At 38.9% G+C, this 144179-nt stretch overlaps 1 protein-coding gene and 1 non-coding gene across 7 annotated transcripts; both read right to left on the bottom strand.

Moving 5' to 3' along the window:
* Nucleotides 1–30932: 30932 nt before the first annotated feature.
* Nucleotides 30933–106409, bottom strand: DDHD1 (DDHD domain containing 1). Of its 6 annotated transcripts, XM_066274235.1 has the most exons (15): nucleotides 105069–106409; nucleotides 77904–78077; nucleotides 77285–77305; nucleotides 70775–70876; nucleotides 68834–68962; nucleotides 66779–66926; nucleotides 58879–58985; nucleotides 57257–57363; nucleotides 52465–52727; nucleotides 51055–51130; nucleotides 46179–46328; nucleotides 43895–44147; nucleotides 42725–42916; nucleotides 39389–39472; nucleotides 30933–33718 (listed from the first exon to the last, which is right to left on the bottom strand). In XM_066274235.1, the coding sequence occupies exons 1-15, from the start codon at nucleotides 105919–105921 to the stop codon at nucleotides 33537–33539; spliced, it is 2841 nt and encodes a 946-aa protein (XP_066130332.1). In that variant the 5' UTR covers nucleotides 105922–106409; the 3' UTR covers nucleotides 30933–33536. The 6 variants fall into 6 exon arrangements, with proteins under 6 accessions (XP_066130332.1, XP_066130333.1, XP_066130334.1 ...); XM_066274236.1 differs by lacking the exon at nucleotides 39389–39472; XM_066274237.1 differs by lacking the exon at nucleotides 70775–70876 and having other exon boundaries at nucleotides 105069–106406.
* A 19519-nt stretch (nucleotides 106410–125928) lies between these two features.
* Nucleotides 125929–126072, bottom strand: LOC136336696 (small nucleolar RNA SNORA48). Its single transcript, XR_010731526.1, has one exon. It is a non-coding gene; the product is annotated as a small nucleolar RNA SNORA48 (small nucleolar RNA).
* Nucleotides 126073–144179: the final 18107 nt, after the last annotated feature.

Genomic DNA, 144179 nt, shown 5'->3' with positions numbered 1-144179 from the left:
GTAGCAATGAGATCTGAACGTTCAGAGAAGTCTTGGCTCCACCCAACGACCCACTTATTTATTCAGGGTGCATTCTAATTTCAGTTTTTATACCTAGGGCACCCTGAAGGCCTTTGGGATGATTCTGAGATTTGGACACGAACACTGGCATGTTTCATGCCTGGCACTTATTCTTAAGTTGCAGGTACTATATTGAGATGTTGGATAAGGAGAGCCCAACCCCTGCCACAAGCTCCCCACAGCCCGGGGTGGATGACTCACACATAAGGAGACAAATACGGCAGCAGTGGTGAGTCTAAGGAGGCATGTACCAATGAGGTGTCACGGGATGCCCCTGCTTCCTGGACCGTGACAGTTACTACTACAAGGCTGATCTTGCCCGTGCACTTGGTCTGTTTTGAAGCTAACCATGCTTTTTGTTAGTTTAAAATTCTAGATGAACTAGTAGAGTTCATGAGAGTAATTAGAACTAGTACTAGTCAACTGTGAACGTCTTCAAAAACAAGTGGTTGTGACCAACTCAACGGAACAGTTACCAAGGAAGCTAAAATAATGAAAAGACAAACTACATCTTCGACTGAACTAGGCAACATCTTTAATTTTGTACTAATTAGGAAGTTTATGACTGCAGGTAACAGCAAGTCTGATCAGGCTGACTTCATGAGGAAGTGTAGTAACTCATAGACTAGGAACTCCAACACAGGGCAGGGTCAACAGTAGCACCCATCACCACGCTTCTTCTGCCTCTCTTCGCTGTTGTCCATACTCCTGAAGGCTGGTCCCCCTGGGGTTCCTAATGTGGCTGCCCATAGCAGTTTTGGCTACACAATTCTTTTCCACATCTACTAGGTGAGAGAGCAAGTGAAAGTCCTGATGAGCCAACTTAATTCACATGCCTGCCTCTGAATCAGTAACTGTCACCAAAGGGGCTGCAATTTGCTATTCGACTCAAACCTCGGGTGCTGAACGAAAAACTGGCAACGTGGGGAAAAGAAATGACTGAAATTGGTTTAGGTCTATTAGAGTGCCTCCCATGAGGGGGAACAGACAGGGTGGAGCCTTCTCTCCCTGACTCTCCTGGGCTGCCTGTAGGGGTGCTGGATGGCTGAACAAAGTTCAGGTTCTGTTAAAAAGGAGGAAAAGGAGAATGGACACAGAATGGGCAACCAGAAGTGACAACTGCAAGCTCTGGCCTACATACTATAATGCAGAAGGGTGGCCAGATACAGCAAAGATCTGTAGGGGCTGGTGAAGACCCCAGGAGGGACGCCTGCAGGGGAGGGCTCGGACAAGCGCCAGCACCCCTCCTGCCCCTACCCCCCCACCCCCCCGCCCGTGGTATGCATGGCAGGCTGGCTGCAGGAGTTTCCAGGTGGCACTGAGGAGTGGAGGGGAGCTGGGGTTAAATGAAGACACGCACACTCTTGCTACATTTGCAGGGCAGTGATTCAGTGAAGCAGGGCATGGGAAAATACCTATGAATCGTGACGAGCCCCACAGTTGTTGATTACTGCTGACTGGGGTGCAAAAGGGGCTAAAACATCACACACACACCTCCGTGTTACAAGGAACGGGAGAATTTTTGCCAGCTGAGAACACCACGTCAGTTCCTCCTTCACTCAAACCTCCTACAAATTGCTCTTCCAGGAATACTCACCTAATGATCTCACGTCTGTTTCTGCCACATACTGCCTGCATGCTCTCGGAAAGCAGTTAAAACTCTCTGCACTTCATTTTATCTTACGTAAGATCAAGATAATACTGGTATCTACCCTCATAGGGTTGTTATGAAGGTTAAGTAAGTTAATATACTGCTCACAAAAATTAGAGGATATTTCAAGATGAATATGAAGCGATAAAATATCCCCTAATTTTTGTGAGCAGTGCATAGGCAAAGCACTTAAAAAAGTACTTGGAACTTGGTAAGCACGATGTAAGTGATGATGTTGGTCATGACTAAAAGAGGAGTAATAAAAAAGGAAATACATATATGAATGAGCAGGGAAAAAATAGAATAATATTGCTGTGGAACTATGGGAATTTTAAACAAACCTAAACCCGTGAAATGGACACTGACTCCACCGTGCCTCCCGCTTTCTTCCTTTTTGAATGGGAGTGTCTCTAGCTGCTGTCCATTGCCTGGCCCATCACTGTATGTTTTAGGTGTAAAGGCAGATGGGTGAGTTGTCACATTAGTTTCATAGGTGCACGGATGAAGAGGAATTGTGCTCCAGTTGTTGGACTTAGTGAACTCTCAGAGGCGCCTCAGTCACATGTGGGCATGATTTAGATCAGCGGTCCCCAACCTTTTTTGGGCCATGGACCGGTTTAATGTCAGAAAATATTTTCACGGACCGGCCTTTAGAGTGGGACGGATAAATGAATCACGTGACCAAGACAAGCATCAAGAGTGAGTCTTAGATGGATATAACAGAGGGAATCTGGTCATTTTTAAAAAATAAAACATCGTTCAGATTTAAATATAAATAAAACGGAAATAAGGTAAGTTATTTATTCTTTCTCTGCGGACTGGTACCAAATAGCCCACAGACTGGTACTGGTCCGTGGCCCGGGGGTTGGGGACCACTGATTTAGATGATGAGATTCTGGACTTCCAAGTGATGCTATAATGGGATGAGACTTGAAGAACTTGGGAGGAGGTAGGTGCATTTTGCATGTGGGAGGGACATGAATCATGGAGGGCCAGGGGATGGACAGACTCAAGGATGACTCTAATCAACCCCCACCTGTTAGTATCCACTTCCTGTGTAATCCCCTCCTCTTGAGTGTGAGTAGGACCTGTGACTGGCTTCTAACCAGTAGAATATGGCATAGATCAGGGGTCGGGAACCTATGGCTCACAAGCCAGATGTGGCTCTTTTGATGGCTGCATCTGGCTTGCAGACAAATATTTAATAAAAAAAAATAACGTTAAAATATTAAACATTCTCATATATTACAATCCATTAATTTCCTACCGCTCATGTTCATGGTTGCGGGTGGCTGGAGCCAATCACAGCTGTCCTCCGGGACAACACCAAATTTTTATTGGATAGTGCCTAAGGTACATGGGTCATTGTATGGCTCTCACGGAATTACATTTTAAAATATGTGGCATTCATGGCTCTCTCCAGCCAAAAAGGTTCCCGACCCCTGGCATAGATGATGGAATGTCACTTCTTTGCTTTAGATAAGAATGGATAAAATTGTAACTTCCATCTTGCTGGTGGACTCTATTGACTCTCTCCCTGGCTAGCTTTGATGAGGTGACCTGCCATATAGAGGCTGGCTGCAGGAGTTTCCAGGTGGCACTCCTCGCCCAGGTGGTGAGGGACTCACAGTGGCATCCAGCAGACAGCCAGCAAGGAGTGGAGGCCCTCAATCTGACAACCTACAAGAAACTGAATCCTTGCAACAAGATCAGAACAAACAATGCAATAGAGAATGGGCAGAGAAGGTAGGTCACAGAACAGAAAATACCAGTGGCTCTCACACATAATAAAGATGTTCGGTGTCACTTATAATAATAAGAAATCAAATTAAAATTGCAAAAAGATACCATTTTTTTCCTTTTATTTATTGATTTTACATAGAGAGGAGTTGGGGGGGAACGCGAAGTTATTGCTTCATTCTTAGCTGTTCATTGGTTGCTTGTGGTAAGTGCCTTGACCAGGCAAGCCCAGGGTTTCAAACCAGCAACCTCAGCTTTCCAGGTTGACGCTTTGTCCACTACACTACCACAGGTCAGGCAAAAAGATACCATTATTTATTTATTTAATAAAAAAAAATTTTTTTTGCATTTTTCTGAAGCTGGAAACGGGGAGGCAGTCAGACAGACCCCCGCATGCACCCAACCGTGATCCACCCAGCATGCCCACCAGGGGGCGATGCTCTGCCCCTCCGGGGGTCGCTCTGCCGAGACCAGAGCCACTCTAGCGCCTGGGGCAGAGGCCACGGAGCCATCCCCAGGCCATCTTTTGCTCCAATGGAGCCTTAGCTGCGGGAGGGGAAGAGAGAGCCAGAGAGGAAGGAGAGGGGGAGGGGTGGAGAAGCAGATGGGCACCTCTCCTGTGTGCCCTGGCTGGGAATCGAACCCAGAACTTCTGCATGCCAGGCCGACGCTCTACCACTGAGCCAAACGGTCAGGGCCAATACCATTTTTTAACCTAACAATTGATAAAGGTAAATAAGTTGGATAATCCTGTGCTGAGGACAGGGGGAACAGGCATTCTCATGCATGTGAATATAAATTGGTATAACCTCTGTGGAGGGCATCTTGATAAAATATGTATCAAAATAAAACATGACATAGCAATCACATTTCTAGAAATTTTACTCACATCTATATCTGAGCATGATGTCTGTTCAAAGATATTTACTAAAGCACAGTTTGTAATCGGAAAAGAACCAACGTGTATCAACAGGGTACTGTTTAAATATCTAGTTAAAATGAACAAATAAATAAGGGAGTTCTATTTGTACTGATATGAAACAGTTTCCAAGGTTGTTAAAAACAAAGAATGGAACATTGCATAACATGTTATTGGTACAAAGATTTACATATATCAGACATGCCTGAACATGCAAAGAACACTTCTGGAAAAATACACAAAAAACAGGTAACAGTGCTTGCTTCCAGAATGAGAACCAGGTGGTCAGTGGACAGAAGTGAAAGGGACACTTCCTTCTTATTCTCTAGATTTTTGAATATTTGAGATGAAAATTATAAATGTATCCTCTATTCATAGTTAATAAAAAAGTTAAAGGGAGGATTTAGACATCAAATGTCCTCTCCAGGCCTTCCAGGGAGGAGTCCTTTCACGCAACAAGAAAGAGCTGGAGAATGCCCCCTCTGTTGGCATAAAAGTAGAGACCGCCCACTGCATTTTAAAGGGCATCTTAAAATAGTGTATTGCAAAGCTCAGTGGGCTGAGCCCTTTGGGATAGTCGGTTAGAGGGCGGTCAGGGATCATTTTCCAAAAGCCAACTTGGAATCCTGTCTGTTCCAGAAGGTGGCTTGTCCTGTGAAAATGTTTAGGATTTGGAGAATGTGGCTAGAAGAGCTGACAGCCCCATGCGAAGCAGGTGGGGAGGGACGCTTCAGAGGAGTGTCCCCAAGCAACTTTTTTCTCCTTTTTTTCTATCCTCATTCCAGCCAATGCCACTGCTAGCTCCTCTTTCCTGGACGCAGCCTGGGACATAGGCTCCGCAGCTGCTGCCACTACCCCCCCCCCCCCCCCCCCCCTTCCCCTGCGCGCGCTCTGCTCTAAGTCTGGAACAGTCCTTGCTGGCACCTCTGCAGCTGTGACTCATTGCAAATGCTTTGCATTCCGGGATGTTCTGCAGGGTTATGAGTCTCCCCTGTGGCTTGCAGCATTAGGGCAAGTTGAAAGCAAGTTGAAAAAGAGGTCCCACAGCTGCCAAAACATTGCAAGGATGAGGGGGGAAAATTGTTAGAAAAACTGAAAAGGTTTTGTGCCGCCAGGACTGGAGCCAGCCGTTCCCCGGCTTGGGCCTGTTGGTAACTTGAACAAGGCTGGGGGAAGCCGCGGAGGCTGAGTCAGGGGCTTGTCCAAGCCCCAGTGAGGCCCATTCACACATCTAGGAGCACTGCGCGCCATCTGGAGACCATCTCCATCTGTTCGGGAAGGATGGCAAAGCAGAACTGTGTCTCATTCAGAAATGTTGTTTCCAATATTAGTGTACTGTTAATTAACTGGAAGTATTTTGTTAGCTTATTCCTCCTCCCTGCCGCCTAAGGCTGTACACAATTTATGTTTCTATTCAGATCAATTGACATTAACTTTTAAAAGGTAGTGTTCTCCCCTCCCCCCTTAAAGCCTTGGAATCCTATATTGAAAACTTTGTAGTAAAGACATAAATGCTGCCTGACCTGTGGTAGCGCAGTGGATAAAACATCCACCTGGAATGCTGGGATCACCAGTTCAAAACCCCAGACTTACCTGATCAAGGCACATATGGGAATTGATGCTTCCTGCTCCTCCCCCACCTTCTCCCTTGCTCTTTCTCTCTCTCCTTTCTAAAATGAGTTAAAAAAAAAAAAAAGACACCAATGCCAAACTGTCAGGTTAATTGAACAGAGATGGGTAGCAGCTGGGGAGGGGAAAGCCTTGCCCATTCACCCTCTCCTTTTCTTCCCTTTTCCTCTTTGCAGGCTCTAATGAAGCATATTTAAAAATATATATTTTAAATAATCTTTTTCAAAGATTTTATATAGTGATTTTTAGAGAAAGAAGAGAGACAGAGAGGGAGAGAGGGAGGAAAGGAGAACTATAACTCGTAGTTGCTTCACTTTAGTTGTTCATTGATTGCTTCTCATATGTGCCTTGACAGGGCAAGCCTAGGGTTTTGAACTGGTGACCTCACGTTCCAGGTCTGCACTCTACCCACTGTACCACCACAGACCAGGCTTAAAATTTTTTTTTTACAGTGACAGAGAGAGAGAGAGAGAGAGAGAGAGAGTCAGAGAGAGGGATAGACAGGGACAGACAGGAATGGAGAGAGATGAGAAGCATCAATCATTAGTTTTTCATTGCAACACTGTAGTTGTTCATTGATTGCTTTCTCATATGTGCTTTGATCTTGGAGCTGCAGCAGACCAAGTAACACCTTGCTTGAGCCAGCGACCTTGGGTTCAAGCTGGTGAGCTTTGCTCAAACTAGATAAGCCCGTGCTCAAGCTGGCGACCTCAGGGTCTCAAACCTGGGTCCTCCACATCCCAGTCCAACGCTCTAGCCACTGCACCACCGCTGGGTCAGGCAGGATTAAATAAATTTTATCAAGATAAATTTACATACAATAACAGATAGTTTGATGACTTTTGGAAAATATATATATTCATGTAAGGCATAACTTGAAAGCACTGGTCTAGTGGATATGAAGACAAGTAAATAAATGTACATTTTAAAGGAAGGGGATCAACAGTATTCAATATTCATCTATGTTGTCCTAACCCCAGTGGTGTAACATCATCCCATTAAGGCCCTTTACTATCAAACAGAGACTACTATTCAATTTATTTTCACTTGGATTTCATAGAAGAATACAAGTTGAATTTGATAGAAAACAAAACTGAATAAAATGGAAAGAATTGCTCAATTTCCAATATTGTTTTTCTTCTTTATAAGAAATATAGGCCTGACCTGTGGTGGCACAGTGGGATAAAGCGTTGACCTGGAACACTGAGGTCGCCGGTTCGAAAACCTTGGGCTTGCCTGGTCAAGGCACATATGGGAGTTGATGCTTCCTGCTCCTCCCCCTTCTCTCTCTCTCTGTCTCTCTCTCTCTAAAAAAAATCAATAAATAAAATATTAAAAAAAAAAGAAACTCTTATTAAAAAAAAAAAAAGAAATATAAACTCCTAAAAGATCTTTTTAAGAAGAGATTTTAAAAATATTAAAAAATTTTTTTTTTTACTTAAGTGAGAAGAGGGGACTCTCGCATGCACCCCAACCATGATCTACCTGGCAACCCCTCTCTGGGGCTGATGCTCTGCCCATCTGGGGCCATGCTTGCAACTGAGCTATTTTAGTGCCTGAGGCAGAGGCTCCATAGAGCCATCCTTAGTGCCCAGGGCCAATGTGCTAGAATCAAATGAGCCATGACTGTGGGAGGAGAAGGGAAATAAAAAAGTGGGAAGGGGAGGGGGAGGGGAGGAGTGTGTTCCCTAATGGGGAATTGAACCCAGGACATACACACGCCAGGTTGATGCTGTACCACTGAGCCAACTGGTAGAGACTTTGAAAGTCACTGTGTATGCTTTGAAACAGATGTTTTGGTTCCATACATTGATTGACCCCTTCTATAAAAGATGGGGATAATAACACTCTGATGCATTCTCCCATCTTTAGTTCTTCTCTTCCCAACTTATACACTATTACTTTTATATTGATGAGTTTGTAACGTTAACATATTTTCAGTGACCGTCCAGCAATTTGCATTGCTCCACTTTTAAATGGATTTAGTGTTTGCCAAAAGCTCTTCAAATGGCTTCTATGTTCTTTTTTTCTTATTTTAATTCTCTTAAATGCCAGGATATCACCAAGTTGGGTTTGTTTGTTTGTTCGTTTTAAAAGAGAGAGGCTCCTGGTGCTGTGTTTCTGATTTTTGTGTGTTTGGGAAAGTCTGTTTTGCCTATATGCCTGAATGACAACTTATTTGGAAATAAGATATTCTTGGGGTTACACTCTTCAGTCATTGCTCCTGTTTTTTTTACATTAAATCCTGAGTTCAAGGCGGTAGCGCAGTGGATAGAGCGTCGGACTGGGATGTGGAGGAGCCAGGTTCGAGACCCTGAGGTTGCCAGCTTGAGCACGGGCTCATCTGGTTTGAGCAAAGCTCACCAGCTTGGACCCAGGATCGCTGGCTCGAACAAGGGGTTACTCAGTCTGCTGTAGCCCCACGGTCAAGGCATATATGAGAAAGCAATCAATGAACAACTGAGGTGTCGCAACGAAAAACTAGTGATTGATGCTTCTCATCTCTCTCCGTTTCTGTCTGTCCCTCTCTCTGACTCGTTCTCTCTGACTTTGTAAAAAAAATAAATAAATAAATAAATTCTGAGGTCAGTTCATCCCTTATAGATAATTTGATATGCTTGTCTCAATGCCTGAAACGATCCTTACCTTGAATTTCAGTGGGCCACAATAGGTCTGAGTATTTAGAGTGCTCTTTCATGTTGAAGATTTCTAAAACACAATGTGCTCTTTAACTCGCCGACTCACTTTTCTTTGTTTCAGGGATATTCTCTGAATATTTTTGTTTAATTTGATGGGTTTAATATTTCTGGGACACCATTTGTGATTATATTTGATAATCTTTAGTCTCCATTACCTACCTCTTTTCTACTTACTCTAATCTCTTGTATTTTTTTTTTTAACTTTTTTGTATTTTTTTTTGTATTTTTCTGAAGTTGGAAATGGGGAGGCAGTCAGACTCCCACATGCACCCAACCGGGATCCACCCGGCATGCCCACCAGGAGGCGATGCTCCGCCCATCTGGGGTGCCGCTCTGTTGCAACCAGAGCCATTCTAGAGCCTGAGGCAGAGGCCATAGAGCCATCCTCAGTGCCCGGGCCAACTTTGCTCCAATGGAGCCTTGGCTGCAGGAGGGGAAGAGAGAGACAGAGAGGAAGGAGAGGGGGAGGGGTGGAGAAGCAGATGGGCACCTCTCCTGTGTGCCCTGGCCAGGAATCGAACCCAGGACTCCTGCATGCCAGGCTGATGCTCTACCACTGAGCCAACCTGCCAGGGCCTTTTTTTTTTTTAACTTTTATTTATTGATTTTAGTGAGAGAAGAAGGGAGGCAGAGAAAGAGACAGGAACATTAATCTGTTCTTGTGTGTGCCCTGACTGGGGAATTGAACTGGCAATTTCTGTGCTTCCGGACAATGCTCTTAACTAACCGAGCTATCTGGCCAGGGCCCTTAGTTGTTTTTTATTTTTTAACATACATTTACTGCAATTACTCAGACCTTTGCTCTATGTTAATAATTCAAGTTTTAGTTCTTTCTTTCTTTCTTTTTTTTTTTCCTGTATTTTTCTGAAGCCGGAAACGGGGAGAGACAGTCAGACAGACTCCCGCATGCGCCGGATCAGGATCCACCCTGCACGCCCACCAGAGGGCAATGCTCTGTTGTGACCAGAGCCACTCTAGTGCCTGGGGCAGAGGCCGAGGAGCCATCCCCAGCGCCCGGGCCATCTTTGCTCCAGTGGAGCCTTGGCTGCGGGAGGGGAAGAGAGAGACAGAGAGGAAGGAGAGGGGGAGGGGTGGAGAAGCAGATGGGCGCTTCTCCTGTGTGCCCTGGCCGGGAATCGAACCCGGGACTTCTGCACACCAGGCCGACGCTCTACCACTGAGCCAACCGGCCAGGGCAGTTCTTTCTTTTTTATTTTTTTAAATTTAGTGAGAGAAGAGGAGGCAGAGACAGACTCCTACATGCCCCCTGATGGGGATCCACCTGGCAAGCCCACTAGGGGTCGATGCTCTGCTCATTTGGACATTGCTTCGTTGCTCAGCAACTGAGTTCTTCTTAACACCTGAAGCTGAGGCCATGGAGCCATCTTCACCACCTGGGGCTAACTCACGCCAATCAAGCCATGGCTGCAGGAGGGGAAGAGAGAGAGAGAGAGAGAAAGAGAGAGAGAGAGAGAGAGAGAGAGAGAAGTGAGAGTGGAGGGGTGGAGAAGCAGATGGGTACTTCTCCTGTGTGCCCTAACCAGGAATTGAACCTGGGACATCCACACACTGGGCCAATGCTCTACCGCTGAGCCAACTGGCTAGGGCTATTAAATAATTTCAAATGTACAGAAAAATTGCAAGACTAGCTTTCTAAGCCGTGTGGGAGCAAATGGCCCTGGAGCATAGTTCCCTGATGTGATCATGAAGTTTCCCCTTCCTTCTTTTTTGATTGTACTTGATCTATTGAGACTAATAGAAAACAAATATAAAGAAAAAAATAATTAGAAAAATAATACTGTGATGTTAATATTTATTTCTCAAAGTTCAATAATTTACTGTTATTTTTTATTTATTTAAAAATATTTTCCATTGATGTGAGATAGAGGGAAAGTTGTTCCACTTAGTTGTGCACTCATTGATTGCTTCGTGTATGTGCCCTGACTGGGGAGCAAACCCACAACCTTAGTGTACTGGGACGATACTTTATCCACCAAGCCAACAGGCCAGGGCCTAAATAGTTTATTTTTAATTCTCAATATCTTTGAGACATGAAGAATAGAAAATTTATGTTTTACATCCTAATTCTCTCATCTAATTATTATCTCTATACTTCTGGTGGCTATAGGACAGAACCCGTTAACTAGAAAAATTGAACGGTTTAATAGATTGGTAGACAAGGCTACTGGTGGAGATTTAGTGTATCTAGATTTTTGCAAGGCATCTGATAAAACCCTTCTTAATATCTTATATTTAAGTGGCAGGATAGAGTTGCGTGTACTGGTTTTAGGTTAGGCAACTAGGAGAATCACAGCTGTTTGGACAACCATGTCCTGAAGGTTAACGTGTGGTCCTCAAACCAGAGGGAAGCCTGGCCACAGTGCTTACTTCTGATCTTGTGCTGTGCAATCCTTTGACTGAGTCTAGAGAAACACGACAGACTAGCTTAGAAAGTGTGTAGCAGCAGAAACTTGGGAATGAAAACTAACTGGATGATAAAATCATTTCTTGGAAGATGTTATTCTCAAGTGATAAATTTAAATTAACAAAATAAAATATTCATATATATATATATATATATATATATAGAGAGAGAGAGAGAGAGAGAGAGAGAGAGAGAAGATATTTATAATTTGGGTTGCCCAGTGTGCAAAAGCATTGCATCTGTGGGAGGAACCCTAAGATAATAACGGGGAAGCGAGGCTCTCCACTAGAGGGAAAAGGGCAATCGACTCCCTGGGAGCATGAGCCAGGATCAGACCTAAGCACAGCCAATCAAGTATTGCCACCTGGGACTCTGTATCAGGAGGGGATGACGACAAGGCTCAGGTCAATTAGGGACTCTTCAGGGTGGCTCTGTGGGGAGGAGAGTCTGGAAGGGCCAGATGCATATCCATTGACAACAAACCCAGCACAGGGGTGGTAGGTATCCAGGGTGGCAATGCTGGTTGTGGTGCCGTGAGTGCCTTACTGGTGAGTGGCATGTTCTGAGCAGCCTGTTCCTGTTGGGACAGCTCATCTGAGCCTAGCCTCTCTCTTGGGTCCTATCTGATCCATTTCCACCTTTCTTTAATTGTAGAAGCTACCAGATACCCAACCAGTACATTCCATCTCTGCTTAAGGAACTGTAGTTGGTTTCTGTTATTTACAATCAAGAACCTCGACAAGTATAACATATCTGAGTTCAGGATCCAAAACTCAGCTGAGAAGACCTGGATATTGGCAATTACTATGAAAAAGACCTAGGAACTTAGTGCACTGTGGTGTAGTGGATGCCAATCAAGTGGCTACAGCGGGCAGGACAAAGAAGGTCAGAGCCTACTTCTTCATTTTCCTGCTCTTGTCAGCTACAGCTAGAGACTGTTTAACTGGTCAATGGGTTTCAGTTTACTGCAAACAGGGACAAATTAAAACGTGTACAGTTGGAGTTACGCTACCACTGCGATAATTTCATGAAAATGTAATGGTACAAAGACAGATGCAAATTGGCCTTAAAAATAGAACAATGTCCCACACACAAGTTCTTGGCTCTGTGTGTATATTACAAAAAGTGAGAGAAAGTGAGAACTGAGGCTTTCCAGATGGGACAAGGATGAGAAATGAGTGTTGTTTGGACACTAACTTCTATCACTAATAGAATGAGCCTGGAGGGATGATTTCCTGGGCTCCACCCAGACTAGAAAATACTTTCCTCATAGGGGCACTTATTCACGGAGTGCAGATACCTTCTTCCCCAAAGGTGTTTGTAAACTAACTAACTAGTTGTAACGGAGACTTCGGGGGACTCACCATCTCTATCATGGAAGAAATACAAGATCTAAATTTACTGAACTGTTCCAAAGGGATACTGTTGTATTCTTGCTTTGCCTTCTGTTTTACCACATGTTCAAATGAGTAGTAACTCCCAAACCCTGTTCTTTCCTGGCAACGTCATAGTAAATCTAAGGCTACTTCTATCATCAGAGTGTCCCTGAAGAGAATGTTGATTATTTTGAATTACCTATTTTAAGTAAGAAATAATGAACGTATGTTATTCATGCATATTACTTGCATATTTCTTCCAACTTCCATGTGAAATGTAAGAATTAAAATAATTGAAGATATTTTATATTTGTAAGAATCAAAACCTCTGAAGGTAATTAAACCCTTTTGTGAGCTTGTATGTAAACTGGTTATACTACTCCCAGAATCCACTGACAAGTAGGGAGACGAAGGACTCTCCAACCTTCCACTCTCCTTGGCAGAGCACGCAGGACCATGGCTTCTCCTCGGGAAATACAATCTGGGGATTCAATACTGGCAGAATTTAGAGAGCCAAACAAGGGCTTCATTCAGGCTTGGGAGGGTTTCTACAAATACTACTGCTGTGAGAAGCTTTCTGACTACCGAGCATGCATATTAACCAGCTTAACTTTTGTTCCTTGTTTGTAGTTATGGCAAATAATCTGGGTTAAGCCATTCCCCCTTCTTCCTGTCCTGTCTTGTGACACATATTTCTACAAAGTCTGACTGAGGCTAGTAGAGCAATCTGTACCAAAAGAACAGGCTGTGGGCCCCTTCAGGTCAGAGTTGGGAACAGAGGAGAGAGGGAAGCTTGGCTTACTGAGTTTCTCTCTCCAGCACCTAGGACAGTCACAAGCACAAAGTACAAGGCTGTGGGGATTGAACTGAATGAAAAGAAATAGAACTAACTGGTTCATCAAAATATCGAAACCACACACAAACAAGGAATACCTGCTGGGTTGCTAAAGAATGAAATTAAGGGATAAAGCAACTTTTTGGCAGGGAGAGAAGTTAGGGTTGTATTTCTCCTTGATCTTTATATTATAGCTTGACCCACTGTATAATAATTTATTTTAAAATAAGGGAACAGCCTGACCTGTGGTGGTGCAGTGGATAAAGCATCAACCTGGAACGCTGAGGTTGCCAGTTTGAAACCACAGGCTTGCTCGATCAAGGCACATATGGGAGAGTTGATGCTTTCCACTCCTCAACCCTGTCTCTTTCTCTCCCCCCAAAAATAAAAAAATAAAATATTAAAAAAGATACAGATAAGCGAACAGAGGAAGGCTATCTTCTTAAAAGTCAATAAAAACAGCATCTATTTTACTCCAATTGTCATATTGGGTTTCTTGCTTAGGAAAAATGAATTGCCAACAATTTAAAAATCAAAAGCCATAAGACAGATACATTTATAATTATAAATTATAATTTATAATTTGCCTAAGGTAAATTATATTTACCTAATAGAAAAAAAAAGGAATTGAGGTCTTCATTCCATTTCTCTTCACTAAAATTTAATTCTCATCCTTAAAAAAAAACCCCAACAAAATTAATAATTAAGCCATTTTTTTTTGTATTTTTCCAAAGTTGGAAACAGGAGGCAGTCAGACAGACTCCCGCCTGCGCCCAACCGGAATCCACCTGGCATGTCCATCAGGGAGCGATGCTCTGCCCATCTGGGGTGTTGCTCCATTGCAGCTGGAGCCATTCTAGCGCCTGAGGTGGAGGCCAGTGAGCTGTCCTCAGTGCCCAGGCCAACTTTGCTCCAATGGAGCCTTGGCTGCGGTAGAGGAAGAGAGAGAGAGGAAGGAGAGGGGGAAGGGTGGAGAAGCAGATGGGTGCTTCTCCTGTGTGCCCTGACTGGGAATCGAACCCAGGACTTCCACATGCCAGGCTGACACTCTACTGCTGAGCCAACCGGCCAGAGCCAAATTAAGCCTTTTTTTTTTTTTTTTTTTTTTTTTTTTACAGCAACAGAGTGAAAGTCAGAGAGAGGAATAGATAGGGACAGACAGACAGGAATGAAGAGAGATGAGAAGCATCAATCATTAGTTTTTCGTTGCAACACTTTAGTTGTTTATTGATTGCTATCTCATATGTGCCTTGACCGTGGGCTTTCAGCAGACCAAGTAACCCCTTGCTCAAGCCAGCGACCTTGGGTCCAAGCTGGTGAGCTTTGCTCACACCAGTTGAGCCTGCACTCAAGGTGGTGACCTCGGGGTCTCGAACCTGGGTCCTCCGCATCCCAGTCCGATGCTCTATTCACTGCGCCACAGCCTGGTTAGGCAAGCCTTATTTATTTATTTATTTATTTATTTATTTTTGTATATATTTTTTTGAAGTTGGAAACGGGGTGGCAGTCAGACAGACTCCTGTATGCGCCCGACCAGGATCCACCCGGCATGCCCACCAGGGGGCGATGCTCTGCCCATCTGGGGCATTGCTCTGTTGCAACCAGAGCCATTCAGCACCTGAGGCAGAGGCCATGGAGCCATCCTCAGTGCCCGGGCCAACTTTGCTCCAATGGAGCCTTGGGCAAGCCATTTTTTAATGGAGAAAAAAACCATACTAAAAATAGGAAATGGAAGTAGATTAATAACTACAGACATGGGAAACTAAAAGACTTCTGAAAGCTGATTTTACTCAGCTCTATGTATATAAAAAAATTTAATGCACAAAATGGATGACATTCTAGTATATTAATGGCCAGTGTCATCCCCAGAAGAGACAGACAATCAAAACACAGCAATTGCTGTGAGAAAAATGTGGAATTTTGTCAACCTTCCTACCCAAAATAGACAAATAAATAATGCACTAGTCACATGATTTTACTAGTAAATTCTACCAGCTTTTAAGTAACAGATGATACCAAATGTTCTTGAAGCAGGAAGAAAAGGACCTGCAGAGCTTCATGATGAAGCCAGCCTGTAACTGAGACTGAAGCTTTACAAAGGCAATCCAATGCATCAATCGCGACCAAAAGCACTTATGAATATGAATGCACAGACTCTGAAGAGTGTATTCGCAAACAGATTCAACATCACACCTTGATAAAAATTCCTAAGAAATTCAAAGATGATTCCATCTTAGGAGATATATCTATATACTTCACCATATTATATGTTTTTAAAAAGAAAAAAAATCATATGATTATCTCCATGAATGCTAAAAAAGAATTTGAAAATTTCAACCATTCTTGATTAAAATGCTTAATAAAATAGGTATAAATTTGTTATATCTTATGCATAGGATATAACCAGAAAGTCAATGCTGTGTAGGGAAATATTAGGATGTCTACCTTCACCATTATAACCAACTGTCATTGTTCTGGAAGTAACAGCTCATATACAATTAGACAACAGAAATAAAACATGTGAAAATTGGATTTTAATGATATAGTTAAAATTAATCATTATTTACAATTAATATAATTAATTACACACTTGACAAACTCAAGAAAATCACCTAAAAAATAATGACCAGCAACACTAAAGTAATTATGAACAAAGTAAATATTAAAAAATCATTAGCATTCCTATTGGGAAGGCTATCCGATTGCCAGTGTTGAGCTAACCTTTCGTGACTTACAGAAATGACAATTTCATATGGGTCAGCCTAACAAAAACAAATAACAACCACTGAGAAAAAATAATGTGTTAAAGGGGTCATATACGATAGTCACAAAAAAGACAAACTACCTCAGGATAAAATTAAAGAATGTTCACAATCTATACAAATAAAACTTTCAAAAATTCTAAGGGACACAAAACAAAACTTTAATGGAAAAACACATTCTTTTCTTAGGAGGCTTCAATATCAATAAAGATGTCTACCTCTTCCCAATTAATCTAGAAATTTAACAATGTCAATAAAAGCACCAAGAGAATTTTTTTTTTAGAAGTAGAAAAACTGATTTTAAAGTTCTTCTTGGAAAACAAAAACAAAACCCCTTCAAAGTAATAAACAAGAACCATCCTTTTAAAATAAAGGAGAACAATGAGGGAAAGCCAGTCTAATAAGATAGAATAACAGTGTAAAACTGTATACACTGTATGTATAGTGGTGGCAGAGTGGACCAAGCTTCAACCTGGAGAGCTGAGGTCACTGGTTTGAAACCTCTGTCTTGCCTAAAGAACATGTGAAAAGAAAGTACTGTGAGTTGATGATTCCCACTCCTCCTCCCCTTTCTCTCTCTCTCTCTCTAAAAATCAATAAATAAAATCTTTAAAAAAAAACTATCAAAACAGTGTGCTTTGTGAATGAAGTCAGTGGAATAGATCCCAGAATCCAGAAATAGACTTATACATGAATAATTTTAACATGATGAAAGTGGTATCATAATTAAATAGGGGAAGGATTTGATTAGTCAATAAAAAATGAACAGTTAACTGAGTATGAGCAAAAAAATACTTCACTCTATATATCAATATAAATTTGAAATAGATCAGATTTAAATGTAAACAAACTGATTCATAAAAGTACTAGGAAAATGCCTGACCTCTGGTGGCACAGTGGATAAAGCGTCGACCTGGGAAATTGAGGTTGCCGGTTCAAAACCCTGCACTTGTCTGGTCAAGGCATATATGGGAGTTGAAGTTTCCTGCTCCTCCCCCCTTTCTCTCTCCCTCTCTTTCTCTTCCTCTCCCTCCCTCCTCTCTAAAATGAATAAATAAAAATAAAATTCTAAAAAAAAAGTACTAGCAAAAAAAGATGGAAAGATTTTTATGAGTAAATACTTAGGAAGCTCTTTGGAAAGAGAATTTAAGTTCTTTGGAGGAAGCAAGTATTTTTTAAAAATCTCAGGAGAGCCTGACCAGGGTGTGGCACAGTGGATAGAACACCAGACTGAGATGCAGAGGACCCAGGTTTGAGACCCCGAGGTCACCAGCTTGAGCGCGGGCTCATCTGGTTTGAGCAAAGCGCACCAGCTTGGACCCAAGGTCTCTGGCTTGAGCAAGGGGTTACTCGGTCTGCTGAAGGCCCGCAGTCAAGGCGCATATGAGAAAGCAATCAATGAACAGCTAAGGTGTCGCAATGAAAAACTAGTGATTGATACTTCTCATCTCTCTCCCTTCCTGTCTGTCTGTCCCTGTCTATCCCTCTCTCTGACTCTCTCTCTGTCTCTGTTAAAAAAAAAAATCTCAGGAGAATTAGAAGTCCTAAGAAGTCTGATTTCCTAGCTAAGAATTGAAGACTGCGTTAGTTTAAACTCTGAAAGTATATTCTTAGAGGAAGAAGTGGGGAATTCCAAGCCCTCCTTATGTGCCTGCTTAATGCTGTTGATAGGTAAAGTATTGCCTATTTCATAATCTCATTGTGCAGGTCTTCAACGGAAGGAGGCATAACCCAGATGTCAGTGGGATTATTTTCTCCTTTGACATTCAAAGGAAATTAGCTTGAGCTCCTGCACCCCTCCTCAGGGAAATTTGGGTAATTCAGGCATTTTCCAGTCATCTCAGATATTAATTTCTCAACTCTTTTACCTTACCACATGCTTTCGCTGTTCTACATTGCTTTGTTCCAAGTGAGGAGCATCAGCCCTTTCTCCACTGTTTCCCTGAAATGATCATCGGCACAGGCATCTGTGTGGGGCGGACTTGACAGAAGGTTGCTTGGTTTCCATCTCCCTTGGAGACCCTTCCCACATCTCCCTACCTTAAATTTACCTGGGCTCCAGGGTTCTCTACTCCTCAGCTCAGTTCTCCTATATACAGAACTATTTTGGATCTTTTCTACGCCTTTCTTTGTACATCCCAAAACTGGTTAGTGCATTTGCAAAAACAATAGTTCCTCTAAGAGAAGGTGAACCTTGAGCCTGCAAAGTGCAGTACTGGCAAAGGTTTTATTTGGCTTTTATGTGAGGTTGGAAGCAAATATTCCCGCACTGGTAGGAATTGTTATTCTATTGTCCTTAGAAGGCAGAGTGGCTACAGTAAGTTTTGATTTTACATAATTTGCTTCTTTTCCATCATAGAAAGAGCCAGGTTTCATAGCCATCTGGGTTACATTTTCTCCTTGCCTAACAGTATTTGCTACATAAAAGAAACATAAAATTTAAAGGTAAACAAAATAAAACAACAAACTCATTATGTAGTTTCCAGGTCTGTGAGAAAGTGCCTGATCTAAATCCTGTTGAGCCTGACCTGTGGTGGCACAGGGGATAAAGTGTTGACCTGGAACGCTGAGGTTGCTTGTTCAAACCCTGGGTTTGCCTGGTCAAGGCACATTATGAGAGTTGATGCTTCCTGCTCCTCCTCCTCATCTCTCTCCCCTTAAAATGAATAAGTAAAACTTTATTTAAAAAAAATTCTGTTAGGCATATTTCTAAACCCTTTGGACTGCTTAAAGCAGGGGTCCCCAAACTACGGCCCACGGGCTGCATGCGGCCCCCTGAGGCCATTTTTCCAGCCCCCCGCTGCACTTCTGGAAGGGGCACTTCTTTCATTGGTGGTCAGTGAGAGGAGCATAGTTCCCATTGAAATACTGGTCAGTTTGTTGATTTAAATTTACTTGTTCTTTATTTTAAATATTGTATTTGTTCCTGTTTTGTTTTTTTACTTTAAAATAAGATATGTGCAGCGTGCATAGGGATTTGTTCATAGTTTTTTTTATAGTCTGGCCCTCCAATGGTCTGAGGGACAGTGAACTGGCCCCCTGTGTAAAAAGTTTGGGGACCCCTGGCTTAAAGGCTAGGACTTATGGGCAAATTTATTTAGGTTGTTAGACTGACTTACAGCCATGTCTGAGCCAACAATTCTATTACTGAAGCTCTTTCAGAAGATTGAGACAGATAGTTAAATCACCCTACTTTTAAAGATCCTGATTCTTTATTTCTCTAAATGTCTGGGTATGTCTTATATTGCTCAATATTAAAAAAAAAAGAAGGAATGTTTACATTCCATAGTTTTTAGACTGCATTATATAAATTTATCAGGGTTGTATTGTTTGTTGTTTCTTAAACACACACACTTTTGGATACACAACTCATGCATACAATTAAAAATTTAAGAGGCACAAAAGACTATATAGCTAAAAGAGGGTCTCCCTCCTCATTCCTGTCGGTTATCTAATTCGCATTTGCAGAGAAAACCATGAGGTTAGTTCATCTTTCAGGAGTACAGTAGTACACATTCTATCTACTCTACATTGTACATTCTATACATACTATTCTGCATTTCGGTTTTCACTTAACCGTATAGCCTGAGGATTGTTCCATACTTGTATAGACAGAACTGACTTATCTTTAATTTTTTAATCTTTAAGCTGCACATCATTCTATTTATGGAGGTAACATAATTCTTTATTCCCAATCCATGGCCATTTATGTTGCTGATGATCTTTTGCTATCAGCAATTCTGCAATGAATTACTTTAATAAAGTCAGCCATTTTGCATGTATGAGAATATTTGAAGGATACATGTAAAAGCAGGGCATTTTCAATTTTGATAGCTGTTGCCAAATTGCTCTATAAAGGGTTTGTACCTATTCATGTTTCCACCAGCAAACATTTGAGAGCACCTGTTTCCTATTACCTTGACCAACAGAGCATTTTATCAAGCTTTTTGAACTTTGCCATTCTCATAGGTGAAAGGTGGTATCCTGTACTTTCAATTTAAAGTTTTCTCACTAAACAATTTTAAATGTCATCTTCATCATATACTAAATTTGTCAATTTGATGCATTTCTGGTTTTTTTTAGTTTATTCCACTAGTCTCTCTTATCTCTTCATGCACTATTAATTTTTTATCACAGTGGTTTTATGTTATGTTTTACCCTATAGTAGACATAATCACTCTTATTATTTTTCTTTCTCCTAAGAACTTTTCTGGCTATTCTTGTTTATTTTTCCCTGTGAATCTGAGAAAGTTTTGCTGGCTTCAAACAAAATCCTGGTGCATTTTTATTAAGATTGCATCACATTAATAAATTATTTAGGGATACTATTACTCACTTGTTAAAGCTTATCATTAAAGGTTTACCATTTTTTGTCCATATCTTTTGATTCTTCCTAAGCGTATAACATCATCATTTAAGTAAAATGCTTTCTTATTAATTCTTCACAGCATCTTTGAAAAACGGAGGAGATATAAGGTATTAGCCCAAATATATTTGATAGGAAGTCCTACTCCAGTTTTATACCTACTATTTGATAACGCTTCACCAGTAGATTTTATGCAAATTCAAAAACAAAACAAACTTTTCTACTAAGGCTTAAATTTTCTTATAGCACCTGGCCAGGCAGTGGTGCAGTGGATAGAGCATGGACCTGGGATGCTGAGGACCCAGGTTTGAAACCCCAAGATTGCCAGCTTGAGCACAGGCTCACCATCTTGAGGGCAGGGTCGCTGGCTTGAGTGTGGGATCATAGAGATGATCCCAGGGTGGCTGGCTTGAAGCCCAAGGTCTCTGGCTTGAGCAAGGGGTCACTGGCTCAGCTGGAGCCCCCTGGTCAAGATATGTATGAGAAAGCAATCAATGAACAACTAAGGTGCCACAACTACCAGTTGATGCCTCTCATCTCTCTCCCTTCCTGTTTATCCCTCTCTCTCTCTCTCTAGCAAAAAATAAATTTTTTTCTTTTTCTGATAGCATAAAACTATAGCTATAGCAATATGCGAGCACTGTTCTGCAGTCTATTTCTTGCATTATGATCTGTGGCCAAGCACTGTTAGTGCATTTCGATCACTGAGTAACAATCTCAAAAGAATTTTGAAACTAGAGTTGGCTTGAATGCTGTACAATGACACCCAGGATCCTGGCCTATTTCCCAGAATTCCTTTTGGTTTTCTAGCAAGTTTGGTCATGCTTGGGAATTTGCTGAATATGGCACTTGGACCAGTGACTTCCTGAATGTGTCACTGGGATCAGTGGCATCTGCCTGCTCAAGGGTTTTAAGGACAAGTTTTTAGACATACTGCAGTTCTCTACTGACCTGATGGTCAGGAAGCCCTGGCAGAAGGTGCTGACAGGAACGGCAGTTTGTGAATTGGTTATAAAAGGCAAAAGGTCTCGAGAGAGAACGTTCTGTTGTGAATACTGAGTTACATACCTGGGCGCACTGGCATTGCAGCTGGAGGACAGGCAAGGTCTTAAAATAAATATCTAATGGATTTTAAAGCTCTCGTTATGCCACCCTTGACAAATAACCACTCACTAAAGGTCAGCCACAACTTGATAAACAGTTGATTATCTGTAGCACTCTGGGTACTTCTTACTCCCTCCCTAGTTCAGAGAAAGAGCCTGCATTAGCTATTGAATTACTTAGGACACACGTATGTATTGACGTACATCTGACTGTATCTTTGGATTACATTTCCAAAATAAATATTTTCTTAATTTTGTTGTAGCCAACCCTTTCCTCCTCAATGCCCTGTGTAATTAAGAGCCTGCTTAGGTAAAATGTTTTTTTTTTAAATGTATAGCAGTATGCTATAGGTAACGTCTGAAGTTTTTTACTACCACATCAATGAGAACATTCTTGCGCTGGTTCCTCCGCAACAGAAGGACTATTGTGTTCTCAGTGAGAATGTTATGCAAGAATCTGAGTAGCATAGTTCATTGAATGCTCAGCCTGTTTAGTGACATACCAAAAAGTAGGACAAAGGCTAAAAGCAAAAATGTGGGGCAAGTTTTAAGCAGTGAAGTTAAAGGTGTCTATGGATGATGAAATACTGTATTTAATTATCAAGGCAGAGGCCTGACCTGTGGTGGTGCAGTGGATAAAGCCTTGACCTGGAACGCTGAGATCGCTAGTTTGAAACTCTAGGCTTGCCTGGTCAAGGCACATATAGGAGTTGATGCTTCCTGCTCCTCCCCCTTTCTCTCTTTCTTTCTCTCCTCTCTAAAATGAATAAAAAATTAAAAAAAAAAAAAAAAAAAATAATTATCAAGGCAGAGACCAGGTTGTAAAATCCAGCTGTAAAAGTATAAAGATGAGCTGTGAATGGGATAGCTGTTTGAGTCGATGATTTCACTGGTTTATTTAGCATCATGAGTGTCACCAAAATCATGAAATTAGACCTCTCTGAACAGAGAATGGTGATGGTGTTATATATCACTTGCCTTCTACTCCCACTCGAATGGCAACACCTTAGGCTCTAAATATCAACTATTTATACGTGAGAAATAAAAAGGTGAGGCAAAATGAGTAGCTAATTGTTACAGTAAACTAGGCATATGCATTTTCAAGTCTAAACAAATAATACAACTCTTATCGTTCTTATATTAATGATATTTTGTCTCAACCAAGTCATATGAAGCATACTTTTTAAAACATGACTGTGTTCCTGAGTCTTAAAATTTGCCTTAAGTATTATTGGTTCTGTACTCAGCAGATCTCAGAAGAGTGGAGACCTGAGACTGACCAGCCTCTCAGAGAGACATAAAACAAATTAAACTCAGGGAACCCTAGTTTCTTTTGATCACACTTTTTCATTTCCCTAAGGACCCTGTATAGCTGAAAATCTCAAGTGTGTGTGTGTGTGTGTGTATGTATATATATATGTGTGTGTGTATATATATAAATTATCTTAGAGAACTGTCTGAATGATTTCAGGGTCTGAATTCTAGAAAAGACTTCACACCATTAACAATGTGGTTGTAAGGTGATTATGACAGATTACAATACAGGCTATTTTCAGCCTTCTTAAACCTAGGGAATGTGGATTAACCATTCCCTGGACTATTCTATTTTATTCCTGGGTGAGAATATTTAGCTGCTGTTTGTACCATAAGGAACACAGACAGGATGACGTGCACAAGGCAACCCGTTTATCAAGGCACCAGCAGTACTGCTCATAGCCCTGAAGGAGGCAGAGCCGGATGTGGTCACTTTGGCTTATTCTTCTCATGAAATATGCTTGTTTCTATCCCACTGGCAATCACTGTGGTTGCTCTCCCCAGCAACTGAGACCACCAGCAGGGGAATTAGCTCGAATTGTGACTGAGTTGTAATTCCCAGGCCTCTCCCTAGAGAGGTTGATGTGGGTCCGGTCCTGAGGCCCACTCGCTCTCCCACACTGCTGGGGAGGTAGCAGGGCACAGATCTAAGCATCCACACAGGGCTGCTCCACCACCATCTCAGCGCTGTGACCCGGGTTTGTTCTCCTAAACCTTTCTGTGTCTTGCTTGGTGTAATGAAGGTGGCCAAGGCCAGGTAGGTCCACATTGGATCCGGGCAGATGGTAGAAAAACTGCGGAGCCAGAAAGGGTTGGGCTGTTCCATTTAATAGAGTCTCACAACAATGGACAAGCACACAGGCAGGGGAAACCGCCTCTCAGGCAAACAAGCAGCAAAGCAGCCCCTCACAGTGGCGGGCAGGCAAGCAGGCAATCTGTGCGTCCACAATCCCCCCGCCCCCAGCACAAGCACCCATAGCCTTATATGGGCCATACACACGTGGCGCTGCCATGTGCTCACGCACTAATCAGGCAAAGGGCTGGCAGCCAGTAACCCAGTGAGCAAGCCTATCACAGCTGCCCCACACCTGGTTTCCTTGTTGGAAAAGCCCTAACTACAATATCTCCCTCATAGGGGTACTGTGCACATTAAATGAAGAAATACATCTTAAGCATGTAGGAGAGCTAGGTAGATAACAAACTGGTAAATGTTAACAGTGATTTTAATAAAAGCCACATGAATAAAAATGTAATCAATTGGACAAGCTAGTTAAGATTCCACCCCTATGTATATATAAAGGTATCCTTCAATCTTTTTAGTTGAGAGGGGGAAAATGAGCAGAGAAACTTTTGAAACAGGTGGTAGTAGCAAATCTTTCCTACCATGGACCTTGAGAAAAATTCCCAGGATTTAAGGTGTCAGAAACAAATGTTTTCCAAATTGGTGTTTCTCTGAGAAGCGGGCTCTCAGCCCCCAAACAAGATGCTCACTGTTCCCATTGCCCAGTGACTTGACCCCCTCTCCCGTGTGAGCGCTGCCGCCCAGACTCATCCTGTCCCTGCGCTGCGCTGTGGCACTTTCCCCACAGAAGTCATCCGTAGTACATGTACTTGGTCAAAACATCAGAGGTTTTGTGTAAGCACTGATCCTGAGGTGCATTTATATATAGGTGCAAACTGGTGATCTGTAGCCTCCAGAAAGTTTGTGAACCCAAAGTTAATGGCTACTTGAAACTTAGAACACATTCTCTTCTTTATAAACAAAACACAACAAAACGATGTAGTCTTTCACAAGGGTGAGTTAACTGACCAGTGATCACTTCCCATGACCCCATATTTTTCTTTGAGTGTTTTCCCTTTCATTATGTTTTTGTGGAGGGTTATAAACGACCATCTGGCATAGAGAGAAAACAGTCTGCCGCTGGGAGGAATGGGAAAGGCACTGGGGACCCCCCCCCAGTTGTGAATATGGTGATTAATTAAAAATAAGTAGAATTTCAATAACCAGGGAAAAATAGAGCACATTCTGGGGTGAAGGGGCAGTGAGTGCAAAGGCAGAGAGACATGAATGTGTCGTTAAGTTCGGGGAACAGCGTATGGCAAGAAGGGAATCCTCTTGGTCTCTGCGGGAAACAGCCCAGAGTGACTATGGGGCACAGGTTGGGGAGTGCCTGCAATTCTAAATATCAGGTCAGGCAGTTTCATCTGACACAGGCACAACGGTCTTTTAAAATGGTACATCCAAATCCTGGTTGCAAGTTCATCCTGTTGTGTATGCCACACTCTTTTGCTGAGTCCCAAGAGCTATTTTAATTTTGCTTTCTTTGGTTGTGAAAGAAGCAAGATCCCTTTGGTCTGGTTCTGGGTTGAGTTTGCCTTTTCTCAAGGTAACTCCCAAATCAGCAATTTCCATAAATTTTGGACACATAATTTCCCTACGAGAATGTAAACTCCATGAAAGCAAGAATGTTTATATATTTTAAATTCATGGCTATTTCTAGCACCAAGAATCATAGTACCAGTCCAGATATACATAATTCAATAAATTTAAGCATCTACAATGTGATGCCCTGTGAAAGGTCCAATGATGATAAGGTACATTTCCTACCTTTAAAGATCTTGCAAATGAGTTGGAAGGACACCTGTAATCAAAACCCAAATCAAGGCAAAATGAATCCTGTGCAACGATTGAGGTAAACATTGATAATGGTGGTGCTATGAAGTATATCTCCCCAAATCAGATGTTGAGAACTAGTCCCCAATGTGATAGTGGTTGGAGGTGGAGCCTTTGGGAAGTGATCAGGTCATGAATGTGGAGCCCCTATGAATGGGATTAGAGTCCTTATGAAAGGGGCTCCAAAGAGACCTTCTGTGCCTTCTGCCATGTGAGGCTGCAGTGAGAAGACAACCCTCACCAGATGCTGAATCTGCTGGCACCTTGGGCTTGGACTTCTCAGCCTCCAGAACTTGAGAGATGTTTCTATGACACCCAGATTGTCTCCTTTTGCTATAACAGCCTGAGTAGGCCATGATAGGAGGCTCACAAGCAGTTACTCATTTCAACTAGAGGATTGAAGAAAGGCTTCAGGAAACAGTTTTCAAAGACAGACATTCTGTTCAGGATATGGAGGCTATTTTTGATCAAAGATTATTCATCTGAACTCTTCTGGATCCAAGAGATAGAAACCCACCTCAAAATATAGTTTAAGCTAATAGAAGGAAAGTAACTGGGAAATCTAGGGCAGCATTTACTTCACCTAACCAGGAACTCCTGTCATATCCGTATGCATAAATTGCTTTCTCTCCCATAGCAGATGGACATAATCCATGTTGCAGGAGGAAGGGATGGAGTTTGGCAACAGATGGCTCTATGTTCACATCACATCACATGCTACTGGATATTTAATAGTCATACAAGGCTATACGCATTTCAGGGCCAGTAAATAAAATCTTATGGAAGGCTGCTGCTGGGTCTAGTTTGGCTCACGTGCCCATTTCTGGACTAATCACTGGCTCATTCGGTGGGAAGTATGGTGCTCATCAGTTGGCCTCAGAGGAGGCGGTGTGGTGACCATAGCTTTTGAATAGGTAGATTTTAATATCATTCATTCTTCATGACCTTTTTGGGAGGATTACCATAAATTGTACAGACTCAGGAAGATTACATTCCTAAGAATGCTAAAAACAGCCTATTCTTTGAGGTTGTTTACTTAGGGCACAATTACTTGCTCTTGGTGAATGAGGCAATAAAACTTAGCTTGAGAAACACGATATAATCCAGAAAACTACATTTATCACTTATTGCCTTAAAATTATTCAGTGTGTATGAACTAGTTTCAATTGAGAAATATAAAAACCAGATACTTCTAGCCTGACCAGGTGGTGGCAAAGTGGATACAGCGTTGGCCTGGGACACTGAGGACCCAGGTTCAAAACCCTGAGGTTGCTGGCTTGAGCGCAGGCTCACCAGCTTGAATGCTGGGTCACTGGCTTGAGTGTGGGATCATAGATATGACCCTGTGGTCGCTGGCTTGAGCAAGGGGTCACTTGCTCTGCTGTAGCCCCCTGGTCAAGGCACATATGAGAAAGCTATCAATGAACTAAGATACTACAACGAAGAATTGATGCTTCTCATCTCTCTCCCTTCCTGTCTGTCTCTGTCTGCCCTTCTCTTTCTCTTGCTAAAAAAAACAAATAAAAAACACAGATACTTCTAAAATGAAAGTTTATATATATATATATATATATATATATATATATATATGGCTATTCAAACTAATTGCTGCAGAGATAAAACTTAAATACTAATCCTTCAGTAAATTGAAGATTTTGAGAAAATTAACCTGCCTTGATTATTGAAAATGAAAGGTAACAAAGGAAGAAGAAAACGGCCAGTTTCTTAGTTGTTACCACAGTCATTGACAGGATTCATTACTGTTAGGGACAGTGAACAGAAGTAGAGATTACAGAAGCTGAAAAAAGAAAATATCTTACGGGTCTCAGGAGAGTCACAGGGCTATCTGCTTCTGAGAAATGAACCCAAGAGCAAAAAGCAAAAAACTGCCCAGATTTTTACAGGCAGAGTTTGTATTTATTATGACAGCCCGAGAACCAGAAAATGGTTACACCTTTCCAATGCAAAGCTCACAGGGAATCAACTATTTTCAGAGATCAAGCAGAGATGGTTGTGGGTGTGGGCACAGCCAAGGGAAGAGAGGAATACTGCTCATAGACATCTGAGGTCTTTTAGGAGAAAGCACTAAAGGTTAAGTATTAATATACTTGTTTTTCATCTCACTTCAACAGAAGACCAGATGTAATCTTCCTAAAGAATAGCTTCCCAATATATCCTGACGATTGCAGGGCGGGGAGGAAGCAAGTTGTACCCTGTTCTGTATGAACGAAAAACCATAAGGTAACAGACAATACTAAGCACACTCCCTCCCCTCTTCAAACACAAAGGCAGAGGAAAAGTTCATGCTAATGATTTGCCAAGACTATTTTTGGGGAGAAAATACACACACACACACACACACACACACACACGCACACGCACGCACACACGCACACCACCACCACCACCACCACCACCACCACCACTAGCAGCAAAAACCTTTTCTCCTATTTTCCAAAGTGTCTAATACTTAAAATTAAAATTTCCTGTTAGTTAACCAATATTGGGACAGTTTTAAAACGAACCTACTTGTCATGAATTGGTAAAAGGCCAGCATATAGACACCATGAAAAGAAATGGCAGGATTTATTAAACATTTTATACTCTGCAACTTGCCTACCAAGTTTGAGTTTGTCACCAGAGTAAAAAACTAGTGAAACAATTCTTGGATACTTTAAAAAAAATCTTTTCATCCTTTTGCTTTTCTTTTTCCTGGTATTTTCAATCTGAGACATGAAAAGGGTCTGTCCAGACCAGGTAGGGCACTCTTTCAAGAGGGTCTGGGAACAAAGGAGACCAGCTGGGGAACTGAAGCCTCTAAATACTTGTAAAGGGTTTACTGCGCCTGAAGCATCAGGTTACAGAGAGGGCTGGGGGAGGGATGGGAAGGAGACACAAAACACAGGCAGTTCCTACCGTTTAGGAGTTCCAATCGAACAGGGGGAGGAAATAGGCAGCATGGTATGAGACAGAGTTGGGACCTAGGACTAGCTAGGTCCTAGCTAATTCCGTCTTTGGCTGCCTATGTGATCTTAAGTGTGTGTGTGTGTGGGGCATAGCCCCTTGTCAAAGGAAGTAATCACACGAAGGGGTAAATCTCCGTAAAATGAAGGAATTAAATGTGATCAGCTTTCTCTAAGTGCATTCCAGTTTTTAAAAATCCTGTTCAATAAGTTTGGAAAAACTCCCCTTCCTCCACCTCCACAGCACCAGGATTCACACTGCATTTAGTCTATCAAAGGCACCCACAGCTGTGCCCTAAAGGAATCTTTTACATTTGGCATTTCTCAAACTTACTTCCTGAGAGGACACCTGTTAACATCTGCAGACCATGCTTTGGAAAATAATTTCTCTACCTCTTCCAGCTCTCGAGTTCTATTGTTAATAATATTTTTCCTTGAAGAGTCCACTGCTTGCCTCCGTTTTTGCTGTGTATTTAGTCTTTCACTGAGTCTTTGGGCTGAGTCTTCACTTTTCAATGACCTTTAGGCTATTTAAATGCTCACATGAAACTAAAACAGGGTTGGATTATATGACCTCTAAAATTTGTACAAACACTGAAATTAAAAAAATTTTTTGAAATGATCACAAACATCCACTAAAGTATGAAACGGGGCATACACAACCCTGGCTGTTCCCATCACAGCACCATTGACTAGAGACCTTTGAGATGAAATTCTCTATCCTGCCATTCTGTATACTGCTCTAAGCACAGTACTATAAATATGTCTTGGCAACTTCCTTCTCCCCTTGACTAATGCAAAAGGAGAAATTAGGGAGACAGTGTAAGAGTCCCCTAGACCCATCAGGGTTAAACGTGCTCTTCGTAGGTACAGAAAAGGTTTTCATGTAGGTAAAAAACGTTAGGAAACCTATGTACTGCCCATACCTAAGCACAAAAACATTTAATGAATGTGTTTCAAGTTTAGCTGGGGTACCATTCCATTCCTGGCAGAGGCTGAGGCCCAGGGATGGCAGCAGAGTAAGGATGTGACCATTTGAGAATCACCACAGAAGTCAACAATCCAACACACAGTTCAGTCAAATGTTAGCTCTTTCTCCAGTGTATAACTACCACAGCCTCTTTTTAGCTCTGCCCTGACCCTTCTTTAACATCATGCTGCTTCTTTTTCTTTTAGCAAGAGAGACAGAGAGGGACAGAGAGGGACAGACAGGCAGGAGGGGAGAGATGAGAAGCGCCAATTCTGTTGCAGCACTTTAGTTGGTCATAGATTGCTTTCTCATGTGCCTTGATGGGGGGGGGGGCCTACAGCAGAGCAAGTGACCCCTTGCTCAAGCCAGTGACCACGGGGCCATGTCTATGATCCTGCGTTCAAGCTGGTAACCTCTTCAAACCTGGGTCCTCTGTGTCCCAGTCTGATGTTCTATCCTAGGGGTTGGGAACCTATGGTTCACGAGCCAGATGTGGCTCTTTTGATGGCTGCATCTGGCTCGAGACAAATCTTTAATAAAAAAAAAAGTTAAAAATATAAAACATTCTCATGTACTACAATCCATTCATTTCCTACCACTCATGTTCATGGTTGCGGGTGGCTGGAGCCAATCACAACTGTCCTCCGGGACAACACCAAATTTTTATTGGATAATGCGTAAGGTACACAGGTCGTTGTATGGCTCTCACGAAATTACATTTTAAAATATGTGGTGTTCATGGCTCTCTCAGCCAAAAAGGTTCCCGACCCCTGCTCTATCCACTGCACCACTGCCTGGTCAGGCACATCATCATGTTTCTTCTTCAACTCTATTTCCATGCAAACAAAAAATTATTCAAAAACAGTAAGACATACACTCATATTCGTTTTCTCAATGTCCAAATGCCTTATTAGTAGCTGAAAAGACAGAAATATGAACCATGCTAAGTAATCAAAAAGCAATTCAATTATTTTCCCTCAACTAAAGGCCTCATAATGAGATCTCTAGGCTTGGCCGGACTCTGCTGGCGTGGACGGTGACCTGGCTGGGACATCGCACTGTGAACTCCTTTGGTCCTGTCTGCTCTGTGGGGAAACACAAGGCTGGGACTGGCTTGTTAAATAAATGCCTTGCAGAGCAGGACGCTTCAGCCCGCAGCAGGGACACAGAGAAAAAACGAGGATAAATGTTTGCACATCACTGTCTTGAGGGCTTCTGTAGAACATGTTCAGTGTGAGAGCTTCCAGAGGCTGACAGATAATGTCCCACAGGAAGAAATAAAACACAAGATTCCCAAGGCTTGCTTCATATATAAAGGAGTAGTTCTTGGAAAACTAAGGACATTTTGTAATTATGATCTAAAACACAGTTGTGACATAAGTATACTTACTATTTAAAATAAAGTGATGAACAAAAGGCTCTAGCAAAGGCTAATTTTAAAGTAAAAATAAAGCAAGATTTAATCCAAAACATTCTCAAGTTTACATAACTTCTGGAAACCTAAATGGATTAAAATTGAACGATCTGACCAGTACTCAGAAGAATCATCATAGCATGTACACAAAATAGAGAATAAAATTTTAATGGTATCAAAAACAAAACTTTTTAGTACTTGCTGGAATAAAGTTGCAAAATATTAGTACTTGCTGGAATAAAGTTGCAGAATGTTACTCAGTAACTGACTTAGCTTCTAAATCAAGCTGAAGTTACACATACTCTGTATATTACTTGAGTATATACAAGTACATTCCATGGTAACATGCAGATGGGGAAACAAGAGTACTTACTGTAAAATCAAAACTGCCATCTCTGCTGATGAAGTAATGAATTGCAAACAAAACACCTATCCAGTAATACTGAATATCTCATTTTGAAAAGGGGGTTTTGAGTGTTCTTTTCAAGGATTCAAATTCCATGTGGTTAAACTTGATTCTTTTTTCTCAATATGAAAAAAGGGGTGCAGATATATTCCTACGGTTATAGGAATATAATTTTCTTTTTACTCAATTCCAAATTAAAAGGTTGATAGACTTTCTTCCGAGGTAAAAAGGGCTCTTCACATTCTAGTGGTTGAGAATGAATTCCTTAAAGCTCTTAGGCATTTGAGTGTCGTACCACCCACAGCAACGTATGCTCAAGTACATTTAATAACAGTCATACGAGATACAAGTTTAATTTTCCTGAGAACTAAATTCGACCTACGAATAAAGAGGGTATGAAAATGACCTGAGTTCACAGGAATCTCTAAATTCAAAAGAGATTACTTCACCTTTGCTAAGATCTCATCAGAAGCCTTTTATAGCAAGGGTTTCTTGGTCACATATTTGGTCATGGAGCCTTGTTATCTTTTTAAACACTAAAAAGAAGTATTTTATGTTGTGCAAATTCAATGAAAGGCCAAAATAGACAAGAGGACTGATGTGCTGAGTAAAACCCACAAGTAAGCCACAGATCCCACTATCTTATAAAGGAGAAGGTGACATGTACAAATGACCAACTGTGCCCCCAGTCTGACCATCACAGGGAAGCTAAGAAAAATCCTTGTATAATAAGCAAAGACAGCACCTTAAGTGGAACCTAGTGGAAGCCACTCAGAAGTGAGGACTGGTTGTGGCAGAGATGGCTACTGGTCCCCTCTAGGGAGCTCTTCCTTTTGTGTGAGAACCCAAGAATGTGTAAGACACCGTAGAGATGACTGGTTTCACAGTCATTTCTCCAAATTATGTACTGTGACTTCTGTTATTACTGTCTGCAAACTATTAAGAGGTAACATGTGAATTATTAGTCTGATCTAAAGAATATGGTCTGGCTTCAATCTGAGCTCTTCTGACTTGCTCTGTAATCTAATTCAAGGCACTTTACGTATTTTGGTGCCTTAGTATATTACCATGTAAGGTGAGAATAACACTTACCTCAAGGAGCTTCTACATAGATTACTGAATTTTAAAGCACTTTGAGCTCCTCAGATGAAAAGCACTGTGGAAATCATTATAGCTAAGGAAGACTCTTCTAATGCCTCGGAACCCTGATCTGTTCTGCCTTACATCTTAACCATGTTTTCTTAAACACTTCTAAAATAAAATGTTAGTGGCACTCCATCCCTTTATATATGTTTGGCACATAGATATTTATATATTTAAAATAGTTGTCATACTCCCGAATCCAAAGAGGTTTATGAAAATTTCCAATAAAGTTGATGTGTACTCATTATGGAGTACTCTGTTTAGAAAACTTTAGCATTCTGAGGTACATGTGAAATAAAAAGTACAATTTTTTCAAAATAATTCAACTAGTGTTATTTGTGTGAAACTACAAGTTTTTAATGAAAAAAATACTCAAAGTATGCCACAGTGTCTATATATTCATCTGAAGAGTACAAAGATGATCTTTTGGGGACAAAACTGGTCTTAACAGTATAGAAAATAAATGTGGTTCTTAAATTTTTCAAAGGAAACATTAAAAAAGTAATGTTTCATACATTGAAATAAAATAATTAGAGGTAATAAATTATAAATACAGTTCAAATATTATTTCTTTTTTATCATTAGTTTTGCTAAACAAATTAAATTCAAAACACTTAAATCTGTTATAATCTTTCAAAGGAACCGTGGAAATGGAAGCTTCAATGATACTGACTCTTGATCTCCACATAGAATACGTTAGATCTTGACCACTTTATATTTATAACATATTTTGGTTAATATATTAGATTCAATCCATTAATATGCCTTTATATTGGTGAAATTAGATTGTGATTTATAACCCTGCAGTTCACCCAAATGTTCCTTACTTTCAAGTTTTGCTTCATTCTCTGAAAGGGGGGTATATGTCTGTCAGACTCATAATTAAAATGATGAAAACTGTAAATTTACTTCTTTTGGACTGAAAAAATGTTTTGTTTCTTAAACAAAATAAAGTGCTTTTAAATTCAAATATTTCTTGCCCTAAAGAAAACTGAAATATACTTAAACTTGAAATCTCTGTATCTTGACACACATATTTTAACAGAAAAAAAAAGTCAGTATTGGGCCACTAATGTCCTTCAAAAGTTCAAATTGGATCTAAATTGGGTTTTGCATTATTGTCATGCTCATGTTTGTACATGAAGGTTAAAAGAAAGAGGGCGACATCCAGGGATGACCAGTAGGCAGTGTGTGACGTGACAGCTGACCAATAGCGGCTCTCCACAAGTCCTTCTCGGAGTTCAAAATCAATTCTGTGATCCAATTCCACTAAAAGAAAAAAAAATCCATCAAGTGAATAAATATTACAATATAATGGGTTCTATATAGACTTACTAGAGTTGAAGGTAAAAATTTAGCTAATAGAAGTGATTCTCCTAATGATAGATTTGTACATATATTTCAAAGTGACTTTTCACTCTAATTGTATGGGGAGAACACTCAAGAGAGCCTTATTATCTTAGGATTCTATCTGGTGAGTACTTTCCTTTGTATGCCCAGATTAATATGAAATAATAACAGAACAACAAAAAAATTCACTTAGGGCCCAGGCAGAGTAGCACAGGTGGTTAGAACGTCATCCTGATATACCAACGTTGCAGGTTCTATCTCTGGTCAGGGAACATACAAGAATCAACCCATGAATGCATAAATAAATGGAATAAATCAGTGTTTCTCTCCTTAATCAATTAAAAGAATCAATTCACTTGGTATTAAAGAGTAGATTTGCGTTAAAGAAACTAGGCTCGCCTGACCTGTGGTGGCGCAGTGGATAAAGCATCGACCTGGAAATGCTGAGGTCGCCGGTTCAAAACCCTGGGCTTGCCTGGTCAAGGCACATATGGGAGTTGATGCTTCCAGCTCCTCCCCCCTTCTCTCTCTCTCTCTCTCTCTCTCTCCCTCTCCTCTCTAAAATGAATAAATAAAAAAATAAAATAAAATAAAAAAGAAACTAGGCTCAACTCCTGGATTTCCTTTTTAAATTTTCTGTCTAATCTGTAAAATAAGAAAAGCAGCCCTCCTGCAGAATTATGGTCCAGGCTTACTTGTAATATCTGTGGGAGTGCAAGAGGTCACTAGAGGTCCCTTCTTTGGGGAGGCCCTACACATTGACTGGCGCTACAGGGATATGCTAGAAGATAATGTTTTTATAGCTGCATGTCTTCTTCCCCACTTGGCCGAACTCCTCAAAGGCAGCCTAGATTCTGTCCAGTCAGTGGGGCCTAACATGTGCCTGGAACATATACATGCTTCATGAATGTGTGTTGTGGCTCAAGCTGAAGTGGGAGGAAGACTGCTGATCCTTGAGAGGAAAAATTTCATTTATAGCAGTGCTGCACTAACACAATTCAGTGAGTCAATGAAATCCTTTCTAACCCCCACAGAAAGTCCTTGCAATACCCGTTAGAGCAAAATCCCCTTAAAAAATCAAGGCATTTAATAAATCCTTAGAGAGAAAACACTTAAAAAATGATATTTTGATCTTCAGGAACTAAATCCTCTGAAACTGTCAGTGAGCCATACGGTATTTTTGAAGGGTCCACCTTCAAAACAAAAAATACTCAAATCACTACCAGACACTCAAAGTCTGTTCTTTGTCCAGAATTCCAGAGGATGTGAAAAGTAAAACTGCAAAAATTAAGGAGGAATTTGGAGAAAAAGTTGGGTTTTGTTTTACACTGAGAATTTGGTACTTGCATGCAGGAAACTATGTCACACTAGAGAATGATTTCATATATATGTTTCGCTAATACTTAAACATCTGTTTTGTGATAATACCATTTGGTGACTTAAAAATGCATATATAGTTGGTGCTTTTCTATCCAATTGTTCTTTTCTGACAAGAAATGTCCATGGACCTATCTATACTGTCTCAGGCAAGGTTTATACTTCAACAGCATAAAATACCAATTAGGTTATTAAACCATTTGTAAGATACACTGACATAGACTTTTATAAATTTTTTTAAACTGTTACTTTCCTCATTTAAATTATGATAGGCTAATCCATAAATCAGAAATAGATGGAATCCATCTTTGGGACTGTGGGTAGTGACGTCTGACTCTTACATCTTCTGCACTCCGCGGACCTCTGTGCTAGGTTTGTACGTATGTTCTGACACAACAGGCAGGAAGACGAAAGAAGAACTGGAATTCTCAGCATGATGAGGAAGAGTCAAAGTAAAGTTAGTTATAAAGAAAAAAAGGAGAAAAAAGGGGAGAAACAGAGGAGATGGGAATCATATGCATTAATATTGGTGAAGACCACAAAGTGTAAGTTCTAAGAATTCACTTTCAAATGCCACTGTAGCATGTCTTACTAGTCCAACAGTTTTAAGTTGAATTGTGCTAAAGTCAAAGAGATTTTTTTTTTATTTGGCTCTGCTTTAATTTTATGTACCTGAAATTTATTTTCAGTGTGCTATTACTGTCATACACTGCCTTTCACAGACTAGACACTAAAATGCTTAATTTAATCATCATCCTATTATGTGTCCTTGTTACCCTTATCAGCTATTGGGACTTTAATAAAAGTGCTGTTAACTGGTTGGCTTTCCCTATCCCTTTCTATCAATGTTTATTGTAGGTTGTCCCTATCAAAATGGGATCTGGGTAGCCAGCTTATACCTGATGCAAATGTGATAGTCTCTCACCTTCCTTAAAATGTTTAACCCACGCAGTCTGGCTGCTGGTGTGGTTAACTTCACACTGGTGTTGATTCTGCAGGTGGATGGAAAGAGCTAGTTGGGCCTGTGTCTCATCTTTTCTCTCTTGTTTATACAGATCACAGTTTCCCAAGGGACAGGTTCAACATGACAGCATCATTTTATACAGGGTGGTACAAAAGCAGGTTTACAGTGGTGAGTCCGTGAAACACAGTTTATTGTTATTATTATATTATTTTCCATCTGAACAACTGTAAACCTACTTTTACCCCACCCTGTATGTGCTATGAGATGTGCTGTTGGCCAAAGTGGCCCAAGTCTACATGGAGCTGCCTTGGACCGACTTCTTCTTGATTACCAGACCGAGAACAAGGAGCACCACACGGGCTGGCAGTTTCTCCATTTCTCTCACTGAGTTAGGGGAAAGAGAAAGGAGAATAGAAAATCATTACTTTGTCCTTCTCTCTGTTTCTTGGGTGTCTAAGTTTTAGAATTCTTCTGTTCACAAAGAAAAGAGTAAGATTCCTGAATGGTTGAAGAAAAGTAAAATGAGAAAAAAAACGTCAGCTTTTAACAATCATCAGCAGTTGCTAAAACATGGATTATTTTCTTTCCTGGGGAGTCAGGCATATGAACATGTTTCCCTCCCTAGTCCCCAAGCAAACGTCTACACTTTACATAGTAAGAAGGTAAAGTGTCACCAATACTGTGCTTTTATCAGAGAATTCTTTTGTGCACAAGGCTTGTCAACATGGATATGGTATTAAAGAAGTAGCATGAACAGAAAGAAAGCATCTTAGTATTAAAATGTTGTGTATTAACCAGACGGGTTACTACTATTTAGAGGAAGCATCTTAACTTCCCTAGGGAGAAATTTTTACAAACTTGATAAATCTTAAAAGTTATCTTATTTGTAGGTAATAATTATGGTCATAATTGCATGATTTGTGGCTCCTTGTAGACAGCAAGAAAAATAAAGTACTAGCAAAGGAAACTGTGTTTTCAAATGATTGGTGAAAGATTCATTTGTAGTAAGAAAGATTATATTCAGAGTTCTTGTTAGCAAATTATGTCATATTTTTGTGCTGCCTCAGGGCGACTATTCATTTCATATGCTTAGGTATTTGACATTCAAGGAATATTTATATATTTTGAACTATCATAGCTCCAAATACATTTAGGAATATTCTCCAACTATCCTTTACTTGAGGAAAGTAACAAAAACTCTATTAACAAGTTTTAAAATCAGTTGTCATTTCTGTCAAACACGTTTCCCAACACTAACCTACCTTGAAAGACATTTAAATACCCAGATTTGACAATACATGGGCTATGTGGGTGAATATAGACTCTGCAGGTCAATCTTGAATAGAAAAACTTCTAGATAGTGGCCAGATTTGTTGGACCCACTACAATCTGGTTTAAGAAGCATCCCAAACATATTCAGAACTACTCCCTTCCACTCAGCCTTGGTACTTCTCAAGAAAACAAACTTCTGGTTCTTATACACTCTGTGCTCCCCACCTCTGTGCCTTTGGTTATGCTGTTTCTTGTCCTTGCAATGTTTTTCATCTCTGCATGTTGAAACCCTACTTCCAATGAAGCCCTTTATAATTTCTCCAGGGTGATCATTTTCCTCACTCCTTAGAACTGACCACGTCTGTGACCAGCACCTCCCTGATGTGGTTCATCACATTCTACCACATATTATAATTATTTATGTAGTTACCTACTTTCCCTACTAGAGTATGCCCTCTGGAAAATACTTAATTTCCACACCAGTATTTAATATCTTTATGGGCAGTACATAAATCTGTTTCATCTTGGTATTTTTACCAGTGACTACCTTGTTATCTTGGCTCATGGTAATCATTTAATAAATAATTATGGAGTAAATACAAACAGGGGAAGAGAAAATAGAAGCCATTTGCATATTGCCAACTGAATCAGTTTGGTGTGGTTATGATTAGTGGCCTAATGGCTTAGGTCATTGGAGGGCTCTAAGATAGTGGATACAAGGGCTGCTTGAACACAGGAAAAATATACAAGCAGATTAATGTTCCTTTCTGCAACTAAATACGTTAAAAACATAAATCAGATGACTGTATTTTGTTTCATAAGATGCACTTTTTTCTCCCCCAAAAGTGGAGGGAAAAATGCCCATGTCTTATGGAGCAAAAAATATGGCATTTTATTAAATATTTTAACATACCATTTGGCTCAGAATATTTTTTTTCTTATTTTCCTCCTTAAAACCCTAGGTGTGTCTTATGACCAGATGCATCTTCTGGAGTGAAAAATACGGTGTTTCTTTAGGGAAATAACTAACAACTACATGAGCAGGGACCAGAGTGAGTTCTAGAATCTATGTAAACACAATAAATTAAAATCAATCAATCAATCAATAAAAAGTTAAAAAAAAAGCAATTCTTGAGGGGAATTTACTGACTTTGATCAATACAAGATGTGGCTAGGGAGAAAAAAAAAGTAGATCGATCTGTGATACTAAAACACTGTTTTGAAACTTGTATCAAATAAGTTATTTTGAAAGTAGGAAAAAATGATTAAAAATTAGCAATTAAATACAGAAATGGTAAAATTAGACATGCCTAAAATATCCAAAGAAAAAACCTGTAACACATCTTTTATTAGAGACAAAATCCGCAATTAAAAAAAATGGATAAAGAAGTTGTAGAAACTGATGAATATAATTTAAACTGCTAAGATTAATCCTCTGTGATATTTAGAATCTGCTGAAAATTAAAGAGACTGAAAATATCTCTTGCATCCAATAATAATTGGTAAGCAAACCTGCCCCTCTAAAGAATATTAAGTACTTGTACCGAAACCAGATATTAGCTACAACATACCTATAAGCCCTAAGTGGTAGTGTTACTGATATCTGAAATAATTAGGAATGATTAAATCCTTTACCCTATAAAAACCTTTTGTATCTAGTGTAGTACCTGAGAGGTATGGTGCACTTCTTTGAAGCCTTTAGGGCAATAGAGAAGAAAAAATGGCTTATGCTTTTCTCCTCTCTCTAAAGGATTCTTTTTTTGTAGGAATGTATAGAAGTATCATATATTTTAGCACATTATGCACTAATCAACAGTTGAGTTTCAGGATCACTACCATTTAAGATTAGAAAATATAGAAAGAAATAGTCTATAGGGTGATTTCATAGAAGAACTGATTTAATTTTTCAATGAGCAGAAGAACTAAGTAGATAATTTTCGTAGTATTTTGAATGCTATTCCTGACATATACCATACCGAGGGTATTATCTTTATTCTGCATTACATTTTCCGGAAAAAGAAGTTGTGGGAGATTAAAGAAGGACTCCTGAAGTCTGAAATCTGTGAAAAAAAAACACAAGATGCTGTAAAGTATTGGCTGATAGTGACAAAAAGCCTTCAATGATGCAGTGGCCAAAAGTTAGAACAATACTCCCAAATAAGCTGATTAACCCTAGCATACATAAAGAAGTACACATTGTGATTTTTTGTAAAGAGTTCTTTCATGGAAAATGTAAGCATAATTAATTTTGAAATGTAACGGCATAATCTGTTAACACCCAGATCTCCCCAAAAACATATAGTTCATTTAAGTTCTGACCTAAAGGCAAAACAATGCTACAAGAAACAGATCTGTCCTTTCCACATGTTACAAACAGAGCATAAGAAATGAAATAGTAACAGCACTGGAAATAAGCCTAGACTTTTTCAAAAGAAAAAGAATAGCTAGCACCATCAACTTGATGACAACCAACAGCACTTACTCTCAAAGACAGAAACCCTGATTGATCATGAATTCAAAACCTGTGTCCATCTTACCCTCAAAGAAAAAGAGAATCAATAGAGAATCAAAGCTGGAGCTTCAGAACAGAGGTTACTGAGAACTGAGGCCAGGGAGGGGAGCAGAAAGAAAGAAGGCAGGCTGAAGGACCCATCATAATGACCAAATTTCAAAAAGAATTTTAAGGAAGTTCTACGATTTGCAAAAGATAGCCAAAATAGCAATTAAGACTTAAGAAATTTGTCTAAATCAGGATTACGCATAAGAGTGTATCACTGAAGCAAGTCCAAGAATTAGTAAGGCAAATCTTGAGGATTTGATTTAAAAGGCAGAATTCTACTGTAGCAGTAGCCCAATTTTAATAGTTACATCTATATCTACAGATGAATATATGTAATGAAGATTCATTAGATTAGCTCAGATTTAGTTGAGTTTATAGTTGACAAGGAATTTACCATTAGGACCAACAAGGAATTTATATGTAAGAAGGAAAGCAAGTGTATTTTATTAAGCTATCAAAATATAATGATGTGATACAGCTAAGCACCTGTACTCACTATTGTTCTGAAAGAAATAGGTTTATCTATTATCATTTTGAATTTACTATGTTAATTTTAAATAGGAAAAAAGGAAGGAAGGAAGGAAGGAAGGAAGGAAGGAAGGAAGGAAGGAAGGAAGGAAGGAAAGAAGGAAAGAAGGAAAGAAGGAAAGAGAGAAGGAGAGAAGGAAGGGGAACCAAACTACTAAAAGTTTTCCTCCCTCAGGTCCTATAGATTCTCCCTCCGTCTTCATCACCCTTCTCTTGGGCTACCCACTCTGCTCTTCCATTCATTCCACTATTTACTAGCACCTTTGTGGTGCAGTAAGATTACAAGAATTCCGACTTTTTACCTAGCATCTTACAAAATTCTTTGAAATTACTTTTCCTTAGAAATTTAGAATTTTCTTTTGACATGTGCATGTTCCAACAGAATTTTGTATTTTCACAATCACAATTCTGATATTAAATAGAAGTGAGAGCTTATTCTGATAGTAAGTAGAAGTGAGAACTTAAGTCAGCAATAGTATAGGAACTCTTATAAGAAAACTAAAATATAAAATTCGTACAAACATCAAAGCCTAAAATGAGTTTTTTTTTTTAGCACTGTTAATTTTCAGTACTCAGAATCTGATAACAATAAAATTAAGTTGGCCCTGGCCAGTTGGCTCAGTAGTAGAGTGTCAGCCCAGCATGTGTAAGTCCTGGGTTTGATTCCCAGTCAGGGTACACAGGAGAAGTGACCATCTGCTTCTCCACCCCTCCTCCCCTCTCTCTTGTCCCCTTCTGTCAGCCATAGCTCAAATGAGCAAGTTGTCCCTGGGCACTGAGGATGGCTCCATGGCCTTGCTTCAGGCACTAAAATAGCTCAGTTGCTGTGCAACAGAGCAGCAGACCCAGATGGGTAGAGCATTAGCCCCAGATGCTGGGTGGATCTTGGTTGGGGTGCATGCAGGAGTCTGTCTCTCTGCCTCCCTGCATCTCACTTAAAAAAAAAAAGAAAATAAAAAGGGAAAAAATGATAAGATTAAGTTAAAAATGCTATTGGCTTAAACAGGAATGTCCAACTCAGATATCCATGATAATTTATCCTAGAGTGGGGTTGACTGTGGAGAAAGATCAGCATCCGGGACTATCACAACTGATCTTCATTTTTACGTAAGTTTTATAGATGTCAATAAATGCTCGTCATTTTAAAATTTAGAGTAACAGACACAATAACAAAACAAGGCTATCAGTATCTGAAATACGTTTAAAAATTTTTAGACAAAAAAATGTTACATAAAGCAAGTAGCTAGTTTCAGAATCTACATTTCCTTATACTAAGTCAATGGGAAAATAGAACTTAACTTTTCAGTCTTATTTTACTGGGCAATTAAAAATGAGGGTCAAATTTAGATTCTTAGAAGTAACTATATACTAAGTAAGGATATTAATGTTTCACAATTCAAGATTTTAAACTTTGTAAGTCCACTGGAAAAAAGAGAATACCTCCATTCTAATGCCAAGTCCAGCATAACAATCCATTCATTTACTCATTTCTTGAGTATCTGCTTTAAGCCAGGTAGCTGAGATAGAACTGGAAGCCATAGAGTGGATCCAACACTAACTGAAGCTCTGAAGGTTTTATAATTGGGTTGCATAAAAAGAAACAGTGGGATTAGCAGCAGGATGGCTTTGGTGTAGCAGTTTTTAAAAAAGTATCAAGAGTAGATACAGCATCCTGGACAGGTAACTCAGTTGGTAAGAGCATCGTCCTGAGACGCCAAGGTTGCGAGTTCAATCCCCAGTCGGGGCACATACGGGAAGCAATCATTAGATGCAAAACTAAGTGGAACAACAAATGAATGCTTCTTTCTCTCTCTCCTTTCCTCTCTCTGACTCTCTAAAATCAATCAATAAATAATTAAAAGGAAAAAAGTAGATTCAGCATAGGTTTGCTGCAACTAGATGAATTTTTAAGGCTGAGATGACAACTTTAAAAAAACTACTTTATAAAAACCGGGGGGTGCTTACCTCAGAGATTTGTTTATGCTTGATGCTTAAGACCCCTGTGCCACAAGGCCCTGATTATTATTAATTCACCAATGCAGAGAGTAAAACTGCATTTACCTGTGATTAATCTTAAAAATGTAAGCAGCTGAAAATCATTTTTTTCTTGAAAAGTTTTAGATTTTAGAGTTGACTGCTAGTGTTAATATCTTAATCCTCTCTGCTCTCTTCAATTTTAAAAAAGATAAAGCATAAAGTTAGGGAAGGAACAGTATGAACTAACATGCAGAATCAAGAAAGCCGGAACTGCTGTGTGGAAGGGTCTGTGTTGCCACAGTGGTAGTAGAAGGCGAGGCAACTGGCTTCTTCTCATCTTCTATTGGGTCCTTTGATATCTCAGACGGCTGTGATGTGGATGAACGTCCAAATCTTGAGAACAACATTCCTCCAAGGCCCTTTCCAATGCTAGCGGCTCCTGCATTTCACAAAACAGGCAGTCATTCTGCTGAATTACACCACATACCAAGCTGAAGAGCACCACCCATAATTACAGCCAACTGGCAGAGCGACCAAGCCCTAGTCATGTTTTTCCAGGGCGGGAACATAAAAAAAAATTACAATTTATATTGTAGGTTTCTAAATAAAAATGGTGTGGAACAAAATAAGAGTGTACAAACTCTAGAAATATAACCTGCAAAGGAATAAAGATTCTATTTTATTCAAGTGAATGTTATTTACTAGAGTATTTGGTAAGATTAAAAAATTTAAAAACCATGCCACTGACATGGACATATATTTACTATTGATATGCTAAATACAAATAAAGTGAATATGTTATAAAAATCTATCCATAAACAATCTGTATGGCAAAGAGATAAAACAATTAAATCAGCAGGTAAAGCCTATTAATAGTGCCATCTTGTGGCACTTTATATTAAGGCAACTAATAACCAAAAGCAATGGACAGATTCACATGGGTGAATAATATCCAGCATTGTGGCTGATACTAGAGATCATTCAGAGATAAATGAAATATCCTTGTTGCCCCCAAGAAGAACATAGTTTAGGAGACTTTTGGGACATTGATCAGGGAACTAGTTGACCCTTAAAACTTAAGTACCTCCTTATTTAATAAATGAGGAAGCATTCAAATCTATGTGACTTGTCCAAGATCTCACAGAAGTGGCAGGACCAAGAATAAAATGAGGGACTAGATACCCAGAAATTGTGCATTCAGCTATCTCATAATCTAAAACTACAAGAGCTGATCTAATAAGAGGATTTCAGGGCTTTTGGTCCTCAAATATGAACAGTGAGAAGGTAGTTAATTCTAAACACGGGGATTAACTATTGGATGGGTTGTAATATGTAGAATATTTCCAAATACCCCAAATTTAATGCCTGTATAAAAAGTGCTTATATTCATTGGTAAGGAATCCTGAAGAGAAATTACCTAAGATGCTTGCTTTGCCTATATTTGTTATAGATTCTCCATAGTGTCGGCGGGACAAGACTGGTGAGGTCACAGGGCTTGGTATTGTTGAAATGCCTTCATTCTCTGAAACTGAGGTAGGTTCTTTTGCTGGGTGGAGAAAGCTTGGCTTCATATGCTCATAAGGTAGAGGATTGGAAGTATTATACCAGTGGATCTGGACGGGTGAAATGTTGCTGTAGTGCTTCAGTATTAACGGTTCTAATCTATAAGCCTTGATTTAAAAAAATAAAAATCAAAGAAACATAACATTAAGGCCCAAATTTTAGTAAACTGTTTATTCTTATTCTGCTGCATGCTCAGGATACCTTAAAGAAAATTAAAAAACCTGATATTTCTAACATGTATTCCACTCTTAATAACATGTAGTTGGCCTAATATATCCTTAATAATGGGACTAGAAAAATATTAGAGTTAGTCTAGGCTGATAGTACCCATGAACTAAGTTTTCAGAGAAATAAATTCATGTTTGTCATGTTCTGACATCATGTAACAGATTTAGATAACTCTCACAAAGCTGAAGCAGCAAAGAGTAAACTGGTATACAGCAAACAGGTCAGTTCCTAGGATCTTAGGAGCTCTTATCTAGTAAATCTATTTTCAAGTAGTAATACACAAATTAGATGCTGATATAAGTCTAATGAGAAGTGGAGATGATATAGCAGAAATGGCAATGGATTTGGTGTCAGAATTCCCCGAGTTCATATTCTGGCCTCTGTCACTTATTATCTGTATGACACCGCGTCACATGGTCTCAGAGCCCCGTTTCCTGAGCTGTGGAAAGGAGAGTACACTTCCTACCTCATAAGGACGTGGGAAAAAACAGATAATGTTGGTAAAAACTGCCTAGCACAGTTCTGACATAAATATTTAAAAAGCACACCAAAAATAATCACAGAAATATATAAAATGAATAAAAATAATTTATATTAATAAAGTGAGTCTGAAACCATTCCTTATAACAAAGTTTAACATTGCACAGAACACTGAAAGCTCAGAGTTCACCTATAAACTCAAATTCAAGTTATAAAAATGAGTGAAATGAATGTTTATTAATGAAGTACTGAACATCTAGCTAGATGTTTTCACATATATATTACTTAATCCTGACAACCCTCTGAGGTAAATATATTATTTGCATATATGGATAACAAATATTCTCTGAAGTGACTTAGCCAAGATTGTATAGTCTGTATTTAAATCGTGTATTAGATTTCAGTTTAGTGAAATTAATTTCTTAAATAAAGCAGTTTTGATTAACATGTGGAAAAATTTCTAAAATACTGGTGTTTAGTCAATGCTATATTTATTTGGCGCTAGCTAATGACCTTTTAAAAAGATTTTACAGCCTGACCAGGCAGTAGCGCAGTGGATAGAGAGTGGCAAGGGGTCAGTCACTCTGCTGTAGCCCCCCGGTCAAGGCACACATAAGAAAGCAATCACTGAACAACTAAGGAGCTGCAACGAAGAATTGATGCTTCTCATCTCTCTCCCTTCCTGTCTGTCTGTCCCTATCTGTCCCTCTCTCCGACTCTCTGTCAAAAAAAACCCCAAAACAAAAACACAAAAAACTTGACACAACTATCTAAAGCTATTTTTCAGATTCCTAGTTAAAATAGTTTGTTTTAAACTTAGGTATAGCTAGGTTTGTCCACCAAAGGATTTAAGGAAGCATTCTCATCTAAAAAAATGATTCATGAAATGTTTTACCTGAATGCAAGATCCTTAAAGTGCTTACATTAAAAAAATTATTTATAATACAAACATAAAATATAAAATTCCAAAACTGAATATCTACCAGGCTAAAACAAACTCTTCCACTTTTTCATGTTTAATACATAATATCGAAATACTTTATTTTCTAAGAGAATCTAACAAACACATTTCAATACTGTAATACACTTTAGAGAAAAATTCTCAAAATTTACGATTGCTAGGGTATTGGTATTACAACTGGGTATGATTTGTAAGTCCAGAAGATTCCTGTCCCTTGTATTGATCATCAAGATAATATTTTTACATTATACTCTTATAAGTATAACATAGACAGGTCATCTCTAAGGCATTTATTTTCTGAGTCCTATATCATCCAAAACACAAATGTTTTAAAAATATAAACTTATACTAACATAATTAGATAAATGAACTCTTTCTCATTAATTCAGAGGTACCTTGAAATACTTCTTATACATTCTTTTAGGAACAACTGAATATTGAGAGAAAAATGTCTATATGTGCAACTCACCACTGGATCTGTTGGATGAAAAATATTTAGTAACCGGTTACAAATCTCTCTGGGCAAAATATGGTCTTGACTTCCAGTATTCCCAGGGCGAATGCCACGCAATGCCAAAAAGACCGCAAGTGGGGATCCCATGCAGAAGAAATTCTCAACCTAAATAATAAAGACATTCAAAATTTAAGAAATGGTGAAGTAATTCTTAACAGAATTTGGGCACCATATAACATATGGTAAAATGCAAATAATAAAGTTATCTCCGAATACATGTTTTTTCTTTCTAGAAGCTTTGTCTAGATGGCATCTGCAATATTTGTTAACGACATGCCAATCATTAATTGTACTACACAATTTATTTCTAGAAACAACCTTAAATATATCTTTAAATATAATAGAAAGTGAAGAATGAGAAGAGGAGGAACAGAAGGCAGATAATTTCGTTCTGTTTCTATACCCTAATCAAAGATGCTATTTTGTGTGAAGTAATATACTAGGTGCTCCGGAGGATACAACGATGAATAAGGCAGAGCTTCTGCACTCAGAGCTACAACCTTGTGTGGGAGGCAGAATAAAATAAGTGCATGAGATAGGGAAAGTATGCTATAAGAGTGATTTTCAAATCCCTTTCATCTCATGGCACACATAAACTAGTTACAAAAATTCTGCGGCACACCCCCAAAAAATATTTTTGCTGATCTGACATAAAAAAGGTATACTTTTAATTCATTCACACTAAACAGCTATTAAGTTGACAAACTGAGGGCCAAGAGGCCAGTGTCCCTGACTAAAGAGTCAGGTATTGCATGTTTTATTAAAAATTTTTGCAGTACACCAGTGAGCCTCTTGCAGCATGCCGGCTGAAAATCGCTGCCGTGAGAGAACAGAGAGGAGTAATTAGTGCCAACTATGAGGGCTTAACAAAGGAGGAAGCATCTGTGTGGACCAAAAAAGATAAGAAAAACTTCCACAGTTGGGGTTGGGACACTGGGGCTGGAAGAAAGGATGATCCAAAGTGACAGAACCACATGAACTAAGGCACAGGGAGGAAAGAACCTGGCTTAGAGAACAGAAATACTCTGAAGTGGTTGGAAACTGGGTGTGGGGAAAATGTAGCCTGAAGTGAGACAATGTTACAGAGCTTTGACTAAGAAAGTTGGACTTAATTTATTTTATAAGTAGTGAAAGAGAATAGGATTTGATCCATGTTTTAGGAGATTAGTAAACTTGGTAGTTGCTTGTGGATAAACTGGAAAATTGAGAGGTTGGTGACTTGGAGACAAGGTAGGAAACCACTGACAGAGTTTAGGCATAAGATAATCTGAAGCCAGGCATGACTACCTGTCCCATTCAGAAATGAAAGTATGAAAGAACAGGGTAGAATCAACATGAATGAATGGAGACGGGGGTGAGGAATGAGTCAGGGGCAATTCATAACATTTGATTCTGGCTGACTGGGAGTGAGTCCATTAACTGAAACAGGAAACTCTTAAGTACATTCTATTTTTGTTCATCATAAGCCTGAGGTATCTGTAACATATCTAATAGGCAGCTGAAAACTTAGGACAAGAGATACAGAATTGGATATGTCATCATCCAAGTCTACATGATACCATTATAGAACTGACATGCAAAACCAGGAGAATGGGTAAGACTGCTAAGGAAATGCACAGAGTGAAATGGCTTTGGATAGAACTATGATGTCTACATTTGATTAGCAGGTGAAGGACATAAAACTAAAAAAGGGAGAGTAAAAGGAGAAAGAGAACCAGGAAAATAGTATCATAAAAGCCAAGGGAGGAGAGGGTTTCAAGAAAAATAGGGTGGTCAAGAACACTGGATTACATACAGAACGTAACACCTTTCCCTCCTAAACCGACCCTACCTCTCTCACATGTTCCATATCTTGATGAGTGAGGCATCCTAAATTCATCTTTCCCTCTCCTCCCTAACATCTAAGACACCATTTCAACAGATTTTAACATTCACTTCATCACCTCTCATTTGGACTAACTGTAACAGTGTCCCTGCCTCCATTTTTTTTTTTTAGCCAGAGACAGGGACAGAGAGACGAGAGGCATCAATTCTTCATTGCAGCACAATAGTTGTTCATTGATTGCTTTCTCGTATGTGCCTTGACTGGGGGCTCCAGGAGAGCGACTGGCCCCCTGCTCAAGCAAGTGACCTTGGGCTTCAAGCCAGTGACCTTAGGGCTCAAACCAGCAACCATGGGGTCATGTCTATGATCCCACACTCAAACAAGTGAACCCTGTGCTCAAGCCAGATGAGCCTGTGCTTATGCCGGCAACCTCGGGGTTTTGAACCTGGGTCCTCTGTGTCCCAGTTTGATGCTCTAACTGCTGCGCCACTGCCTGGTCAGGTCCTGCATCCAATTTTATATATCTTTAATCCCTTCCCCACAATGCCTCCACAGCAATTCTTTTTTTTATGCAAATTGAAAAAACCAAAAGAATGATTATATATATTGAAATGGTACCTTTAAGTTAAAGAAGATTTGAGAAAGTTTTGTTATTGTTTGTTTCTAAAGGACTGGGTAACTTCATCATGTTTGAAGGCTGAAGAAAATTAATTTGTGTTAAGAAAAATAAAAAATCTAAGAGAAAACTTTTGAAATCATAGTGACAGAAGCATCAATTTATAAAAAAATTATGGTCATTTCTTCTATAAAATATGGAAAATATAAAAGATAGAGAAGAATAAAATATAATAGAGAAAGCTATGTAAATTCTTTCTGATTGATATATACAAGTGCACACATATATACATGTACATCCTGCCAAAATGCTTTATGCAAAAAAAGATGCTTTATGCAAAAAAAAAAGATGCTTTATGCATTGGTCAGGCATGTCACAAATGTTTGTGAACTTGTTCAACATGAAATATAGTTGGTTTGCAGTCTGATAGACAAAGGAATGTTCTCAGATAAGAGTAATGACTGCTTTAGTAATATTTATACCCATCAAAGAATTTTAAAGATGAAAAATAACTTTTAGACATTTAGATATCTCTTGTCCAGAGATGAAAAAAACAGACGAATTCAGAGATGTTGAATGATTTGGCTAATGTTACCTAACTAGTTAGTGGCAAAGCCTCAGTATCAGAATCAATTTTCCACTCTCCAGACCAAAGTTTGTATCATTTTTTTCCTTTAAAGTTCAGTGGTCACCTGTAATAGAGCTAACACCTGTATTCTGAAATTAAATCTGTCAGTTAATAGGCACCAAAAGATTTCTGTTCCTTTTAAAACTCTAGAGTACTAAGTATTAGTTTGCCAATTCATCATATATTCCTTTCTAAACTTCAGATTTCTGTATTTTTTCCAAGTAATTAAATAATTTAAAATCCATATTATTAGACTACATATGACTTTGTATTAGGATACATAATTATAGTGCATAATTTCTAGTAATGTGATACTAAAATTTGAAATCCTAATATATTTAGTGGATTACCCTCAACTCTCCAGTAAAAAACCGAGGATATAAAATAGAAGAGTTTACTTTTTCTATCAGATCAGTTGTATGTATTTGACACTGATTGTATATAATAATTTGGGTACAAATGGAACTCAAATTCCAGGTGGGGATGATTCCAAAGACCATGCTCTTATGACTTTTACATGTATGTTATAACTTTACTAATGGTTCTTAAATGTGTAAGTTAAAAAAAAAACCTAAAACCTTTACAAGTCATGGAGTTGAAGTCTATAAAAAAATTCTTAAAGTTTTATTTTATTTATTTATTTTTACAATCACAGTTTACATTCCATATTATTTTGTATTAGTTTCAGGTGTACAGCATAGTGGTCAGAAAATAACATACTTTATAAAGTGTTACCCCCTATTCTGTTTTATAAAAAAAGTTTGCATCATCTCATTACTTAATCTGTGTGCTAAGACCCTGTGATGATTAATATAGTACACTAGACATGGGCATATATTCAACAAAAAATGAGTATTAGGAAACATACCATATTCCATGTTAACATTGCAAAAAAATTATTTTTCAATTATAAGCTATGTTCTTTTCAACAGTCAGGTAAATGTCGACATCTCTCTGCTATTTTTATTCTTTGCTTTTGACAGCTCCATTCTGAGGCTTGAAAACCCTGAGAAGCTTCCCATTTCCCATATCAAACATGCTCTTTATTTCTGGCTCTTCCTGCTCTCTCACAGTCCCCTTGCCCTGCGTCCTGTATGTGCTAGCCACACTGGCTTGCTCACCCTGCTCCAAACTACCCATGTGCAGCCCATCTGTGCTTTGGTTACCAACTCTTCAGTGATTGAAATGCCAGCTCTCCGTCCCTAGAATCAGCCCTGATACACTTCATTTATTTTTTTACCGCCTACAAATAGCTGGTCACTAAGGTTTGTTAATTCTAAATACTAAACATTTCCCAGATCTGTTTCTATTTTTCTTTTCCCACTACTTGAGATTATTTTGTGTTTCTTAGAGGAACTATAAAGTCATATTTCTCCACACCTTTATATTCTTGCTTTTACATAGAATAACATTTTCCCTTTCTTCCACTTGGCAACATTCCAAGTTATTGATAAAAGTACAAATGTCATTCCTTTGTAATCTGTTATAACCAAAATTACAACCTCTATCTCCTACATATAGTATATCCTTCTGTATACTGCTAATAGCACCAATATCCTAAGGGCTGGGGAACTGTTTTGTCCATTTTTTTCTTTGCAGAATCTAGAAACTAGCAATGTCCAACACATAGTATGTGTTCAATAATTATTACTTTGAAAGAATGATAATTAAGATTACATTTGAATCCTAATATTATGCTTCAATTGCTGTTTGGAAAAAAAAAGTGAGATAAATAATAAAAATCTCATCAGTCTTTCCTTACCTTAAATTTTAAGGCGGGTGTTTGTGTCATAGATGACGCCTTCAATCCATGTAGCCGCTCTTCTATTTCTCTCAGCCTAGAGAGCAGTATAAGATTATGTATACATTGTATTTATAATTTCATAAATATCAGATGCTCACTAGTTCACCAGAGTATAAAGAAATTGATGACCCATTATCTAATCCCTCAAATTAATCCCTGCTGACCATATTTAATAAATGCACCTGCTAGAGTACAGAAGGTCTATACAAGTTTATAAAATGATTAGTAAAAGTATCTGCCATTAGTAGATTTTTTGGTGGATCCTTTAGTAAAATGTGAGGCAAATAAAAGCATGTATATACCTTAAAAAAATCACACCAAATGTTCACATCATATACATTGTTCTATAGCTTTCTTTTTTCTGTATTTAACAATGACTCTTAGAGATAATTTCATTTCATTGCCTCCTGATATTTAATTTTCATAACAGCTGTGTAACTGCCCGTCTTAGGAATGAACCAGTTTATTTAACCCTTCTCTGCTAGTGAACATTTCGGTTTTTCAATTTTTTCCCGTTACAATGTTCTGTATCTACTTATATTTAATGAACCATGGAAGTAAGATAAAAGAAAAGGGGTGTAGTTCATTTTATAAGCCTGTTAAAAAAATTTTTTTTACTGGATTTTATATCTAATATGCTGATCTGAGGCTTGACAACATGACATTTTCTTTCAAAGCTATCAAATATTTTGCCACTGTAAACTTGATGTATTTTAGCCATAAGATTAAGGTAAACCCAAGGCTTCCGGGTAAAAATTTTAGTCAACCAAACTGTTTGTTTTTATATAATGCTAACTATCAAAATGAGTGACTTTTCATTGTTCTATTAAAAGGGACTGGATAGTCACTAAGAGGACAAAGAAGAAAGGGCATGTAATTACAGATAAAGGCAGGGATGCTGCATCCTGAATGACAGTATCTGGAAAGCCACGAGTGATCAGATTATAAAGTCTGTCAAAACTAGATTTTCCAGGAAAAAAAGGCTTCAAAATTATTTCCAGAATAGTAAGAAAGATAAGGGTCCATCTCTAAGATTAGTAAAACTACCAAGGATTACAAACTAATAATCATTTTCAACAAGGATTCTTTCCAGTGGTTCAGTTTAGATAAGTTTTAGACTTCACTCCTAATAATTGGGGAAGGATAGATAGAAGGAAAAAGAGGCAGATGATAAAACCATTTATTTTATACTATACAAAAATGCATTTAATTATCATGAAGAGTCTCTCCTTGATTACGCATGTTATCTAATAATCTTTGTACCCTGAACATTTTTTCTTTATCATGAAAATCTTCAAGTTTTCTCCTAAGAAGTCCAGTAATTCAATGAAGACATTTTAAATTCTTTAAGAGACCAGGGTATTTTACCGTCGTTTTGTTATATAGAGTTCATCAAGAAGATGTCGTTCTTCATAGCTCATCCATCGTTCATCAGGCAACTCTTCTTCCTTCTGCAGCAACTGTTCATAGAGTCTAACTGGATTCCAGCCAGTCATTATGTCATAAGTGATCACACATCCCAGTGAATGAGACACTATTGAGACTTTACCCCCTTTTTCTTCAAAGTCTGGATTCCGAGAACAGAAAAGGGAATATAATCGATTCAGCTCTTGCTGAAGGCCTTTAACTAGCTGTTTGAAATAAGAGAACATTATCATTAGAGTAATTACTAACTACTATAAACTTTATTTCTAAAATCAAGCACACTATAAAAAAGAAAAACAATCATTACTGGCCAAATATACCTAGGTTATTAAAATTAACTCAGGTGTTTCAAAACCTTGCAGGAAATGAAGTAAGGCATATATAACCATAATTCTTATCACTTAAGAATAAAGGCAGGTTTCCCACACAGATCCTTTCATAGTCCTCAAACTCTATGAGCCAGCAGTTCCATCAATTCAGAAAAAAAGTTCCATGGCTATTCCAATAAGGTTTTCAAAGAGCCCCTGGAAATGCCTTTTTCACTGCAACTTACATGAAATTCCAAATTTTTGTACTTTGTAGTTTTTAGGCCATAGTAAATTTTAGGGAAAAAACCCCTGAGTTTATTATAACATATTATATATATTATTACACTATGCATTTAGATGAGAATGATATAAGAAAATGCCACTGTATGACTAAAGAAAAAGCTAATGTCTACCTACTTGATATTTCAAAATCACCAAAGGTTGGTAATATAGATATGAGCAAAAAGTTTTATATGCCTGGAAAACAGGGCTTTTTAAGGTTTAGAGGTTAATAACGTGGGATATATGTTGGTCATTTTTCTTTGTAAGACTGCTTTCTTTGAAATTTAGCTTTAACAAACATTATTGAAATATGCCATAAAGTCAGAAAAAGAAAATTCTTTTGTTACTCAAATCCATATTGGGTCTTGATTTGACTTTTAAGGAAGTTCTCTCCTCCTCCCATCATTGCTGACTACTATAATTAATGGTCAATTTCCTGCTTGATATTCAATTTCCCATTCAGTACTTCTTGTGTGTGTGTGTGTGTGTGTGTATGTGTGTGTGTGTCAGAGACAGAGAGAGACAGAGAGAGGGACAGATACGAACAGACAGACAGAAAGGAGAGAGATGAGAAGCATCAATTTCTTCGTTGTGACACCTTAGTTGCTCACTGATTGCTTTCTCATATGTGCCTTGACCAGGGGGCTATAGCAGAGCTAGTGACCCCTTGCTCAAGCCATCAACCTTGGGCTCAAGCTGGTGAGCTTTGCTCAAGCTGGATGAACCCATGCTCAAGCTGGCGACCTCAGAGTTTTGAACCTGGGTCCTCTACATCCCAGTCCAATGCTCTATCCACTGTGCCACCTCCTGGTCAGGCCTCATTCAGTACTTCCTAATATGCCAGCTGTTACTCCAACATACAAATATTAGTTATGTGTCACTTCCATTTTGAATCTTATTTTGTCTCAAGAACATCTAGACTCCATCAGATTTTATTGAACATTCTTTACTTGCTGACATAAACTGAAAATCATTTGAGCATTCATGCTTAGCAATTAGCAGTGGCATGAATGAAGGCATGGTGTTCTCTGACTGTTGGCATGTCAGAGCACTACAATGCAACACTGAGGGTTTGGTTAAAGCTACTGAAACCATGTATTATGTCTGATGAAATATATTAAGCCAATGAAGACAGACAGGACTAAGATGAACTGGTAGCATGTGGAAAGATGATAAACTGTCCCTTCTCTAAAGAGGAATGCAAAAATTTTACTTTAATTGGACATTTTAATTTTTTTCCCAAGAAAAAGCAAAAAATCTCATACTTTTTTCCCCTCCCTCCCTCCCTTCTTCCTTTTCTCCTTCCCTTTCTGCTTCCCTCCCTCCCTTCCTTCTTTCCCTTCTTCCCTCTCTCCCTTCCTCTCTTCAGAGACAGACAGGAAGAAAAAGATGAGGAGCATCAACTTATAGACGTGCCACTTTAGTTGTTCATTGATTGCTTCTCATATGTGCCTTGACTGGGGGCTCCAGCCAAGCCAGTGACCCCAGGCTCAAGCCAGCAACCTTGGGCTCAAGCCAGCGACCCTGGGCTCAAGCTAGTGACCACGGGGTCATATTTATGATCCCACACTCAAACCAGTGACCCCGCACTCAAGCTGGTGACCTTGGGTTTTTGAACCTGGGACGTCAGTGTCCCAGGTCGACTCTAGCCATTGTGCCACTACCAGTCAGGCAAAAATTCCATGATTTCATACAATGGTTCTCCAATTTTCAATGTGCATCAGAATCACCTGGAGGGCTTGTTATATATAGATTTCTAGGCTCCATCCACAGTTTGATTCAGTAGTTCTGGGGGCTACACTTTAAGAACTGCTGCTTCAGTGGCAAATGCATATAAAAGCCTTCTGAGACATGGCTGTAGGTAATTCTAGTCAAAATAGTTTCAGGAGCAGGCAGTGTGATGAAAGTACATGTTCTGTTCAAAGTGAGCTATAATATAATGTTTTGGCTTTAGTAAGAGTATCAGATAACTTAAAATTTTGTAATTTTCCTAATTTACAATCTAAAAGTGTAAAAAAGCTCATGTCTACATAAAATAAATTCCTTTAAAAGCAACACTTGTTAATAGTTTTTACTTCTGAAGGCCTAGCTTTAAAACTCATATCCTGTAAATCTATAAACACTAAAAGATATATATTTAAGTACTTTGGCAAAAAGTATCTAATCTGTTTGTTTATTTTAATTATTTATTTTAGTGAGGAGAGAGAGGGAGAGAGAGCAAGAGAGAGAGAAAAGGGAGGAGGAGCAGGAAGCATCAACTCCCATACGTGCCTTGAGTAGGCAAGCCTGGGGTTTCAAACTGGTGACCTCAGAGTTCCAGGTTGACACTTTATCCACTGCGCCACCGCCTGGATCTGCTTTCTTAATTTGACTCTGACCTTGCGACTTTCCCCATCATTCTTTTGAGTATTTTCCTACTTTCTGTCATAACAAGTTGTGTTAGCTTCTACTTGAATCTATCCTGTCCCAGCCATTTTTTCCAAGTAACTTTAGTTCTTCGTGGGGAGTAACAGGAAAAGACCTGAAAACTAGGTGGGATCATTAGATTGGGGTGTCTGCTTCTAGACCAGGGGTTGGGAACCTTTTTGGCTGAGAGAGCCATGAACGCCACATATTTTAAAATGTAATTCCGTGAGAGCCATACAACGACCCGTGTACGTTATGCATTATCCAATAAAAATTTGATGTTGTCCCAGAGGACAGCTGTGATTGGCTCCAGCCACCCGCAACAATGAACATGAGCAGTAGGAAATGAATGGATTGTAATACATGAGAATGTTTTATATTTTTAACGTTATTATTTTTTTATTAAAGATTTGTCTGTGAGCCAGATGCAGTCATCAAAAGAGCCACATCTGGTTCGTGAGCCATAGGTTCCCGACCCCTGTTCTAGACCCTTTCAGTGTACAGAAGTAGGAAATATATGCATGTGCAAACAATATACACTTAAATATATAGATAAAAGACTCTCCTTTCAGGATTCATTGTTATAGTTTGTTAAATACATAGATATTATCTATACACATTCACATATTTTCAAATCATAAATTCATTAACACCCTAAATTCTGAGGTTCCCCCATGGGGTTCTTTTATGCCTGCATTTTTAATGAGCATCCCTGGTGATCTTCCTAATTAGAGATGTCGGGAAACATTGCTAAAGAATGCTGAAGCTCAGTCACAAGTTCTCAGTGCTTTTTCATGAAATTCAACTGAATCAAAAACTAATTTACAACACTGGCTGTTACCTTTCCATTTCCTTATTTCTACTAAATATGTTTTATTTAATTCCATTCTGAGGATAATTATTGTTAAAGATTGTAAGAGCAAAAGAGAAAGTGACCACTTTCTTAGTCATCATTAGCTAATGGCCAGAGCATTGCGTCTGACAATTTTCTTTTTCTAGTTATTATTGTTGCTATTAATGTCAACTTAAAATAAAAAAAAAACCCCTCATTATTACTTTTGGGAGACAAGTCTTATGTTACGTGTAAGGCACACACACATGGGGTGTGTGTGTATAGTAATATGTTTCAGCCATTCTCTTTCCTACATCTTTCTACTAATATCTACTTCATAGGGTTCTGAGGAGGAATTAAACGAATTAATATATGTTAAGTAATTAACAAAGTTATTCCTATGAAACAATTCTTTTTCTCTTACCAATATAGTCACAAAATGCATTGGTAGACATTCGTTCATCCCTCTGAAGAAACTTTCAGCCCTCATCCCCTTTAGGGTTATCTTTGTGATACATAAGCCACATTACTGTTTGAGAACTATACAAATCCACTACAGAAACGACAATAAAAGCAAGTCTATTATATACAAAAATTTGAAGAAAATTTCTTTTGTGAGGACAACAACCTAGAGATAGAATTAATCAGATTATGAAAACTAGTATTTTTCAGAGAGCTATTTTCTAACCAACAGTCCACTTCCAAGATTATTCATTTTATTAAGGGTCCCAATATGTGGTCTGAATATAATCAAATTCACTATTAATATAGGCTACTTATAGGTTAATGAATTCCTATAATTTTTCATTTTCTTGTAAAAAAAAAAGGAGCATAAAATGTTAAAATTCAGGACACATGCTATTATTCTGAAAAATACCCAACAGCAGCAAGATAATCTGATACTTACTTCATCTCTATAAAGTGGGCTAGTATAATACATTATGTCCATTGCACTGCTGTTTAACATATCCCTTAAACCTCGTACTTTGTCAGGAGTAATGGAATCAACTGTGTCTACAAATAAAACAAACAAATAAAATTTACAGAAGATACCTGGTTTCAGGGAAAATATAAATTGTAAAAAAGTTATATTCCCTGAAATAACAGCTCTTTAACATTTCAATATTCAAGATTAGCTTTGGATCTAATGAACCTCCTCTTGCAAAATATAGCAAGAAAAACAGCAAAAGACAAAAGAGAACATGATAAGAGAAGAAACTTTAAAGGATGAAAGCCATTATCAAATCAATAAAGCCTGACCATTTTTTGTAGGGACTGGTGTTTGCATGACATTCGGGGATATCAAGAGCAAAACCAGGCCATCTCTATTCCTGGAACAAGTGTCAAGAGACACAACCTCACTCTATAGCTCCTTTTCTGTTTCCTTTCTCTTCTCTGGACTGTGCACCTGGGGCCTGGCAATACCCATGTGGAAGGCATAGAAGCACTGGTGGCAAAGACCAGCAACAAATTCAAGTTTTTATACTTTACATTTATCTATCTTTAGTGAACCAAAGATCCTACGAGGAAGAGCTGTCGAATTACAAATATGCACAAAGGCAAATCGCAATGGACACTGCAGTAAACAAGATAAAGTTGCTATAATTTACTTTTGAAAATAAAGTGTTGCATAAACTGCACTGCAAACATGTGCAGCCTTTTGTGTGAGTTGCAGCTAACCTATGGAAAATCTACCATGGGAAGACTATTCTATTAAATGCCTAATAAATTCAGCTTTTACTGAGTTTTAGTTTCCTCAATAGTAAAATAAAGAAAATAAAGTAGGTATTTCATAATTTGTGAGAAAATTAAATGAGATATTCTATGAAAAATGAAATGCAAAGTATCATGAACACAGTCAAGGTTCCACAAATGGCAGCTGCTATTGTATCGAGTACAACTCTCTCGTTTTCCAGACTGGGGAAATAATCTAAAGACTCTACTGGTTTTCATATTGAAAGGATATAACTTTGTGTAAAGATATGCCTATGCTGGCTAACAGTTCTTCAAGGAAGGAAACAAACATGATTTTACTTATTACCAGCCCAGGGAATGTAGGAAAACAACAGGAAACAAAAAAATCCATTATTTTATCTTCCAAATATAGGTAAGGAAAATTATTAGGAAGAAAATATAAGCTCATGAGGAATTATGACAACAGTGCTTTAATAGTATTGACAAATTAGGTGGCTCCATAGCATAATAGATAGGGCATTAAAAACTTCTAGAAGTATTGCCAAATTACATTTTTGTCAAAAACTTTAGAAAAAGTTTTTTTCCCTCCACATACCAACCACTCCCACCCCTAATCCACAGAGGCATGCATGAAAACTGCTAACTATGAAATCTATATGGTGCTCCAAAATGACACAATATAACTATTTTAAAAATCAATGGATTTTATTTTCTTAAATAATCTAGACAAAGAATGAATATACCTCAAGACAACTAAATTAAAGACCTTTTGTTTCCAATGAGCATCATGTTGCCGCCAGTGGCTAAATCATTTAATTTTTAAACATAATGTACCTCCATCAAGAGTAAGTTTTGACCGCCACTCAACAGGCAGAAATTCAACATGTGTTGCATGGTTGGAAAAATGCCTTTCTTCTATTTTTCTAGCAGCCTCTCTCATCCTAAAGAAACAAAACCAAAACAAAACAAAACTTTATCACTGTAATTTCACATATGTATTTATATTTATATGGTATAAATAAATGTCTTTAACTCTAATGCTTCCAGTTGTTTATAACTGTCCAATTATGTTTTGATTACTACTATATTATACAATAGTTCATTTCAAAGCATATCTTGTCCATGCCAAATGTTCTTTCATATTTGGTTCTGTCCAATATGTCCCTGTTTAAGAAAATGTTGCTGGTCTGACCTGTAGTGGCGCAGTGGATAAAGCATCGACCTGGAACACTGAGGTCACTGGTTTGAAACCCTGGGCTTGCCTGGTCAAGGCACATATGGGAGTTGATGCTTCCTGCTCCTCCCCCTTTTCTCTCTCTCTCCCCCTTTCCCTCTCTCACTCTCTCCTTTCTGAAAAAAAAAATTGAATAAAGTCTTTAAAAAAGAAAAGAAAAAATGTTGCTAGGTTTAAACAGCCCATAACCTATGGGCTTTGGTTTACAGGATTAATATATAAAAGATACTATTAAGTTTTACTGTGTTGTGGCTGGATGCCAATACTACCTCTTCTTGCCTAGTTAGCCCAGGTGGTCATGGCACATGGGATTAGGCAGATGGGTTGGTGTGGACCAGAAGTCTCCATGGACATTTTTGGACAGACCCAAATGTCTGCTAATCTAATGGACAGCATACAGAATAATTCTATTTTCCCCTCAAAGTCGTTTATAGTAGTATAATACTTTAAGTATTATAGTAGCACCCTTCCACCATAATACTTAAAGCAAATCTCAAACATCACACTATTTCACATGTAGTTTAGTATTGTTTCTAAAATATAAGCAAAACATAACCCATTTAGTTCTATTTTTTTTTCTATTCAGTACTATTATACCAAAAAATTAATAATTATTAATTTTAGGAAAACATGTAATTCAGTGGTCCCTTTTGCCTAGACTATAAATGTCAGTTTATAATAACACCGAAAATATTTTTTACACTTGTTTAAATTGAGCTCCACATACAGTCCATGTATTGTAATTGGCAGTTGTCTTTTAACCTAGAGGTTCCTCTTTTTTGCTTTGTAATATTTTAATACCCTGTAGAGCTTTGCAGAGTCTAATTTTTAATGACTGCATCCCCATGGTGCTGTTTACATGCCCTGCATCCCCTATTTCTCATAATCTAGTAGTAAGATATAGGGGTTTGAGCTGATTGAAGGTCACTGTTTTGCTAAGACTAGTACCCCATAGGTACATATATGATACATCTGGTTTTCTCTCTTTTTGATGATGCTAGCAATCATGATGGTCATTGATTAGACCCTTTAGTTTATTATGGTTGGAAAAAGGTGCTTACGTGATACTTAAATGCCATCATTCCTTATACTGCTAGAAAAAAATTTCCTCAATTAGTTATTTGACTATTTTGTGGTTCAACCAAATAGTTTCTCAGAAAAGGCAAGATAAATGGTTAATTCTTCCCTTTTATTAACAATTTTCAAAATATTGAGCTGTCAGGTTTCCTATGTATATATACATATTTATATATAAACATATATTTACATCATTACTAACATATTTAAAAATATTTGAAGTGTTTAAACCCACTATAATTATCCTCACTGGTGCTCAAATTGTCTCCCTTTTCGGTCGGTGAGTCTCTTCTAGTTGGTTTCTGTATATCTTTTTGACATAACCTCACTAGTATTTTTTTATTTTTAAACAATTCAGTGGCTTTTAGTATATTCACAGAGTTGTACAACTTCACCGCTATCTAATTTCAGAACACTTCCATCACCCCCAAAAGAAATACCTTACATAAAGCAGTCATTCTCACTCATCCTTCCTTCCCCAAGGCACTGGCAACCTGTCTCTCTAGACTGGCTTATTCTGGATATGAAATAAATGGAATCATATAACATATGGCCTTTGTGTCTGGCTTCTTTTGTTTAGCATAATGTTTCAAGGTTCATCCATGTTGTATTATAAACCAGTACTTCACGGCTTTTTTTTATGGTTGAATAATATTCTATTGTATGAATATATCACCTTTGCTTATCCATTCATCAGCTGATGAACACATATGGGCCATTTTCATTTTTTTTGGGCTATTATGAGTATTCACCAACAAGTTTTTATATAGATATTTTCAGTTCTCTTGGATATAGACGTTGGGGTGCAATTGCTATGCTAACTCTACATTTAACATTTGAAAGTGTCAAACTATTTTTCAAAGCAACTGTACTATTTTACAATCCCATCAGCAACATATGAGAGGTTCAATTTCCACAATCTTGCTAACACTTGTTATTTCTATCTTTTTTTAGTGAGTGTAAAGTGGTATTTCTTTGTGATCTTAAGCTGCACCTCCTTATTGACTAATGATACTGAGCATCTTTTTAATGTGCTTATGGGGTCATTTGTATATTTACTTGGACAAATGTATTCAAATCCTTTACTCATTTAAAAAACTGGGTATTTCTTTTACTGTTGAATTGTAAGAATTCTTCAAATATCCTAGATGCTAGGCCCTTATCATATATACGATTTGCAAATATTTTCACCCATTTGCTGGGTTGTCTTCACTTTCGTGATAGTGTCTGTTGAAAAACAAAATTTTTAATTCGACAAAATCCAATTTGTCTATTTTTTCTGACTATCTTTATACCAGCTAGAACCACAATGTCTCATTACTGTGGCTTTGTAGAAAGTTACAGAATTGGGAAGTAAGGTCTCCATCTTTGCTCTTTTTCAAGATAGTTTCGGTTGTTCTGGGTTCCTTGCCTTTCTATGCAATTTTCGGATCAACCTGTTAATTTGTACCAAAGATAGGTGGGATTGTAATGAATTTGTAGGTCAATTTGGGAAGTACTGCCAAATTATCATTAAATCTTCTAATGCACATTCATGGGTTGCGTTTTCCGTTTATTTAGGTCTTCTTTAATTTCTTTCAATGATGTATTATGGTTTTCAGCGTGCAAATCTTGCACTTTTGTTTCACTTATTCCTAAGTATTTTATTCATTTTGAGGTTTTATAATAAGTGGAAATACTTTCTTAGTTTAATTTCCAGATTGTTCACAGCTAGTGTATAAAGACTATTGAGTTTTTACCCTGGCCAGGTAGCTTGGTTGGTTAGAGCATCACCCTAAAGCACAGAGGTTGCTGGTTCGATCCCTGGTCAGGGCACATACAGAGCAGATCAATGTTCCTGTCTTTTACCCTCTCCCTTCTGCTCTCAAAATCAATAAACAAAACATGAAGATCCTATTCTCTCTCTTTTTTTTTACAGAGACAGAGAGAGTCAGAGGGATAGATAGGGACAGACAGACAGGAATGGAGAGAGATGAGAAGCACCAATCATCAGTTTTTTGTTGCAACACCTTATTCATTGATTGCTTTCTCATATGTGCCTTGACTGAAGGCCTTCAGCAGACCAGTTAACCCCTTGCTCAAGCCAGCGACCTTGGGTCCAAGCTGGTGAGCTTTGCTCAAACCAGATGAGCCCATGCTCAAGCTGGCGACCTTGGGGTCTCGAACCTGGGTCCTCCACATCCCAGTCCGACGCTCCATCCACTGCGCCACCTCCTGGTCAGGCAGATCCTATTCTCTTAAAAAAAAAAAGGACAACTAATTTTTGTATATTGACCTTGTATTCTTTAACTTTACTGGGTTCATTTACTGGCCCCAATAGTTGTGTGTGTGTGTGTGTGTGTGTATGAATTCATTTGGATTTTCTATATAAGATCATTTCAATGCAGTTTTATTTCTTCATTTCTAATCTGAATATATTTTCTCTTTCTAGCATAACTGTCTAGTCTTAAACCTGTAGTACAATGTTAAATAGAAGTGGCAAGAGAGGACACCTTTGTTTTGTTCTTATCTTGGGAGAAAGCTTTCAGTCTTTTGTTAAAGTATAATTTTAGTTGTGGGCTTGTAGATGCCCTTTATCAGACTGAGGAAATTCCCTTCTACTTCTAGTTAAAACGTGTTTATTTTTCTGTTTGCTCTGTTAATGTGGTGTAATACCCTTCTTGTTTTTTGAGAGAGAGAGAGTTAAAAGGTGGGGGAGGAGTGGGAAGCATCAACTCAGAGTAGGTTGCTTCTTATATGTGCCTTGACCTGGCAAGTCCAAGGTTTCAAACCAGTGACTTTAGCATTTCAAGTCGATGCTTTATCCACTGCACCAACACAGGTCAGGCTGATTGATTTTTTATTTCCGAAGTGAGAAGTGGGTGGGGGTGGGGGTGGGGTGGGGGATGCAGTCAGTCAGACTTCTGCATGTTCCCTACCAGGATCCACTTGGCATGTCCACCAGGGGGCGATGCTCTGCCCATCTGGGGCATTGCTCTATTGCAACCAGAGCCATTCTAGCACCTGAGGTGGAGACCATGGAGCCATCCTCAGTGCCCGGGCCAACTTTGCTCCCATGGAACCTTGGCTATGGGAGGGGAAGAGAGATAGAGAGGAAGGAGAAGGGGAAGGGTAGAGAGAGGTGGGTGCTTCTCCTGTGTGCCCTGGCCGGGAATTGAACCCGGGACTTCCACATGCCGAGCTGACGCTCTACTGCTGAGCCAACTGGCCTGGGCTGATTTTTTAAAATTTTGAACCAACTTTGCATTCTGGGGATAAATCCCACTTGGCATAGTGTATAATCCTCTTTACATGCTGCTGAATTCAGTATGCTGGTATTTCATAGAAGATTTTTGTATTCATAAGGGATATTTATTTTTATTCATAAGGAATATTACTCTATAGTTCCTCCCCCCAACCCCCCGTGTGATGTCTTTATCTGGTCTTGGTATTTGAGTAATACTGGCTTCACAGAATGAGTTGGGAAGTCTTCTTTCGTCTATTTTTTGGAGAGTTTGTGAAGAATTGGTGCTAATTCAATATTTTGTAGAATGCACAGTGAAGTCATCTGGTTTGGGGCTTTTTTGTGTTTTTGGAAGAAAGTTTTTTGATTATTAATTCAAATGCTTTCCTTGTTAAAGGTCAGTTTGGATTTTCTATTTCTTGTTACTTATTACCTTATCAGTTTGGTAGTTTTTGTCTTCCTAGGAATTTGTCCATTTCATCTAGGTTATCTAATTTGTTGACATAGAATTGTGCACAGTATTCTCTTATAATCCTTTTGGGTTCTGTAAAATCATGAATGAAAGAGGGTGTATTATTACTTTCATTCCTGATTTTAGTAATTTGAATCTTCTTTTTTTATTCTTGGTCAGTCTTAAGGTTCACTGTCTTTTGTGAATCTTTTCAAAGAACCATAAAAATATAGAGATCTTTTTCATTTGTTTTATACAAATGCATAGTTTATCATCATATAAATAGTTGCAATTTACCAACCAGCTTTTTACTGTTAACAGTTGAGTAGTTTCCTGTTACAAGCAAAGCTGCAATTAATAGCCTTGTATATATATCTTTTTGTATTTTTGCTATTTTCTTTTTCTAAGATTTTTAAATTGATTTGAGACAGAAAGAGAGGGAAAGACAGAAACACTGATTTGTTGTTCCACTTATTTATGCACTCACTGGTTGATTCTTGCATGTGCCCTGACCAGGGATTGAACCTGCAACCTTGGTGTATCGGGATGATGCTGTAACCAACTGAGCAACCTGGCCAGGGCTTGTTCATATTACCTTTGATTCAGAAGTATGTTTGCTGGGTCAAAGGAGAAATGCATATATAATTTTGATAAGATATTGCCATTCTCTCTCTTCCATTGCTTTTCACTAGCAGTATGAAAATGTCTATTACTCACAGCCTGGCCAAAAAAGTATACTGTCTAATCTAATAGTCAAGAAGTGAAATCTTCTGTAATTTTATTACACATTTGATGAGCACGGTTGAGCATTTCCTTTTCTAGGAACTGGCTGGCCACCTCTTTAGGCCATTTTTCTGTAAGGTGGTCAGACATAATTTATTTTTAGAAGTTCTATATATGTTAGGGATATTAAATGTTCATCTGTGATATAAGTTGCACATGTTTTCCCTCAGTTTGTCTTATTTTATTTTTTTCCATTTTTTTTGATATAATCTAATATTTATCAGTATTAGCTTACTGCCTCTGGAGTAAGTCATAGTTAGGACAGTTTTCTCCATTTCTAAAGTGTAGAAGAATTCAAACTCCCCTTAAACCTATTTTTAAATCCATGATACTTGTATGGTTTCATTTCTCACATTTAAATGTGATCCAACTGAAATTTATCATAATGTGAGAAATGGATCCAATTTTATTTTTATCTATATTGTTATCTAGCTATCCCAACACTGTATGGTAAAGAGTCTTTCTTCATTTTTAATATATTTTAAAAGGCATTATTTATAATATAATACAGTTCACCCTGGAACAGCTTGGTTCTACTTATATGCAGATTTTTTCAGCTGACCCACATAGTCCTAATCCATGTTGTTCAAGCATCAACTGATGGTTGGGAATCTTCCTCCATGGACGGTCAACTGTAGTTATACACAGACTTTCAACTGCAAAAGAAATAAGATCCTTGTGCTGTTCAAGGGTCAACAGTAATATTTTATTGATTGTACTATATACAAAGTCAAAGTTGCCATTTTAAAAGGTCTAAATACATTCTGTGTTACCAAAAGGTAAATGTGCTTCCCTTATTTTATTTCTTATTCTTTATTGTGCTTCCTTTATTTTTGCTGAAAATAAAAATAATAGCCAAAACTTCAGACTTGGAAGGCAGGATCTCTTTTATTACCCACATGGTCTAATACATTCCTTTTTTTTTAAAGTCGACAATCTCAAGTAATAGTTACATAAACGTTTTGTAAGTCTGTCATCTTCTCAGATGTTCAGTTTTAATAAGTATAAATTTATACAAGAATTTTTTTTTAAGATTTGGATTATTCCACTCATTTATTCATTTTGATATGTCATTATGACATAATAATTAGGAAATGATATATGTGTTATCATCTGAATTTACACAAAAAAGTTCATTTAGACTAGTGGTTCTCAGCCATAGACAATTTTTTTCCTCTAGAGCAGGAGTCGGGAACCTATGGCTTATGGGCCAGATGTGGCTCTTTTGATGGCTGCATCTGGCTCGCAAATCTTTAATAAAAAAAAAATAACGTTAAAAATATAAAACATTCTTATGTATTACAATCCATTCATTTCCTACCGCTCATGTTCATGGTTGCGGGTGGCTGGAGCCAATCACAGCTGTCCTCCGGGACAACACCAAATTTTTATTGGATAATGCGTAACATACATGGGTTGTTGTATGGCTCTCATGGAATTACATTTCAAAATATGTGGCGTTCATAGCTCTCTCAACCAAAAAGGTTCTCGACCCCTGCTCCAGAGGATACTTTGTGATGTCTGGAAACATTTTTGGTTGTCACAACTAGGGGTTCTATTTGCATCTAGTGGTTAGACATCAGGGATGTTGCTAAATATCTTAGAACTCATAGGCCAGCCACCCCCAATAAAAAATTATCTAATCAAAAATGTCAATAGTGATGAAGCTAAGGAACCCTAATTTTGAATTATAAACTCAGAAACACTACATTTGCTTAAAATACTGTCTTTTTCTAATTTAAACTGACACAATTCTATACTTCAAGCATGACTATCATAGTTCTCAAATGCTCATGTAAGTAGATACTAATTAGGCAAGTAGGCATGTCTACTGGATCACCTGGCAGTGATTATTTAGAGTGGCTCTTAAAAGGAAGAAAAGAAAGATGGAAATATGAAAGAAGATAATGAAGAACAAAGTTTGGATTCTAGACTATATGGAGAATGTATTCATCAAAGAACTCACATGGCCGTATTTTTGATAATTCTTCCTTGGTCCATCTTCTGCCCAATGCCATGCACAACAAATACAATATGGGTAGTCTGTGATGGCTTGTCTTCTAATGTGGCTTCTTCTACATAACCTCTATGAAGTCTGGTCCCACTACTGGATGCTGTAGAAAATTATGATTCTAAATTCACTGTTTATTTCAAAAACAGCATTCTAATAATATAGTAAAATAAATAAGAGGCCCAGTTTGTTCAGTGGATAGAGCATCAGTCCAGTGTTTGGATATCCCAGGTTTGACTACTGGTCAAGGCACTCAGAAGTGACCGTCTGCTTCTCCCCTGCTCCCTCTCCCCATTCTCTCCCTCTTTCCCTCCCGCAGCCATGGCTCGAATGGTTCCAGTGTTGGCCCCAGGCACTGAGGATGGCTCACTGGTTTGAGCACTGGCCCCTGATGAGGGTTGCCAGGAGGTAGGTTCCCGGATGGGGTACATGTGAGTCTGTTTATCTATCTCCCCTCCTCTCACTTAAAAAAACAAAAAAGAAGAAAATATTACAAGAAATTTTCATGGGGTTGGGAAGGGATAAAATTTGTAAGATGATGTATACTGACTGGCTTTGATAAAAAGTGCTACATTGGTCAGAACATCAAACCAGAAACCATAAGGAGAAAAAAAAGGAAAAGGAAAGAAAAATAAAAATGGAGGGAGGGAGGGAGGAAAAATTGGACACATAAAAATGACTTCCCTATATAAAAAAACACCATGAAGCAAAAATAAAAGGTGAATGACAGAAAAATTTTACAAAATAGGATGGACAATAAGTTAATTACTTGAGTATACAAAGAGAGCATACTTATCAAAAAGTGAAAACTATTCAAGTAGCAAAGTAGGCTAAAGATATACAGTAAGTCACAAAACAAATACAACAAATGAACATAAGATATGCAACCACTGCTGTTATCAAAGAGATTAAAATAAAAAATGGGATAATAAAAATAATATCAGACCTGACAAAAAATTTTTTAAATGTATTTTTTTGAAAAATTTTATTCATTTAAGAGACGTGGGGGGAGAGAGAGGGTGACAATGAGTAAGATAGAGATAGAGATAGAGAGGGGGAGGAGCAGGAAGCTCAACTCCCATATGTGCCTCGACCAAGCAAGCGCAGGGTTTTGAACTGGTGACCTCAGCATTCCAGGTCAATCCTTTATCCATTACACCACCACAGGCTAGGCTTTAATTTTACTTTTTGATAATGCTCTCATATCTTCCCCAGGTACCATTCCCTCTTTCCTTTCTTTTAGTCAAACATCTTTAAGGAGTTGTCTACTAACCCTACCCCCATTTCTCCACCTTGTACTTAAGCTTCAACCAAGGCCACTCTGGCTTCTGCCCCATCAATCTAGCTACCGTATTTCCCCATGTATATATAAGACGACCTTAATTTTGGGGCCTAAAATTTGGAAAAAAAATGTATTACATAAAGTTATTGAACTCAAGTTATATTCATCATAAAATTCATACAACTCCTCATCACTGTCAAAACTTCCATCCATTAGCTTGTCCTCCTCTGTGTGAGATGATGAATCACTGTCTTCAACAATGAGCGCAAAAACAAGCACAAAAAAGTGGGAAATGCAAGTAAAATAATCTACAACCACTGTATAAGACGCACTCAATTTTTAGACCCCAATTTATTTTGAAAAAGGGTGCATCTTATACATGGGGAAATACATAAAGTCACAAATGACCTCCATTTCATTAAGTCCAATGGAAAAATTTCAGTCTTCATCTTCCTTAATACTATGTTTCAATTGCTTTGTTTTATTTTCACACTAGTACCTCGTGTTTGACTGCTTTAATATCTTAAGAAGTATAAAAGGTAATTATTAATATTGTCAGATCATTCTAAATATATAATTATTCACTGATGAATACAAGTCAACTCAGTCACCTTAGTAAAATTTGCAATGTTTAAATATACTAAAAATAGAATTTGATATTCTGAATATAAAAGAAAAAGTCAGAATTCCCCAAATTTTGATATATGATAGTAATACTCAACAATTACCTTTAGAAAATCCCAGTTTTTGGGTAACTGTTCTTGCAATTTTTGATGTTGTTGCATCACTATAAAGATATACTTCATCCATACTGTGCCAGTCCACGTGGTTTCGGCTCAACTTGAAACTATGAACAGCTGTTACAAAAAGGAAAAACTAACTTGAAGGTTTCCAAGACAAACTTTATTTGTGTGAAAAATTATAATACAAAGATTTTTTAATCAATATTTGAACTTAGTTCAATAAAAAACTATTTCATTGAAATACATTGATGTGAAGCAAATGATAGAAACTTTTATTTTCTAAATGATTAACCATATTATAGGGTATGAGAACTTGTTATAACATGGAATAAGTGGTTTAACTACCATAATGTTAACCTCTAACATGTAATTAATGTGTTGTGATGATTAAAGTACTGCTTTCCCAAGTGATGTACCAGTCTTCAGGTCTAAGAGACATAAACCTTCCTTAGTAATTTTGATACAGACATTGAAGTTCCATTTCTTCTCTTGATTTTAATTTTGGATCTGTAAAAATTTTACTCAATGCAAAATAAAACAAGACTCAGAGGGGAAAAAATACCTTTAAACTGGTAAGAAAATAATTTAATTTATTAGAATATAAGGTATTTTTGGAATGGATAGTAAAGCCAATTATCACTGTATATTGCTTACCAGAACAGAAATCCAAAGTTGAAAGATGTTTTAATAAGAAATTAAAGAAAAATTTTTTCTCTTAATATTCAAATTAGTATAGTTATTGCATTTCTATGCTTAGTAAAAGAGCTAAAAAAAAATTAAACCCTATACTCTAGAAATACATAAACTCTGAGAGGCAGGGGCTATGTCTTGATCATTTGGTATCATTAGCACCAAACACAGTGTCCTAACACAGGGCCTGACATGTATCACAAATTTAGCAATGTTTGTGAAAACAATGAATCAAGAAAATTGTCATAACCTCACCAATTCATAATTTGATAATTCTTATACTTTGAAAAACTTAAATGTTACTTCTCTATCTCTGGTATAGAAGTAAGAAAAATTCACATACCCATATTCAAGAAAACCAGGCACCTTAAAATCATTATGCCTGATTTATATTCTTAAAATCCTCTTTAAGCAAAATATTATCTCTCATTATATATAAAGAAACAGACATAAAGAGATTAAGTGACTTGATACAAAGCTAGTTACTAGCACAATGATCTTTTGATTTGAAGATGGGCTGAAGATAACCTCAAGCAATATATGAAGGAATACAGCCTTGATTAAGATCTAAGATCCTAAGCCATTTTTATGAAAACCTGTCTCCTACTAGAATATACAGAAATGTAAATCCGTTCCAGGAAAATGTGCTTCTTAGTGGTTACAAATGTAATTCAATTCATATTTAATTTATCTGCCAGGACCCATTACTAACATTGAACATAAGACTAAGATGGAATTAACACAAACAAACATTAGTAATACCTTTAGTTCCAAAGAAAACATACAAATTCAGCTTTTTAAATAAAAAACTTTTGATTAAAAAAATTTTTTTTGCATAACAATTATTTACTTTTCTAATTCTATGCCCAATCTAAGCCACTATTTTAAGCCTTTTTATCTAATGTTTCTAAACCAAATTTTTGTTAAAATAGTTTTGAGCAACATATGGTTAAAACACTATACAACAAGATCAAGATGTTAAGAGAATAGTGTTAGGCCAACACAATTTCCTTCTTAATAGGCAAACTTCCCATTACTGAAGTATACACATTATTTACAAATGTTTATATCACTTATAATTAATACTAAACAAAATAGCATATATACATTTCTATGCTTTAAATAGTATCACTAATAATTTCTGTGCTTTAAATACAACTGAATGCTCTAAATGCAACTAAATGCTATAAACCGGGACTATAACTACATGGAGAAATAAAACTACAATTACTGTACCTTGGGAACGCTTTCGCTTAAGACCTGCCGCATCTGTACTCTCCTTATATCCTCTCCATTTGAACAGAGAAGGGAGGGAGAAGGGAGGAGGGTGGTAGACAACTAAGAAAGCAAAAACACTGAGCTTCAAAGTAAATTTTAAATGAGGTTTGCTATTTTGCCTTTTTTACTGTATTAATTTTAAAAGATGGGTTGTATTTGACAAACATTATTCTAAATGCTTTATTTATATAATTTGTAATTAAAAGTCAGTAGAACAAAATATTAGTTTAATATTTATCAAATACATGCTCTACTTTTACTGAAAAAAGGCAAATGATATATACATTTATCAATTAAAGACAACTGTGCGATCACCATTTTTAATGTCTCTGCATAGATTGAATTGAAAAAATAGAGCAAGGCACTTTTGTATGTGCTAGAGATTTATAATTCCTGTCTTTACAATACTAAGGTTATTTAATCTCACCAAATTTGTGACTAAGACAGGTAACAGCTGCTGTGCAAACTGATAATGCAATAAATAACATTACATATCTAATGCAGCTTTCCTGAGAAGATACCACAGTATACATTCTGCTAGATGCTTTAGATTACTGAAATATAATGGGGCCTCCTATAGAAACACATCTTTCTCACAACTCTGTTCAAGTCGCTAAAAGACTTTTAAAAATGAAACAAAAACAAAATCAAATTTGAAGCTCTATTTCTGAGTTATTAATGATAAAATAATAAAAAATACTTATTAGTGATGGAATAATAAAAAAAGATGATTAGTAAATATATATGCTGTGATATCTTGAAAGCATGAGACAGACTGTACAGAGTAAAGCTAGTCATGGGTTTGATATTTGGCAAATCAGTAGATAATCGTCAAGTCAACATTTCCACTGTCAAATATTGCTAGTTATATATTTTTAACATTTTTTATATTTTAAGTAAGCAATTATTTTAAAATCTACTTGAACTTGAACCTTACAAATCAATTTCTCAACAGTTCAGTTAATGAACCACAGAACCTTATGACTTAGTTCAAATTTATGTTCTAATACATTTGATTTCCATCCTCAATCCCTTCTACATTAATGTGACATTCAAAGGTTAAATACTGCACAAATATGAAAATATTTAATTTCTGTTATATATATAGTACCAGACAACTGTGTGATCACCATTTTTAACGTCCATTGCATGTACAAATGAAGTATATTGAAAGATTTGTACAAGAAATGTCATTAAGAAATGCTTACAAGGCAATTAGATGGCTTTAAAAAGCTACAGACTAGGATTAAAAACTGAGTAGTAATGTCAGGATTATAGAAACACTTCATTGTCATAGAAGGGTGGAAAAAATGTTTCTTCCTTCATGTGTCTTCTGGTCAGTTACTGAGAAGAGATGTAAAACTTGTACAAAACATTTTTAAACAACAAAATTCATTAGGAAAAAGCTAACATATCAAGTAGATCAAATAAGCATAGTTCTGAGCCTATTACTCAAAGAAACAAAGCCTAGATTTTCTAAGTCTACTAGTAAAACTAACATGAACCAATTGCATACCTACTAAAAGAGAACTAATGGGAAACATAAGGACTATTTAACTAAACTTTAAAATTATGCAAATGCTTTCAGAAAGCTAGTAAAGATACAAAAATGAAAGGCTTTCCTTTCTAAAGGAATAGCATAAATTAGGAATTAAAAAAGAGAAGCATATTTATTTAAAACATTTATACAAAATTAAATAGATACGATTTTTACCTTCTCAAATTTAATTCTTATTTTCACTTGAAAGTCATTTGCTCTATTTGTTTCAACATCCTGTTAGCATAGGGAGCTTGATTTTTTTCAAACCGAAGCACAGATCCAAATAGGGATCACAGTAAAAAGAAATTCAAGTGCCAGAAAGCATTATTACTCTTTTTCTAAGATAAAAATTTTAGTTAGAAATTCTTATGATATGTTAGCAAAAGTATATATAAACTCAAAATATATGTAAAAGTGCTAACTTTTTAGATGCTAACATTTAATAAAACTTTCCTTTTATATTAAAGTCCTAAATAGAAATGAAAGATTTAAAGTATAAAATATAGTATTTCTTTACTATAGCATAAATCATGTCTTCTTTTTTTTTGTTTTTTTTAAGTGAGAGAGAGAGAGAGAGGCAGAAATAGACAAGAAGGAAGAGAGATGAGAAGCATCAACTTGTAGTGGCAGCACTTTAGTTGTTCACTGATTGCTTCTCATCTGTGCCTTGACCAGGGGCCTCCAGGAGAACCAGCGAGCCCTTGCTCAAGCCAGTGACCTTTGGGCTCAAGCCAGCGACACTGCATCATGTCAAAGATTCCATTCTCAAGCTGCAACCCTGTGCTGTGTTCTTGGGGTTTTGAACCTGGAACCTTACCACCCAGGTCAACACTCTATCCCCTGTGCCACCACCAGTGAGGCTATAATTCATGTCTTAAAGAAACTTTCTTTAGTATATAATTCTGAAATCAAAAGAATATCAAAACAGGCGGTTGCTGATGACACACTAATTCCTAGAATGGAACAACTCAGTAACTTTTCCCTTTATATAAACTGGCAATCTGGATAACCTCAACTTCTAGGGAAGAAGCAGGCATGCAAATCTCAAACCTGCCAAATGTAATGAGAAAACTCCTGGCAATCTTCTTGGATCTCAGAGATACTGTTAGATAAATTTATAAAAATTAAATAGTAGCTAAGAAATAGACCAGAGAATTCTCTAACCAGCTCCCCTGCCCCAGTCTTTTTGACTTTTGAAATTCTATACTGATATTTAGATATCCTTACCCAGCAACAGTGATAGGAATGAATACAATCTTACATGCCACATTGTTAAATGTTATAAATCCTTACAGATCCATCAGCACCTGTGCTGTCACAGTACCCCAAATTAGCTTAAATAGTAAAACGTTGATTTTTAAACTTTCAACCCATCTAACATATTGATAGTGTGACTCTTGCAGATAGCATATAGTTGGGTTCTGTGTTCCTAACAAATCTGTCAATCTCTGCCTTTTAATTGGGTTGTTAGTTCACTTATACATATTTACTATAGTTATTGATATGGATAAATTTAGGTCTATAACTTCCCATTTGTCTTCCCTTTGTTCCATCTGCATAGTTTGTTATTTTTTCATGGTTTTGTTGTTTTTACTATTTATTTTAATTCTTCTACTGTCTTTTTATTTTTAAAAAAGCCTTATTACAGAATAACTTTAGACTTACAGAAAAGTTGAAAAAGTATATAGTTACCATATATCCTTTATCCAGCTTCCCCTAATGTTAGCATACCCATAGTACAATTGTGAAAATTAAGAAATTAACATTAGTACAATACTATCAACTGAAATATACAGACTTTATTCAGATTTCTCCACTTTATTCAGATTTCTCCACTAATGTCCTTTTTCTGTTCTGAAGCCCAATCCAGGTACCATGGGTGCATTTTGTTGTCATGTTTCCTTAGCCCTCTCTAAGCTGTGACAAATTCCTTAATCTTTCCTTGTTCTTCATGACATCAAGATCTTAAAAAATATTTGTTTTATTAAGGTATAATGGACAAATAACATTAAAGTGTACACTGTGGTGATAATATACATTGTAAAAGGATTCCGTCCATCTAGTTAATTATGACCATGACAATCTGGAAGGGTGCTGCTCAGTTATTTTGCAGAATGTCCCTCAAATTGAGTTGATCTATTTTCTCACAAATAGATTGAGATTATGCATTTTTTTTTACCAGAGGTACAGGACTAACCCTTTTAGCTGAACTGTTTTTTTTTACTGATTCCTGCTTAATATAGATAAACCATAAAATGGGTAAAACATTAATTTATTATAAGGCTCAATTATTTACAAAATTACTTATTCAAAGGCCTAATTTTATCTGTCTGATTCATCCTCAGTGAAACTAGGCTTTGATTTGTTTAGCTGTTAGATAAATGTCTTGTAGCTTATGAGATGAGGTGAAAAGATAATTAATTAAAAAAAATAAAATTTAAAGTATCTAAATCACAAATTTCTGTGTGCTAAAAATGTTATGCTAAACTTTCATCAATCTATTTAATTCAACACTTACTTTGACATTGTAGTAAAATTAATAAGAAGAAAATATTAAACATATCTAATACACTTGTGGCAATAAATACCTTAACCAAAATATAGATAAGGTCAGAGAGAAAAGGAATTACTTTATTTTACTGTCTTTTAAGGCAAGAACTCTTTAGTTTCTTAAAAATTCCCCACAGCACTTAATAAGAGTTTCTTAAATATATTTTTAAATGTTTTCAATTATGAAATGGGATTTTACTCACTTGAATAACCCCACTGTACTATAATCACCAACTGTTTATTCCAAATCTCCCTCAGAATGTGTAATAGGCACTACCCACTGGGTACCCTGTATTTACTCTTTGTTCTCATCTGCAGGCTTGTCTTCCCCCATAGGCTTCAAATCCCATGAAGGTAAAACACCGTCTATTTATTTCACATTTCACAAAAGTGCTTAGCACATAGTACTATCTGTACATGAAAGCATTCAAAACCTCCTAATAACAAGAATCAAGGCTTTATGATATATAGGAGAGAAAATTTAGGTTGAAAAAGATCTTGCATTAATAAAATATGAAATTTCAGAAGACTGGAGGTAAGAAGCAAAATAAAAGATGTAATATTTTTTGTCTTTTTTTTTTTTTGTATTTTTCTGAAGCTGGAAACGGGGAGAGACAGTCAGACAGACTCCCGCATGTGCCCGACCGGGATCCACCCGGCACGCCCACCAGGGGGCGACGCTCTGCCCACCAGGAGGCGATGCTCTGCCCCTCCGGGGCGTTGCTCTGTTGCGACCAGAGCCACTCCAGCGCCTGGGGCAGAGGCCAAGGAGCCATCCCCAGCGCCCGGGCCATCTTTGCTCCAATGGAGCCTCGGCTGCGGGAGGGGAAGAGAGAGACAAAGAGGAGGGAGAGGAGGAGGGGTGGAGAAGCCGATGGGCGCTTCTCCTGTGTGCCCTGGCCGGGAATCGAACCTGGGACTTCTGCACGCCAGGCTGACGCTCTACCACTGAGCCAACTGGCCAGGGCCCCGACAATGGTAGCTTTTTGGTAAGCAAATATTCTTTCCTTAAGACCAGTGATAATTTTCAAATACACTACCAAACTTCCCATAATCTTCAAAGTCTAATGTCACATCTTAACACATAAATGTATATTGTACATATACTGAATAACAAATAAAATGGTTGGAAATTTATAACAACAGTATACATACCGAATTGAACTTACAATGTTTGTTAATAATAAATCATATTGATGATTTACCTATATGCCATTGTATATTTTAAAAAATAAATTTTTCTTCTAGTGAACTTCAAAAATGATCATTTTGAAATATTACAACATAAAAGTGCTTTAACAGTTTATTCCTGTTATTACTACTTAGAATTTTAGCACTTAATGTATATCCTTAAGGCTAGGGAAAATATTATTATAATATCCAAGATTGATACTCTAGAATAGACACATATGCTCAAAGGTATAATGAAAAGCTACTCATACAAATAAACCATGTTGTTTATCAGATTTATGTGAATGACTGACTCAGAAAATTAGGGCACTTTGAAAAAAACTGAAGTATCCTGTTACATTTAACAGTTTAATAGGAAGTAGAAGTAAAGAGGACATGTAAAATTTTAGGTTTTACTGTAATAGAAATAAGATTCAAAGTAGATGGAATCTAGAGATGAAACCAAGCTGATGATAAAATTCCGCAGGGTGAAATGGCAGGTAGGAAAAAATGCTTTTAACACAGATTGAGAATGAACTGCTTTTTATAGATTGATATGTGAAAACCTTGACTTTGAATTTTACATTGAAATAAGTACATATATGACTCTGTAGGTTAGGAAAATGAGGTATTTAAAATACCTCGAGTATGATATCTAGCAAGTAATAGACAAGTTTTGTTATATACATTTGTTAGATTTAATTGCCAATTTATTCAGAAAGCACAACTTTCCTCAGTTACATAGACTTTTAATCAACTAGATACAGAAGGTGCTTTTAATTTGGTATAAATTAAATTATACAGTTTCCTTGCCTATATGTGTGTGTGTGGGGGTGTGTGTGTATGTTCACGGAGAGATAAAAAACAGAAAAAAGTAGAAGAGAGAAAAGACTTGAAATATTGCTAACAATAAAAAAAAAGTCAATTTAAAGCTTTCTGTTTTGCCATTAATTATGTTACATAAACCATTACTTTCAACCATATCATTCATTTCTTTCAAGCTGCATTCTGAGAATTACTTGATCAATATTGAGTTTTTCTGCTTTGGAGATGTTTAAGAGAAGGAAAAAAAATCACTTAATTCACTAGATTTATTAAGGCTTGCCAAAAAACCTCCCCAATAAAGGCAAGCATGAATGAAGAAATGCTTAAAAAAAAAAAATCAGAGAAATCTACAAATTTTAATGCACCTATACTGTTATACTCACCAGAATAGTTGATCCCACTGCCTGCAGTAAATGGAACAACAGAAATATTTTTAACTTGATCATATATTTTGAATTTTACTCAAGATCAGACATAACAAAAGATAGTAATCTTGGCTACCATATAAATATTTAAACTACTGCAAACATATGCTGAATAAGGAAATGTAAGAAGCAGATTGTTTAGAATTAAAAGTTGATATGGTTATTGATATGGAGACATCGAAGAAATACACACAAAAATTAAAGTTTTTCTTAAACTTCAAGAACTAACCATAAAATATTAACAAAATGGCTCTTTTGATATAATGACAATGAATTTTTTGTAAGTTCAATTTTCTCTGATAACTAAAAACTATTGAAAAGATTGAACTCAGAGTGCATTACAAATATTTATCATTTATAGTAAATCATGTTATGCCACTGAACATACACATTAAGTTAAATAAAAATTGAGATAGTTCAGAAATTCAGACATTTAAAATTATCAAATATTTAAAATAATATTAGTTTTATAAATTCTAACACTCCTAAATTACTACGTCAAACTTAGAAACAACTCTGAACTTTATCAATAACTTACTTGGTTTAATAGCATATTAAATGTATTAACTGGTCTTACCATCTTTTCCATCTATGGATTTTGATACTTCAATATCAAAATTTTCTTGCATCTGATGACCCCTAAAACAGTTGAGATGTTCTTGCTCAATTAAATTACTTTCTTCTTCCTCTAGAGGTTGCCAAGTACCATCAATAAACCACTGTCCACGCATTACTGGTATTTTATCAGCCTCTAAAGAGAAATAACAGAATTACACATTTTAGGATCCAAGTTCCCATAAAGAGCCGTACTAATTATAATTTTATATTTTACTACTGCTGTGGCAAAAAGAGATTTTCATGACTAAAATTTTAAATTTCAAATTTCAAGACAGAATATAATTTTTTTCAGCATATAATTTAAAAAATGTTTATTTTACTTATTTTAGAGAGAAGGAAGAGAGCAAAAGGCAGGAACCATGGATCTGTTCCTGTATGTGCCCTGACCAGGTATCGAACTGATAATAACTTCTGTGCTTTGGGGCGATTCTCCAAAAAAATGAGGTATCTGGTCAGGGCACAGCATTTAATTTATTTATATTAAATATTACACATAAAAGTTACTTTGACATTAGAAAGGTAGATGAGCAGTCATCTATGTTATATATAACTGAGATACTGAGTAACCAAAATTAGTAGGCTAAGGGGTTAACACAAATTTCATGCAAGGCTGCTGCTGAAAGTTCCAATGTATTAGAAAATATTGATTTAAAACTCTCAAAAGTAGTTTAGCAATAATGTTTGTGGTAGGGTATTGCACTTTTTAGGGCTACCTTAGAAGTTATAGGCTCCCAGTTACTATACCAGAATAACTGAAACCTTTAATTATAGTAAGTTCCTCAATTTTTAGAAAAATAAGAGAAAAATTTCTTGAATAACTAAATAATTTTTGATTAAATATTGTTCCTGTAAGCCTAAGATTTTTACTTGCTCTTTATTTATTTAAATAAACTATCAGTCAACCTATCTAGAATTCTTTAATATTTTAAAAAAGCAAAAATAAAATGGAAATAACAGAGCCCTAACAATAAAGGACAGAAAGAAACAAATGAGCTTAATTATGTAGTGAGTTGATAGTTTAACCACATATACAGAAATTACTTCAAATAATTTATTTAAAGCCTGACCAAGCAGTGGTGCAGTGGATAGAGTGTTGGACTGGGGTGCAGAGGACCCAGGTTCGAAACCCCAAGGTTGCCGGCTTGGGCGCGGGCTCACCAGCTTGAGCATGGGGTCACTGTCTTGAGTGTGGGATCAAAGAATGACCCAATGGTCTCTGGCTTGAGCCCAAAAGTTCCTGGCTGGAGCCCAAGGTTGCTGACTTGAGCAAGGGGTCACTGGCTCTGCTGTAGTCCCCTGGTCAAGGCACATATGAGAAAGCAATCAATAAACAACTAAGGTGCCACCACGAAGAATTGATACTTCTTATCTCTTTCCCTTCCTGTCTGTCCCTTTCTGCCCTTCTCTCTGTCTGTCTCTGTCACACATACACACAAACATTTAAAACAGTAATTTGTACATACAGATTAGGATATATATTATGGACAAAAATGCAATCATATCAAACCTTTTATAGTATTTACAGTTATAATTATTAATAACTTTATATTGATATTGTTAATTTGAAACTAAGTTAAAATGATTATATTAACTTTGTTAATATCATTAGGCACCAAGGTTTTTAGAAAAAGAATAAAAGAGATACAGATAGATATAAAAGTCAAAGAAGGGCCCTGACTTGGTAGTTCAGTTGGTTAGAGCATCATCCCGATATGCCAAGGTGGTGGGTTCAGTCCCTGGTGAGGGCACATACAAGAATCAAAAATAAGTGAAACAACAAATTGATTCCCTCCCTCCCCTCCCTCCCTCCCTCCCTCCCTCTCTAAAATAAATAAACATTTTTAAAAAGTCAAAGAAATAAAAACAGTATAATTTTAAATTTCAATTAAAAATGTCACCATAAACTAATGATGCATATTCTCTTTTAAAAATGTCCTAAGCTTTGTTTAATGATAAGGCCTAGAAATAGAGACCAATCTAGTATAAGTAAGCACTCCTGACATAAAGATTGTGATTTTTAAAATATCATTTCCTAGTGGTAGAGCGTCGGCCTGGTGTGCAGGAGTCCTGGGTTCGATTCCCGGCCAGGGCACACAGGAGAAGCGCCCATCTGCTTCTCCACCCCTCCCCCTCTCCTTCCTCTCTCTCTCTTCCCCTCCCACAGCCAAGGCTCCATTGGAGCAGAGTTGGCCCGGGTGCTGAGGATGGCTCTGTGGCCTCTGCCTCAGGTGCTAGAATGGCTCTGGTTGCAATAGAGCAACACCCTGGATGGGCAGAGCATCGCTCCCTGGTAGGCATGCCGGGTGGATCCTGGTCGGGCGCATACGGGAGTCTGTCTGACTGCCTCCCCATTTCCAACTTCAGAAAAAAATACAAAATAAATAAATAAATAAATAAATAAATAATCATTTCCTATTAAAAGAACCCAAGAATCCTTGAAGAAATGGCCAATTTCAGGTTTGAGATAGGAAATCAACGGATGGTCCTGAGACATCTTGTACAGACTTGTACTATGATGCATTCAAAATCCATTGTGTTTTTATTTCTTCTTGCATTATTCTATACAGCTGGCCCTTGCACAACATGAGTTTGAACTGTGTGGGCCCACTTATACACAGATTTTTAAAAATACAATAAATGTACTCTTTCTTCCTTATAATTTTTTTTTTTTTTTTTTTTTTAGCGTGAGAGAAAGAGAGAGAAAGAGAGACAGGGACAGTCAGGCAGGAAGGGAGAGAGATGAGAAGCATCAACTCATAGTTGCAGCACCTTAGTTGTTCATTGATTGCTTTTGACAGGGAGGTGTGGCTCCAGGTGAGCCAGTGACCCCTTGCTCAAGCCAGAGACCTTGGGCTTCAAGCCAGTGACCTTCAGGCTCAAGCCAGCGACCTTAGGGTTTCGAACCTGGGTCCTCAGTGTCCCAGGATGATGCTCTATCCACTGCGCCACCACCTGGTCAGGCCCTTAAAATTTTAATAAAATTTTCTTTAGCTTTTTATTGTAAGAACACAAGTATATAATACATATGACATATAAAATACGTGTTAATCAACTGCTTATGTTACTAGTAAGGCTTCTCATCAACAGTAGGTTATGAGTAGTCAACTTCTGGTGAGTCAAATTACATAAGGATTTTTAACTGTGTGGGGTCAACATCTCTAATCTCCAGGTTGTTTATGAATCAACTGTATTCTGCTATAGCAATTTTACTATATTTAGGTGTTTGCTCTTATTTGATACATAAGATACTAAAAAATATTATAACATCATTGTGAATTACTGTGGGCTTAAGCCAGAGACCTTGGGCTTCAAGCCAGCAAACCCTGGGCTCAAGCCAGCGGCCATGGGGTCACATTTATGATCCCATGCTCAAGCCAGCGACCTGCGCTCAAGCTGGTGAACCTGTGCACAAGTTGGATGAGCCCGTGCTCAAGTGGGCGACCTCTAGGTTCCGAACCTGGGTCCTCTGCATCCCAGTCCGATGCTCTATCCACTGTGCCACCGCATGGTCAGGCCGTTGTATATTGTTTTTGAGAGGTAAGATGTACATTTACTTTTTAAAAATTAGTAAGGTGATCTTATTTTCCCATAGGAAGCCAAGAAAAAAAAAATCTGTCTTTAAAATTTAATACTAGTTTTGCCTTGGCCAATGGTGCAGCTGATAGAGCATCGTCCCAGAGTGGCAGGTCACTGACTTGATCCCGGGTTGCCAGCTTGACCCCAAGGTCATCAGTTCAGTTCAAGCCCAGTCAGGGCATGTATGAGAAGCAATCAACAGGTACACAAGGTAGGGAAAAGAGGTGATGCTTCTGTCTGTCTCTCTCCTTTCTCCCTTCCTCTTTTTCTCTGAAAAAAAATTTTTTTAATAGTTTTACTAATCTTTAAAAATCTAACAGTTTATGACTTAGAGTTCATTGTTCTGGATCAATCTGTCCATGGTTGGCCCTTTTAACCTCTAGGTTTCAGTTTTTCTCTAATTTTTGTAAAGTTTCCCTTGGGTTATGGTTTAAAAATTACTTCTGTCAGCCTTGGCCAAGTAGTTCTGTTGGTTAGAGTATTGTCCTGATACACCAAGGTTGCAGGTTTGATCCTCAATCACAGTACATACAAGAAACAAGCAATGAATACATAAATAAGTGGACCAACAAGTTGATGTTTAATTCTCTTTCTCTTTTCCTCTCTCTCTAAAATCAATAAATAAATTTAAAAAATTAAAAATTAGTTATGTTTGTTTGATTTCTCTTTCTTCTTCAGGGGCTCTAATTATTATAAGTATATTAGGTCTTCTTTTGCCTTTATTGCATTTCAACCATCTCTTCTCTGAAGCTCTTTATGTATCTCGTTTTCATTCTTTTGGTTGTTTTTCTTATTTTCTTCAATGCCCCTTACATGAACATCTCTAGTAGTATGTCCACAAGTTTGAGGATATTTTATTTGGTTGGAGTGTTATAATACAGTTTCCTTTCGTTTTGTGTTTGTTTTTGGGGGAAGAATAACATTTTCTGAATTCCTCTTAAAATAGTTTTGTATGGCATTAATTTCTATTCCCGAGCATTTTATAGATAGAGTTCTTAGTTTCAGAGTGTCTGCTTCTGCAGGTTATTAAGAACAGCGTCTTGAATGGATGAGTTTGTGGTGATAGTCAGTGGGTGGGGATGGAATTTGTGTGCCTGTTTCTATTTCATTTCCCCTAAGTCCCTAAAGTTTCCCCTCCCTCCTTTCTTCTCACTGCCACAGCTCCAAGGGGCACCATACTTTATCTTTTCTTCCAGGAGGAATGTTTCCCTGGTGTTACTTCTTCTGGTCCCTCTCACTTTCGCACACCTTCCTTCACTGGTGCTTTGAGTCATTAAGTCCAGGTCTATGCTCCTATTTTGCCAGTTGTGTGGGGGAAGTTTTCTTTCTGAGGGTGATTTGTTAGTGCTTCATTTTAACCACACTCTTCTTTTTCACCATCTTTTAAGCCTTTCCTTGCCCCATTCTTCAGACTCAGAGGTTTGTAGCAGCAATAGGAACTGTTGTTCCTATTTCCTGTTTTTTACATACAGGTAATTTAAACTTCATGGTATTGTCTGTCTTGTAGTAATTCTGAAAGTGTGAGTTATGCATCATTTGTGTGTGTGTGTGTGTGTGTGTGTGTGTGTGGTCCTTTCTGGTCTTCTGGCTTTTGGGGAGGAGACATGGAGAGATTTAGATGTAGAAAACTGCCATTATCTTCCAGATCCAAAAGCTCATCTCACATAATCTTAACAGTGATCTTAAAAGATAGCTATTAATTATCCTAGTTTTACAAATGAGTAAGCTGAGTCTTAGTGAAACTAAATAACTTGCCCTGATGCACATAGCAAAGTAATGTGAGAACCAAGAGTCCAACCAAAGTTTGACTCTAAAGTTCATTCAAGCTTTTCCTACTACACAATGCAACCTATATTCTCAAACAGGGAAAGTCCCACTTACCCTCTCCCCTCGAAATACAACCCATTTAGTTGTGTTGGTAATTTCAAACTAGTATGGGAACTTTTATATTGCCAGTCTAATATGAGACTTACAAACCAAAGCCAACCATCCCTCCCCACAAAAACCATAGAAATTTAAAAATAACAGTAAAACAAGTTTATAGCAAACATCTGCATTCCCAACTCTTTTCTTGTCTTGAGTTTAATTTAAACATGTATTCTTTTGATAGATGTTTTGGGAGCTTTACCTAAGCTTTATATTCTAGCAGTATCCTGTCAAGTATGATACTGGTTCAGGCCTTTATCTTGAACTCCAGACCAAACATTCAACTGCCAATTAAACATCTCCTAGTAGATAATCAACGGTTGCCAGAGTGGCAAATAGTTAGGAAAGATATTTGGTTCTGGCAGAAAACAAAATAAAACAGAACAGAATACAAACTGCACTTGTATCCCCTATTATAGCAATCATGTACTGACAGTATTCAGATAGTCATCCAAGAAAGAAATCTGGGAGTCATCCAAGATGCCTCCTCCTCAAATGCTTCTTACAACAACTGGACGCTTGTCCTGTTTATCATCTCTCCTAAATCACCCTCATCCCTTATACTCATCAGGCCTACAGTCAATGCCTGAGTTCACACTCATCATTTCTACTTGTTTTATTTCAGAAACTTCCTGTTTAAACTTACATCCCTAGCTTCAGTTGTATGACTCTCACCACCACTACCAAATGCCCACTTACAAGCATGTGTATGTATATGTACACGCACACGCACACACACAGATTCCCCTATCTTACTTTCTCCTCTTCAGACACCCAATCTACCTTTTCTAGAGTTGTCAGAGAACCTTTCTAAGATACTACAAATCATATTATCCCAATATGTTAATTCTATTATGGCTCCTCACTATGCTCCAGATAAAACTCTGAGCTTCTTAGGATGGTTAATAAGCTCTTTATAAACTTTTCTTGGAATACCTCTTCATATATTGATGTTACTTTAGGCATTTTTTCCCCATCTAATATCTGAAGGTCTACCATGAACCAGGCACTAGAGCTGGCTCAGGGATATGTCAGATAATGGTAATGGCCCCTGTGCTTTCCATGTCGACAAGGACAGTTCCTTGAATGTGTTATGCCAAGTTGGACTTCTGTATCCTGTATTCTGGTTCCTTTTATTTGGAATGCTCTTCCCCATTTTCTTCATTTAGCTCATTCTTATATTTATCTCTTTCAGGAAGCCTTTCATCATTGCCCCTTCTCTGTGATTCCAATGAATTATTGATAATTCTGCACATACCTATCAGTGTTTATATTACTGAATTATAACTGTTTATTCTTCTTCACTTCTCTGGGATCCCTGGATACAGGTACTTTCTAAAAGATAAGTACCTGTCATAAAGTATGGTTTCAACACAGGGATGTTGAATGTTGCCGAACAAGATATATCTCATTCCGCATTACCCCACTGCTTGGTAGGTTTGGTAGACTGAGCACTTTCCTTAGTGCTCCAAAGTGGGCCTTCAGTTTGAGTGGGCTTGCCCATCTGCTCAACTTGGTTTATGCTGCAGGGTATATCATCCATTAACATTCTATTTTCTGATAATTACCTGATTCAGAGGAAAGAGTCTATTTTCAAGAATAAAAAAAGAAAAGATGGGAAGGTAAACATTTTGTTAAAGGATGACACATACAAATGGCAAGCATACTGCTCAATGGCTTTTTACAGGTTAACTAATCTTTAGTTTATTTAATAATCATATAATGGAATCATATAGTATTTACTTTTTTATTTGGCTTTTATGGCTTAGCACTATGCCTACAAAAGCCAGCTACAAAGAAGGGATTCTTTTTATGGTTTAACTACTTGCCAGATTAGCAGGTGAGCATCAGATAGCTGTGAGCTATGTCCTTGGTCTAGCTACTTCTACCATTAAAACAATTGTAAATAATAAAAACATCAGCCAACGGCCCTGTCCGGTTGGCTCAGTGGTAGAGCGTCGGCCTGGCGTGCAGGAGGCCCGGGTTCGATTCCTGGCCAGGGCACACAGGAGAGGCGCCCATCTGCTTCTCCACTCCTCCCCTCTCCTTTCTCTCTGTCTCTCTCTTCCCTTCCTGCAGCCGAGGCTCCATTGGAGCAAAGATGGCGTGGGTGCTGAGGATGGCTCTGTGGCCTCTGCCTCAGGTGCCAGGATGGCTCTGGATACAACAGAGCGACGCCCCAGATGGGCAGAGCATCACCCCCTGGTGGGCATGCCAGGTGGATTCTGGTTGGGCACATGCGGGGAGTCTGTCTGACTGCCTCCCTGTTTCCAGCTTTGGAAAAATGCAAAAAAAAAAAAAAAAATCAGCCAACAAATCCTTAAAGATATGCTATAACAGCTATTAAGTCATCAAGTCAATAACTGATCTCCACAGAGACTAACCTAAATGGGCTGTCAGTCATATAAATGAAGAAACCTCAATTTTGGACTGTAGAAGACTATTTCTCCCCCTTAATATAGACATCTTTTTCACCCTGGCTCAGCCCCCAAATACCCTGTGCCAGGCTACCTTCATACCTATACCTATGCAACCCCACCTTGAGCTCTGACATCCCACAATAAGCCATCATCCCTTGTGGCTGCCCTCCTCATCCCAGGTGGCCTCTATTATCCCACACTAGGCTGCTTCTTATGTGGATACCTCTTCACTCAACCCCATACCAGACTGTCCCTACTGCATGGGAGGAAGAAAAGAGAGAAGGACTAGTGTAGTAGTTCTTAACCTAGGATGGTTTTGTTTCCCAGGGGACATCTGGCAATCTTCAAAGACATTTCTCATTGTCACAACTGGAAGGTGTGGTAGTAGTGCTACTGGGATCTAGGCCAGGGATGTTGCTAGACATCCTATAATACATGGAATAACTACCCCCACTCCGCCTAGCAAGAATAAATTATCTGACCCATAATGTCAACAGTGCTGAGGTGGAGAAGCTCCAAGCTAGAAACACCTTTTAAAACCTAAATAACACTGCCTGACTAGGTGGTGGCACAGTGGATAGAGCGTCGGACTGGTATGCGGAAGACCCAGGTTCGAGACCCCGAGGTCTGCCAGCTTGAGCGCTGGCTCATTGGGTTTGAGCGAGGCTCACCAGCTTGAGCCCAAGGTCGCTGGCTCGAGCAAGGGGTCACTCAGTCCGCTGTAGCCCCCCAGTCAAGACACATATGAGAAATCAATCAATGAACAACTAAGGAATCACAATGAAGAATTGATGTTTTTCATCTCTCTCCCTTCCTGTCTGTTTGTCCCTATCTGTCCCTCTCTCTGACTCTCTCTGTCTCTGTCTCTCTCTCTCACACACACATACACACACACACACACACACACACACAAAACCAAAAAAAAAAAAAAAACCCGAAATAACACTGGTAACTTTTCAGAGTAATTCTAGAAATATAGACATTTTGTAAAAAACAAAAAATTATTACAGTATATTTTAACAATTGTTCTTTTTTATTATTAGTTACTGTTGTTCGTCTCTTAGTATGCCTAATTTATAAATTAAACTTTATCATCAGTATATAATATGTATAGGAAAAAACAGTATATATAGGTTTTAGTACTACACATTTGTGGTTTCAGGCATGCACTGGGAGCCCGGGAGTATATTTCTCAGGATAAAGGGGAATTCTGCCTAATGGCATCCACACTGGAACATTAAGCTCTTCCTGCCTGAGGGCCTTTGAACAGGGTCACATACTCTACCAGGTTCTAAAGAAGCCTACTGACCTTCAGACTCAAATGAGGATTTCGCCTCAATAGATTTTGGACTTGCCAGCTTTCTTATAATCTACTTTATTGTCTTGACTGATACATTCAGAAGAAATAAATTTCACATGTTTTGGAAGAAACTGCTAGATGCCCATCCTCCTATCTATTATTCTACCCTCATTCCTTGTAACAGAATACTTTATTTAGGGCAGCAATATGCTCAATTAAAAGACGTCCTATGGCCCTGGTGGGTTGGCTCAGTGGTAAAACATCAGCCTAGCATGTGAATGTCCCAAGATTGATTTCTGGTCAGGGCACACAGGAGAAGCACCCATCTGCTTCTCCACCCCTTCCCCTCTCACTTTTTTCTTTCTCTTTCTCTTCTCTCTCTCTCTCTCTCTCTCTTGCAGCCATGGTTCCGTTGGAGCGGGTTGGCCCCAGGCACTGAGGATGGCTTCATGGCCTTCGCCTCAAGCGCTAAGAAGAGCTCGGTTGCAAGCATGGCCCCAGATGGAGAGAGCATCACCCCCTAGTGGGCTTGCTGGGTGGATCCCAGTTGGGGTGCATGCGGGAGTCTGTCTCTTTGCCTCCCTCTCACTGAATTAAAAAAAAAAAGACTTTCTAATCTCCTGTGCAACTAGGTTTGGTTATATAATTGAATGTGGGTAAAAGGATCCAGCAGAAATTACTGGTGGTACAACTCTGACCTTCTCTTCTTTATTTTCTGTCACCTTATGTCTTGAGGTCCTGAAACTCTCTTGCTTTTAGAAAGGAAGGGAGAAATGGAAAGAGGAAGGGAAAGGGAGGGGGAGGGAAGAAGAAGGAGAGAGGGAGAGAGAGAGAAACATCAACTTGTTCCCTTTATTCATACATTTGTTGGCTGACTCTTGTATGTACCCTAACCAGAACTAAACCTGCAAACCTTGTCCTATCAGGATGATGCTCTAACCAACTGAACTATACAGCCAAGGCAGGAACTAGATATCAATATGTTACCTTTGATTTGAATACCTAAACACTTGCTCATTCACTAGACAGGAACTATAATCTGGAAGAATAATGTAGACCCAAAAGAAATCATTATCCTAATCATCATTTAGCCTGTCTACAATGTTATAATTACAAAATTGGGTTAGCAATTAGCAATCATACAAAATTCTATCTTATGAAAGAAAAAGCTATACCTTAAAATACACATTTGATCACATTTGAAAATAACAATTACAGCAAGAATACTAAATTATGTTTAGGTAATAATATCTACCACCACTCACCAATTTAAAACAATTCCATAAAGATGAGAAACACTGGACAGTATACTTAGACCGTAAATATTCTTTGCTTCTTTTGGTTCAAGAGCCAAGAGCACAGACTTTTAAAACCTGTATATATTTTTTAGTTCTTCATTAGTGTAACTATAAAGTGTCATCAGTGGCTTCCAGTCCTTGTATTAGTTTGCTAGGGCTGTCATAACAAAATACCACATTCTGGATGGTTTAAACAAGGGAAACTAATTTTCTCACAGTTCTAGAGGTGAGAAGTCCAAGATCATGATGTTGGAAGTTTGGTTTCTGTGAAGCCTCTCTCCTTGGCGTACAGATGACCCCCTTCTCACTGTGGCCTCACATGGTCTTTTCTCTGTGCATGTGCTTTTCTGGTATCTCTCTGTAAGTCCAAATTTCCTATTCTTGTAAGGACAACAGTCAGATTGAATTAGAGCTTACTCAAATGGCCTCACTTAATGGCCTCATTTAATCATCCCTTTAAATGTCCTATCTCTACATACAGTCACATTCTAAGGTAGTGGTGGCAAGGGATTTAACATACATATGACTTTGTTGAAGGACATAATTTAGCCCATTTCAGTCCTCAAAAGTTTTTATTATGTAATCCTTTTAGGTACTGACATTTTCATAGTTTTCTAAAATTTTAATTCACATAAGGCACATTTTAGATGTTGTTAGCAATCTCTACATTTCAAAATGGCCAAGTCTTTAAATCATAGGCCCTTTTGTTTTTCTTACCCTAGGGAATTTAATATTTTGGTGGTTCTAGACAATGAAGAATTTTACATTCTTAGGAAAAAAGTTCCTCATGGCCAGTGAAAAAATGTTGCATATAATCTGCATAGACATGGGAGAGAAACCTGTGCCGAAACCAGAGTATATAACGTTAAGAGACTTGAATTTTAGAAAAATTTCCCACTGATTTGAGAAGGAGGGAGAGAGAGGAGAAAGAGAGAGCAGCAGCAATTTGTTTCAGTTAGTTGGTCCACTTTTCAGTTGTGCACTCACTGACCGCCTCTCATACACGCCCTGAAGACAGGGGGGGGGGGTCTGCAACCTCCAGGGTGCTGGCTGACTTTATCCACTGAATAAAATGGCCATGGCCTAGACTTCTGAATTTTTAATGTTAATGTTAGCTTAGTGAAGATAATCAATGCAATATTGACTATGGCCGTTTTATCAGATTAAAATAAAAAGTGAAGTGACAAACGGTAGTTAAAACTTTTAGAATCAGTAGAGTGTCATTCAAACCTGTCTAATCTTCTATCTTCTTATTCTAGAATCATTCAAACTAGTCTATCTTATCTTCTCGCTCCTCATTCTATACTCTACATATTTTCCACGATTTTAACCTGTGGTTCTCAAACTTGGCCAATCAGAAACACTTGAATTAATTAAAAGATGGATTTTTCAAATTCCTTGCTATATAGTTAATAAATCAGAGTCTTGGAGATAGGGTTCAGAAATGTGTATTTTGTGTGTGTGTGTGAGAGAGAGACAGAGAAGAGACAGAGAGAGTGACAGATAGGAACAGACAGACAGGAAGGGAGAGAGATGAGAAGCATCAGTTCTTCGTTGCAGCTCCCTAGTCTCCTTAGTTGTTCATTGATCACTTTCTCATATGTGCCTTGACCGGGAGACTACAGCAGAGCGAGTGATCCCTTGCTCAAGCGAGTGACCTTTGGGCTCAAGCCAGCCACCTTGGGGTCATGTCTGTGATCCCATGCTCAAGCCAGTGACCCTGTGCTCAAGCTGGTGAGCCCACCCTCAAGCCAGATGAGCCTGTGCTCAAGCTGGCAACCTTGGGGTCTCAAACCTGGGTCCTCTGCGTTCCAGTCCGACACTCTATCCACTACGTCATCACCTGGTCAGGCAGAAATGCAAATTTTTAAAAAAGTTCACCAGGCTATTATTGTAAAGCAAACACTCAGAAATGACTACTCAGTTTAAATTAGTGATCTCCAAAAATATTGTGAGTACATTATCATATATATACATATTTATAAATTATGCATAAGTACTACTGTTCTAAAATGTTTTATACATTATAAAACATACAGAAATAAAATACTTGAAAGGATGAAATAGAGGGTAAATATAAATTCAAAATTTTCATTGTAATACCTTCAACAGGGTGTCTGCATACCCCATTTTAGAGACCACTGGCTTAAATTATGAGGATCATTGCATCTTTAATTTCAGCGCTATTTTCTTCTGAGCTCCAGACCTATATATGCAAATATCTACCAGATGCTTCTATAACTGGATATGCAACAGACACTTTAAATGCAATATGTCAAAGTAAATGATTACTTAGCTTCCCTCTGCCATGCTCTAAGGTGAACCTGGGTGGCAAAACCTCCACAATCTACCCAAGTTAAAAATATAGGCTCTGGCCAGGTAGCTCAGTTGGTTACTGTGTTGTCCTCATATGCCAAGGTTGCGGGTTTGATTCCTGGTCAGGGCAAATACAAGATTCAACTAATGATGGCATGGATAGGTGGAACAACAAGTCAATGTTTCTTTCTCTCTGTCTCTCTCCCTTCCACTCTCTCTAAAAATCAATAAAAAAAATTAAAAATTAGTAGAACAGTATAGAGACAACTTGGACTACTCTTCCATGTATGTATTCATACCGCACTGACAGTATCCATATTCCACTTTCTTTACACCTACCCTCACCCCTCCAATAATCATTCAAAGAGTATCATCCTAGACTCTCACTGTTCCTCATTTGTAATACTGCAACAACTCCTTAACTAGTTTCTTGATTATATCACTTTCCCAGCTTTCCAGTTATGTTCCACCCTATGGCCAGAAAGATAACCTTAAAATGTGATCTGATCAAGTAATTTTCCCATTTTATACTTGCTAATGTTTCACTCTCATAGGATAAAACTTAAATTTTCAATATGAAAAAGCCCATCCTGATCTAGACTCTGACAACCTATCCAGTTTCTTCTACCCCTTTTCTACCATATTCCCAGTGCTCCTGCCAAACAGAATTTCTGTAGTGCTCAGAACGCTGAGTCCTCCTCCTTCAGGACTCCAAGGTTTTCATTCATTCATTCATTCATTCATTCATTCATTCATTCATTTTTTATCTTAGTGAGAGGAAGGGAGGGAGAAAGACTCCCACATGCGCCCTGACCAGGATCCACCTGGCAAGCCCACTAAAGGGCAATGCTCTGACCATCTGGGGCGTTGCTCCGTTGCTCTACAACTGAGTCATTTTTTAGTGCCAGAGGTGGAGGCTAAGGAGCCATCCTCAGCACCCGGGCCAACTTGCTTGAACCATTTAAGCCATAGCTACAGAAGGGGAGGGGAGGAGAGAGAGAGAGAAAGAGAGAGAGAGAGAGAGAGAGAGAAGAAGAAAGAGACAGAAAGAGAGAGAAAGGGAAGGTGAGGGGCAGAGAAGCAGATAGTTGCTTCTCCTGTGTGCCCTGATCGGCAATCAAACCCAACACATCCACACATCAGGCCTATGCTCTACCACTGAGCCAACCGGCCAGGGCTATAAGTTTTTTAAACATGCCATGCTCTCTACCAGTAACACCTTTCTTTAATACCCAAATCAAGGGTAAATTTCTCTGGAAAGTTTTTTGTAAACTCAAGGTAGTTCACTTCTTTCTTTTACCTAGTAGACACAGATGAATATTTGTGGAATAAAAGTAATAGAAAAAAAATCTTTTGTAAAAAAGAGAAACAAGAGAAAAAGATTTGTGTAGTTAAAATTCAGAATGCCTGCCAGCATAAAAGCAAAAACTTCAACACATGTAAAAAAAAAAAAAAAAGCCAAGAAAAACATTTATTTCTAAGTCTAAAATTACAAGAAACTTATTTGAGGAATACATTTAGAAAATCATCAATTAGAAGGAATGAGTAGCAGTAAAAGTAGGCAATTCTTATATAGGTTACAAAATAATCCAGAATATCAGGTTCTGTTGGCATATAATGTTCACATCTGCTCGGTGGTATCAGCTGGAGTTCACACATGGTATACATTGGTTATGGACTCAGAAGGCATAGGCTCCAACTTATAATTGGAATTAATAAAATAATGTAGGTGGAAAGCACTTTGTAAACTATAAAATCCTATTCCAAATTATGACATTATTCTAATTCACATAATATCTTTTAAAGTTTCTAAAATCACATGCAGTAATTAAATCTGGCTATATCAAAACTAGCCTTCTAGAATTCTCATCCATTTGGCTTACCTCTCCCCTTTCCCCTAACATCTCTTCCAAAATGAAAATCTTACACTTTGACAACAGGAGAAGCAGGATCAGAAAATCAAAAACTAAATATAAGCTAAGACACGCAGGTGAGCTCACTATAGACATACTGTGTGACTGGTAGGTTAATCCTGATATACTTCCTGGTGGTATCAGTAAAAGGTAGGTCCTTTGAAGTAAAAATAGAGATCCTTAAGAGTCTGTTTTTTTAAATAAATGAGAAATAAGAGAAAAAGAAAGGTGGAGACTAGGAAGCATGAGACATTAAATGCAGCAATTGAATTGGTTCAGTAGGCCGCAGGTATTATGCCAGCAAAAAGAGGCAGCAGTAAAGAGTTCTGAGGTACAAATCTAACAACTGCTTCTATCTTAAAGCCCATTAAAGCAGCTCCAGAAGATGTTTCAATTCACTGTGTGGCAAACAGCCATTTGATCCATATTTGCTCTCTAAAGGTATTATTGCTGTCCATTCCAACATTCCTGGGCAGGAAGGCTGTAGGATATAAGAGTACTAGGTTGTGCCTAACAAAGGGAGAAATAAAGACAAGGCCATCAAGAATGGAGACAGTAAATTAGTTTGCTAAATGGGATGGACAGACTTCTGATTCTGGCCATGACAGAGTAATACATACTGGGTTTACTGTCCCAACTTAAACAACTACAAAATCAGATAAAATATATGGACAATGATTTTCAGATATTACACAACAGGCATAAGCAGACAGTGATTGCTGAGAGAACGCCTAACCTGTCAAAACTTGGTGCCTAGAGCTTCCAGGCTGCAGTGCAGGAATATGTAATTCAAACACAGCTACTCATCTTGCGCAGATGTAAACCAGTTCAGAGTTCAGGGAGGCCAAGGTAGCTAGAATCTGTGGGGCAAAATCAGGCAAAGTAGAAAGCTCTACAGAAACAGAGTGCTGGAGATCTCTGAAGGAATTCCCTTGAGTCTTTGGTTGAATACTGACCTATGCAAACACTGGAGAAAACTACCTGCAGCCAGGGAAAATAACCACTGGAAAGGAGTGGGTAGAACAATCTCTGGACTTCATATAAGGCTGAGAATAGTTTAAGTTCCAATGACCAGAGTAAAAAGACCTAATCCATGGGGCACTGAGTAATGAATGTCCTCAGAAAGGTATCGCCTCAGTTGTAGGGATAAATTATCCTAAAACTAAGGGCTATTTTTGACTACCTTAATAAGCTCAAAAGAAAGCCTGGATAGGAAGGCTATTCCACAAACTAATGTGAAGTAATTTAACTATGTACTAGAACAAAGCCCAACAATATTAAAAGGCATGCTACAAAACCCAGCACACAACAGAAAATTTATAATAGAATAAAAAATAATAACAAGTACTCAAGGCTAAATAGAGATAAAGAAAATCTTAACGCATATGCAATCCAAAAGAAGGCAGGAAAAGAAGGAAATAGAGGAACACAATAGGATAAATAGAAAACAAGCAAGATGGTCAATTGACATTCAAACAGCATTAATCACATTACATGTAGTGGCCTATATTATAGGTCCTATACCACCAAATAAAAGGTAGAGATTCAAAATGGGTTTAAAAAGCAACAATTAATAGATAGGTAAAGACATATACAGGTTTAAAAGTAAAAGAACAGAAAAAAATACATTATAAAACACTAATCAAAAGAAATTTGGGAGTGGCTAAATTAGTATCAAAGTAGACTTCAATACGAGACATAAACCATAAAGAGAGACATTTTAAAATGATATAGGCACTGTTTTTATCAAAATGATAGAACAATCATAAATGTGTATGCACTGAGTAAGAGCTTCAAAATATATAAATAAAAACCAACAGAACTGGCCCTGGCTGGATATCTCAGTTGGTTGGAGCATGGTCCAGAGACACAAGAATTGCCAGTTTGATTCCCAGTTAGGGCACATACAGGAACAGCTCGATATTTCTGTCTCTCTCTCAAAAATCAATAAATAAAAAATTAAAAAACCCAATAGAACTAAAAAAATAAACAAACCCACAATTATATTATAGTTGGGGGACTTCATCCTTCTTTCAATAACAGCCAGAGTGAGTTTACAGAAAATCAGTAAGGATATCAAAGTTCTAAACTGGAAGAACAGAGCAGAAATAGGTAGGTAAAAGAAAAGCAGAGATGACATAAAGACACCAATTTGTGAGTTGAAAACTAGTTCCTCTAGAAACCCTTGAAATGCAACCTTGGATTGGCTGAACTGGTAATTCTCTGAGTGTAAGTGGAAACAACTCAAGATGAAGCAGCATTTAGACTGGGGGAATTAATGAACTAACAAGTATTATTAATGTGAGGTCTATAAACCCCTGCAATCATAATTATTTCACATACCTATTAAAGAAGATTCTCAGGCTTCCAGGTTTAGATCTCTGGAATGGAATACCCAGAAGTGATCTGAGAATCCACATTTGTAACGATCTTGCACTAGATTGTTAGGCTCAACAAAATCTGCAAACTACTGGTCCAAGATAGAATGTCATTCCAAAGGCAAGGGAACCCAGGAGAGACAACTCAGAAACTGAAGAGTATTTCACTGTCCTTACCTCACCTGGAAAAGTCTTTATTCTGTTCAACCTCGGAGTCTACCAGAGGAATCAATATCCTTGAATGGCAATATTTTGTGATTCTCTGAGAATGGTGAGATTAAGCAGGTTTATGATGCATGCACATGCGCGCGCACACATACACAGAGGGGAAGAGAAAGAAAATGGAAAGAGGAGGGAGATGGGTGGAGTATGTGTAGAGATATTATATATATATTTATGTCATCAAATTTAGGCTGAAGTAATTTTGGTAGAGCCACAGATTCCCACTCTTCTTTTTCACAAATAATAGAGGTCAGCCACATACTCTCATTTCTAGACATTAGGCTTCTAGTTTAAGAGCCAATATACCAGCCTCACTTAAATAAAATAGCTAATACTTATTGAACCAGATACTGTATTAAGTCCCCTATATATATGTATTTCAATGAAATATTCATAATAACCCCATGAAACAAGAATTATTATCCCCATTTACAAAGCAGAAACTGGGCCACAGAGGGATTATAACTCACCCAAGGTAATCTGGCTATGGTAAATCAAGGATTCAAGCTAAGGAATTTCACAACAAAGATATGTTTTTGGAACCCATTTGGTTTTTCTTGCCAAAGCTGAATAAGGAATTGCTGCTTCAAACCTCTGGACTAAAGGCACATTGATACTTGAAGCCAGATATTACACCAGGTGCTAGAACTCAACTATCTTTCCTACCACTGCTGTTTAATGGAAGGTCAATTAAGAGAAATCCTTCAAAGTTTTCATGCTGAGGTCTCCACTTAAGGGGAATTATGGGTCGTGTCTGTCTTGCCAACATGGCAGAAAACCAAGAACACTGTTGGCTCTGCCTCCACTAAAACTAAGCAGTCTTTTAGAAAGCTGTAAAGTTCTCTATTGTATCAAGTCCTGGTAGCGGGTTAGATGCTCTAAATGAGCTTTTGGGTGAAGTCAGTACCTCCCAACATCTGGTGATGGGATCTGCATACCAAAAAAAGTAGATGCTCAAGAATTTAGAATGCTTTTATGGGAAAACTTTCTCCTTTTACAGAGGCAGATTTGTAAGAGAATAACTGGTATACTCTGGGTCCAACTCAGGAGACATCAAGACAGCACAGCTCTTTCTGGGGCCTTAAAGATTTGGCAAAAATCAGTCACAGTTTCCCACAAGAGCAGGCAACAGTTATTGGGCTCCTAGGACTGTGCCTAAGTGAAAGTTGATTACCAAGAGTCAAGTCCAGGAAAAATAATAAGTCAGTAAAGAGAGAACAAACTGAAACACACAAGTTGAAATCCAAGATGTAGAGTGGGTTATAAATTTGAAAGGACAGAAGAGACAGGTGAATGGAGAATAACAGGTAACATATAGAACTTACTATTTATCATGGGGTTTTCAAGATCTTTAAATATTTTAACTCATTACAATAATCCTAAGAGGTAGGTACTACTATCCATATTTTACAAAGGAAGAAACACTGGCACAAAGAATTTAAGTTGCCCAAAGTTAGCAACAATATAGTATATGGCAGGGCAGAATTTGGGCTGAAATATCTGCCTTCAGTGCTCATTTACATTCATGAATATTACACAATGTTGTGTCTCTAGAACAACCAGTAAGAATTGAAATAGAAGTGGCAGAAATGAAACTGATGAGCAGGTAAGGTAAGAGATGGTTTGAAAACAAATGTAGGCCCTGGCCAGTTGGCTCAGCAGTAGAGTGTCAGTCCAGTGTATAGAAGTCTCATGTTTGATTCCCGGTCAGCGCACACAGGAGAAGCGACCATCTGCTTCTCCACCTCTCCCCCTCTACCTTCTCTCTCTTCTCCTCCTGTAGTCATGGCTCAAATGAGCAAGTTGGCCCTGGGTGCTGAGGATGACTCCATGGCTTTGCCTCAGGTGCTAGAATAGCTTGGTTGCCAAGCAATGGACAAGTGGCTGCAGATGGGCAGAACATCAGCCCCAGACAGGGGTTGCTGAGTAAATCCTGGTTGGGGCGCATGAGGGAGTCTGCCTCTCCACCTCCTTGCCTATCCCTTGATTTTTTTTTTTAAAAGGAAAACAAATGTAAACCAAGTCCATCCTTTGTGTGTGTTACCCACCATTATTCTGATGGGTTCTAATCTGTTTGTAAAAGACAGAATTTCTGTAGGGCAATCATAATTCCAAACATCCCAATCCAGTATTCCAGGATTAGGGGCATTCATTATATGAGGTACATAGTTCCCCACCATAAAAAAAATGTAATAAATAATGTAGTTTATATAAAATAACAGGCTAAATAATAAATAGGTTAAAAACTGCTACTCTATCCAATAAGATATTGTAAACTATAAGGTCCCAGTCCTTTCTAGTGAAAGGGAAAGGCAAAGAGCAGGACTGTGGGTGCTGGTGCTACTCTTAAATTAGAAGAGTTAAAAGTGGTTGGCTATACAATGAAAATGTCGAGCAAAGGCAGGGATCTGTTCATAAACCTTACAGACAGATGCACCTGTCTCATTTAGTGCTAGCCACAGAGTAAAGGTTCACTGCAGCATCAGAGAGCCAGCCCGAAGAGTGAGTACCACTCAAAGTGCTTAAGCATCCATCCTGTGCTTTCCTCAGTTTGAGTGGGCCTCAATAATATCTTTGAAGTAGACTCTTTACAGTGACTATCTTTGATTCACAGCAAAGATTATCTTTTCCAAAATGTAAACAAACTTGGGGTTACTTAATGTTAAAATACATACCAGATGTGAAAATTCAAGTTTTACTGAGGTTTAGGTGGGTGAATTGGGTAGATGTGAGATACCCTGGGCCCACCTAGAAGCAACTTTAAGAAGGAGAAGAAATAACATATTCAGTCAATAAAATGCTAACTGAATGTTGGTATTTGTCATAAGGAGTAAGATACAAGGTAGGATTGCTTTTAACTATGCCTATATTGAGGTTCAGAAGTAATTTTAACCTGCTCCCTGGGCATCATCTAAAGTTACTGAGCAGCACATTTCATGGAATGTGATTTAGGAGTCTTATGTTTTAGCATAGTTCATCCAGTTCTTTGTCCCATATCATGTATCTCAAGGGTGATCCTGCATCTATGTTCAGAATGATGGTTCACCGAGAGGTAGCCCAAGGGAGAATTAGTAATACTGTATTAGAAAGAGTTTCATTCATAGAGTTAAAACTCTATTAATAAAAACTTGATTCTCAACTATTTGAAAAAGCCATCCATTTAGATGGAGTTTTATGTCCCTCAAATATCCAAATATCTGAAGTCTGGAGGTACACAAGTACCAATAACAATGTAATTTCCAACAACAGGCCTGGCCCCAACAGTCATTCAACAGATTTTATTTGAATATACAAGTACAATGATTATAAAGATTATCTATTTAAAGCTTAATGTAAGCTTGACCAGGTGGTGGCACAGTGAACAGAATGTCAGACTGGGATGTGGAGGACCCAGGTTTGAAACCCGAAGGTTGCCAGCTTGAGCATGGGCTCATCTGGTTTGAGCAAGGCTCACCAGCTTGAGCCCAAGGTCACTGGCTTGAGTTGTTCACTCAGTCTGCTGTAGCCTCCTGGTCGAGGCACATATGAGAAAGCAATCAATGAACAATTAAAGTGCCACAACGAAGAACTGATGCTTCTTATCTCTCTCCCTTTTGGTCTGTCTGTCCCTATCCGTCCCTCTCTCTATCTCTATCTGTCTCTGTCTCTCACACACACACACACACACACACAAGCTTAATGTAATAAAACATTAGAAAAAAATTTAATGAGTGTATAATTTATTCTTGTGTGGAAACCTGGTAAAATTAGAAAGCAATACATAATTATTTTTATATGATTGTATCAAAATTTCTACTGTTTTTCTACAGTTCTCTGGCACAGATGATTCCTACTTTTCATCACCTTGAATTTCACTTATCTCCTAAGCCAGAGGTATCAAAAAGTATCTGTATCATGCTTTTCATCCCATAAATTCACTCATTTGTCCTGATTCAACATCTTTGGTGGGCCCAATTCCCCTTACTAAGGCATACTTAAAAGAGTAGAATAATAGACGATAGGCAGTGGCTATAAGAAGTGATTTTCCTTGTTCTACTTTTAACTGAGCTATTAGGAATGTATTGTGGCAAAAAAGGAGAGACTGTATCTATACTTTTCATCAGTGTTGAAGTTTTTCTTGATAAAAGAAAACATGCAGGTTAAATTCCAGCACACTCATGAAAAGATAAGCGTCTTAAATCAGATTTCCCTACAATCAGGGATTTTATAACCACCTACATAACCCCATCTCTTCTGCCAGTAATGTTCATTGTAGGCTTCCCATGAATACATCCTCCATTTCCTTTTCTCCTTTCTATCCCGCTACTCTCCTCACCCGATGTCCAAATTTTCAGAGAATTCTGTGACTAGCACATCCAGCTTCATCTTGTTCTCTACAGGAAAGGATTAGCCCTAGGGTCCCAGGCATCAAAGATTTTAGCAAAGCAGAAACTACAGAGCATGATGTGGAGATAAAAGTTCCAGGAAATAAAATTTGAAAGAGGGACGAGTACAAAAGGTCTCTTTAATGACAAAATAGTAAAGAAGGAAAGAAAAAAAGGGGGGGGGGGGGAATAGATGGATGAAAGAAAACCACACTGAATACTTTGAACAGTTATATAAAGCACTTGCACAACATGTAATATTACATTTGAGCCAAATGCAAATAAGGTGGATCAATAACTGATATTAGATGAGTTGTGTTTTTTTAAAAAAATTTTAAATTATTTATTCATTTTAGAGAAGAGAGACAGAGAGAGAGAGAGAGAGAGAGAGAGAGAAGGGGGGAGGAGCAGGAAGCATTAACTCCCATATGTTCCTTGCCCGGGCAAGCCCAGGGTTTTGAACCGGCGACCTCAGCGTTCCAAGTCGACGCTTGATCCCCTGTGCCACCACAGGTCAGGCTAGATGAGTTTTTAAACAAAGGTACATCGCAAAGGGAAAGAAAAGTTCTGAATGCCTTGGCCAGGTAGTGCCATGTCCTGTGCTCCATACATGTCACTCACTAGTCTTTCATATCCTTGTGCTATTTCAGTAGGTCAATAAAAAATGCTGTCTAAAGCAGGCTTGATCTGGAATGGGGTTCCACATTTCCAGGGTTCCACAAACTTGAGCAGCCAGAATTTTAGTGCCACCCAAAGCTGCTTTCCAGTCCAGACTAGTGAGAAATAATACAGTTAAAAAGAGTAAGAGATACAAGCCTCTAACACTTCAGCACTTCAGTCAGGCATGTTAATCCCTGGTCTCTATGGTCCTGCTTTATTGGAGGCAGAAACTGACCAAGAAAGAGTGCTTTCTACCAGCTTGGACTCCATTACTTTCCCCTGATGCTTTGTGTCACATAAAAGATTATTAAGGTTATTAACTCTTCAGTGAAAAAGACATAAGAGATGGTTACAGCTGTGTCAAATTAATAAATATCAGATAATTTGGATTGTTACAGAAAAAAAAATCCCTAATTTTTCTACTTCATTTTATTGGGAATATTATTTTCTCTTTAACATATAGGGTAGGGAAAAAGTAGGTTTATAGTTATTCATATGAAAAATACAATAATTAATAAATAATTATGCAAGAATAAACTTTTTGCATACTCACAACTGTAAACCTAATTTTGTCCCAGCCTTAATTATGAAGACTAGTTCATTTTAAAGTTTTAAAAGAATTTATTGACTTTAGAGAGAGAGGAAGGGAGAGGAGAAGGAGAGGGAAAAGGAGTGAGGGAGGCGGAGGGAGGTAGAGAGAGAGGGAGGGAGAGAGAGAGTAATACTGATTTGTTGTTCCACTTATTTATAATAAATTCACTGAGAAAGGGAGGGAAAAATGCTGTGGCTTATACTTAACAACTGCTTCCGGAAACTACACATTTATATAAATATTTGGTCAATTAAACTTAGTCAGTGAACGGATATTACTGATTCCCTAGTGCACATGGCACATATTACTATCAGAATTGGCTATGATACTATGCTAAACTCATCAAATATCACTATAACGTTTCATATACCTTTCCATAGCTATGAGTAAATGCTTTGGCCACTTTCTTTTGCCTGTGATGAGGTACGATTTTGCACTGGTCAGCCTTACTAACTTTCACATGAGTTTCTACAAGTTTTCTGAGATTCACATAGATTTATGTAGCTAACATCATGTACTTTGTGTCAACCACTGTTCTAAGTATGTTATATATAATTCTCAAAACAAGACTATGAGGTAGCTACAAACAGCTTAGAAAGAACACAGGGAGTAAGGGAGTTCACTTAGGTATTACTCAGCAGTGATCAGTTTTTATCTAAAATGTCCACATGCAGTCAGAAAACTATCTGAACAGACAATGAAACAAACATAACTTTCCCATAATTAACACTTTTTTTGGTATGTAATATTTGCTTCCTATCTATAGAAGATGCATTCTGTACCTCTTCTGATTCATGCACCTCAAATTGATTCAAATTTTATCCGCTAGTAAAAGGTCAAAGGAAGAGTAAATATAAATTTAAGTCAACACCTTTCTTTTAAGACGACATATTATAGATAACTTGTTGACCTTGACAGCAATGGGTTCCATCAGGTTACAAAAACCTAAATGGCCCCTGGAATGCCTCCACCATTCCGTGTATAAACTTGTTGGGCTTTTTTTTTTTTTCTTTTTTCTTTTAAACCTTTCATTACCACTATTAAGAAAGTTTCTAGAAGGTTAAAAAAAATTAAAATGGGACGAAGGTCAAAAGTTGCCAAGTACTTTAAGAGTCCTTTCATTTGAAGAAAGGCTGGAGAGATCTTACTGGAAATGAACCCTCCTGAGAAGGTGCAAAAATACAGAGACCTGAAGAACCAATTAGATAAACAGTTACATGAGATTCTGTGAGAAGTGGTAAATTATGAACCAAAAGCACTACTGCATTTTCACTCTAGTTCATACGAAGGCCTGGGACACCCACGGGATTGCATCTTGCAGAAAACTATTTAGAAAATGCTAAAAGGAAGTCAAAACATGTGTTGCTGTTCAAGAAGACTCAATTTCCTTCCAGGTTAACTTTTGTCGGCCCTCATTGTTTCTCATTTGATTTATGATATTAGTATTCTAAGATATTCTCCAACTCAACCTGTGTTGTCACTAATCACCTAAATAATAGGAGAACCTTTAACTGTTTGATTCTTTACTCACAGAATAAAGTCCAAACTCTTTAGCACTGCACATTCTTCTTTGTTCTTTTTCTACTTTCCCAAATGTGCTATTTACAGGCAGGTGCTCTTTTCACAAGCTCCTCCTGTCCTTGACCAAACACCTCTCTGTGTGGTGGTAAAATCCTAAACCTACTCTGAGAAGCCCAATTTCCTCCAAATGCCATGCAGTTTCATGCTTCTGTGTCCTTGCATATCTTACCCTACCTGGCTGTAATTACTTTCCCTCCATCTCCCCACTTCTCTGACTGATTAAATTAATCCTTTAGGACTTAGCCTTACATTATCTGGGAAGCTTTCCCTATATCCTCACCCTATGGTGGGCCATTGCTCTTTAGACACTGATTGCACTAGACCAGTGGTAGTCAACCTGGTCCCTACTGCCCACTAGTAGGCATTTCAGCTTTCATGGTGGGCGGTAGCGGAGCAACCAAAGTATAAATAAAAAGACAGATTTAACTATAGTAAGTTGTTTTATAAAGATTTATTCTGCCAAACTTAGCAAAATTCCAACATAAAGTACTTGGTAAGTAATTATTATTATATGCTTTAACTTGCTGTAACTCTGCTTTATAAATTTTATAAAGTAAAGTTACTTCCCTACTTTATAAATCACCATTACTGTGGAACTGGTGGGCGGTTAGAAAATTTTACTACTAACAGATACAAAAGTGGACAGTAGGTATAAAAAGGTTGACTACCCTGCACTAGACTATGAACTGTTTTAGCACTTTCTAGCTGTGTGATGCTGGACAAGCTCATTAATTTCAATAAGCTTTCTTCTTCATATATAGAATGTGACCATTAATTTCAATAAGCTTTCTTCTTCATATATAGAATGTGACCATTAATTTGATATTGCTATTAAAAAATGAATGTGAAAAATCACTGTGAATAGTAAAATGCTATGTAAGCATTAGCAATTTTATCCTAAGTTAAAAGAGTACATAGTATTCTAAGTGAACATAGTTCAGTTGACCCAAGGTTAAGATTCATTTCTTGGTTTTTAGTCCCTTCTCCAAGGATGCCTGGAATTTTATCCAACTTTCTGGCTCCACTAAGTCCTTGTATTTTCAGAGGAAAAATATCTATAGTGATGTCTAGGTCATTTGATGAAAAGACTGTCTTTCTTTCCATCCTTCCTAATGCCTTCCCGATAGTGGCTGATGCATAAACACCCAGTAAAATAAGAGCTGAATGAATGAGTGCATACAGCATACCCTGTCCTTAGTAAGCCTATAATCAAAAGGAGTGAATGATGTGACAAATCCCATTACAAATCTGGCCTTGTGAAAATGGTTAGTGCCTTAAATGCCATCTTTAAGTGTAGTAAAAAATTAAAATTTCCTACTATGCTTATTTTACTTGGGGATTTGATACATGTTGTAATTGCTATTTTAGTGACTCATGCTTAACATATGCATGTTTTGATATTATCTAAATCACTTATGCAATTCAATAGCTACTTACTGAATATTTATTGCACTATGCCCTGTAAGAATATTATGATAAAGGTGATGGACTCTGTCTATAAGATGCGAAGCGTAGAGAAAGATAAGTCATCAATAAACATAATTAATACGAGGCAGAATGCTTATATATAGAGGACCTAAGGTTGGTAACAATCAAGACATGGGAGTTGGGGCACTGGGCTCTAAAAATGAAAACTGTATATTACAAATTTCTAAAAATGAAAACTGTATATTACAGCTGCCAGCTTCTTTTATTATAGAATATCTACTACAAATTTTGCTACATGCCATGGCGGACATTTCTGATAGCCTTCCTCCTCAATACTGTACACCTAACCATAATGTTGTCTCTGAATAAGGACTCATTATTAACAAATATCACACGTACGTGGCTAAGCAGTTTCAGAAGCCCTTTAGGTATATTATCTCGTTTAATCTCTACAACAACCCTTAGGTAGCTACCCGACTTTACGGATGAGAAAACCAAGGCACGGGTCTTAAAAGTTCTCCAAGGCAAGAGACAAAAACATGTAAACAAGTGCCTAAGAGACAAACGTAATAAGTAGAGTGGGCGGACGCACTTGCTAGAACTGCTTCACAATGCCACTTTCCACCTCTCCCTAACGCACCCAGAGGGAACAACCTTTCTCTTTCCCTCTCCCGCCAGGGATTCCTTTTCTGTTCTTGAGTCCATAACTGAACTGTTGATTCTTGAGCAGATTCTCTCAAGCAGTCCCACTCCAGAGGACAGACTGCTATCTAAATCATAGGCAGTGCAGGGTGAGACCGAATCAGATCCCCGGTGGACAAAGCTCAGGTAGAATCACGGAATTCAACCTTTTGGGCTGGGCATCCGTTCCTGGATCGCCTCCAGGGGGATGGCAGCAGCACCGGCTCAGCCAGGAGGCGCTACCCCGGCAGTATCCTCTCCTCCTGACCCCAGGCAGCTTGGGTTTTGCCATCTGCTCGTTTACCCTTCATCTGCCGGCGCCGCCTGCACAACCTTCAAACTGTTAAGACCAAACACCAGGCCTCACCCGCTTCCTTCTTCGCGGGGGTCAAGCCCCAAACCCACCCGCGTGCGCGTCGGCCCCGGCAGACGCCGCCCGTCCCGCTCCCTCCCCCGGCCGGCTACTCACGGTTCCAGTACACCGGGTAGCATTCTCCTTGGGTCACATCCACCTCGTAGAGGCCGCCCCGCACACACACCCGCTCGATGTTCACTAGCTGCTCCATCTCCGGCTCGTGCCTCGCGGTGCGCGGGCAGAAGCCGCAGACGCGGTCCTCCTCGTCGTCCTCGTCGAAGCTGGAGGCCCGACCCACGGGGGAGGCCGGGCCGCACACATGGTCACGCTCTGGGTCCTCGGTCTGGGGTTGGCCGCCCGTGACCTGCAGCAGGGTCCGGAAGGCGAGCTCGATGCGGAGCGAGTCGTAGCCGATGAAGGGCTTCCAAGTCTTTTTGTCCTCCTTGTAGAACCAGCGCACCTCCTCCGGGCCCAGCTCCGTCACCACTTCGTAGCGGTGCCGGGCGGCCGCGCCGCCGGGCCGGGTGCGCTTCCTCTCCCCGAGACCCCCTCCCGCCGCCCCGCCGCCCCTCGAGTTCGACGGCGCCAGCGACGGCTGCTGAGGCGGGGGCAGGCACAGGGAGCTGCCGCCGCCGCCGCTGCCGCTCTCGCCCTCGCTGTAGTAGCGCAGTGAGGAGCCCGAGTCGGCCGAGCTGAAGTCATAGTTCTCGTCACTGAGGCAGGGGTCCAGCGCCAGGTGGTGGTTGTGGTCCTCCGCTCCCGGCTCCAAGTGCAGCCCGGGCTCCCCGCGCAGCAGGGACAGCGACACCTCGCCGTCGCCCGGGTCCCCGCTGGGCAGGCTGTCGAAGCAGCAGACGCTACCGCGGAACGCCGGTTCCGCATTCGAGCCCAGCTCCCAGGCGGAGCCGCCGCTGCGCCGGCCGTTATGCTCGGGGCTCCGCGGGGACCCGAGGCCAGGGTAACTCATGCTGCGGAGACGCTGCCGACTGCCCGGCCCCGCGCCGAGCCGTGGCCCCGAGCGCTGCCGCCACACATTCAACGCCGCCGCCCTCTCCACCGGGACTTTTTAATCTTTCAAATCCCGACCTGGGCTGCGGCGGCAGCGGCGGTGGCTCCGCCTCCGCGAGGCCCGCGGCGGCCGCCGCCGCGTTCCGCCGTCCGCCCCATTGTCACGCAGCCCGACGTAGGAGGTTCTTGGCCTCCAGCTTCGCCCCGCCCACTGCTCTCCCCGCCCCGGAAGCCCGTCTCCGTCCGTGCCGCGGGCAGGCTGCGCCTCTTGCTACTCCGCTGGCTAGTTTGGGGTCAGCTCAGGGTACCGGTCCAGCCAGCTCAGGGCACGCGGCCGCTCATGGGATTCCTCGGTTCTCTTCCGCTTCCTCTCTCTGCTCCCTGCACAGCTGCCTCGGCCCCCGCCTTACCGAAGGTCACGCCTTACCCACGTGTGGAGGGGCTTTCCACCTTGCCATCTGGGTCAGCAGACCAAAGGTTCAAATAAGATACAGATCGAGAGGGCTCTGGTAGCTGGAGTCTCCTGACCTGGTTTTGTGACCTTCCACCCGCCTGCAGCTCCAGCTGGCCTTCTCAGTCACCTGGTGCTGGTCCTTCCAGAATTATCCGCCTACAGGAGGACACTCCGCCCCACGCCTCATGCCTACCAATTCCTATCCTCAGAGTCACTACTCCCACTCAGAAACCCAAGTCTAAATTTTCCTGCATATGCCACCTCATATTATTGCTTATATTTCCATAGTTACTAGTTGTTTTCTCAACCACATTGTAAGGTCCTTGATGGAGACACAGTCCCAACCTCTCCCACACAGCGGGCACGCACTGTTTATCCTGACAGGAAAAGCCAGTTGTGATAGAAAGATGGAAAACCAGAAAACAACTAGGTTCTAGGCTTACTTTTGCTGACTAACCACAAGCAAGTGATCTCTTTGGATTCTTAATCTGTAAAAATAAAAGCATTTTTGGATTAGATCTCTAAAGTCTCTTCTAGCAATGGCATTCTGTGACCTTGTTTTCTTCCTGTTGTTTATGTGTCTCTGATTCTGTAGCTCATTTTCTGAGTTCAGGTGGAAACCTGAGGCTCCTCTGTGTGGTTCTTTTATATTTACAAAAAAGTTTTATAACCCTAGCATCCTATACAGAGGGTCCTTGGGTTATGACACAGTCCCATTCCTATGACAGTATGTAACCTGAATTTTGGTGTGAGTCGAAACACACCCTAGTCACTTACCTATTCTAACACAGTTGTAAAATTATAAACTTGAACATAAAAATACAACTAAGCCACAGACAAAGGAAAAGGACATAAACATACTGTACTGTGTACACTGTACTATAGTAGCAGAAAAAAAAAAAGACAAAGAGATGAGTGTAAAAAATATTCCTTACCTTTATCATGTGTTTGGCTTGCACATTCGACGGGACCAACTCCCTCACTCGTACACTGCGTTACTGCGTATTCTTCTGCCGTGCGCAACCAAATTAGTTCACCCATGTAGCCTGTAAGTATGACACTAACTACATAAGCCAAAACACGTCACAATTTTTTAAAGTTTTTATGGAAGTAAGCGTCACAAACTCGAAATGTCATATGTGAGACTGTTGTAACCCAAGGACTCCCTGTATTGAGAATCCAGAGAAAATCTCCAACTTCAGTTCAAGATCATATAATATTCTTTAGGTATTTTTCCCCTCTCTCTGTGGTAGAAACAGATTTGTAGGACAGTTTTTACTGCTGGGATCTAATATGTCAGGTTAAGTACTTATTTAAAGCAGGATATCTCAAGCTTGTACAGTGTTTTTGTATGAGTTTGAAAAAATGTCATTGCTTCCTATAGGCAGAAATAAAACCGTATTCATGCACTTGACTTCTGCCTTTTGTGCCTTTGGCTGGATAATCTTGTGTAATAAACAACCTGCCCAACTGGACACTATAGCACTAACTCAAAGCATCTAAATTCATCCAAAGTCCTTCTGTTCATTTATACTGCTTTCTGAGTATTTGCTTATCAATTTCTTCTCCAGTCTTTCTGCTGGCAATGTGCAGAATATGAAATTAGGTATGAGCTTTTATCTATTTACTACTGATAAAAGCATTCATTCTAGTATTTTGAGGGTCACCAATGTTAGGCATCTTTGCTAGTTTCTGGTACAGAAGAGAATGGGGCCCTGGCCAGTGGGTTCAGTGGAAGAGCGTCGGCCTGGAGTGTTGATGTCCTAAGTTCAGTTTCCAGTCAGGGCATACAGAAGAAGTGACCATCTGCTGCCCCTCCTCTTTCTTCCCTTCCTGCAGCCAGGGCTCATTGGTTCAAGCGCTTCCCCCTGGGGCACTGAAGATGTCTCCATGGAGCCTCTAAAAAATACCTTGGTTGTGAGCATGGCCCCAGATGGGCAGAGCATGGCCCCAGACAGGGGTTGCTGGGTGCGGAGATCCCTCTCAGGGCAGTTACAAGAGTCTATCTCCCCTCCTTTCACTTGCAAAAGAAGGGAAAAAAAGAGAGAATGGGAGAGACTCGGTTCCTTCTTTTAGGACCTTAGAGCCTAGTAGGGGATACAGAAAAGTGAACAGATAGATTATAGCACATTGTGAAGAGTACTATAAAGAGGATAAAATAAGGGATATCATAATATTTAAATATCTCCATCCCTTTATGTTTCTTTTCTTTTTTTTTTAGTGACAGAAACAGAGAGAGAGAGAGAGAGAGAGAGAGAGACAGATAGGGACAGACAAGGAGAGAGGTGAGAAGCATCAATTCTTCGTTGTGGCACCTTAGTTCCTTTTCTTTTTCTTTTTTTTTTTTAATTTACTTCTAGATTTTTATTTATTCATTATAGAGAGGGGAGAGAGAGAGAGAGAAGGGGGGAGGAGCAGGAAGCATCAACTCCCATATGCGCCTTGACCAGGCAAGCCCAGGGTTTTGAACTGGCAACCTCAGTGTTTCCAGGTTGACGCTTTATCCTCTGCGCCACCACAGGTCAGGCTGTGGCACCTTAGTTCATTAATTGCTTTCTCATATGTGCCTTGACAGGGTGGCTACAGCAGAGCGAGTAACCCCTTGCTCGAGTCAGCGACTTTGGGCTCAAGTCAGTGAACTTGGGCTTCAAGCCAGCAACTATGAGGTCATGTCTAAGAACCCACAACCCTGCTCTCAAGCTGGTGAGCCTGTGTTCAAGCCAGTGACCTTGGACCTCCGGGTTCAAATCTGGCTCCTCTACGTCCCAGTCTAAAGTTCTACCCGCTGCGCCACCACCTGGTCAGGCCATCCCTTTATGTTTCTTGATGAAATATAACCTACCTGTGTTGCTATCCAGTCAGATTATTCTAGCCAAATTTTATTTAGCCAAATTGTATAGTACAATTCCCATTAATGAATATGATCCTGTATTAAAAATAGTTACTCCCTGCTCTGTATTGAATGAAAGTTTCTTTTATTTAAATATTCTTTTTAATTTATATTAAGATTATCCTTTTGTAGTCCATTGCATAAGGCCATACTCTTTTAAGTAGCATGTTCATTCTTTAAGATATTTATCTTCAAAGATGATTAAAAAAAAAAACCCAAAAACTCAAACAAACCACAGTTCAGTTGGCAGGAGAAGAAAACCCCAAATTCTCTCCTGACCTATTTTGGTTTAGATCTTGGTGAGGAGAGATGTCAATCAGTGTTTGTGGGAATTGAGATTGCTTCTGCCCCTTGGAGGTGAGCTGGGCCTAGAAGGACAGGCTCAAGTAGTCAACGCTATGCTGATAGTGAGTAAAAGATACTTGAAAATATAATATCTAATTTCACTTAACTTTATGTATTAATTTCCTTGTTATTCATTAGCCTTACTAAGACAAAGGTCACAAAGCTGCTCTTAACTTTCTTTTTTGCTTTAAAAAGTCATTTCTATCTAATTCTTTCTGCTATTATTCTCCTACTTTTGTTTTCTAAAGCGTCTTTCGGGTCATATAATCCTGACAAGAGGGGGAAGGGTGCCTCTATTACAGTCCCCAGCTGTTGGAACAGGTGTCAGGTGGCCTCTCACCATCATATCATGAGTGTATGCAATTGACACAGCAGTATCTGAATTTCCATGGTTATATGTAAAACATTCCATTGTATTTTAATAATTTCCCAAGACTAAGTCTCCTTCATATAAACCAAATAGGTATGATTGATTCAGACTTCTGGCACTTGTGGATTCATGCCACCTTTCCCTTTTATTCTTCCGTATAGGTCTTCACAGTTGTTCGTCTTAACCCATTTTTACCTGTATAAAAATGTTAGGGGTAGAATGATGCCGTGTAATTTATTCTGAACCAGTAACCCATACCTGCACTTGAGATGACTGTGCCTAAAGTGTATAATGGAATATTTAGAATGAAGAAAGAGGGCAGTCATGTAACCATACACCCATGTGATGTGTCACCTGTTTGATAAGCCATCTACTACTTTTTAAATTTTATTTCAATTTTTTTTTTTAACAAGGACAGAGAGAGAGTCAGAGAGAGGGATTGATAGGAACAGACAGACAGGAACGGAGAAAGATGAGAAGCATCAATCATCAGTTTTTCGTTGTGACACCTTAGTTGTTCATTGATTATTTTCTCATATGTGCCTTGACCTCGGGCCTTCAGCAGACCGAGTAGCCCCTTGCTCAGGCCAGCAACTCTGGGTCCAAGCTGGTGAGCTTTGCTCAAACCAGATGAGCCCGCACTCAAGCTGGTGACCTCGGGGTCTCGAACCTGGGTTCTCTGCATCCCAGTCTGACGTTCCATCCACTGCGCCACCGCCTGGTCAGGCTATTTTAATTTTTAATATTACTATTTATCCAGTTTCTTTCTCTTTCTTTCTTTCTTTCTTTCTTTCTTTCTTTCTTTCTTTCTTTCTTTCTTTCTTTCTTTTTTCCTTCCTTCCTTCCTTCCTTCTTTCCTTCCTTCCTTCCTTCCATTTTCTCTTTCTTCTTTCTTTCCTTTTTTCTTTTTGTGACAGAGATGGAGAAAAACAGAGCGAGGGACAGATAGGGACAGACAGACAGGAAGGGAGAAAGATGAGAAGCATCAATTCTTTGTTGCGGCACCTTAGTTGTTCATTGATTGCTTTCTCATATGTGCCTTGACTGGGGGTCTATAGCAGAGCAAGTAGACCTTGGGCTCAAGCCAGCGACCTTGGGCTTCAAGCCAGCAACCTTTGGGCTCAAGCCAGTGACCATGGGGTCATTTCTATGATTTCACACTGACCTTGGGCTCAAGCCAGCGACCTTGGGCTTCAAGCCAGCAACCTTTGGGTTCAAGCCAGTGACCATGGGGTCATTTCTATGATTTCACACTCAAGCCAGCAACCCTGCACTCAAGCTGGTAAGCCTGTGCTCAAGCTGGATGAGCCTGCACTCAGGCCGGCAACTTCAGGGTTTTGAACCTGGGTCCTTCGCATCCAAGTTCGATGCTCTACCCACTGCACCACTTCCTGGTCATGCTATTTATCCAGTTTCTTAAAATGAGAGTGTCTTAGTCTGTTCTACCTACTATCACAAAATACTGTAAACTTTATGATTTCTAAGCAGAAATATTTATTTTTCACAGTTATGGAGCCTGGAAGTCCAAGATCATTGTGCCAGTAGATCTGTGTTGGGTGTGGGCTCTCTGGTTAATAGATGATCATCTTTTCACTGGGTCTTCACATGTTGAAATGAGTTAGGAAGTTCTGTGAAGATTCTTTAATGAGGTCCTTCATGACCTAATCATGTTCCAAAGGTCTTAATAACTAATACCTTCACCTTAGGGATTAGGATTTCTTTCAAGATGTAAAGTTTTAGGGGGACACATAGTAGAGAATATCTTCTTTGATGCACAGACTAAATGGAACTTACACCGAAGCAAGGAACATTCATGACATATTAGATGTCTACTAAGTTTCAGATACTATGGTAGGCCCTATCTTGAAGCATTCACAGTCTAGAGGTGTCTTTAAGTAAATCCAGAATGCCAACTTTTTAGTTCTTCTGAGGAATATAATTGTAATGTCAGAATAACCACAGAAGTTACTCTTTTGCTAAAGACAGATGAATAGAGGAAGCCCAATTATGATCAAAATGTAGCTAGGTAAGCAGAGATAACATAGGAATGCATAATGAGCAATAAAGTCATTTCTACTTCTATTTATTCATTTAACAAATAGTTATTGCTTAGTGCTATTTTGATGATGGTTTGATTTTGTATTTATGTTTAATTGAAATAACTTAAAATGTAGAATTACCAAATGCATTTACTTAAAGATTTTTTAGTGTGTGTGACAGAGACAGAGAAAGACAGAGAGAGGGACAGATAGGGACAGACAGACTGAAAAGGAGAGAGATGAGAAGCATCAATTCTTCATTGTGGCACCTTAGTTTCTCACTGATTGCTTTCTCATATGTGCCTTGATGGGGGGGGGGGCTACAGCAGACTGAGCAACCCCTTGCGCAAGCCAGCGACCTAGGGCTCAAACTGGTGAGCCTTGCTCAAACCAGATGAGTCCGTGCTCAAACTGGTGACCTCAGGGTTTGGAATCTCGGTCCTCCGCATCCCAGTCTGATGCTCTATCCACTGCACCACTGAGTGGTCAAGGTACTTAAAGATTTTTAAGAGGTTACTGCCCATTTTTTTTTTTTTTTTGTATTTTTCTGAAGCTGGAAACGGGGAGAGACAGTCAGACAGACTCCCGCATGCGCCGGACCGGGATCCACCCGGCACGCCCACCAGGGGGTGATGCTCTGCCCCTCCGGGGCATCACTCTGCGGCGACCAGAGCCACTCTAGAGCCTGGGGCAGAGGCCAAGGAGCCATCCCCAGCGCCCGGGCCATCTTTGCTCCAATGGAACCTTGGCTGCGGGAGGGGAAGAGAGAGACAGAGAGGAAGGGGGGGGGTGGAGAAGCAAATGGGCGCCTCTCCTATGTGCCCTGGCCGGGAATCAAACCCGGGTCCCCCGCACGCCAGGCTGACGCTCTACCGCTGAGCCAACCGGCCAGGGCCAACTGCCCATTTTTAAGAGGTCCACTGCCCATAAAATTGTACTTACCAAAACTCCATAATTTTTTATATTCTTTCTAGAAATAAATGTCAATGGAATTGAAGGTATATATTTAAATGAAAGAAAATGTAAAGCAATAAAATATACATTTTTTATTAAAATTAAAATTAATGGGGTGACATGGATCAATAGGAATATATAGGCTTCAGGTGAACATTAGATCAATACAATATTGATGCATATGTTATGAAAGCAGCTACAAAATCCTCATCAGTTTACTTTTATCAGAACAGGAAGATTTGGCTATATTCCTGAACTTTCATTCTAAAAATGTGAGATAGACGATAGCATAGAGTGCTGTGAGATTCATGTTATGCATCCATTGTAGGTGTATTTGATGACTTTTTTGTGCTTCAGCATTTTTCCTATTTCTCTGCAGAGATAACCTGAAAATACACCTTTATTTATTCACAAAGTTTGTAACTCATATGGGCCTTCAACAAAATGTAACCATAGTGTTGACTTAGAAGTAGCATCTTGTATATGCGTAGTTTATTCTGATTTTCACATACAAGTGAAAAAGGAAAGGGGAAAAAAAGATATATTTCAATAAGGATTTCCTCTAGTCCACCTCTGGGTAATTTGCTGAGCTTTTAAAGGACTGAATGGCAAGATCAATTTGCTGTCTTTGCAACTGCTGCTTAAGAAAGCCTGTTTATCTGCATTTCAGCGTTTCAAATGTACAGTCAGCATTTCAAATGTAATATTTAGCTTGAACAATATATAACTCTGGACTCGAAAGTCCACAATACCTTTCCACAGTTCTCCCATTAAAAAAAATAATACTAGACAGCCGTTATGGTCATATCATTAAGAAATTAAAATGGGATGATAGGAAAGCAAAGTTCTTCAGAAATGTAATCTTCTTCGACTGTACTTTAAATATGAAAAGTGAGTAACAATGGCCTTGCATTTATAACTTATTTTTCTAAGTTCAGAACCTCAGATTTAAACTATTTCTTAATCATCAATAACTTATGAATAATCCTTCATCTGATTATTCATACTACTTTTCTCCTTAAGTTAGAAATGATTAACCTTGATCACTCCTATTACTGTTTTTTTTTCAGGTGAGAAACTAACCTACAGGTGCTCCTGAGATCATTTGAGTGAAGATAGGGAGGAGCAGTGTATTCATTTTCCAGGGTTGCCATAACGAAGTTTCACCAATTGTGGTTTAAAGCAACAGAAATGTACTCTCTCACAGTCTGAGTACTGGAAGCCCAACATTGAGGTATTGTCAGGGTTGGTTCCCTCTGGAGGCTCTGAGGAAGAAGACAATACAATAACAGACAAAATCCCAAACAATCCACAGTAGAAAATCTCGACATTGGAATAAAAAAAGCAGACTGGTTAAATAACTTATACATTTATGCAAAATGCAGTTAAAAATAATGTCCTGGCAAGAAAGGTCTCCAAGTTATACAATTAAGTAAAAATAGCAAGTTCCAGAAAAACGATCTGTGTTTTGCTCTTATTTTTCCATTAAAATGCAAACAAACCCACATTCTACATGTATACATATTTGTATATACTATTTGTACATATTCACATATACATTTATGAAAATCATCAGTAAAGGTTTGAAAGGATGAGCTATAAATTACCGACAAAGTTCTGAATGGTGGGGAAGAAATGATGTTGGACTTTAAATTCACTATTATTTGAACTTCAGATGAGGATACCTTTGTATGTTATTTGTATAATTAAAACATTTTATTATTTATTGATTTTAGTGAGAATGGAAGGGAGAGAGAGAGAGAGACAGGAACATCAAGCTGTTCCCACATGTGCCTTAACTGGGGATCAAACCAGCAACCTCTGCACTTCGGGACGATGTTCCAACCAGCTGAGCTATCTGGCTAGGGCAAAAAGTAACTTTTAAAACAAGGAAAATAAAATGGAGAATAATATTGCTTAGTATTAATCACTCCCAACTGTGTTAGAGGTTTTTCTTTTCTATGTCAACCTAGTTGATTAGCATATTTGAATAAAACCACTATCTACAGGTGTCAGAAACAGTACAGAGGTTGCAGGCAGACCTAGGTTCAATTCTCAGTCCCGTCAAAGACAAGCTATATGAGCTTTGAGCCTCTGATTCGTCATCAGTTACATGAGAATAATGACATTACTTGCCTTACTTTGTTGTGGCAAGGAATATTTGAGACAAAAAGAAATAAGGTGTATAAAAGCCCTTATGGAGCTTCCCACTAGTGTCACCTGCCATAGCTGGCAGCAAATACACTATGCAGTGGAAGACCTTGCTCTATTCGGACAGGACAAAGGCCTGAATTTTAGGTGACATGAAGACCTTGTTGCAACTCTGTCCTCTCCCCTAGTTAATGCTGCTGGCTTCCTGAATGCCTGTGGTACAGACTGTGGGGTGAAGAACTAAAATTGTACACAATCTTCAATGAGCTTTGAAATCTCCTGAGGAATTCAGGGATCCATGAGATTCTTTGGTACCTATAAACTTCTGATTTTCCTCAAATTTCATGAAAACTATGAGAATCCCATTAGTGTTAAATGAATTTTAAGGTAAGTAAAACTTCCTTGGAGTTTTCTGATTTGAAGACTTAGTCTGAGTCAGAGATGCCCTAAGCAGAACTTGAACAATGAATAAAAGGTAATTGAAATCCTTGGCCAGATATATCAGTTGGTTAGAATGTCGCTCATTACGCCAAGGTTGTGGTTGTATTCCTGGTCAGGGCACATATGATAATCAGCCAATGAATGCATAAATAAGTGGAACAACAAATCAACTTTTTTTTTCTCTCTCTCCAAAATCAATATATAATTTTCTTTTTTAGAAAAAGGGAGCTGAAAAGGGAAGTGGATGTGGGGGTGCAAAAGAAGATTCTAATCAGAAAAAAACAAAAAAGGATTGGAAGAACTGGAAGACAGAGAGTAGGGCGGGAGAGATGAGCAAATACAGATTATTAGAAAAGTTAAACTGGCCCTGGCCGGCTGGCTCAGCGGTAGAGCGTTGGCCTGGAGTGCAGGGGACCCGGGTTCGATTCCTGGCCAGGGCACATAGGGGGAGCGCCCATTTGCTTCTCCACCCCCCCCCCCTTTCCTCTCTGTCTCTCTCTTCCCCTCCCGCAGCCAAGGCTCCATTGGAGCAAAGATGGCCCCGGGCGCTGGGAATGGTTCCTTGGTCTGCCCCAGGCGCTAGAGTGGCTCAGGTCGCGGCAGAGTGATGCCCCGGAGGGGCAGAGCATCGCCCCCTGGTGGGCAGAGCATCGCCCCTGGTGGGCGTGCCGGGTGGATCCCGGTCGGGCGCATGCGGGAGTCTGTCTGACTGTCTCTCCCCGTTTCCAGCTTCAGAAAAATACAAGAAAAAAAAATCACAGATACTGTAGATGCTCAAGGCATTTTGAAAAGGAATGATTTTATTTTATGTGGGCTTCTCTGAGAAGATCACATCACATTGTGTCTAAATAGTGAGGTTAAGTCCCTAGCAGTGACCAGAGATATGACCTTCCTTAATTCAATTGTCAGCACTTTGATAGCTCGTGCATCATCTAGCACAGAGCCTTGCCACTCGGTCTGTGTTGCTCAACTAGGGCATCTTCAGGTTTTTGTTTCATTTTATGACCGTGCTATTATCATCCTCACATACTCTGCAAGTCATTGTCCCGCTTTTGCTAGGAAGGTTATCACGAAATTCCTCAATAGGCCTGCCATGGTGGGTCCTTCTCTCCTACCCAGTCTGAAATGTACACCCACAGTTTGAAGTATTTTCTTGAGCTTACATAATGAAAGTAGAAGCATTGTCCTTATATGTCTATCCTTAAAATGTGTGCAACTGGTATGGCCAGGCTTTTCACTAAGTATAAATGAGGCCATATTAAGTTTTTATTGCCCAAATTATATAATTGAGCCCCCATTGACTTAATTGTTTGTTAAATATTTCTTCTTGTTCCCAAAAGAATGGCTTACATCAACTCACAATCTGTTCTGTCCACTATAATAGTCATCCTCACTCACTATGTTTCTTTTCTCCTATTCTGGCAACACAATGTCTCCTCCATGAGCCCTTCAAGCTACTTGGAGGCACCTTTCTGTTGCCTTGCTAATAGTCCCTCCTGATAAGGGTGGTGGCCTTACCAATGTGCTGTCTTCTGACTCCCTCTATGCCTCCACAGTACAGGAGCCAGAGCAGTGTCCGGCTGAGTTGGGAGGAGGGAGACCGGCCCTCCTCACAGCTCTGAGCCACACCTTTCCCCTGGAACCTAGAGGACCGCTGCTCTGCCTAGTCACCTTCAACCTCTCCTCGCGACTTCCAGCCCCCAGTGTCTACTCTCGGTCTACTTCCTCATCTGTACATCCTCTTCCCTTCACAAGATAAACCCGCAAGAAGCCTCAGAGATAAAGCTTGGGGTTAACCAGCTCAGAACAAAGTATGTGATTAGATTGGAGCAACTAGCATCTCTGGTCAAGTTAACACATTGACAAGGTGAAGCACCTTAACAGTTTTTCCCAAGAACGAAGCCATAGACTCTCCAAAAAGTGAAGAAAAGCGAATCTCCTACTGGGTACAAAAAGAACCTGCAACTCTTAAATGACAATTTCTTCACTTATCTTCACCCAGATTTCAAAAATCTTAAGGCCTAGGCCCAGGGCACACAGGAAGCTCTGCCTTCCAGAAGGAAAAATATGTCTCTCTTGCATGAACCTGATGCACTCCCAAGAGTTTAACTGATTAGTAGTGGCTCAAAACTCTTACAATCAGCCAATGTCAATGTACGAAGTAGCTGGAACCAGAACACTCTGGGTTGTCCCATACAAATCTGGAGGAAAACAGAAAGGGCAGAGGGTGAGAGGCAGTGGTGGGATTCAGCTGGTTTGCACTGCTTTGGCAGAACTAACACCTAATTTTTTGTTGAGTTGGGCGAACCAGTTGTTAAAATGGCACTTGTAATCAGGGCTCTCTTTAAGGTGGGTACCTGGGCAGCGGCCCAATATGGAAATCACAAATTTACATTCCTTATTCTTTTTTAACATTCATCTGCACAACAGTGTATTCTAAGCACCAGTAGTAAGGTTTATTCCATCCATAGGTGAAAAAAATTGCAAGTGAGGATGCCAATCAAGAAGCAATATGGAAATATCTTAACAGTTTTATTGTTTTTATTTGTCAGGTATTTTTTAATGTTTTTTTCATTAATATTTTAAAACTCTTTCTTATAATCTAGTTTTGTGTATATCTTTTATTGTTCTTATTTAAGTATTAAATGCATGAAATAATAAGCTACTTTTTGGTATATCATTTTTTTATACTTAAAATGATCATTAGGGCAGAGAACTAGTAGTTAAATTATTTAAATCCCACCACTGGTGAAAGGAAAGTTTTCCAAAAAGAGATTCTAAACATGAATCATGTGGAAGACAAACTATGGCCTGAACCATTGAGCTGTAAAATTTTTGTCTTTCTAAATCATCCGTAAGTTTCTATCATCAGCAAATGCTGAAAAAGTTGTCATGCATATGACTGACATAAAATTACAAATCTTAATAAATAAGGAATTTATAGTCATAGATTAGAAAAATTTCTAAGACCCCATCAGAAAACTAGGCAAAAGCTAAAGAGGAAATGAAAACTTTATAAATGGTTAAGAGAATAGGGTTAAAGGTTCATCTGGCACATTAACAGAAAATATAAAGTAGAACAATAATTGCATGCCACTCTGTGCCAAGTGAAGTTATTTATTTTTTTTGTGCCAGATTTTGAGGGCCTGGAATACCATGCTCATGAGGCTAGAATTTATTCTGTGCAGAATAGAAAGACATTGACAGATTTTTTTTTTTTTTTTAAGCAGGAGAGTAACATCAGCTCAGCTCCTTCTGTTTAATAATGAAGATTAATTAGTCAATGGTATATAAGAAGGATTAAAGGAGATGAGATTACCTGCCATAATTGTAAAGATGGGGGAACAGGTCCAGAAATGGTCTGGGCAGGTATGTTGTCAGAGATCTAGCTTTGGAAAAGCCCATGAGAAAGGACTGAATTATGTACTGACTTCTTCCATTCATTATACTGTCTCCCAGTAGACTCTGCTGCCTGGCAAATGATGCTAATGTACCATGAGACTCTATATAAATTGATATCACACAAGAACAGCCCAGAACTCATTTCTCAAATTGAACAGAGTTGTCCTTTTAAAGAAAATTTGTCTTTCCACAAAAATGAGGAGGCATTAGCATCAAGAATTAGGGATTTCCATTTTCAGAAAGTGCTTTATTTTTCTTTTTTCTCAATGTCTGTGATCCATGAGGAAGAATTTTCTCAGCCTCTTTAAAATGGCTATGCCATCCATTTTTAACAGACCGGTTTCATTGCAGAGATAGCCAATTGTAATGAGGCTTCTTTAAGTTTGGCTTTACTCCAAGGACAAAGAGTTTTCTGATACATATTTTTTAAATATTGCAAACTTCTTAGAAGATGCCACTTTCTAAATGAAGATAAATATTGTTTCCTTCTTTCAAAGAAATAACTGAACAACAATTCTGTTTAGTTGGCAATAACATTGAGCAACCCTCTCTTTTTCCTGCCTAGATTTCTTCTGTTTACTTCCTATGCTTTAACCATGTTCCCCAGAACTCACTAAGGACGTGATGATGCAATGATGGCTTACCCTTTCCCTAACTGAGGCCCGCTGTCATCCAGACCAGCAGATGTATTCAAGTGACTATAGAGCCAGTTATTAGTTTTCATTGCAAGAAAGTATTTTTCAGGACTTTTCTAGGTACAGAAAAACAGAGTATTTGGGCAATAGTAACTTTTTCTTACCTTTTTATAGGTGGGTGTGGTAGGCCTTGCTGATTGCAGCTGTCTTTAACAGTGTCCTTCATGGAAATGGAAGGGGAAAAGTTGGTACTATTGACAGAGATCAGGGAAAGCATGTATATTTCAAGATGTGAGGCAAGTAGCAGCAGAAATAAGGAGTGGTGTAAGTATGGGGCAGGAAATCAGGAAACTCGGATTCTAGACTCAGGTCAGCCACTAACTAGACATGTGACCTCTGGAAACCCTTTTACCCTCCTAGGGCCTGACTTTCCTCATTTGTAATATGAGAAATTTGAGATAAGGTTAATTTTAGCTATGACTTTTTACGACTTTTCTATATTCCCAAATTCAGTATCTATGCCTTTATTTCTGTCATACGTTTGATAGTTGATCGAGGGGTCACTGTTCTTTTTCTCTTGTCCCAACCTCAAGCCCTCTGCAAGCCTTCTAACCTTCTCTTAGCGTTGTGCTGAACATTGTTCGGCTTGAGCACTACAGTGGCAAACTCTGTGAAGATGTCTCAGGCCCTCTGGGCAAGGGGTGCCATTGTGCAGCCATCTCTACTCTCTCATACTAGGCTGAGTAGGCAGAAATGAAGGTCCCTTGGCTCTCCTCTGAGACAATGAATGAAGAAGATCCTAGCTGAGGGGCCCAGGGAAGGGTCTAGGGGTTCTAGGAATTACAGTTGACCCTAGAACAACATGGGTTTGAGCTGTGTGAGTTCACTTACACTTGGACTCCCCCCCCAACTACAGTTTATTTACAGTTAAATACAGGTTATTCAACCACTGAGGGTTGAATTTATGGATATAAAGGGCCAATGGGAATCAAGATTTTGGGAGCCAAAAGTTATAAAGAGAGTTTCAACTGAGCATGTGTATGAGTATGCCCGTAACCCCCACATTATTCAAAGATCAAATGTATTAAAGTGGGAGATGGGAGTAAGGGGGGAACTTTAGGTTATTATTTCAAAATATTATTCCACTACACCAATAATAATGAGTCTATATTGAATTCTTGATTTTTGGCACAAGACAGCAATAATAAACCTGCAAACTCTTTTGACTTTTTCTTTCCAAAGAGATAGCTAAAATACGATATTGTTTTCAACAGTCGAATGTTGTCCATGTGAATAATAAAAACTGGAAAGAGGAGATGTTGGCCTGGTGCTTCTATTTTCCTTTCCTTTTCTTCTCCATTTTTCTGTCTTTCAGTGTTTTTTCTTCCTGGTGTTGCTTCTGTTGTCCTGGTTTCTTTTGTTCCAGGTGGGGAAAAAATGAGATAAAATTTATTCATGCCTAAAACCTTTGTCCTATAGGAGTATTTAAATTTTAAAAGAATTTAGTAGGGGATAGCTCAATGTTCAACAAACTTAAAGTGGAATTTAAGGAAATACTAGGGGATAGATTTTTACCTTTTTCTTACTATAGGAATAACTAATCCATTATTCAGATAAAAGAATGGGTACTCTCGCTCCCTTCCCTGAAAGGCTGGGATAAATCAGGTAAGGGAAGAACATCTCAAAGGAGCACCCACAGGCAGAATGAGCTGATGTGTGAGAGTGTCTACAAGGATGTGAGGGACAGCATTGCAGAGCCACTGTCAAGAGCCAGTTAGAGACAATCATGGAACACAGCTGGTCCACTGAAATATTAGAACAGGTTGGGAAGTATGGAAGGTGCAATCTGCAACAGGGAACAAGAAATGAGATTTGCTTTATATAGTGCTTGGTGTGTGCTGTGGGTTTAGAGACACTGAGCCAGACTGGTTAGAGGTCATAACAATATGATGAAGTAAGTAGACTGTCTTTAGTGTCCTTGGAAAGTCCCTACCATGCAAATGTAGTATTTCTTGTATTTTGAAACAGTGTCAGCATCTATTTTCAAGAGTTACTATTTGCCATAATCCTTAAGTACTAAGCGAAGTTTATCTCAGTATAATGGCTTTTTGATATTCCTCCTTATGAACTGTAGACTCAGTATAAAAGTTGTTAAAATTCTGTCTTCATCCATTTGGGCTGCTATGAGAAAAATAACCATAGACTGGGTGTTCTTACAGTTTTGTATTCTAAGAAGTCCAAGATCAAGACACTGGCAGATTTAAGGAAATAGTAGGGGATAGATTTTTACCTTTTTCTCACTATAAGAATAACCAATCCATGATTCAGATAAAGGAATGGGTACTCTCACTCCCTTCCCTGAAAGGCTGGGATAAATCAGGTAAGGGAGGAACATCTCAAAGGAGCACCCCCAGGCAGAGTGAGCTGCATTTAACATCTTTCAACATCGTTAGATCCTTTTATTCTACCTTTGGCCCAGCAAAGTGGGCTGGGGTTAGTGCAAAAAGAATCACCTATCATATTCTCAAGTACCCACTGTCCAGCCCAACCTGTCCACAGCTGATTCAATGTCTCCTTTCTAGACTTAGCTTGTCTCAGTGCATCTACATCTGCTGAGCCAACCCTCCAGATGATTGGCTGGTAGTGATGCTGGACTTTGGCACCATTTCTCCTGCCTTCCTGATTGTAGGACTACATTCTTGGTCAGACTCTGGATTCATGTGCCAATCCCTAGGACCTCCCTTTGGTGTATTAATTCCAGATGTGAGGACTTTGGTTAAGGTTATTAAGGTGATGGGGGGGTCAAGATTGGGAGTAAAATCCAAAAATAGACATTTAAGCTATAATCTAATTTCCTCTACTTGTCTTTATTTGTTGAAAAAGATACTATAAAAATAGCAATAGATTCATGGATACAGAGAACAGACTGATGGTTGCCAGAGTGGAATTGGGTTGGGGGACTGAGTGAAAAAAGTGATGGACTCAAGAAGTTCAAATTGGTAGTTTCAAAATAGTCATGGGGATGTAAAGTACAGCATAGGGAATATAGTCAATAATAATGTAATAACTGCATGGTACCAGGTGGGTACTTGTAAAGTATATAATTGTCTAACTGCTATGCTGTATACCTGAAACTAATATAAAATAATATCAAATGTAACTGTAACTAAAAAATAAAATTAAGAAAAGATAGTATATTTTGGATACTAAACATAACTCTATAAAAACTTAATTTTTATAGCTTTGTAGTCTGACTCTCCCTGATAGTTAATTGAAATAAAAGAAACAATTTTCTAAGTTTTTAGTTTCCTAGATGACAAGCCAGGAGAACACACCTTTAGAATCAGATGCTATTGAAGAATTACTAGCAGAAGGGACTATTGGCTAATGGTTAACAAAGCTTGCTTGGAAGCCTTTCCTGAGGTGAAGTGAAAGTTCAGATGAGTCAACTGCCTACCAAAGAGGAAAGAAACCAATGCACTGAAGCAAATACACATACTTTTTCTAGCTTTGGGTTTTGGGGAAATGACAGGAACAAGTAAGCCAGCCAAACCCTTAAGAATCCCTAATAGGGTGTTCTTTTCTGAGAAAGAGTGGGACTGAGGTTAATTAGAAAGACAGTTTCACAAACACAGGCCAGTCCTGCAGAGAGCAGCCTTACCTTACCCAGTCTTACCTTAGGAAGTCCATTAGCACAATGCCCAGAGCCTGAGCTGTGGAAACAGAAAGGCCCTCCTTGCAATCCTGGCCCCTTCATTTACCAACCATGTGCTCTTGTGTGAGATGACCAAGTTGTTCTCAACTTTGGTTTTCTTCAGCCATAAAACGGGGATAGTAATACTCACCTGAGAGGGATTGTACTGACCAACAAAGACAATACATAGAAATCTCTTGCCCATTCAATGATTGCTCTTATTTCAGGGAAGGAGGATTAAATTCTAGTCACTCTCACAGCTGGCAGGCTGTTTATCTGGTTTTGACGGATGACACAGATACATTTCTGAATTTGAAGGCCCAGCTCAGGATGGTCTGGCATTGCCAACATGTTCCACAGAGATCTGTTTCCAGACTTCACTTATTTTTGCCCGGTCGAGATAAATGCTGATGGAAACCCTCACTTGTTTCATTCTTAGAAGCCGGGCATCTCCGTAATCTCGCTGTGTGTTCAAGCAGGGCTGTCAGGAAAGGCGAGTCGAGAGCCCAGACAAGGGACTGCCCCTTGGCACCTCTCCTTCTCCACCCTTAGACATGTGCCAGACACTCAGGATAGCTTGGAGGAACAGGATGGGGTAGTCCAGATATTTTAATAGTTAAGGGTTGTTTTACACACTAATTGGAAGCAAAGGCTTCTATGTTTGTTTGTATGATAACTATTATGCCTTCAGTGTGTATATGGCCAGGATCAATCACGTTTTAATCTGCGATGCTGAAGTGTAAATGAATAGGAATCCTGGGAAAATGTTCTGGCCTTTTGAAATTCATCTCAGTAAAATGTATTGAACTTTGGGTGTTATTGCTAACATGGATTCTCACTTTCTTACTACATGGGTTGTCATTTCCTTATTTCATTACCAACTTATTATTTTTTTTGTATTTTTCTGAAGCTGGAAACGGGGAGAGACAGTCAGACAGACTCCCGCATGCACCTGACCGGGATCCACCCGGCACACCCACCAGGGGCGATGCTCTGCCCACCAGGGGGCGATGCTCTGCCCCTCGGGGCGGGGGGGGGGGTTGCTCTGCCGCGACCAGAGCCACTCTAGCGCCTGGGGCAGACCAAGGAGCCATCCCCAGTGCCCGGGCCATCTTTGCTCCAATGGAGCCTTGGCTGTGGGAGGGGAAGAGAGAGACAGAGAGGAAGGAGGGGGGGGGATGGAGAAGCAAATGGGCGCTTCTCCTATGTGCCCTGGCCAGGAATCAAACCCGGGTCCCCTGCATGCCAGGCTGACGCTCTACCGCTAAGCCAACCGGCCAGGGCCAGCAACTTATTTCAAAAGGTGAGTTTACCTCCCGTCAGTGACCCTCAGTGGGACAGCAATTTCATAAGGTCATGAGGTTCGTTTTCACTCGGTCTCTTCTTCCACTGCCTTTCCGTCAGTCGTGTAGCATGGTCTGTTCATTCAGCACCTCTAGTGCCTCTAGTCAAGCCACAGAGAGTATTAGAATCACTGTCACCACAGACATCATATTCACTGAGTAGTGTTTATCATAAATTCGTCACTGTGCAATGCCAGGGCAAGGCTGCTATCCGGGTCATTCCACAGAGCCCTCCAGACCCCTGTGCAGTACATAACAGGACCTTGATAGGATGTTAATTTGCAAGAAAGGCAAATAATATAAATAAAGGGGCAGAAGAGTTGGTAATATTCTAAATATTATTTAATTACAACGTATATATTGCTATCTCCTTACATTTAAGGCCTTAAAAAAAAGGAATGTAGCAGGTAGTGTACTATGGTTCAGTGGTTTCTATGTATGTGTTTTTTTATGAATTAAATTAAAAAATGAAAATCGGAGAAACTAATATATATAAGGTTGCCAAATTCTTTGTAAGTTTTGTCAAGCGAGACAATTAAAGAAGAGATTTACTGCAGACGATTGCAATAATTCCATGAAAAAAGATGTTTGAATACCAAAATTAAAGGGTGGTTATAATTTTAGAATAAAGAATAGTCGTTCAAATTGAATAATAGTGACTAACATTTATCAAACACATAGGCGAGGTGCTGATCTAAGTCATGAGTATACTATTTTACTCATACAACCTTGTGAGATGTATGCTCCAGGGGATACTGTTATGCTAGTATTCCCGTTTTATAGCTGAGGACATTAATGTATTGTACAAAGAGGTAATGTATCTAAATGTAACACACTTAGAAATGGTAGTGTTTGGATTTATTTCTCCAGACTCCATGTTTTTTTAAACACTATGTGATTAGCCTTTTAAGGCCTTATATATATTTAGCTCCACTAAAAAGAAAAAGAAAAAAAAAAAAGAAAATGGTTACATAACTTTTAAATTTTGACAGCAACAGGTGAAAACCTGGTCACAGACCTGCACTGTTTGAACATCAGGGTATTTCTAGAAGAAGGGACAAGAGGTAGTTGGTGAGAGTGAGAGTCGGGGGTTGGCTTGGGCCTTAGCTTCATGAGGGGTCTCAAATTTAGACTGTTAATGTTATCTTCAATTATTGTTATGCATATAGACACAAAGAGACAACAATCAGTTTAAAAGACAACCAAAGAAGTCATTCACCAAAGTTATTATTATTATTATTTTTAATTTTATGTGCCCCAGGCAATGAAACAGCTCTGGCCACTAACACAGGCATCAAACTAGGACGAACTGAGGGCTGCACGTCTGCTTCCCTCCAACTGATATAAGAGCAACACCACCAATCAGGTGTCTCCTTGCCCATTGCCAGGGGGCCCCAAAGTTCTTTCTACAAGATGGTTTTATAAGTCATTTCGTGAAAAGCATCATTCTACTGGCACTGATACAATATTGTAGGCGAGAGGGTATGTATTTCCCATTCCTCGCAGAAGGGGTAGGCTTGCCACAATCCCTTTTATCTTTGCTCCCTCTCTTCTTCTCTGGGGACATAAAATAACTTACCTGCTTGGTGAATCGGCTTGGCTCTGTGCTCTTTGGGTTTATGTTTCAGAAGCAGTCTGTCTCCAGGATGCCCACTTTCTCTGTGGTTCTCCCCCGAGGCAGCTCTATCTTTAAGAAAAGGCCTGCTATGGAGATTTTGGAGTTGGGGTGAATTCAGTTCAGGAGGGTGTCATTATAAACCCCTTTGGCTTCATATCTAGAGTTGCATTATCCAATCAGCTTTTTCCGTTATAAAAAGTTAACAGATTTTCTGTCTCCTGTGTTTTATTTCTTACTTGGTGTCAGATTTAAGAAGGGAAGACAGGAGCTGTTATTTATTTAGTCCCTAAAATCTAAAGCTACATGACATCATACAATTGTAAGATGGAGTTTGAGTGGGACCTTAAGAAGTCATCTGGAACCACATCTAAGCTAAAGACTTTTACAGAGTAATTACCCTTAACATGTTCCTCAGCATTTACTATGTGGCAGGCACCAGGTCACAACCCTTCTGCATGAACAATTTCATTTAATTCTTAGAGCCATTTAATAAGATAGGTGCTATCGACATCGCCATTTTACTAAGTGGAAACTTCAAGCTCAGAGAGGTTAAATGACATGCCCAAAGCTATAGAATGATTCAGCAGCAGTGTCCCATCGGGGGGGTGAACAGGGCAGATCCCATCCTGGCCCTGAATAGAGAAGATAGACATCGAACAATTGATCAAATATATACTTGATGACAGCGGTGATGTGTGCCATGACAGGTGCTAAGAACACATAAACTCTTGTTGTAAAGGGTTGAGAAAAACATTCTTCTCTGACAAAGTGACATTCAACCGTGGGCCTCCACAGTGTGTGGGAGTAAACAAGGCAAAGGAACGGGCACATGAGGGGGATGGGAGTGAAAAGTGAAGAGTGGGCATTGTTCCAGGAAGAAGGTCCAGCGGCTGGGAGGGGCTGAAGCAAGAAGGGACGTGGTGGAACTGAAAACAGGCTTCTGCAAAGAAGGTGAGGGAAGAGGTAGTGCCGGCTGGGGTTAGAAAGCCAGGCTGGGGTGTGGTGGAGGCTTTGCAGGTCCCACCAGGGATTGTGGATCTTATGTCAGGAGCAACGAGGTGCCATTGAAAGGTGCAAATACAGGAAGTGACAATTGTGTTCATTTCACTCTGTAGCATCCCCTATTTCTAATTATTGAATTCTGACTACCTCATAGAGAAGATTTTTGTTCGGTGCTAATCTCTAAAACCTTATGGTTTTGATGAGCTACTCATCTTCCTCGTATAAGGGGGAGTGAGTGTGAAGTCTGTCTGATAGTTCTCAGCCTTGGGTGCTCCTTAGAATCACCTGAAAAACTTTAAGACATTCTAATGCAAGGCCTAACTCAGCATCAATTAAGACAGAATCTCTAAGCATAAGAGTCAAGCATTTGTACTTTTTAGACCTAGCAGTCTCTGCAATTCAGTTTAACAAACACTTATTAAACCCCTATTGATTCTAAATCCAGGCACTGTGTTAGATGTCCTGCACACAAAGATGAGTAAATAGTATAAACAGCTGTTAGCAGTTGTGAACTATTCCGAAGTTGTAGCTTTAGCAGCAGCTACAAAAGGCAAGAGAGGTTGGGGCAGCCCCAGGAGGCAATGAAAAGAATCCTTGAAGTCAAAGTCAAAGTAAATAATAAGTCACATGGTTGCATATCTGCAGTGTCTCTTGGTCTTTTCACTGCATCGCCACATGTGGGGCAGCTGTGTTAGGCTTGCTCGCGGAGTTACCAGCTGCAAGCACTTTGCCTGATTGATACGTGAGTGTGTGACAGCGCCACATGTGTATGACCTATATAAGGCTGTGGGTGCTTGCACTCAGGAGAGATGGGAGATTGTGGATGGCGGATTGCCTGCCCGCTACTGTGAGGGGGCCATTTTTGCTGTTTGTGTGCCGGAAAAGAGGTTTTCCCCGGACTGTGTGTGCTTGTTCGCCATTGAGACTTTATTAAATGGAATGGCCCTAATGCTTTCTGGCTCCACGGTTTCTTTACCATCTGCCAAAATCCAATGTGAACCTGCCTGACCTTGGCCACCGGCATTACACCACGTAGAAGGAAACCCTAGAAATCAGGAATCCCAAACTAGGAAAGGTGGATGTTTATTCTCCTGGTACTGCGTGTGAGAATTCAGAGCAGTTGAGACAGACTCCTGCTTGGATTGCTCTCCCTACCCTTGCCTGGGAGACTTGGCCGGAAAAGGAGGCAACACATCCCTTTATTTACTTAGCCAAACATTTATTGAACACCTACTTTATGCCAGGCAGTATGCTAAGTATTGAGGCCACAAAGGTCATCCACACTTTCTGAACTCAAGTTGCTTACAGAAGACAAGGATTCCAATTGTATTTTTTAGTTTATTTATTGAATCAGAATAAAAATGCCTTCTGAGTATATTTCAAAAGGCTGACCTGTGGGTAAATATGGATAATGAATACTCAAGTGCTTTCGAAAATAAAGAATCCATGATTGGTCAAGAGAAAATTCTACACCTTGAATTTATGTCACTGATTTCACCTGTTTTATGTTTGTCTGGCATTGTGTCAGTCACCAAAGGGCACTTAACAAATGCTATTTTGATTATGATTAATGGACTCTTTCCAAGCTAGAAACGATACTTATTTTTCTGAATAAAGATAAAAAAAACCCCACAACAGTCCAGCGTTAAAGCTTGTGTTGAGGCCAGTACTGTTTGCAAAGTTTGAAGAAAAAGAAAAGTATAATCCTGTCTTAAGTTTGAAGCTCTGAGGGCAGCCTGCATTTATGATGAACTCTGGAGCTTGAAATTCTAAGATTTCAACCAGAATAAGACAGGAAGACATCATTGTTTATTAAATATCCAAATTTTCATTAACGTGCTTTAAGTGCTTCTCTTGTCTACTTTGAGATAAAATGAAAGAAAATAAAGATATATTTCCTAGCATTAGAAAATTTTAGAGTTGGAGTTGGCAGGAAGGAAGCACCCAGAAGACCCTCCAGACTAGCCTACAGAGTTTTTTCAGAAAGGCACCCGCGGGGACTAGGATGGCACGGTCTGGAGCAGTGGTTTCAACTGCCCGTTGGCGGTTGGAGAGACTCTACCAACCGACTGGAAATTTCTGGCGGAGCGGTGGTTGAAAACCACTGCTCTGGAGGACAGGCCCTGGGCATGGGGGGTGTAAAGCAGCTCTCTAGATGACTCTGATGCCTGTGCTAGTTCAGAGCTGCTGACAAAGTTCAATCACTCTGTTTTATAGATGAAGGAAACTAAGGCCCTGGGATTTAAAGTGAACTATTCCAAGTCTCACAGCTAGAGACAAAACTTAATATTGTGTGTTCTATTATATCACATAGGTATCCATGTTTCTGCTATATTACCATGGCTTCAATTCCATTGACAGACTCTTTGCTCTCTAAATAATTTTTTAAAATATATATTTTAACATTTTAAAAATTAATTTTAGTGCGCATGTGCAAGAGAGGCAGGAACATCAGTCTGTTCCTGTATGTTCCCCGACTGGGGTTTGAACTGGCACCTCTGAGCTTCTGGAGAATGCTCAACCTTTGTTTCTCACGCACTCATAAACTAATTACTAAAGAAAAAGGGTCCCTGACCTCTTCTCCCTTAGTAATTAATTTATTTGTGCCATGAGATAAAAGTGGTTGTATTTAGTCAGGAGCACTGTCACTGCAACCAACTGGGCTACCTGGTCAGGGCTAAAATATTGTTTTCTTGGATGTTGTATAAGAAGGAAGCTTAGCTCTGAAAGGACCAGTATGCCTAGTCACCAGCAGCAATTAGCAAGTATGATAATAAAACTTCAAATCATCATTTAAATAAAAAATAGGATTACATTGGTATGGTGTCCTAGGATTTGGAATTAAAGGAAACTGAAAAATCATTCACTTGGTTGAAAAAAACAGAATCATATTTATCGTAATACAGTCTCTTTTGTTCTACTCTTGGCTTTTGAAATGAAATATACTTAAAGTAGTTAAATAAAATTTAAAAACTCATAGCATTGGGTATTGAGATCACATTAACACTTTTATTTATAATATAATACTTTGGGTATGGGTATCTTTTTTTCCCTACCTGCTGCCAAAATTTTGAGATACTTTTCCTTCCATCTCAATTTTAAATATGATCAGAACCTTGTATTTAACCAAAGTAAATACATACTGAATGGAAAGTTGTGTCACAGTTTGGATTTCATACATCCTCACTTGTATCTGTTTTGCAATACTCAAGAGATTAGCGTGCATAGTGCTATTTATTCTAATATTAATTATAAATGCAAGTCCCAGTGGAATTGCAAGTATGTTTATTTCAACAGCTCCAAAGCTCCAAATTATAAGGTAAGCAACTAGCTTTTATGCTCTTCTTCTCTGCTCTTTTTAAAATTGCAAATTTCCCAGCTAACTTTGGCCATGAGTCAGCTGAAAAAGGGGTAGTGTGTGTGGAGGTCCATGTGCATGTGTGCGTGCATGCATGTACGTGTGTGTGTGTGTGTGTGTTTGTGTGTGATGAAAGGAAAAGAGATGTGGTGAGAGAAGAGAATTCAACTGAACTACTGTGGGTTCCAGTTAACTTACTATCGTTTCCAATTTCCCGTTTAGTAACTAGCCCTTGACTTTTTCCAGTCCTATGCAGCTGGCTCTCTTTTCATTTCTTAGAGAGACAAGGTTATACCACTAATGTTACATTAATTATTAGTATAACTAATTATGGTAATAATTACTACCATAAAAAGCACTAAAAAACCAAGTGACAAAGGGCCGTGTTTCCAGAGGCTCAAAACCTTAAGAAGAAAAAAAAAATTCATGCTACAAAGCTACCCATCATTCCCTCGTCAAAATCCGACCCCTTCTGGAACTTTGTTGCAGTTTTGCTCATGCCCCCCTAATGTCACACGACATCTTTGGACTTTCTATTTTATACCCATAATTCCACAGTGCAATGTAAATATGTTGTGACCAGTACAGTTAGATGTCTGCTTTTCCCATCGCCCCTAATAACCTGGTACCTTGTACATAGTAGGCACTCATAAAGTAGTACCAGAAGGCTGATTAATCTAAGGGGAGGGGAGTCTCTACTTGATAAAAGATGTGGCATAAAACATTAATGTAAAGTGTCAACATACCCAGTTTCATTAAAGAACTATTCTCACATTACATAGCAATTAGATAGATGCTTCAAGAAGGAACAGGTTTCTTTCAATTTGCATGCCATGTCGTGGGACTTTGAAAGGAGATACACCTAATGACTTAGAAAACTGTTAGGAGAAGCTCCCTACCTCTCTAGGAAAGCTAAAAATAGGAATGGTGAAGGCCACAATGAAAGCCTTTATGGGGGCTCTTTTCACCTGCAATCTCTAATACAGTAACATTTAAACTTGACACCCTCTCAGACCACAAAGCCAGGTTACTAGTATTGACTACTTGAGTTTCTCTATCTTCCTGGTCCTTAAAGTGTGGTTCTGATTCAACAACTAATGGCTCATGTTGCTTGGGAACTGGATAGAAATATAAAATTTTAGCCTTTCCTGGAACCTACTGAGTCAGGAGCTCTGGGGCGTAGCCTAGCTGTCTGGTTTTAAAGGAGCTCTCTAGGTGAACTCTGCTTCAGGCTACAGTTCCCTCACAGTTGAGGGAACTGTAGCCTGAAGTTCCCTCACAGTTGCTGCTTACCAGTGGCTCAGACCACCTGGAAAAAGGCTCCTTTGGGCCTTGAGCTCTTTGACAGTGGAGAAAATGAATGCTAAGATTACTCTCTGTTTTTTGTTCTATTAAAATAAAAATAAAAATATGCTGAAGTTGTCTCTACCAAAATAACACTTAAATTATCAATTCTAATCTTAATAGGGACTTGCTAATTCAGCTGAGAATTGGAATAGTGCTTAGACAAAGACTTGATGTGCATGCACTGGGCTGAGTTAGCCTGAGTTGACATTTATCTTTTGTGATGGCTACGGAGGAGGGGTTCAATAAGATAATCAATAGTGTAGGAACTGTTTTTTTAAGAAGTATGTTTAATTTACATAACAAAAGTATCAGAGTTGCAAAAGGCCTTCGGAACTGATTATTTTTCTAATCTCCTTATTTTACAGAGGTCTTATAGCCAGTTAGTGATAGAGCCTGGACCACAAACCAAGCTGTTAACATTCATAAAGAAGTGCTTGTTCTGGGGCTTCTGATACACTGTCTATAGTGCTTATAGTAAGAAATACCTTATACCACTTAGCATTTACCTGTCAATGTTTTCCTTATACGACATGAATGGTGAGCCTAAATTTTGGGTAAACCCAAGACAAGGTGATTCTTGCCCTTAAGGAATTCAGTCTGATGGTTCATAGCCATCTTCATAGCCAAGTTCTAGTTGAAGACCTGACTGAGGCAGGAGAGTAAGAAGCCAGGAAAATTCCCTGGCAAGTAGAATGGGGAAACTGAGACAGATGGCTGAATCATCCAACACCCTGACTCATCTGCCTCCTTCTCCCTTACACTACCACTAACTTAAGCCAGTGGTGGGATTCAGCCGGTTCACACCGGGACAGCAGAACTGATACCTAATTTGTTGCTGAGTTTGGTGGCCTGGTTGCTAAATGGCACTTGTAATCAGGGTTCTCCCTAAGGTGGGCACCTGGGCAGCCACCCAATGTGGAAATCACAAATTTACATTCCTTACTCTTTTTTAATGTTCATCTGTGCAACAGTGTATTCTACGCACCTGTAGTGATATTCATTCTGTCCATAGGTGAAAAAAATTTGATGGAACTATGCTTATAATATTTACTTACTCATTTCCTAAAACTCATTATACCTTTGATGAAATACTCCATTTTAATTCTCTTGTGTTTGTTACTTCAGTAAACAAACATACAGTGTAAAGAGAAGAAATGCCAAACAACTAGGGGGTGACAAGCTGTCATTTGTTTCAGTTTGTATTATGCAATATGGAAATACCTTAAATATATAAGTTTTATTTTTTTTGTCAGGTAATATTTAATATTTTTAATTAATATTTTAAAACTTTTTCTTATAAAATAATCTAGTTTTGTATACCTCTTTTATTGTTCTTATTTAAGTATTAAATGCATAAAATAATAAACTACCTTTCGGTATATAACTTTTTATACTTAAAGTGGTCATTAGGGCAAAGAACCGGTTGTTAAATTATTTGAATCCCACCACTGTTTTAAGTATTAAGCCCTCAAGACAACGAGGTTCTGTTCAGCATTAAATTATTTTAGGAATAAAGCCTTAGGTCTGTTGACCACTGAGAAAAGTTTCTGCATCTAGGCCTCAATTGTGTTTTAGCTTCAGGCCCAGAAGAGCAGCAAAACCAAACAAGGTTATGTCATGACTGGCATCAGGACCAGATGCAAATGACCAATGACCCTCTACCTTAGCACTGACCAATCGGTAGAGACCACGACCCTTACCCTATTCACTCATTTTGATGAATCAGCATATTAAAGGACACACCTGGAAATTTGATGAAGTTTCTAATGAGATCTTCCCTGGAGACCTCCTCTAAAATTCCTGCCTTTAGAAAACAGATAAAAACCCTTTAAACAAAAGACCCTGTGCATGCTCTTTCTTTAAAGCACACTTGTGCCTTCTTTCTTCAGGCATTTATCTTTGTTTTCTTTCTGCTAAGCTCTAAGGGTCCCCATGAGACTTGTAACCAGGGGAGCAGTGGGCAGCAGTAGCTCGTCCTGGGCTAACCTCCTGAACCTGTCTCCAAAGGGCCCTTTTTTGCCTCTGTAACTTGTTTCCTGAGTCCATGCAGCCCAGCTGGCTCACTTCTTTTTCTTCTGTGACTCTAAAAAGCCAAGGCAGCTCTCTGAGCAAACACTCAATTTTCCTCTTTGAGTGTACTTTTGCTTTGCTTGCTAAATAAATTTCATTTTGTGGCAGAGTTGTTGGCTTTCAGTTCTTTCTTTGCCAAATTCAAGAACTGAGGTTCAACATTGCTGGCAACACTAATTATAGTGATTCATTTTATTATCAAAAGATTCCAGAAAGTTTTGTAAAAATATATTGTATTGTTAAACAACAAAATTCAGTCAAGTAAATCTGAAGATCTATTTGGCTTAATTAAGTTACTCATAAGTCAGGCACTATCCCACCCAGTAAATAGAAGGGCACTCCAAGCAGTTGTAAAAATGGAAGGTTTTTATAGGAAGAAGAGTGGAACAAGTGAAATATTAACAAAAGAAAAGAAAGGATTACTTTAGATTAGGACATCTTTTAGGGGAAGAGAATAGCAAGGGTTTCTTATAGTAGAGATAGTTTCTTATGTCTATAGGATGGAGAAGCTGTACATGACAGAGTAACTTATTGGTGTTGACCAAAAAATTTCAGACTGATTGATTAATATTATATTTCTGGGAGAGGTTAAAACAGCAATTAGGTCAAGCATTAAATCTAAGATTAGTAGGTTTAGCACAAGCGACGCCAACTTGGGCCTGTGGTTTTCTCTTTAACAGTATTAATTAGATTTATTTTTGGGGTTTTAAAGGCTAGAAACCTACTTGAGTCAATTTAAAGAAAAGGAGGTATGAATTACATTGGGATCAAAGAAGAGTTGGACAAGCAGGTCTCAAGAGGATGGAAACTGGGAAGTTCTTCCTCTGGGTTTCTTCTCCCTCTGCCTCTCTCTGCTCTCCAGTCTTATTCTCTTCTCATAGAACAGAATCAGAGGTGGATTAAGGTCGGTTGAGGCCCCCGGCACAGAAGAAAATATTGAGCCCCTTGTCATTAGAAAAAAGTGTAAAGTTGGGGTTTTGTGGGGCCCTTCAGAAGTTGAGACCTGGGTGTGTGCCGGGTGCGCCCGCCGTTAAATCTGCCTCTGAACAGAATGGTATTTTTGTTTCACAGGATACATGGGAGAAAAACAGCCACAAATAGTCACGAGTTTCATGTCACATATAGAACTACCCACTGAAACACTTGATATTTTTCTTTTTTTAAGTTAAGAAAAATCATGGCTTTATTGAGGTATAATATAAAATTTTCATACTCTAAAGGTCACTTTTAATACAACTCAGTGTTTTTTTTTCTGTACAGTTGCTGGACACGCACATTTCCAGCTAATGTTGAAACACTTTCATACTAAAGAAAATTGCCCTCTGTGTGATCTGTTTATTATACATTTTTTGCATTTTTGTGCTTATTATTGGTAGTGGTGCTTTTTAAAATGCCCCCCAGTGTAGTGCTAAGATGCTGTCTAGTGTTCCTAAGTAAAGAAGGCTGTGTGTGATATGCCTGATGGAAAAATACATGTGTTAAGATAAGCTCTTTTTCAGGCATAAGTTATAGTGCTAGTGGCTACGAGTTCAATGTTAGAAAGTCAACAGGCAGTGCATCTAGAAAAGGGAAGAGAAAATTTGCCAATCTTTCCACGAGGCTGCTCTGGAAAGTGCTAAAGTAACATCTAAAGTCATAAAGCTATGGAGAAGATTGAAAAGAGGCCAAATCTGTGGATTCATGAGATGGTAACAACTCTTTAACAGGCGTCAAAGACAGTGGATAGCATTGTTGTGAGCATGAAAGCCAAAGAAATTTACTGTCACATTACCCAGGGTGAAGAAAATGTTCATTCAACTCTTCTTGGCCAGTGTTTCAGTATAAAGAAATACCACATATAATTAATAATAAATATATATATATTATTATATATATATTAAATATATATATATTATTATATATATATAATATATATATTAAGTAAACTGTCTTTAAACTGAAACACACATAAAACAAGGTTATGGATGTTTAGTTGATGAAATGTTATGACCAGAAGCTCATGGGAACCTAATCCTGTATTTCCCAAATGCTGAGCAATGGCCCAGTATTGACTAATTCAGTGTTTGTGACAACTTTATAGAATATGACTACCGTGAAAAATGAGAATTTATTGTGTAGCCAGAAAGTTATGCTTCAATCCACCACTATCTGACTCCAGGACATTTTCATCCTCTTTCAAAGAAATCTGTCACCCTTCAGCAGTCATTCCCTATTTCCCTCTACTCCTGGCTCCTAGTGTCCACTAATCTGTTTTCTGTCTCTATGGATTTGCCTATTTGGAACATTTCATGTAAGTAGAATTATATAATATGTGGCCTTTTGTGTCTTGGTTCTTTCACTTAGCATAATGCTTTCAAGCTTCATCCATCTTACTCCAAAGTGGCCGCACCATTTTCAATCCCACCAGCAGTGTAGGGTTCCAATTTGTCCACATCTTTGCCAACACTTTTTTTAAATTATAGCCACCTTAGTGGGTGTGAAATGGTATTTCTTTGAAGTTTTGATGTGCATTTCTCTGATGAATCATGATTTTTAATATCTTTTCTTGTGCTTATTGGCCATTTGTATCATCTTTGGAGAAATATCTACTCAGTTCCTTTTCCCATTTTAAAAATTGGAATATTTGTTGAGTGTCAGAGTTCTTTATATATTTTGGATACATGTCCACTATCAGATATATGATTTACAAATACAGTATTTTCTCTCATTCTGGGGATTGTCTTTTTATTGTTTGATTTTTGAATGGCCTTTTTTCCCCCAAAGATTTTATTTATTTATTTATTTATTTATTTATTTATTTTCATTTTTCTGAAGCTGGAAACGGGGAGAGACAGTCAGACAGACTCCCACATGCGCCTGACCGGGATCCACCCGGCACGCCCACCATGGGGCGATGCTCTGCCCACCAGGGGGCGATGCTCTGCCCATCCTGGGCGTCGCCATGTTGCAACCAGAGCCACTCTAGCGCCTGGGGCAGAGGCCACAGAGCCATCCCCAGCGCCCGGGCCATCTTTGCTCCAATGGAGCCTCGGCTGCGGGAGGGGAAGAGAGAGACAGAGAGGAAAACGCGGCGGAGGGGTGGAGAAGCAAATGGGTGCTTCTCCTGTGTGCCCTGGCCAGGAATCTAACCCGGGTCCTCCGCACGCTAGGCCAACGCTCTACCGATGAGCCAACCGGCCAGGGCAGATTTTATTTATTGATTTTACAGGGAATCGGGTATAAGAACTATCAACCAGTAGTTGCTTCACTTTAGTTGTTAATTAATTGTTTGTAGTGTGTGCCTTGACCAGGCAAGCCCAGGGGTTCAAACCAGCAACCTTAACATTACAGGTCGATGCTTATCCACTGCACCACCACAGGCCAGGCTAAATAGACTTTTGACCCAGATACTGGAGTTTCTCTGGCTCCATTTGCACAAGTGTCCACCTTGCAGATGATGAAGCAACATTGGCAATTGCTTCCTGTGTAACAATGTGAAGTGGGGGAAAAGACAATTCCTGGAAAGAAGGTTGGGCAGGGCAGACAATCAAATAGGGAATCACTACAATTATACAGTAGTATGTTATTTCCTTTTGTTATAAGGAGGTATATACAACTACACTAGAGATTATGGTCACTTAGAAGATCAAAGATATGTTATTTCTTTTTTATTTAAAATAATCTTAAAAATATTTTACTATTTATTGATTTTAGAAAAAGAGAGAAAGGCAAGGGGAGAGGAGCAGGAAGCATCGACTTGTAGTTGCTTCTTGTATGTGCCTTGACCAGGCAAACCTAGAGTTTCAAAGCAGTGACCTCAGCATTCCAAGTTGACGCTTTGTCCACTGTGCCACCACAGGTCAGGTGACATATTACATCTGATAACGACTTTTTAAAAGATAACACACATCTTGAATCAAAAAATGATTTAAAAATGCTTGCTTTCTTATGAAAGTGTATAACTACAGGATAGGTATTGATATATAAAATTAACCATTTTCTTTATTTTTAATAGAAAAAGATAGGTAACACTTTATGAAAGCATTCTCTTTCTCAAATATACTGCTCACAAAAATTAGGGGATGTAGGCCCAGTACTCATGGCGCTTGCAGCCGCCTGGCATGTGCTGGTTTCCATTGAATTTGGATAAACTGTAATGAAACTACGGAGCCCAAAACTGGTGAGCCATCCTTTATTCTAGCTCGCAACAGGTGGGTGAGTAAATACACACAGCAGGAAAACACTTCCCTTTCCATTCCTGGCTCCCAAATCCACTGACTTTTTCCCGGTTTTCCTAGAATCAAAGACCCCCACGAGCTCAGCTACCTCTTTTTTCCCCATCTCCTTCTCTTTGCACAAACTCTGTACAAACTGGCTTCTCCTTCAGCATCCCGCCATCTTTCTGCTTCTCCTCTGCAACCACGTGACCTCTGCCAAAATGGCCTCCTAGCTCCTCTTTTAAAACTTTTTGGGGGCGTGAAAGCCCCTCCTTCAGCACACATTAGCATAACCAAGTCCTTTCCCAAGCATGAAGGTCATTAACAGTATCACCTGGGCAATACAATCACGTGGTCAGCAGCCAATTTTAACAATAAAAGTGAGCAAAACCAAATAACACAAATTTTACAAACTTATTTACCCAACAGGGGATATTTCAAAATGAATATGAAGTGATAAAATACCCTCTAATTTTTGTGAACAGTATAATATTTCTTTCTTCAGAGTTTCAGAAGCCATTTAAATAATGCTCTTAAAAGGTAGCATTGTCTAGGTACAATGTACAATTATAGGCAAAAAATATTCAAAGAAATTTCAAATTTGTTCTAAGTATGCCCTTTGAAGTTAACAACTTACAACAGATTTCAGAAGAGAGCTGTGTGTACCTTATCTTCCTTGTCCTATGAAGCCCATCTAAGGAGAGACCTAGCTTAATTTTATCCCTTTTCAATACAAACGTCTTTCTTCTTTAATTTTTAATAAGTGATATGAGCTTAGTTGGTTCCTCAAAAACTCATATGTTGCAGTTGTAACCTTCAGTATCTTAGAATGTGACTGTATTTGCTGATGGCATCTTTAAAGAGGTAATGATGTTAAAATTAGAGTGGGCCCTAATTCCATATGAAAGGTATCCTCGTAAGAAGAGGAAATTTGGGCACAGACATGTACAGAGGAAAGACCATGTGCAGGCACAGGGGGAGGACAGCCATCTAGAAGCCAAGGAGAGAGACCTCTAAAGGACTAACCCCGAAGACACCTTAAATCACAGATTAAGCCTGCAGCAATGTGAGAAAATAAACTTCCGTTGTGTAAGCCACCCGATCAATTGTACTTGTGGTGCTTGTGTTAGGGTCACCCTAGCAAACTGGTACAATTGGTGTTGCTATAGAGATTGTGTTTTTAGGTTATTAACTTTTTCTTTGTATCTGAAAAGGGATGTTATAAGGGCGTTGACCCAGTTCTTGTTTATACAGTACGCTAATATCTACTAATTTAAATATGTGATTAAGGCAGATTCTGAGGAAAGTCTGCCTTGACATTCTGTTAAAAGAACTGCTAATGTAAATAATAATATAAATGAAGCCACTTTCAAATGGAACCAGAGCTGCCATGAGAGAGGAACTGCCTTGCCCATCTTATACCTCAAACCTTAGAATGTTAAGAACAGGGTAAAATTACCTTTGGACAGGATCGTAAGCAACCTTCTTTCTCAAAGAACTGTTTGTAATAATAACAAGAAAGCATTTAGGCCCTGGCTCAGCGGTAGAGCGTCGGCCTGGCGTGCAGAAGTCCTTCGATTCCCGGCCAGGGCACACAGGAGAAGCGCCCATCTGCTTCTCCACCCCTCCCCCTCTCCCTCCTCTCTGTCTCTCTCTTCCCCTCCCGCAGCCAAAGCTCCATTGGAGCAAAGATGGCCGGGCGCTGGGGATGGCTCCTTGGCCTCTGCCCCAGGCGCTAGAGTGGCTCTGGTTGCAGCAAAGCGACGCCCTGGAGGGGCAGAGCATCGCCCCTGGTGGGCGTGCCGGGTGGATCCCGGTCGGGCGCATGCGGGAGTCTGTCTGACTGTCTCTCCCCATTTCCAGCTTCAGAAAAATACAAAAAAAAAAAAAAAAAAAAAAAAAAAAAAAAAAGCAAGCATTTATTGCATTTATTATTACTTCTGGACTAGTAACTACCAGACTGAAATTTGAAGACATCATTAAGAATTACTAACACTGCCTGGCCTGTGGTGGCGCAGTGGATAAAGCGTCGACCTGGAAATGCCGAGGTCGCCGGTTCGAAACCCTGGGCTTGCCTGGTCAAGGCACAAATGGGAGTTGATGCTTCCAGCTCCTCCCCCTTTCTCTCTCTCTGTCTCTCCTCTGTCTCTCCCTCTCCTCTCTAAAATGAATAAGTAAAAAAAATAGTTAAAAAAAAATAATTACTAACACTACGTTGTGTTACTTGTCCCAATAGAAAAGCCTTCCTTACCTTGATGTGATTATTTCCCATCCCCTTCCCCTTCTGATAAATACTCATGCCTTTGTCTCCTAATGGAAACATTATTTGGGTTTCTGCCTAAATCAATGATTCCCAAATAGCTATTCTTATTGATTTCAAATAAATGCTTGTCTGCCTCTCACTTTGAAAGGACTTTTTATTTCTAAGTTAACACTATATGTAAATAACAAAACTCATTCAAATTATCATGCAAATGTAATGTAACTTTTTTTTTTTTACCAACTGGTTCTCCTAAATTAAAGTGAGTTAAAGAAGGTTTAGTTTTGCTAATTTAACAACTCAGATAATTTATATTTATGCTCAGAATTCTTCCTGTTTTTCTAGATAGCATTCCTTGAGACTCGACTCTGATGTAACACTGACTATGAATTGTGCTACAGTCTGAATGCTTGTTTCTCTTCAAAATTCATATGTTGAAATCTTAACCCCTAAACCTCCATGTTCTCACCCTTTGCACAAGCTCCTACCTTTATAATAGCTGCCTCCTAAAAAAGCATTAGGACACTCATAAGTTCTTTAAGCTGCTGACCACTTTTAATAGAATTTCCACTGAAGTTAAAAACCTTTGTTATATGCAAAGCATTGCAAATCCATGGACCTATCCAAAACACGTGTGTATTAACTCTCTTATCCCTAGCTAATGGACAAGCTCTGGAGTGCAGTGAATTCTGCCACTTGCACGGATTTCTGCCTCTGGCAAGGGGTCATATTTTGGAGATGAAGGGAGATCTGTTGTAGTGTATCTTGCCTGGTAGTCTCCTGTTTCAGTTGTAAGGTGGTATGACCTGTCAACAAACAAGATTAAGTCTGAATTTTCCAAAGGGATTTTAGTAAATTTGCTTGGGGGCACGAATAGTTTTCTTTTTTGTATTTTTTTGTATTTTTGTATTTTTCTGAAGCTGGAAACGGGGAGAGACAGACAGACTCCCGCATGCGCCCGACCGGGATCCACCCGGCACGCCCACCAGGGGTGACGCTCAGCCCACCAGGGGGCGATGCTTTGCCCCTCCGGGGCGTCGCTCTGCTGAGACCAGAGCCACTCTAGCGCCTGGGGCAGAGGCCAAGGAGCCATCCCCAGAGCCCGGGCCATCTTTGCTCCAATGGAGCCTTGGCTGCGGGAGGGGAAGAGAGAGACAGAGAGGAAGGAGGGGGGGCGAGGGGGTGGAGAAGCAAATGGGCGCTTCTCCTATGTGCCCTGGCCGGGAATCAAACCTGGGTCCCCCGCACGCCAGGCCGACGCTCTACCGCTGAGCCAACCGGCCAGGGCAGCACGAATAGTTTAAAAGCAGAGGTTGATCAACTATGAGTTTCTTTTTCTTCAGATAATGCAAGAAGAGCGTAATTTAAAGGACCACATGATGGATGGGAGAATACAATAGAGTGTTCTAAGCAGTAACCCTACTAGCTGAGAATAAATGTTATATATTTTTAATGTGCAACAAAGATTATACAACATGAATGACCATCAATCAGGTTTAAAGCAGGCCCTAAAACCAGGTCAATGGAAACCTCCACTAGTTAAGCTGCTGCAGCTATTACCCTTAGACAAAGCTAGTAGGTTTTGGCACTGAATCGAGACTGTAGTAAGCTACTGGTGTTTGATGAATTGCAAGAAGGACTTGTCTAGATTTCTCAAGTTAAAAAAAAAAGTGTAGAAAGATTTAAAATTAGGCAAGCCCAAGTCTGTTAATGTTTAAGTTCACAGGGAAATGGTTTGGTTACCTATGACTTAGTTAATTCATGTCATGGCATGGCAATTTCAGTAGCCAGTGAGATCCAGAAATCTTATTATTTTTTTTAATGATTAGTCTGGAAATTTTAAATAGTTTTATAGTTTGTCAAGAGTAAGAGATTTATCTCTGGATAAACCACGTCCTAGCTAATAACAAAATTGTCACTTTTCTTTGGAAATCTTACGTCTTTCTAAGCGGAAACAATTAAGTTGATAGAAGGGTTAGTCTTTGATCTTACCTTGTCTTTGGAACACAACAAAAAGATCATCCAAATATTGCAGGAGAATAGAATCACAGGTGTTGGCTGAGGACTTGTGAAATGTCGAGGGTACCTCAATAAACCCCTGGGTCCCAACAGCTCAGGTATAGTATTGATTTTCCCAGGAGATGGCAAACAAATACTATTTTGATCAAAAGGGACACTAAAGAAAGCAGAACACAGATCTACAACTATAGAATATACACCCTCATAGGCACCAAAGATGAAAGAGTATTTGGGTTTGCTACTCCAAGGACAAAAGTTCTGAGTCTTTTTTCTTACAAATAATCAGCTTCAAATAATCAATACCCCCAAAAGCATATTTGGCAGTGTATACTCTGCTTTCCCTCAGAACTGCCTTTGAAACTTTGAATAAGAAATTTCACATTCCTGATGCTAAATTGGCAGATTGCTCCATATTTCATTGCCCCAATTACTCAGTCCTGAGAATAGGTAAGTGAAACCATAGTGTTTCATTTCAGGAGGTAGTGATAAAGGTGGGCTCCCTAAGTTAGGCCTATATTGAGTAAGCAAGCAATCAGATATTTAAGAAGAGGTGTTTCTGTAGAAACAAAGGAGAAACAAAAGTTAATATTACTGAAGCAAATTATAAACTGGTTTCTAAGGCTGGAGGGCAGACAGTCAAGATTTCTACCTGTCAGGTTCAAAGTATCTTTTTCCGTTTGAAATGTCTCTGATGATGCCATTGGGTATTCAGGCAAACTTTTTAGCAGTTCACACAACATCAGGCACCAAAATTGTCTAAGCCTGAGCTATTGTGGTAGTTTCTCTGATGTTTATATCAAGTCTCCTAGCTGCAGTTAGCAGGTCCTCAGGAAAAAGGACAATTGTAATTCCGAATGACTCTACGTCAAAGGATGGAAGAAAATTGGAAACATTAGTTCGGAGAGTTACAGGCAAATATTTGAGGAAACAAGAAGAATTTAGAATCTAGTCTAGTTTATTTATTTAAGTATTAGTGAATCTGAACATATTTTCATATCTTTAGTGACCAATTCTCTCTGTGTGTGTATGTATGCTGCCTATTCATATCTTTGCCCATGCAAAAAATTTGTTCATTTTGGTGAGATTTGAATTCTTTGTCTATTTAGGAAATTATTCTTTTTTTGGGGGGGGGGATGTTTATTTTCTTTATTCAACTTAAAAATTTTTTTTTTAATAATTTTATTTTTTTAATGGGGTGACATCAATAAATCAGGATACATATATTCAAAGATAATAAGTCCAGGTTATCTTGTCGTTCAATTATGTTGCATACCCATCACCCAAAGTCAGATTGTCCTCTGTCACCTTCTATCTAGTTTTCTTTGTGCCCCTTCCCCTCCCCCTTTCCCTCTCCCTCTCCCCCCTCCCTCCGTAACCACCACATTCTTATCAATGTCTCTTAGTCTCACTTTTATATCCCACCTATGTATGGAATAATGCAGTTCCTGGTTTTTTCTGATTTACTTATTCCAAGAATATTATTTTTAATAAAACCTCAATCATGTTTGAAACTCTGATATATTTGAAAGTCATTTTGATGTAATATGTGAAGTAATGACCCATTTTATTTTTTCACTTTCTACTTGTTCAATATTGAACATACTGGGATTGATTGGTTACATATTTGGA

The sequence above is a fragment of the Saccopteryx bilineata genome, chromosome 4 (genome assembly GCF_036850765.1).
Source record: "Saccopteryx bilineata isolate mSacBil1 chromosome 4, mSacBil1_pri_phased_curated, whole genome shotgun sequence".
Lineage (NCBI taxonomy): Eukaryota > Metazoa > Chordata > Mammalia > Chiroptera > Emballonuridae > Saccopteryx > Saccopteryx bilineata.
Note: the sequence above shows the minus strand (reverse complement) of the source record. Positions and strands in the feature narration are given on the sequence as shown.

What these genes read in the sequence shown, in the direction of transcription:
- DDHD1 (XM_066274235.1), bottom strand. Translation starts at nt 105,921, where the DNA reads ATGAGTTACCCTGGCCTCGGGTCCCCGCGGAGCCCCGAGCATAACGGC. An exon ending in GCCCACTTTATAGAGATGAA is followed by an intron (nt 52,728 to 57,256) that starts GTAAGTATCAGA and finishes TATTTCAAACAG; the next exon opens with CTAGTTAAAGGCCTTCAGCA. An exon ending in GAATAAAGATAATACCCTCG is followed by an intron (nt 33,719 to 39,388) that starts GTATGGTATATG and finishes TTTTTCTTTTAG; the next exon opens with TGGAATTGGATCACAGAATT.